Here is a 121,907-nt window from a genome sequence, read left to right on the forward strand (position 1 = left end):
CCAGTGTTTCTTCTCTTCAAAAAGACTTCAGCTGCATGGGTACCACAAATAATTGCAGAAGCCAGTATTAACTGAAAGAATTGCATGCTGAATTATTGACATTCCTGGTATATTTAAGACGGTTGTTTTACAGCCTTTCCAGTTCTTGTTACAATTTCAGTCTCGGCAAAAAATGTAAGAAGTGCAGAGCTGTTAAATCCAAAACATACTTAGGAAGCATCTAATAGTATGACCAACTACTTTAAGATTACATGCAGGCTTTCAAATGAAGCATGATCTTTATACTTATCTCTGATGAAAATACTGTATCTAAAGTAGGTCCTTCAAAAGTTTCACTAGACTGGTCTGACTGCAGAAGTATGTCCAGGCATTTTTGTATTAGTAGGTAGTAATTAAAACATTAAAGAGGAGAGATAAAGCTGGAGACCTTTGGCAGGTAGTGTTTCTGGCACTTGAGGCAGTGTAAGGGCAGAAGCACTAAAGTAGGTTCATGAAGTCAAGTATTTACAGCAGATTTCAGGCTCTACCTGTTGAAGTAAATGGGGCAGTTAATACCTTTGAAAGCTGTTTTTTATATTCGTTCGTGGGGGGAAAACCTTGCCAAATTCCAAAGAGGTAACTGCATTACTCAGCTCTGATCCTCAGATTTTTTTTCCTGAGAATTGCAAGGCTTATATATTAGCATAACATTTTAAAAGAAATTGGACCACAAAAAGTATAATTATGTGACTCAGACAGATTGCTTCATAAGCAAAACAACAGAACAGAATATTCAAAATTCTGCTAATAATCTGAACTTTATTTTTTTAATCTAAAGGCAAAGTTCCTGAACAAACTAATTTTAACTTGGAACAATTCCATTCATTTCCAAGAACTTATAATGAAAATAAGGTTAATCTTGGTAATATGAGAATCTCAACCATGGGAAGTCAAACCCCAAACCATGTTCAAATTATTCAGCCTCATGTAAAATATCTGGAAATTGCTTCCATCTAGTAGCAGTGATTAATCAGATTTTTTTTTTAGGAAAAACCTCTCCTCAATGAATGTGAGAAAAATGAGAACAAATGGTAAAATTTTTATGAGTAGCTGAACATATGCATCCTAAAGCTTAGCTTAGAATCAGAGCATGGCTTGGGTTGGAATGGATCTTAAAGATCACCTAGTTTGAACCTAGCTCCTTTCCATGCCACTCACCAGTCCAGGTTACTCAAAGCCGAATCCAGCCTGGCCTTGAACACTTCCCAGAATGGGGCACTCACAGCTTCTCTGTTCCAGTGGCTCATCACCCTCTGAATATCAGTTTACTCCTAATATCTAATCCAAATTTATAATCTTTGTTTAAACACACAAAGGCCTCAATAAGGTGTCTCTGGAACCTTGCCTGCCTCAGGCTGAATATCCCAAATATCTCTCTCAGTCTGTCCTCATAGCAGAGGTGCTCCAGCCCCCTGATCAGCTTTGTGGCCTCCTCTGGACCCTCTTCAACAGGTTCATGTCTTCTTCATGCTAGAGACCCAAGAGCTGGATGCAGCTCCCCTCCAGGTGGGGTCTCACAAGGATGGAGTAGAAGGGCAGAATCACCTCCCTTGAGCTGCTTGTCTCATCTGCAAAAATTCCATAATAACGTTCCTGCTCAGATTTTCTCCTAGCTGTTTCTCTATTTCTAATAAGAGTAGAGAAAACAACAATCTATGCCAGCTATTGTTGTGCATTTTTCACTTCCTCCCTCTCCCCTCACCCCCCATTCTTTATAAGCCCTTGGACTTGTTGCTTTTTTTCAATTTTTTTTTTTCAGGGGTCAACCTTTGTACTTTTCTCCTATTGAATCTTGATACAATCTGAAAATTGTATCTTTTCTTTTCTTGAATGTCCCCAGTTTCTTCTACTGTTTTCTTTTTAGGGTTTTTTGGGGGTTTTGTTTTTGTTTTTACGATGGCTTTCCCACCTGTCTCCCCAAGGAGCATCTCTGGCATTTGAAACCAGTGCAAATGGATCCTCGCTGTGAGGTAAAAGCGGGCAGGAAAGGGACAAGGGCAGGGAGCGGGAGCACTGAAATGAGACGGGTGAAGGACGGAGAGAGGTCCTGCGGGGTCCAGGGTCCCTCTGGCGGCCACCAGCCCCTGTCCCTGTGTCGCCCGCGCCCCTGCTGCCCGCCTCGCCCCGGTTCTGGTCACTCCGCTCTTTAAACCTGCTTGCCTGTCTCTTTTAACTTCTTGGAGCAGCAATTTTCAGCTGTCAAACTCATTCTCCTTTCCTTTGCTAAGTCCGGTACTTAACCTGCATTATATGAGTGGCTTGAAAAAATGTTGGCTGTGTCAACTGCCAAAAGCTTGATATCAGAATTTAAAGTGCAAAAACGTTTACATGATGCTACCCTACTATTTCAGCCGATGCTATTTTAAGCTTACAAATCCCCATTTATTGACTGAATATTCTTGTCCCAAGCACACTTGTGTAGACTTTTACTGAGAGGGGAAGCACCAAGAGAATCCCTGGACAGAGTTACACACTGTGCAAATCAAATTCTGAATACTGCCATAAAGTTTTTCAAATGGCAGCCCGTATCTTTAGAACTTACTGCAAGTTTGTGTAAAACTTTGGACCCTGAAAACTAAAACCATTGATTTTGTCCTGCATTTTTTTTCCTGGTATGCTTTGCCTGGTGATGTTAACATGAGGGTTTCAGCTTTTTCTGACAAGTAGAACCTCTCAATTTCAACCTAAACCCACTAGCAGGAAGCCTGTTTTCCATAGCGGTCTTCCAATTAACTGAAAGTTTCAACTCCTGAACTTGTGGTGATTGAAATGATCATATTATGTTGTTTCTTCCACAAATAATGTATTTTGTGAGTCTACAAGTATTGATGCTGCAGTACTGCATAAAATGGTTTCAGTTTCTTCCAAAGCATTATAAGAGAGCTCTTACTTTCCTTTCTTGATTAAGCTTTATTAGTGAGAAGAGTCCTCTACACAGGACCTTAGACAAAGACCTCACCATATTTATTTTAATTCATTTCAGGGCTGAACGCAAAATACTAGGAGAGATTCCTTTAGCAATGTTGAAATAGCATAAGCGAGCGTATCTGATGCTGACCATGCATATGATATTCCCAGCAACTGACTGACATGCCTCCAAAAGATCAAATTCAGCCTTCCTTGCATGATGTAAGATAAAAATCTGGCCTAGGATTTAACTGTACCTGGTAATTAAGTTTAAAGAACAATAAGGACTCACAAACCTCTCCAGGCCTACAGTAAGCATGCTGGAATCTTGGTTGCCATTTCTGCAAACTGTTTACAATTCACATACCTCTGCAAATCCAATCCTGATCTCAAATTGCTGCTCATAAACAACATAGCAGAGATTTGATGTATGAGGACATGCTCTGAATATCCCTTTGCTAGCAGTAGCACGGCTAACTTCTAGCATTAAAAATGCCTCTTATTACAAGCAATGCTCAATTAACTACTTGAATATATCTCTCAGCCAATTTTTCTTTTTGTGACTCATGGCAAAAAGGCAGATACAACACCTTTATTCTCTTCTTCTTTTGCTAGCTGCCTGTAAATGAGTATTTTTTCATAACTGGAGTCATGGCAGCCTCTTTAAACCATCCCAGAATTTCTGCAGCAGTCAATCAAAGCCAGATGTTGTCACCTTCAAAGCACGATGCAAAGCTGATCTTTTAGGCAGTGTTCTTCCTTAATCTTAACACATCAGTGTATATTAGTGAACCTTGCTGGTGCAGTGATTGTGAAAAATGAGGTTCATGACGCTCCTCATAAAATACAGTTCATGACGCTCTCCTGTGTCATGAACTGTATTTTATGAGGAAAGAAAGGTCTTTGCAGGATCTATTGTTCAAATAAGAAAGAAAGAAGTTACACACCTACATTTATTTGACTTTACAATATAAAAAAATTCAGGGCTCTATCTCCAATATTAGCAGTTTCATGAAGACAGGCAAGCATCCCAACTCTGAGGAACTTGAGAAATTGTGTAGAAGTGAAGCTTGATCTGGTTCTAAAAGAATTGTGTTTGAAGAGAGGTTTGAGGGCAGGAGAACAGAGAGAGGAGAACTGAGATATATAAGACTGAAAGGAGAATTGGCGAAGGTCAGGAACAGGAAGAGCTCTCACTCATTTTACATTGCTTTTCCTTACCTGTGTTGAACAGGTAAAGCTTATGTTTTATCAGCTTACTTAAATTAGGGAAAAATGTCATGTCTTGAGCTGGGCTTATTCCCAGTGGGCATTGGTGTAATGGTAAGTTATTTCTAAGAGAAAAAGGATGGGGATCTAAAAAGAACCAGAGACACCAAATATGCATTCAGACATGAATACCCCCCATCCTAGTCTCAGGATGTATAAATTGGTTGCAACTGAGATTCTATCCCTGCACTGTTACGGGTTTGCTCTTGCCTGGGGCAGTCACTGGCAGTGAGGGATGATACAAAAGAGTGTGACAAAAAAGACAGCCTAGGGAAACTCAATTCAGGCTCCATGGCACCACTGCAAATTAGATTTAGTAGAGACATGAATTGACATGCCATAGTGGAGAAGGACTGGGTGTGACTTTACAGGAAGAAAGTAGCACCTCAGGGTTGTGTTGGGTTTCTTTGATGAAGCTCTTGGTTATGCGAGCACATGCTTATCTCCAAGAGACTTTCAACAATGAGTCAAAAAAAAGTGTCAAAAAAACCTGCTAATCTATAAAAGAATGAGATTAAATGTTCCTCCTAGATTGATGAATAGTTACAGGTAGAAATGTGGAGTAGGAATAAAATTGTTTTCTCAGTCCTCTGGGGAAACTAGGACCTGTGCTATCTGACATATTCATAAATGATGTAGGAAAAAGGAGAAGAAGATAGCAAATTTTGCATATGATAAACTACTCATGACAAAAAAGCCAAGAAAGAGCTATACAGGAGAATGTGCCCAGCAGAAAGATTTCATGCTATTTGGTAGGTTAGAGGATACAATTCCTAGTAAAATCCAATGCTACCAAACATGCAGAAATGCATTTGAAAGGAAAAAAAACACAGGTACTATGACAGATCCAGCACTAATTACTATCTCTGAGGAAGGAGACATATTTCTGTGAAAATGTCTGCTCACTTTGCAGTGACAGTTAAGCACACAATAGTAAGAGTTATTAGGAAAGGGAAAGGAAAAGTAAGTAACAGGGACATACTACTATGCTACTACAGAAATTCATGGTGTGAGTGTATCCTGACGACTGTTTTCAGCTCAGAACTGCTGTCATTGAGAGGGCATACCAGAAATAATAAAAAAAGAAAAAGTTTCAAAGGGTGGCAAAGATGAACCTAGATTTGCAGCAGGATCAGTTCAAAGGTCAACTGAGCAAAGATTCTGCTACCTACAAAGAAAGGCATGTTAGAGAGAGAAAAAGGAGAGATGTCTAAACAGAAAAACACAGAGAAGGTATCTGGAAAAAGAGCCCAATCTTTGAGAATAAATTGTCTTTTGCATTGTCTAATGCAAAGGACAATTTCTACAAAGACAATTTCTACAAGTAGTGGGGTTTCACTGCAGATGGTCTATTTAGATTAGACATAAGGAAGAAAGTGTTTTCTACAAGGAAGGTGGTGAGGCACTGAAATAGGATAGGTTGGATGTCTCACCTTTGGAAACATTCAAAATCAGGTTAGATGGGACTCTGAGCAACCTGACCTAATGGAGGATGTCCCAGCTGATGGCAGGAGAGTTGGACAAGGTGACCTTTAAAGGCACCCTCCAACTCAAAGTACTCAATGATTCTGTGATTCTTTTTCATAACGATTTAGAACAGAGAGATGCCAAATGAAACAAGGTAGTAGCAGACTTAACATCAAAATTATGTATTTCATAGTGGGCTATGAACTGTGGAAAACACTGGCAGAAGTTTGTGAGTGGCAGTGTGAATTAAAAGATAGGATTTGTTCCTTGAATGTAAAATTCTGTTTGACACAAAGAGAAAGCTCAGAATTGTTTCTGTGCCAGGAATGTCTGAAGACAGGGAAGGTACACTGAGACCTGTGGCCCTTCAGGGGCTGTTTTGGGAGAGGAGTCCTGAACTGGGTAAACCTATAGGGTGACCCAGCACAGCTTACTGACTTATGGCTGGGGGAAATAGCAATGGGAGGGTACAGGCTGTTCAGGATTCTGGTAACACGCTGAAGCTGCCAGCCCATGATGATATCTGTGCTGCTCTACCTCTGCCACTGTTTTCACCACGTTCCCGTGTGCAAGATCACAGCCAGCAAGAGGGAGTGCCTCTCTCAGTGTGCCTGTGCTACCAGGCTGCAGTGGAAGAGCACAAAGCGCTCATGCTCCGGGAAACGGGCTCAGATGTAGCAGATGTAGAGCAGCAGATGACTTTCCTTCCAGGCGCTCAGGTGCAGGTACCTTTGTGTTCCTCACAATTGTGCTTAATGGTGTTGTGCTTGCAGGGTTATCTTCTTGAACAGCATGTCTGAGAAACTGCATAACCATGACAGTAACCTTCTTTTCCCACTAGATGTCCCACAAACCCAGCAATTGCAGTCACTCTGCTCAACTGGTACTTCTTTTAGCCACGAAAGTTTATAATCTCTAAAATAAAAAGGTCTTACTAAAGACAGATTCTTTATTCATCTCTATGCTGATGCTTGAGAAATACTGGAGAAGAAGCTTAATATTCAAAAAACACATTGATTAAACGAGATTTCAGTGGGAATTTATTGTTAGAAGCTGGGCTTCATTCAAGGGTTCAAGTTGAGCAAGTTGTGAAAGTCTAATTGGACCTCAGGGGATAAGAATGAACAAAACAGTTTAGGACCTGGCTGTAATGCTATTCACAGCTCGCACACAAGGGTTCTTTACAAAGCTGGTTCCTAACTTGTTATTAATAATATTTGGGGCTTTTTGTTTCTTTTGTGGTACTGCCTTTCTAAATAAGGCTTTTTCTTTCAAAATGTCAAATCTTCTGTCTCTAAACATATATAAGACCCCCACAGATATACAAGTTGCTCTGCTTAGCATACAGAAATCCACTTAATAACTCTTCCACTGAGGATATGGAAATTTAGCTGCCTGAGTATCTGTATCTTTTTATTATTTGAAAAAAAGTCAAGAGCTGCTCCTCCTGCTTTTAGGGTGAGAACACAGGATTTGTGAGCTAAAAGGTAAAATTTGTTGCAATTATTGAATCTACAGCTATCACAGTGCCCTGGAATTTCTTTCCTGTGTTATCTAGGCAGCTGAACTTGGGATACCCTTTCTAAATGTTGCTAAACTATATGTACAGTGAAAAGCTAATTTTTTTTTCATTTTGCAGTAGAAAATGTCTTAATAGTCTGGGTTTACTTTTTAAAAATTTTATTTTATAAATGCAAAGAATTATAAGAACTTTTTTTTTTCAGACATGCTTTTAGTACAGACCAGAGATACTGGCCATACAGTTGCTAATGCAAGTATTTAGAAAGGTTTCAGCAGTTGAAGTATTTGCTGAGAGTAACACAGCTACCTATAGACACCTAAACTGCAAGGAAGAATGTAAAATCCACTGTGATCCCAGGTATGTTGCTCTCCTAACTCATTGCTCTCATTACTTAAAATGTGTAGATTTCTCCACATGGAATTTTCTCACCTTTACTCCAGCCCTGGACTTGATTTTGCCTTTCTGAATTAGGCTAAAAACCACCAGAGCCAATACTGAGGCTTCTATTTGTTCTAATCAACATTTGTTTTGATGAAACACTTTAAGATCAGTCAGGGTATGGTATGGTACCTGTTTGAAAGAGAGGAAGAGTCCACAGAAATTAGAGTTAGATTACTAGGAGAAACCTTAGGTCTTGACTATTACATCACTTGCAATGGTTCTCCCTTCAAGTACCTGCTCAGTTAGAGACTGGGAAAATAGAAAAAAAATATTTAGTGTGGTGTGTTTTACTGGGAAGGAAAACCTTTGTGTTTCTACAGCCCTGCTTGGTAGAGCCTTTGGTAAAGTTCAAATGAAGATGAAGGATTTTCGTCTCTAGTTAATGTTTCTTAAAAATCACAGTGTCGTTTTGGGAAGTGGTGTCTTTGTAAACCCAGATAACCAGATAAACTAAGATAGTCTGAAATAACATGGCTTAGGAATTTTATGGCTATTTCAGTGTTAAAACAGATTAACAAAGCTTGTCTTCTTTGTTGGCAAAGAGATTTTTAGTACTTCCTTTTTCTTTTTTTTTTCCCTTTCTTCTCAAGCCTATCACAAAATGGTATTCCCTTTGGAGAATGAAAATATTTTCATATTTTCAGCATGTTCTCAGCAGTTGCTGCCAAAATCTGGGGTTCTTTGACTTCATATTTCTACTTATGACATATCTCAGGGGAGACTTTCTAGCAGGCCTGGGGTGAAAAAGGCACCGGAGACTCTGGCTGTACAACGCGTACGGAGGGGAAATTTGCAGTGCAGTGATAAGAGAGCAGTTGAGGAAATGGTTCAGATACTGACCTTCAACTTAGAAAGGAGCAAAATCTAGGACAGCATAAGGAAATCTAGTAATTTGAAAGAAACAAAGAGCTTGTGAAAGATGTTTGAGACAAGAATGAAAAGAAGACTCTTGAAGTTGGGAAGGTTTTGAACAGACCTAAGCTTTTCAAAAGCTAGGTTCAGCAGTATTTTGGGAAGGTGAAACAATAGTGGGAATAGAGGTTCATGAGCTGTAAGTCTGGGTTTCTGTGGGACACTACCTCATCCACTCCAGCTATCTGTGAAACATCTTTATTCTTGTCCCAGGATTGGTCCTGTCAGAGGACTTACTCAGACATTTACTTATTTGATGATTACTAGTGTTCTGATTCCCAGATTAAATGTGCTCCAGCACCATTTGCAACCATTTTTATGTCATAGAATCATAGGATATCCAGAGTTGGAAGGAACCCACAAGAGTCATCAAAGTTGAACTCCTGCCTCTTCACAGAACAGTCCCAAGAGTCATACCATGCCCCTGAGAGCATTGTCTAAACAATTTTTGAATTCTTTCAGGCTTGATGCTATGACCAATTTACTGGGGAGCCTGTTCCAGTGCCCAACCACCCTCTGGATGAGGAACCTTTTCTAATATCCAACCTGAACCTCTCCTGACACAGCTTCAGGCCATTCCCTCAGGTCCTGTCACAGAGCAGAGATCAGTGTCTGTCCCTCCTCTTCCCCTCATGGGGAAGTTGTAACTGCAATGAGGTCTCCAGACTGAACAGATAAAATTACCTCAGTGACACCTCAATGGCTTCCTCTCCAGATCCTTTACCTTCCTTGTGGATCTTCTTTGGACAGTTTAATGTCTTTTTTATCTTGTGGCACCCTAAACTGCCCCCAGCACTTGAGGTGAGGCTGCCCCAGTGCAGAGCAGAGCAGGACAATCCCCTCCCTTGCCCAGCTGGTGATGCTGGGCCTGATGCCCCCAGGACAGGGTTGGCCCTCCTGGCTGCCAGGGCACTGCTGGCTCGTGTTCAATTTGGCCATGGACCCAGAGCCCCAGGTCCCTCTACCCAGCACTGCTCTCCAGCATCTCCTTCCCAGTCTGTCAGTACATCCAGGGTTGTCCTGGCCCAGGGGCAGAATCCAGCACTTGTCTAAATTAAATGGTTGGTGATTGCCCATCTCTGATTTGTCAAAGTCACCCTGCAGGCTCTGTCTGCTCTTGGGACATCAACAATTCCTCCCAATTTAGTGTCTTCAGCAAACTTGCTCTGTGTCCCTTCCAGTCTTGTGTCCAAGTCATTTATGAAGATGTTGAAGAGCACAGGGCAGAGAATGGAGCCCTGTGGAACCCCACTGGTGACAGATCACCAGCCTGATGTCACCTCAGTCACTGTAACCCTTTGTGCCCCACCCATGAGCCAGCTGCTCACACATCACAGTTGATCCAGCTGTGAGCTGGATGTTTTGTCCAGAAGGACACTGGGAGACACTGTGTCAAAAGATCTACCAGAATGCAAAAAAATTCCATCAATTGGCTTCCTTTTATCAGCTGGGTGGGTTACCTTGCCATGAAAGGAAATCAGGTTTGGTAAGTAGGACTTTCCCCTCATGAAGCTATGCTGGTTGTGACTGATGACTGTGTCACTCTTCAGCTGTTTCTCAGTATCTCCCAGAATAATTTTCTCCATAACTTTACCAGGAACTGAAGTGAGGCTGACAGGTTTGTAGTTTCTAGGATCATCCTTCTTGCCTTTCTTGAAAACAAGAACAACTTCCAGTCAAATGGGATCTCTCCAAATTCCCAAGACTGCTCAAAAGTCATCAAGAGAGGCCTTGTGATGACATCAGCTCCTTGAGTATTCTCCCATGAATCCCATCAGGCCCCATAATTTTTAAGGATTCATCTGGAGTAGCTGATCCTGCACTACTTCATGGTCAGCTGAGAACTGGTCACTCTCACAGCCATGTTCCTCCCACTTAGGGCACTGGATGTCCTCAGTCCATCATCTCTATTGAAGAGAGAGGCAAAGAAAGCTTTAAGCACATCTTCCCTGTGAAGGTGGGTGAAAGTAAACTGCTCTATGAAGTGATCATCCTTCAGCCTGTGACAGGCTGATGCTTTTTCTGCACTGACTTCTGCCAACACTGAATTTGAAACTCTTTTTTCATTTGCCCCCACATTTCTGTCCAGCTTCTACTCCAATTGATCTGTGGCCACATGAATTTTCTCCCTGCTGTAATATATTTCTCCCACACCACCTAACTTGCTTTCACTGGGAATACACTTTTCTTTTTGCCTTAGCTCCTTATGCCCATTCCTTATCTCAGTGCTGCCCTTTATTTTAAATAACTTTTTACTTTTCCTCATTTTTACCTTTAGAATATAATCATAGAAATCATTGTCTCATGATTTTTTATAGTACTTAATCCACTCCACTAGCATAGAATCTCTCTCTTTTTATATTAAAAAATGTGTCTTATTTGCACATCTTATATTTAAATCTGGTAAGTTCATAAATGTTTGAAAATCACTATTGATTATCTGTGAAATCAGCATAACATGTTTAAAAAAGAAATGAGACTATATTACCATAATTTCTTTAAGTACCTGTAATCATACTTGTTTTACCAGATTGAAAACTGAGTCTGTCCTGAGCCTTTGTAAAGTAGATTTTGAAGCTGGAACATGTTAGTTTAAGGACAGTATTTTTAACACTTGTTTTTATTTTGCTCAGGCCTCTATCTTTGCAAATATTTTGTTTGTTGTTTTTCACTATAATGGATTGAGGACTTAAATTTTCATATTAGAAAATATTTGCCTGGTTGAAGTAACATTTCAATTACCCAACTACCTCAGGTAGCACATTTTGCATTTCAGAAAAATGTAACACTTTCCTTTTTTCACCCCACTAAGTTTATTTTGCAGTTTGAAAACATATTTTCTTCCAAGTGTCCTGTGAAATGACACTCGAATAAAAAGTGCCAGAAAGACATCAAATCTGCAGAGTTAAAAGAGTTTTTATCTTCCTCTGGTGATTTGTTGCCATTCTTGAAAAAGTCCTTTTGGAGTTTTGTTCTTTTGATGTAGAGATCTAGATTAAAAAAAAAAAAAAGTGTATTATTGGTTTAATATGTACACTCAAGCCTGATCCAATACACAAAGAAAGCAAAAGCCTTCCATTAGCTTTTATGGGCCCTTTAAACATCAGCATATCCTCCAGTGCAGCAGCTGATAAATTGTTGCTGATTGTGGCCTTTGAAAATGAGCCATGCTGGGGTTTTTGCCATTTCCAACAGGATCCCATCAAGGTAATCATTATGTACAAAGCTAAGTAGAGAAACATTTTTTCTGTAGCATATTATTTATGTTTCTCCCCTTGTCTCACAGTATCTCTTTCATTACACTCCCCTTTCCTATTTATTATCTCTGTGATCGGATTCTTTCAGTATGCATAATTTGTTGGAATATAGTTGGTATGAAAGGCACCATAGGAAATAAGGTTTTATTTCATAAAGAATTGTTTTTAAATGTTGGGCATATTCGCCATTGGTTTCATTTTTATTCTATTACGAAATCATAAGCTACTTGAACACTTGAACTCTTATATCCTTCACAGCAAATAAGCAATGAAGTAATGAATAATACATTTTTTATTTATGTTGCTTCCTGCAAGTTCCATCTAAAGCTATTGGGTGAAGATTTAATTTTCAGTGCACTGTGTAGCTAGCAGTTGTACATCCATAATCTATCACAAAATAAATATTTGTATTGCTGCATTTAAAAACAAGAGGAAAAAACTTGGTGGTGGGGGGACTGTGCTTCTGTGGAATAAGGCCTTTCCTTTTGTTTTTGATATCAATTTTTACCCGGAGATCCTGCTATGGACAGGTATGGTGAGTTTCCTGTTTATATTTTATGTGAAGGTGGGTGAAAGTAAATTGTATTTAGGTATCTAAGGAAAAGGTTGTGGATAAACAAACTGTTAGCTTAGGTATCCAAGTTAACATTGCTTTGGCAATGAGGGTTGATGTGCGTGCTCTGCAGATGACACACAAGTGTTAGAGCAGCCTCTTGATTATTCCTACTTCAGACATTAGACATATCCAACACATGGGAGGCTCAGGAATTCAAGTGTCTTGCCAACACTCAGATGGTATCTTGATGTTTGCAAAATGAAATATCATTCCCCAGCACCCTCCCTTTCCCATCCATCCTTCTCTTCCATGGCTCATTTCCTCCATTTTTGCTAGCAAAATGACCTGGGGTTAATCTGAGCTATTTTTGTGTTGTTTTATTTTGTTTCAACAAACAGAGTCTTATCCAGCCTTTTTTGAAAATCAGATTTGAGGAGTAATTATCAAAATAATTACAAAGTCAGTTCTAAAGGAATAAGAAGACAGGAAAGGCACATGCATAAGATCAGTAAAACTAACTGAAGCACAGACGTAGCAGTTTTTCAGGTACTGGAATCTTTCCACTAAGCTAAAGGCAAATGCTTGTTTTAACCCAAATGCTTATATTCAAACTTTCCAGTGCCTGTTTTGCCTTTAGATCTCCTCTCTTAAGGATGAGAAACTCTTTGTTACTCAAGAAACATTCAGAGGCGGTCTTTGTGATGACTTAAACCACTCCAGTGGCACAGATGGAACAGAAGCACGCTCCAGTCCTAGAAAGACCTCAGAAATTAGGACTGCACTGAGTAGTTCTGAGCCTGCAAAGGCTGAGAGGCCTCCAGAAGGTCCCTTCTCCATAGCTCAGTTCCCTCACCAGCTAGGAGGGTGTAACCCTTTCCTAGTAAAAAACTTTCAGGCTCACTGATGGTGGTCTAAGACTGGGGACTGTCAAACTGTAATGCAGCATGACAGTGTGTCCACAATACTCCAGTGACATTGCAGGTAGGCACTGAACATAAAACAGCCCTGTGAAGATAGTCAGAGACCCTCACTAAATCACTCATGAAACTGATCTGAGGGAGTTTTCTGCTACTGTAAAATCAGAGCAAGTCTAAAGGTTCTCTGAAACACAATATAATGTGTATAGCAATTCAATTTCTTTCAATGAACTGACCTTATATCTATAATCTCTGGTGCTGTTAGGCAGAGTGAGGCTCTTGGTAGCCTATTCTTCCTGGTACCCAAAGAGCATTGGTGTCGTCACATTGAAGTTTTCTTCCATGACTGCCTTTAATGCCCAGAAGAGTGATACACAAGGCCCCTCTTAGTCCTGTGAGCCTGCGCTAGGGGCCCTTTTGAACTCCTGTTTGTCCTACAACACCATGGGTGGTTTCCCTGAGACACACAGTGGGCTGAAGTAAGATTGTTGCTGAAATACAAGAGGTAGCTCTTAAGCTTCATTACCTCATATTCCAGCTACTTGTATCCGTTACCTTCATGTTTATAAGATTTCCTTGCTGCAAAGGCTAGGATCTTACTTATTTTTAATGGAAGCTTGATCTTATGCTTCTGGAGCATGGGGCTCTCAGTGTGGTATGGTAATATATACAATATGGGTTGAATCTCCTAAAGAAAAGAATATCAGATAAATTGTTAGTTTACCTGGGCGTAAGAACTCACAGTGACTTTCAGTTTCACTGGTATAGATCCTCCACTTGTGATCATTTGTTGCTAAGCTTAACCCCTCTTCCAAAGGTTTCTTCTTGTTCATCACTATTTTCAAATTTAAATACCTAACCTTCACTTTGAAATAAGCTCAAAGCTCGGATCATACTTCACAGCTTCTCTTTGTGCTTCTCTTGGCCTCTCAATGTCTTTCTCAGCCCATTGCTGTCATCAGCTGCTGCCTTTTTCTCATCTCCCACAGAAGACTGACTTCGACAGGCTCAATTAGCATTGAAGTGCATTAGGTGAATGCTTCCTCGGCACCTGGCATGATGTTCACAGAAAAGGAAATTAATGCTCCCAGTTTTTCTAAATTTTCCTGCGTGTCTTCTCCTTTGAAGGGGGTGAATTTTGCATCTTGTACATCTTGATTCTGTTGCTTACCAGCTCTTGGGCCATTGAGGGTTTATTGCCCAGGATCCCTCACTGACATATATATTTTCCTTGAATATTGTAGCAGAAGTTAGGATGCAGCTTTGCTGATTAAGCAGTGGTATTGAGCAACAATAGCTCTATACATGGTCAGAAGTATTTTTCCAACCAGCAGCTCTTGGCAGCACAAAGCCCCCTCTCATCAGGCAGTGCCTATGGATATGTGGAATACAAAGTCAGGCTGTGTGCAGGAGCTATTTATCAGAACAGCACCGTGCACTTTACCAACCATAGGCAACAGTGGAAAGGGGACCAGGGCATGGAAACTCAGACCAAGAACAAAACTTAGCTCTTGGACACAGGGACCAAATCTGGTAACAGCTAAGATTGTCATGCAAAGGCCTGTTCAGTACGAGCAGTCCCCCTGAAAATATATCACTGCAAATGTTCTGCCACAGAAAGAATACATGTCTGTCCTATTTACTACATGGTAAATTGGATAAAGCACAGCTTTTCAGCCTTCCACAGTAGGGAGGCCCCGTGCCATAGGAGAAAGCATAATCCAGGAATGTTCGTGCAGAAATTTCTGAGAAATCAGTGATGGAGGTTATAGGGCTGCTCAGAAGTACCTTTCACAAAGAAAAACGATCCATGGGATGTGCAGGGGTACACTATAATGCCTATATCTAGCAACAGCAAGTTTCCTCACATATCCCACAGAAGTCTCTTTTGCCTCTACACCACTGCTATCAAATATAAGAAAGGAGATGGGAGTCTCCTTGTTCTTTTTTGTTCTTTTAATCTGAATCTGGACATAAGTCTGAGACAGAGGACTTCAGAGTTACCTTCAGAGCAAATGCTACTAAATACCTCTTATTATTTGATGGTCACTTTCCACATGAGAATCAGTCTTGCTTCATTTTCTTCTGCCAAAGCTGGATTAGGGGGCTGGGTGGTAGGTTGTGAGATGTCTCCTAATTATAGTCTCAGCACATCCAGCTGAGTGCCACAAAGTTTCTTTGAGGTTACATTGCAGCAATGAGGGGATAACCTGCCAATGTGTTCTGTTTCCTCCACAGGGAGTAAATGAGACAAGTGCTCACAGGGGAATTAACATGAGATAACCAAAATACTGCAATTCCCTTGCCAGTCAGTGACCCTCCTGGCAGATAAGCATTCTTCACACCGTGATCTTAAACCAGTGCAGTGAAATGTGTGCTTAGCATTGCTTTGCTGCAAACTGTCTGCTGTCCCAGTAAATGTTTTAACTGCTGGTGTCAAACATGCCTATCCTTGGCTGAAATATGAGCATTCACAGAGAAATTTGCACAAGCTTGGCTGGAGAGGATCTGTGTGTGGAGAAGTCTGGGCAGCAGGACCTCTTTGGAGTCCTAGCACAGAGTGGCCATGCAGTATCTTTGCTCATCTCTAACAGCTGGGCTCCTCAAGGCAAAACAGAAAAAACTCACATCTTCTGTGTGCCCAAAACCCCATCAGCACTCCTGACCTGCGACAAAAACATCCATTTCTGTAAACAGGGCTTTACACTCAGATTTTTCTTTGTTGCTGATCATTGCAGCACAGAAACAGCAGCGCACAGCAACATATTGATGATCCCAGCATCCGTGTAGAGAAGGGCAGGAACCTTCTGCTGCAGCACAAGGGTGCTGCCTCAGACTCATGTCTGGTATCTTTAGGAGAGCAGCAGGTAGAGAAGAGAGTGGAAATTTTTCCCCAGAGTACTGAAGCTTTTTTTCACATACATTTTCCATCAGTAACATTACCTGCTAGCTTAGCATATTTAAATTACTAGAAATGTAGAGAATATTACATTGATTCACTGACAAAGACACTGACCAATGATAGGGTCAGTCAGGTGGAGCCAGTACAGCTAATGCGAGAAAGGACTTTTGTCTTTTGCTATTATGTGCTGTTGTTTATGCTTGACTCTGTGTGTGTGTGTGTGTATTTTTAGCAGCTTGGGTGTAGAATAAAACTAACTTCATTTCCTTGACAAAAAATATTAAACATCTGACAAAAAGTGTATGTTCAGCAATTGCATTCCACATCTATTTTTTTTGTCTTTTAAATTATTTATACAGTTACACTCCCCACAGCTTCACAGTGCTTTGAACTCAATGAAAAAGTTTCTCTGTGGCAAGGATTCACTCTTTTGTCTTGTCTTACCTGCTATAAGACATATAAAATACAATGCAATAACAAACAAATGACAATGGATTATATGAAAAAAATTAGATTTTTATTACATGAATACCACAAAAACAAAAAGACAAGAGTTTATTTCTTCAAAGGGAAAACAGAAACAGAGAACAATAATATAAATACTGTAGCAAAACAAATAAATAGATCATATTCCTAGGCTTGCTCTTCTGATTAATTCCCAATAAAATACACAGATTTTTCTGGATTTAATTCCAGACACAACATGAGTGGTTTTTCACTGTTGAAGTCACAGTCTGATGGTCTGAATTTAAGAGAATGGTGGATTCTGAATATCCAGCATCAGCTTGTGAATCAGGTTATATGCAGTCAGACGAAACACACTGGTAACATAAAATTACAGAGACAATGAACCTGAGGCTGCACCTTGTCCTTATCAATGCTGATGGCAAACTTCCCACTGGCTTTAGTCTAAATCTTTGCTTGTTTGGGAGGTTGGATAAATTATTATTAACTTGAAGCTATGTCACAGTAATGTTAACAAGGCAAAAAGAAATAACAAGGACACAAATTTTAGCAGGAAAATGGATCATTATATATTCCACAGAAAATAATTTATGTTCTTGAACTGTAAATTATCCTTGGAATTCACTCTTTTGCAGATTTCTCTAAAATCAAACATCAAGAAAAGATTTACATTTTCTCTCTAGGAACTTCCTTGTTCCATTAGAGAAAATAAAGTCTGACTTAAACCAGAAATTTGAAACTAAGCACTGACATTTTGAAATAAGCACTTCGGTTAGTTTCAAAATGTTGCTTTGAAAAATGGAAATATTTTCTCAAAATTGCTATTTTCCCAGGGGTGGATGGGACTCTTTGAATTAGGAAATGAAGGAAACTTTTCTCCTCCACTAATTCATCTACTTGACTTTGGAATTTGAAAATGAAGCTGAGGCAGTTCTTTGAGGGAAAACTGAGTGTCTATAAAAAAAGAATAAACTCCAGTGTATCTCTCCATCTGCACAATATTATATCATGTTATACATTTTCTGTATTTTGCAAAGCAGGAACAGAAACAGACTATACATCTGTGCTGTGCTTAACCTAAAAATATCCTGATTTTCGCCACAGTGCTAACAAGAACTAAAACTGGTTTGTCCAGTTCACTGTAATATTTAATAAGCCAATGAAAAGAACTTCTGCACATCCCAGGGAGGTAGGTAAAACACTCTATCATTGGGTTTTTTTCTAAATATTTCTCAGGAAAGTGCCAGGATCTTCTGCTGCTCTTCAGCATATTCCAGGCTGTGTCACTCACATGTTTCAGAGCTCTGATGCCTAGCACATATCTGTGTTAGAAGCTTTTTCCTCCTTCAAGGCCATCACTTCCCTGCACTGTCTGATTTTCTGCAGATTTTCCTGAGGTGAAAAGAATTCATGCTCCAGACAAACTCAGCCCCCTTGTGCTGGGTACAGAGATGATACTAATCTTGCTAAGCCTAGAAGCTCAGCTCTAATGTCCAATACGGTAAGTCGGTCTCATCCTGTTCCAGTTTCATAGCTGAAGATTTGCAATTTAACCTTACATGATGGTTTTCATCCGGAGGAGCCACTTGTTTCAGCTGGGTGCACTAAGGACATGCCTCAGATGACCAAAAGCAGCCAGACAAGATTGGTGATAACTGCCAGAGACGTGCTGTGCTTAAACTCACTGTCCCAGCCTCAGTGCTGGCAGAAAGACACTGGGATTACCAGGGGGAAAATTTTATATATATATCTAAAGAAATGGCTGCCTAATTCAGTCACAGCCTCAGTGCTGGTAGAAAGACACTGGGATTGCCAGTGGAATAATTTATATGCATATATAAATATATATGTATATGTATATGTACATACAGATAAAGAAATGGCTGGTTAACTCAGTCCTTCACAAACTACACTGTTCTGTGTTTCACCTCGTCCTAGTTTTGCCCTAGCAAAGAGATGAAGTAGCCATCAATCCTGGCTTTCCAGCCTGCTCCAGTGTCCTCCTCGCCATGCTGTGCCAGGGTCTGCACTAGGCTTAGGTCACAGCACAAAGGATATATTCTCTTGCTCATTTCTCTGCTCTTTAACACCCTGCCTCCTGAACTTGAACTTGCTGATAGACAATTACAAAATGTTCCACCCAGCTGTGCTTTACACTCCACTACAGCCAAGAAGTCAGTACTGATTCTCTGGTGCACAGGAGAATCCAGATTTTCCCCTGGGATAACATGTCACTTCCTTTCAGGTGCTAGCTTTCAAGCTTTGCACTGTCACAGCATGAAATCACAAGTCTGGACCTTATTTTGATTTTTTATTAGTAGCTGATTGACACTGGTAGCCAAGGAGAAAATAGACTGATATCTTGGAATACAGTGAAAAGCAAATGGAGTTGACAGTTGCTGCAGATACCCCAGGTTATCTTCTCATTTCCTCACAGAATGGGAGAAGGTTCATTTTTCAGGGCTTTGCTGTCATTTGGCCATGTGAGCAAAAGCAGAGCCAGTGCAGCCACGTCTGGCTGTACGGGTGCCAGACAGAGCATTCCAGCCCCAGGGCCACCTTGGATGAGCAGCCCTAGGGCATCCTGTTTCTTCATCACTCATTCTCTTTATTTGGACTATTTTATTTATTACTGGAGGTAGAACACAAACAACTCCTTGTGAAAACATAAGGCCTCTTATTGTTAAGCACTAAATTGTACTGGATAAGGGAAATCCAACACTTGCACAACACTTCATGTCACATTCCCCTACTTCAAAGGCATATGAGGGAGTGTGATTGTGTGTGTTCTGTTATAGCATCCCCTTTTCTCAAACACAAAAGGATATTCCTGGGATAACCCCAGTAATATAAGTTTGTACATGGATATCTTCTTTGAAGAGGTTTTTTTTTCAAGTAGGACTGCCTGTAGAGATAGGAGAAGGGACAATATTTCTAAAGTGAAAGAGGGTTAATTTGGACTAGATATAAGGAGGAAATTTTTTATGCTGAGGGTGGTGAAACACTGAAACAGGTGACCAAGAGTATCTGTGGATGCCCTATCCATGGAAACAGTTAAGGTCTGGTTGGATGGGGCTCTGAGAAAATGGTCCAGTTGAAAATCTCCCTGCTTATGGAGGCTGGACTAGGCAACCTTTAAAGGTCCCTTCCAACCCAAACCATTCAGTGATCCTGTGATTTTTTTCAGGATAATGCTTTTAAAATATGTATTTTCTGGTTCCAATGTAAAACATCATAACACCTATGTCAGGCAAGTAGTCATCACTGGGCTGTGAGGGCATCTGAAAAGGACTGGAGAGGGTACTCCTGGCTCCCCTGAACTTCTGTCCTCAAAGTGGGACTGGGGAATAGGTAAGACTGTGGATGTTCATAAATAATATTATTTGCTTTAAAATAATGTAAAATTACCCAGATGAATAAATTTCCTTCCCACAGATTGTCTTTTGCTGTTGGATTTTTTTAGAATTTATGCAGAACACTTCTTTTTTCCTCCAATTTAAACTACAACGACTGAGTTTTAAAATTAAATCCTTAATTCTCTATATGATCATGTAACTCCCAGAGCTCAAGTTTTATAATGTACAAATTGTCACCCCAACTGTTTCCTCAAAAAATTGAGGGATTCAAAGCTCCTATAGAGCTTTTCAATAGAGCTGCAGTTCTGAGCTGGTTCCTTTATCTTCATCTTGGACTTGCTATCTTTAGCACTCTCCCTAGACTTATTTAATGTCTCTGATCTTACATACCCTGCACGCTTACATACTTGGCTCTAGTTTTTTCCCCCTGGACTTTGCTCTTCACTGGTTCTTCTCTCTGGCACTCGCTTCCTCTCTCTATCAAGATACATCCTCTTTTGGAGTGTACATCTCAAATCTCCCTGTTTTTCATTATGCTAAACCCATTTCAGGCCTGTATCCATGTACTTTTATCTTTGCCTTGCAAACAAAGTGGATTTAATCTTCTCTTTTAGCTGCTTTTTTATTTTCTTTTATCTTCTGTATTTGTACAGTTTATCTGTTTATAGTCAAGGCTGTGCTAAACATTCTTGCGCTCACCTCTGATGAAGCTTTTTTTGACTCTGGTCAAAAAACTAGTACCCCTTTTTTGCATGCAACCACCACTAGGAATTTCTTTGTTGTTGTTCCTTCCTTGTAGTGATTTATGTTAGGTATTCCATCACCTTGATTATGCATGGATGTCATTTACACACACAATTTTGGCAACTGGACCATATTAATTTTGTTTTGAAATGATGGCCCTCACTCTTTCACAGATTAACTCATTACAAAGAAAATCCTGTCACTCACTTACTAGAAGTTAGGCATTTCACTTCTCCAGCAATTAGAAATACATCCAGTTTACCAAAGAGTAATTATTGAGGTACACAGACTTCCAAGGGAAGAATTGGAGAGCTGGACCATTTTGATGAGGCCAAGGGCATCTTTTAGATCTAATATCCAATTAGCAAGGAAAGGTTTGCAAGAGTATGTATCTTGTCTAAGTCATCATTCTCCTTTGTTCACGGAGAAAGGGAGGAACAACACAGCCACTGCTGGTAGAGAGCCCTCTCTCCTTATCACTTTGTTCTTTTCAAAAGGGAAAAGTTTAGCTGTCCTACCTCATCTTTGATCATCCTTTCTCTGTCCAGTTGCATGGGAGGAACAGCAACCATCACAAAAGCAGTTTTGTACCTCAGACTGGGCTGCTGCACTGCAGTGTGGAGGCCATGAAGGACAGCATCAGCTGTACCTACCAGATCATGTCAGGCATGGAGAACTATTTACACAGATAGGAGTCAGTTCAAGGTTTTATTTCCTTTGTTTCCAAGAAGTGCTCTGGAAAAGAAATGTCCCAGTTACTTGCAGCTGTCTTTCAATTTTCTAATGATCCACTCATTTTCCCTTTCCGTGCAAGTTTTTTTTCTGGAACTTATTTCACCAATGTTTTCCTTTATAAAAGGTATTGTATTCCTCTATCACCATCTTCCAAGGTAGATCCTCACTCACAGAATCATAAAATTGTTGAAGTTGGAAAAGATGTCTAAGATCAAGTCCAATCTAGCACCACAATTATGTTCACCATTAACCCTGTCCTCAAGTGCATATTCACATGTTTCTTGAAGACTTTCGGGGATGGTGACTCCACCACCACCCTGAGGAGCCCATTCCAATGCTTAATACTGTTTCAGTGATTAAATTCTTCCTGATGTCTGACCTGAACATCCTCTGGCACAGCTTGAGGCCATGTCCTCTTCTCCTGTCACTGGCTGCCTGGAAGAAGAGGCTGATGCCCACCTGGCTACAACCCCCTGTCAGGCAGCTGCAGAGAGTGATAAGGTCTCCCCTGAGCCTCCTTTTCTCCAGACTAAACACCCCCAGCCCCCTCAGCTGCTTCCCAAAAGACTTGTGCTCCAGACCAGACCCTTCCCCAGCCCCACTGCCCTTCTCTGGACCCTCTCCATCACCTCAACACCTTTCTTGTACTGAGGGGCCCAGAACTGGGTAGAGAACGTGAGTTGTGGCCTTCACCAGTGCCCAGTAGAGGAGAACAATCCCCCCCTGGTCCTGCTGGCCATACTGTTGCTGATGCAGGCCAGGGTGTCCTTGGCCTTCTTCCCACCTGGCACACACACTGGTTCATGTTCAGCTGCTGTTGACAGCACTCCTGGTCCTTTCCCACCCAGCAGCTTTCCAGCCACTCTTACCCCAGCCTATAGCACTGCCTGGGGCTGTTGTTACCCAAGAGCAGGACCTGGTTTACTGAGCCTCCTACAGCTGTCCTTGGGCCATGGACCTAGGCTGCCCAGATCCCAACTGACCCACCAGGTCTTAGACAGGAGAGCAGGATTAGGGATGGATTGTGAATCTCCAGTCTAAGCTGAGAGGGATGGGAGGAGTAGCATCACTTTGTGTGGGGATCAAAGTATAGGCTTTATCCTTACCTCTTGCTCCCCCATTTGTTTTGGAAAAGTGATACCACTAGCCTACAGAATTGCACCACACTGCTCCCTGCCCTTTTACTGTCAGTGCCCAACAGTGGCTGGCTTCCACGGGAATGAGAGGCACTAATTTTTCTCTGTTCTACTGCTATCCTTTTCCTAAGTCACCAGTTTGCTTCTTGTAGTGTGGGGAGAATGAAGGTCTTTTTATTTTCTTCACCCACTAAGTTGGAGCAATGTCAATTTAGTTCTCAAACAGCAGGTCACACCAGCCAATAAACAAACCCCAATGATCCCCTAAAGCTTTCACAGGCCTGCACTTTGACAGTTGATTTCTGAGACTCCCACTGCAGCTGAAAAGGTCTGTTCACATTTGTTTCTGAGAACTCTGGATGACATTCAAACTATCTTGTGTACATACAACATGGGTGAGGAATTTAATTGTTTATAACATTGCTAGGTATTCATAAGTGTTTAAAGTGTCCCTAGACCAAGCCCCCAATGCATGGTTGCATTTCTAAGTCCTATTTGTTTTTAAAGTCCTTCTTGTTCGTATGAAGAAAACTAAGCACTGTTTTTTACCACCTAAACCAATTTTTATTTTTGTTTTTCCAGAGTTCAGGAACAATGGGTTTGCAAATAGCAAGAGAAGTGGTTACAGCATGTGATTATAACCAGCAGCTGAGCATGTCTGGACAGTTTGCCACAATCATTGTGACACCAACTCTATTGCACTCAAAGGTGACAGATAGGCCAGCAGGGTTCAGATGTCTGTGCTGTCACAAGTACTTCAAAGTCAGGGGCCAACAGAACAGTTTGCTATATTTTGGTGTTGGTTCTGGACTCTGGTAGTGAGTGGAGCTGCAGTGCAGCTGAGAGCCACAGCAGAAAAGCCAGAGCATTCTGGTGAGACCAGAGACAGAACACTGCAGACACTGTCTTCCTGACGTGGCTGTGCTGGACAGAAAAAACAGTAGCTATTTAAGAATTAAATTCTGCATAAAGTCAGCATTAGATTAGTAGTGAGAGCAAAGGTTACAGTACTTGTTTTCAGCAGTACTTAATATAATATCTATAAAAATGGAGATATAAAACATTTTATGCTCTTAATTACATGCCACATGCACATAACACAATCACAATAGATTTGGTTAACTGAGATCTTGACAAATTTACAGGCTACAGAAGATGAAAACATATAGAGTCCATTGGTCAGAGAAATTTAAAGAATGACCCTCTTTAATAACTGCCATCCTGCTGCATGTGAAGAACAAAACAGATGGATCCAAGAGGTGTTTTCTTAACAGAAAACAGAATGGCTTAACTCTGTGATTGGTGCAGTAATAGAAATAAATCAAAGAAAAATTACTCTAGGAAGATACAGAATGGTATCCTTGAGGAAAGATATCTAAATGTGACACCAACAAAGCAGCATTCAATACATTTTAAATTGGCTTAATTCAAGGGACAGTGTGATGCCTCATAGATATGATACATGTGATTCAAGATTGTATTATTTCTGTTAACAGAGTGCATCTGGAAGGTCCTAAAGATCTGAGAAATTTTTATGGGCAAACTTGTTTTCTTCTTTCTTTTGAAAATATTTTTTCCTGATGGTAGACAAAGGGAGAACAAACACACCTGTTCTTTCACCATGTAAAATAAAAAGTAAAAATAGTTTGTAGTGTTAAATATAATGTTAGAATGCTTTTAATTCATAGGAAGACTCAGTCATTGTCTTCCTCCTGGATGAGAAAGAAAAAGAAAGCCTTGATGACTCCGCAGAAGGGTTTGGAAAACACAGGCTACATAAACACTGGAATCTTATTCCATGAGCAGGCTGTCCCTTCTGCCCTTACTGCTATAAGGTAATGTGCTAGGGCCAGACCCTTGGTGACTGTGAGAGGCAGTGTTTTTCTGAAGCTGATGGAGCATCCTAGGAGCTGTCCTGACTCAAACCAACAAAGGACCTGACCTAATATATTACGAAATATAATATAGCTGATGTAAAGGGGACATACATTTATATCCTTATTGGTCATCTGTGTGTTTGGCAGCAGCACAGTGACCTCAGGAAACATGGTTGCAAAGCAAAGATACAGGTGCTATGGCAGTTTGAGACAAAACAAGTTGCAAAGCAAAGATACAAAGCAAAGATACATTTGTTGCTATGCCAGTTTGAGACAAAACAATGAGCTTAGAGTTACAGAGCAAAAAATTACTTGGTATCTCCTCTTAATAAAATCCCTGGACTTCCTGCGCCCAGCGTCTATGAGATTTTTTCTCTATTATATGGAGGGTACTTTAATAACTAGAATAGAGAAATACAGCCTGGTTCACTCTACTTAATCTAAAGTTATGTATGTGCCCTTTATCACTGTTCTGTCTTGAGCCTGACCTGAAAAATGATCCTGAACTGAAAAAGGGTACTATAAATCCAGAATAGCTCCACAGATATGGGTAGAGATGGACAGATTACTCTGAGTATAAGCTGTTGTATTTTCGCTTTCAAATTGTGTAAGAGTAAGTATTTACTTCCTTCTACAAAGAAGGTGGTTTATCTAATATTGATAGAGCTCATTGCTTACTAGAATATAAACATGAAAGAGGCACTATCCAATGTACTAGAGCAGCCATTTTTCTGTCTGTTCTTTTTCTGTCTGGAAATTTTATCTGGACAGAATTTAAGGACTTTTGCACATTTTCACTATCCCTCGGAATCAGGCCTAATGAAGCAGCAGACCTGATGACACTCATTAAGAATCCATATCCCAACCCAGAACACATGCTGTTTATACTAGCAGAGTAAGCACTAGACCACGCACACAGAGATGTGTTTCTGAAAGGAAAACCTGGTCAAAGCCACAGTAGTACCACTGAAATTATAATATTTAAGAGTACTGCAATTCAAAACAATTTTTAAAAGATGTGGCACATAGTAAGGAAGTCTCTCAAAAATGTGAAGTTCTCAATTCCTATAAAAGAATATTAAAAAAAAAGCAATAAATATTTTATTTTTCCCTTTAGCTCCTTTTTTTTTCAATATTGCAGCTGTTTTAGTTCAGCCTTAGATTTACTGTCCTTGTTACAGCATATCTGTGCAGATATTAAGACTGTTTAGGAAACCCTAATAATCTGTAGCATGTGCACCTGAAGAAATAGGGCAGTCTTTAGGGGGTTGGGTCAATGGCTTCCTCTCTCCTGTCTTGTAAGCCAAAGCATGATTTGTTGCTTCTTAAATTTTTGTTAAAAAGTAAATTTGATGGGTTCTTACAGGGTCCACATCAGGTCTCTCTTCTCACTAAGACTACACAAGAGTTCTGCTCTTACACAAGAGCAGTGTAGCTCAGAGACCTTCACACTGTTTGGAAGTTGTATACAAAGTCCTACATATGTGCATAAATCAGAATAAAAAGTGGTGTTTCACAACTACTGCCCTTTTTTGCTTAGAATAGGAGCAGCATGGTTGCAGCTTCATGTATCCCCAAGCACAGAGCTATTAAAAATCATGCATGAACCCCTCAACATTCATCTGACAAATGCAAAATCCACTGAAGTCACTAAAAGGTTTTTAGTTGACTTTACCAGCTTTGGTTCCAGTCCAGTAAGGCAATTCCATTAATAAGTTTTCCAGAACCATGTGGTCTAAGTTACAAAGTGTCTTATTTGTATTAGACCCATAGCAAAAAATGCTAAATTAGATGGAGGACTCATATTCAAATTACAAGCTGAATATACCATTCTGTTCCCTCTCTCTGAGAGAAAATAAATTGGTATGTCCATTGGCAAGGAGACAGCTGGCCAAATTAATGCATAACTTCAAGTGCAAAACCACTGCCTCACAGTGACTTTGCTCTGCACTTGGGTCTCAGCAGTGGGTACCAGAGAAGCAAATGGCAAGGCAGTCAGCATTGAAACTGGAGTGGTAATTTTTTGAAAACAAGCTCAAGATGGACATTGGGACAGGAACACAGTATCACACTCTGCAATATAACAGGACTGTTGGGTGGAGATGCATGTCAAAACTGCCTTGGCATTAGAAAACTGTGCTGGAACAATCTGGCCTTGAATTTCAAAGTCAAAGGAAAGGGAGATGCATGAGCAGGCCAGAACTCTGTGCAACTGACCCAGACTTGAGAGAGTTTTACATAGCATGGATATCACATGTGATGTGAGTGTACAGCTGCCCTGCACAGAGACCATCAGACACCTTCAGAGTTATGTTGTGTCAATGGAATAGTACCCTCATCTCCTGCATTACAGATCAGCCCCATTTCCCTTGTATTTGCAGCCCACCAAGACATGTGGAATCTGAAATATGGATCCACCACATAGTCATTATAAACATAAATAAGATGAATGATGACATTTCCTACTCCATAAAATCTGCTGCTCAAGAGTTCATTTGGTCATGTGCTCTTGGGGAAACAAAGAATCTCCCAGATCCCTTATGTTAACAGTCTGGGCAGTGCTGTGCTAGTGACTGCCACCAAGCAGTGGCCCTTGGTAGCCACAGTTGAACTTGCCCCTCTAGAATTTTATGGAACCTAGATATTACCCTATGCAGGTCAGCAAAAGGAAATTGCTGTCTTGTTTCAAACATCTTTCAGCCTAAAAATAAGAATCACGATTTTAGGATGAGTACCTCAGTAACCCACTGTTTTCATATTTGCACAAGCAGGAGGCTTTTATAATGACAAGAAAGATGCAAGATCACATTGAGTTAAGCTCGTGAAATAAATAACATATCTTGTGAAATAAATAACACATCTTATTTTTTAAAATTTTCTTAGTAAAAAAAATGGAAAAGTTAAAAGGTTTCACAACTTATTCACCTTCTAATCCTACCCTAGTGCTGTCGGTGCCTTTATGGTTTATTGTCTGGACCTTGCTACCAGCTGTTTTTTTATAAACATTACTACTCTGCTAGGGCAAATACCAAAAACTGCTTTTAAAGATATCTTCAAAAAATTATGATTTTAAAAACTCTTTAGAGGCTTGTAAATCTGCAAGACAGCTGGAGTTAATCTCTATGGTATTTTCTCTGGGTTTCAAGACAGTGAATAATGTGTGACAAGTGAAGTTTTCAGTGATCTTTGGAAAGAGACAGGGGAGGAAGATCTTAGATGAATCAATGATCAAAATTAGCTGGACACCTCTTATTTTTTATATTCATGTAAACTGGGAGACCAGGCAGTACCTACAAGAGGGTTTTTAATGTCAGGTTCAAGAGGTAAACTAGTACATGATGTTTTATCGATGGCAATGTGTTAGAACACTCAAGACCATGGCTCTTACAAGGTCCATGACACTCATTCAGCAGTTTTCTCCTTGACTTGGAAAGAAAAATTCATCTTATTAAAACTTTTGCTTTCTCCTCCAGTGCTTATGTTTCTCTATGGAAGGAGGAGAAGAGAATGACTGAGCTAGCAGAACTTTTAGTCTTCCCCTTCTTCAATGACCTTCCCAGAAATGTCATTCCTTCTGCAAATTCATCTTTTAGTGCTCTCTCTGGCAAGTAAGAAGGGAGGAGTGGATGAGAGCCCAGAGTGCTGCACAGCCCTTCAGAAGAGCCTTGACATGTAGGAAAGATAGACAGATAAGAACAGTTTGAAATTCTTAGAGGGCAAATGCAGGGTCCTGCACCTAGGGAGGAACAGCCCTGGGTACCAGCACAGGCCGGGGCCCCACCTAGTGGGAAGCAGCTCTGTGGAGCAGGAGCTGGGGCTCCTGGTGGACACCAAACTGTGCATGAGCAGCTGTGCCCGTGTGGCCAGGAAGGCCAACAGAATCCTGGATGCCTTTGGAAGAGCACTGCCAGAAATTCAAAGGAGGTGATCCTGCCCTGCCACTCAGCTCTAGTGAGGTCTCTCACCTGGAGTCTGTGCTCAGTGCTGGTCTCTGGAGCATGGAGGGACATGCATGGAACAGAGACATGGAGCTCCTGGAGTGGGTCCAGCAGAGAGCTACAAAGGTGATCAGGGGATTGGAGCATCTCCATGATGAGGAAAGGCTGAGAGAATTGATCCTGTTCATCCTTGAAAGGCATAACTGAGAGGGGACCCCATCAGTGTCTGTCAGTGACTGCAGGGAGGGGTTAGAGCATGGACCAGGCTCTGTTCAGTGGTGCTGAGCAGTCAGACAAGAGGCAAGGGGGGCAGTGAGAGGTGCACAGGAAATTTCACCTGAACATGAGGAGGAACTTTTTTACTGTGCAGTGCCCCAGCACTGGAACAGTTTGCCCACAGAGTCTGTGGAGTCTCCCTCTCTGGCGATATCCCACTTTTTTGGATGCAGTCCTGTGCTGTGTGCTGTGGGATGGCCCTGCTTGGGCAGGGGATTGGACCAGATGACCCAAAGTGGCCCTTTCTACCTGCCCCATCCTGTGATTCTGAAATTCTGATCACAAAAGTGGGAAAAATATCCTGGCAAATTATATCCTAAACTGGAGTTATACACCAGTCTGTGAAGTTAACAGATGAGAGGATGGGAGATGATACATATTATATTAAACAGAAAAACAATGAAAGACAATCTTTGACGTCACTTTTTTTTGAGAGCAGCAGAAGGACTGAAATGGGAAAACAAATAAGAAGATGGTGCCCTGAGCTCCTCAAAGCATTGTGGATCATTCATTTTTCAGTATATCATTATCATGAACAGAAAAGACAAAAAACCCATCATTTTTCCGACACCTCCCACACTTACAAATAATAAATATTTAATATTTGTTGCATGTAAACTTTATGAGTGTCTAAAGCAACATCAAGTTTGTAAAAGACCACGTTTCTTCCTTCTGCTGCTTTTCATTGCATTTACCATAGGTCCAAAGAACTGACTTGACAAGAGGAGAACTTGCTCTGCTAAATCACAAAGAATAAACTGGAATTATTGATTTATTTGAGATGAAAGGATGAGAGAGATGTATAAAAATATGCTCATATTCTTAAGTGAATTTTTTTTTTGTATTTAGGTCTTTGTGCTTCTGCTGCTTCTTTATGAGTTGAATAAAAGACACTGTAAAGAGTGTCTGAGTTCAAAACAATGCTTTCCCCACCTTACCAAAACACAGTTAAGGAAGAAGAAGGGAGAAGTAAAACAAGGTTATTAAACCAGGAACCTACAAATCCACAAACGATTCTGACAGAAAGAAGAACTAAATAGCTTTCTCATAAATAACAAGTGTCAGGTTTGGCTCTCACAAGCTACCACACATGTTGCTGGGCCCCATTTCCATGGGGCTCCTTTGCTTAAGAATCTTCCAATCTTGGAGTTAAATTTACTCAGATTGAATGGTCTTTGAAGCTTACTTTGGACATCTGTAGCACACAGAAACCCTAATCTATGACCAAAGACCTGTCAAATTCTTTGCTACAGGAGTCAGAAAAAGTAATATTTACCAAAAGAAACTAGAGGATTACATTTTAGCATTTGAACACATGGACTACAACATCCATTTTGGAGTGCTGGCACAAATGAGTGATTGTGCTCACTCCTAATCACATTTATTTTAAATTTTAAACAAAGTAACAAAGTTGGCCCACAAATAGAACACCTACTGTTTATTCCCTGTAGTCCTATTGTTTTAGGAGTGTAATGTATCCCAGTTCTTCACTATAAATTATTATAAATTATAAATATAGATGATCTAATTATAAATATACTGCAAAGGGTGAATAATAAAAAATGAATAGTGTGTTAGGGAAGAACACTTGATAACATGGTAAGTACTAATGTGACGTAAAATAAAAAGTGAAAATTAGTGAGGGCAAAAGAGTGAGACAGCAATGAGGAATGCAATGTTTTGTACTGGCCAGATAACTGCAGGGCTGTGACCACCATTTTTCTTGTTGCTCATCATCCTCCCATTCCCCACTTTTGTTCTCAGCAAAACTTGTGGCATTCTTGGAAGTCTGGGCCACAACAAGACCTTTCTATGTAATGTCCTGGTCTCTGTGTGCAGAGCTACAGGTCTTGGCTGTGGTTTGTAAGTCCTAATGGAGTACAAAGGACAAAGTAACATGTGAAACATATTTAGTTAAACCATCCTGAAATATCATAAGAAGCAAAGAGATGGAGGGACCAAAAAATAGCCCAGAATAGAGCAGGGGGCAGGCAGGTTAGGAGAAAGAGCTGACAGCACGTGAATGAAGGTTGTAAAGACTCTCTTCTCTGTAGCACAGTCATTGCTTGCAGATGCTCATGTGTGCTTCTGGCAATGCTACAGCCAGTCCCTAAGAGAGACAAGGGAGGGAAGAAAGAATCTGAGCCCTTGGTGAAGCTGATGGACTTCAAACCATCAGTTTGGGTAAAAAATATATGTCAAATATTTATTGATGTGACAAGAGAAGGCTGATGATGTTTGTTTGGTCTTGTTTTTTCAGCATTTAGTACCTGTCCATGTGTAGTATGTCTCTGATGTACAGTTGTTTCTATAGCGAGATATGAGTAAATGGCAGGCAGGGATTGTTTTGGGTTCCTTCCCCTAAATGAGTTAAATCAGGACTTCCTAGACTGTCTTCTGGAAAACATAAAGAAAGAAAGAGCCTTGAAGGTTCAGTTGAGATCCAGATCTAAAATAAGTTGATGGTGTCAGAAGATAAGAACCTATTGGCTAAACTCATCCCTTCACTGTTTCAATGTAGTTTAAATTTACATAGACCTTTATGTGTTTCCTAATAATATGCTAAGGAAGAAGCCTCACCAACTCTGCAGGAAAACTAGTTTCCATGACCCTTGCCCCTTGAGTTTGTTGGGCAGCCTGAACTTCCTAACGTGTTCAGATGTATATTGGCTGAAACAGCTCTACCTACCCAAGACACTTTTTAGTTAAGCCAGGAAAAACCAGTTTATGCAGAAGAGTTATGGCTTTAAGTGAGATATTGACATATGCACTGTATGCACTGAAAGTTAGGCAATTATTTATTATAAAGATTAGTAGAAGCAACAAATATATTAATTTATTAAACATCACTGGTTTCTAATTTAATAATAAGATACAAATTACCATTGGTTTGCTTGTTAGTGCTATAAAACAAAACGTGACGTGCTAAATTAAAGTTTGCTGGTTTTAAGTGATATGACATTTTTGAGGTTTAATTTTGAAAACTAGTAAGTAATAGTCCTTCCATTTTCCATAAATGTATGAAGTTACCAAAGTCAATAAAAAGATCTTTTCTTCTATATAATCCTATTTAACACATATACAGATTGGTAAACCTCTTAATCAGTATCTCATTGGAATAAATACCAGGATGCTAAAATAGATAGAGTGACCTTGGTATACTAAAAGGACAAATAGGTCCTTTTTGACCTTTTTTTAATAGGTCAAAAATTTATGCTCTTCCTTTGATAAGAACCCATGAAAAACTCCTGACAAAAGTCTATAGTGGATCATGAACAAATTGACACAATGCTACATATTTGGAATTTGTCTTTTAAAAAATGCTGATTATTAAAGAAAAAAAAGGAGGGAGAACAACAGAATTTTTAAAGCTTTAATTAATGAGAAAATAATCCATTCTTCATAATTATGAAAATGTTCAGATTCCAAATGTCTTAATCTGCCCCCTATACTCTCATCATAAGAAGAATTATAAAGGTATAAAATATCCCATTTCAACATGAGATGCCCCCATTTGTACACTTCTATCTCAAAAGACTTTTTCACTGTTTTTCTTTTAATCCTATTCTGAACTAAATGTATCCACATGTTCAACAACTCTGGAAAATGTTATAAATTTACACTCCTGTTTCAAGTGAAGACAAGCTCCAAGGCAAAGACGAGGCTCTTCTACCCCCATGAATCACAGTGGAAAAGCCTGCTAACCTCACTGGCCAGATTCTTCTGCTCCCCAGCCTCTCATCTGCTCACTTCACTGCCCACAAACAAAGGTTTCCTTGCTTCTACCAAATAGTTTTGGGGTAAACATCCAGTTTTAGGTCCTTCCACAGTGATTTATTGTAAAATCAGGTGTTGAAAATAAGAGTAGGGATCTATTTTTAACTATGAATGAGTAATGGTCTAGATGCCTACTAAGCACGCTTTGTTCCTTAGAGAGTCCTGATGTGCCAACTTTGAAATTTACCCAAAAAATGAAGTCCTGCTACACTGGACCACCAAAACCTGAAAGGCAGTTATCGCCATGCTTGAAAATTTGGTGCTTTGCATTTATATCTATTTTTACCTTTTCAAGGAAAAGGGGTGGCTCTGGATTCCAGCACTTGGAAATCACATGTTGATATAACAGGCTAATGGAACTGAATCAGGTTGATCCGTTGATCCTTCTGGATGTAGAGCTTTTAGAAGGGCCTGAGTACATAGAAGTAGGAGACACACTCTTTCCTGCCTTCCCAGGACATCATTCCTTGCATCCCTATTGCTGTATGCACATGCACTGCCTCTTAAGGAAAAGAGGTGAGGGGAAAATTCTCTGTGTTGTATCCCTTTGCTTCACTGAGTAAGAAACTATGTGGACTGGAGTATGATTCCTTCCCAGAGCTACAGAGCAAGAGAAGGAATGGAGTACTCTATTCAACCTGAACACAGGGCTAGTATATTCCAGTTCACGTGCTGGCTTAGTTAGCATCTTCCCTGGTGGCGGAGATAATGATGGAAAATTGCCTCCACCAACTAGACTCCTGGGTTTATGGACTTTTGAAAGACTGTGTCTCAGTCCTTATCAACAAGTATTTACAACCACTAGAAAACAATGCTAAACAAGGATATTTTACATATTCTTTGGAACAAAACAAAAATCTCGTCACTGGTATGGAGGTGGCTCTGAGGCTGAATCAAATTGCAGACCACTGATTAAAGCCAAATCCAAACAGAACAAGTTTCAGGTGAGGACAAGGAGAGGCAGCTGGAAGAATATGCTGACAAGAGGTACAATTAGCAACTGTGCTTTTCTGGTACAACAGACTCCTCCATGATAAAGGTAATTTTTTGTCTGTAAGACAATGCTGTATCTCACAAGCTAGTCTGAGACAGGCACAAAACTCAGCAACAATCTAACCTCCCAAAACTCAACACTGTCAAAAGTTCATGTAACTCTTCACTCATCTTGCCATCTCCCAGATCAGTGAACAGCAATGCATATGTTTATACTTTAAGCAAAATTCTAAGCTTTAATTCTACATACTCCATCAAAATGCTTTTCCCTCTGATAGAGGTTGCATTAACAAATGTGTGCCAAGTTTTATTAATTTTAATCGGTATGCTACTGGAAGACAACAGGGACTATGCCAATGAGGAGAGTGTAAAAATCTTACCAGTGAGAAAGCCACTGGGAATCGTGTTGTTATTTAGAGGGAATTCACCAGGCTTGTGGTGGATTACCTTTGTTGGTAGGATTTTCAGGAAGAGCACCTCTCCATACATCCAGAACTGAATATCCTGCTCCATCGCAGCAGAAGGCAAGTTGCCAACTTGCATGGCTGCAGAGATAATCTCCTAAAACTGTAATTAAAATTACAAAATCTGTCTGAATCTTATAACTGCCTGAAACTCAGCAGTATCAACTTTGGTGTTCCAATCATTTTGGCCTCAATATGTCCAACTACAACTTAATCACAGAATACTTTGGGTAGATGGGTATATGTGAGAAGACAAACAGTGGTTATTATGAGTACTGCCAGAAAAGAAAGTCAGAGGAAGGCAATGGGGGAGTGAAGGAAGGGAGGAAGGTGATCAAGCAAGAAGGAAAGTAGAAATTGTAATGAATTTGATGACAGCACACTGTACAAACCACAATTACTTGGAGTGTACATAAAGGACAGGCTTTGCTTTTCTCCACCCTTGGCTGTGATCTGCTTGCCATTTTTGCCAAGGAGTGAGCAGTCCATGTGCCTTTTGGGCAAATATGGAGTCCAGAGTTCATTCTTTGCCCTGTGAACTGCAGTTTCTTAGCACACCACAGTTACTGACCCTGCCAGGAATTCCTGAGTCCTGCAGCTCTCCCACATGTACTGCAATTCCTCTGTCTCTGCAAAGGCAGGCTGATAAGAGTTGTGAGACAGACATACCACTGGCATCCCAATCACGCTAACAAAACTACTCCTCATCTTTAATTCCTGTAGCCTCAAGCATATTCTCCTGGCAGTGATCACTCTGAACCTTGGATGATGCCCTTTTGAAGGGGACCAGGTTTCTGTCTCCTCTCCTTTCCTGAAGCAGGCAAGGGCTGTCCTCTTCACTGTCTCCTGTAAAGGTTTTGATTACTGCCCCCAACAACTTCACGAGGTACTTGCAGTACTTTTACAGGATCCCTTCCTCTGAATCTTCTGTCCAAAAGGACTTCATCACCATTTCCTTGTCTCCTCTCATACCCTAAAGAGGTACAGATTTCCTTATTTTCCTGTATCAGCACTGCTCCCACACAGAGAGACAGTTTTTCTTCTGATCTCTTCCTGGTTTTTCTCCACATGTCATAAAATTACAGCATGGAACTCATTGAACAGAGTATCAGTTTTACAGATTCACAAAGACACTGTATAAACATACATAATTTATATGGACATCAAACCCACTGAAAGTTATCAAAGCAAACAGCAAAATAAACAAATGAAGCAAATTTCCAAACCAAAGGCCACACAAACCCTCAAGACATAACAACTCTGGTGTTTCAGGGTTTATACTGATCTCTAACTAACCAAGCTTAGGATGAGACCTGGAGCAGAGGACAGATAATCTCATGTCTGCTAATACAAAGTTTCTGCACTTCCTTCTGTCTTTTAAATTTCAAAGACGGGATACTGAATCAAATGGATTTGGTCCTTCATCCCACCAATGTTTTATTGCTCTGAAGAGATGCCTTGGATTTCTTGTTTATCTCAGTTTTTTTTCCTGTATGGTCAAACTCCAGCACTTCCCTTTGCCTTCCTCCCCCTGCCCTCCCCATCCCCTCTAATCTCCACGGGGGTTTCTATATTAGTCTGAGTGGCTGGATAGGTCTCAGCCTCCATCTGGGGGGGGCGGGGGGGGGGATTAAACTTAATTTATCCTCTTAATTCAGCAACAATTTCCTCACCAAATCCTCTTCCTAGCTTCGCCTTCGCCCCAGCAGCTGGCTAGCATTTCAGCCCCGTACCTTCGGGGGAAAGAAAAAGGAAGAAACTCGTGTCAAATGCCGATGCTCCCTGGGGCGAGCAGCACCGGGGCTGGGGTCCCGCCGGGCGGAACGGGCCGGGGTGCCCGCTGAGGCAGGGGTGACACGCTGCCCCACGGTGCCCAGGGGTGGCTCCTGAGGGCAGGGCCGTGCTGCCGAGCGGCCCCGCCGGCACGGGGGTCTCCCGGCAGGGGACGCCGCGACCCCTCCGGCGGGGCTGGGGCGGGCGCGCCCCGGGGGGAGGTGCCGAGCCGTGCCCCGCGCCGAGCGGCCGTAATCCCATCAAAAGGCCGGACCCAGCCTCCTCCCCGCTTCCCTCCGTCCCTCCCCGCCCTGCCCGCCGCTCGTCCCAGCCCCGCTGTCCGCTGCTCGCCGCCCCGGCTCCGCTCCGCTCCCGGCAGGGCGCCGGCGCCCCTCGCCCGCGGCCAGCGGCCCCAGCTCCGCGCTCGCTCGGGCGGGGGGACTCGGCGCACATGGAGGTGCCGGGCGGCTGTCACGGCCGCTGCCTCGCCCTGGTGCTGCTCCTGGCTTCGTGCATCGGCTGTACGGCCACGCCGCGCAGGAACATCCCCCGCCGGCAAGGTAGGACGGGCGGCGGCGGCAGACGAGGGGTGCCCGCCCCGCGACTCCCTCGCACCGGCGAAGTTCCCTTGGGCACTGGGGCTGCCCCGGCTCGGCACAGGCGGCAGCGGGGCCCGGGTGGGCAGCGGGCAGCGCCGCAGGTCGGGCCGGTCAGGGAGCTCGTCTGGGAGCTTCGGGAGCCCGGCGGGGCGTCCGCCGCTCGTCGCCCTTCGCTGCGAGCCCCTGCGGCCCTCGCACGGGGAAAAGAGGATGCCCAGGCAATGGCATGGACCCGCGAAGTTGCCGGGTCGGTGTATGACCCGTCGAGTCGGTGTATGACCCGTCGAGTCGGTGTATGACCGGTTTCCTCCGGCACCCAGTGCTGGTGGGTGCGCTCTATTTACAAACCAGGACCAGGCTGCTGCTACTGCGGAAGAAATTGGCGGAAATTTTATCCGGTTTTCCCTGGATGCCGTTACCTGCGGTGCGGCGTGAGCAGAGTTAGAAGCCAGGTGAACCTCTAAGCAGTCAGGGGTGACCTGTCGGGAAGGCTGTTCCGTGGCTGTGACATTGGTATGTGTGGCAGCGAATAACCTAAGACACAGAGTAGTACATGAGAAATAAAAATTACTAGAGAAGCAATGATTTTGTCCCAAAAACGTGGCTGTCGTGTACCAAGCATGGTGTGGTTGGTGTGCCTCCTGGTCCTGCTCCTGGCTGAGCGCTGCCCGTGTCCTGGGGGAGTTCCCACGGCTGTCCAGGGGAGGTTTGCGCGCTGATCAAGGAGGTCCTGCACGGTCCTTAGAGGTTGAAAGTTAAAACCCCGAGTCTGTTAAAACCCTTTTACAGTCTGCAGCATATGAAACAGTAAGGTAAAATGTAAACAATAAGATGAGACATAGTGCATGGTGAAGTTTGACATTCTGTATACTTTACAAATTGCGGTGCTAAGAGAAGATAACAATGCCTGGGACTGTCTCAAACACTGTGACTGTCCTGGAGTCTGTGACCAACACTGGCTTTTATCACTAAATTCACTGAGATCAGTTCAGCTGGAAATACAAAAAGTTTAGTAAGTTCTGCCTCATCTCACAAAATGTTTGTAGCTTTAGATCTTTTTTGTGTCTATCCCACAGTATTGAAAGATTTTTGTTGCTGGTTTTTAGAATCACTATTGTGCCTTTTCTTGCTCATGTGAGAAGAAAACAAGTCCCTGTACAGTTGGAAACTTAATACTTAAATACAGCCTGAGCTTAAAACCCTTACTGGACAGATGGCTAATTTTACTGGTCTGACCTTGTCTCTTAGGGATCTAGTCCCATGATCCTTGGTTGTCATAATAGCCACCATTAAGTACTTGAGGAAATTAGGCAGACAGGCGTTGTGAATGAGATGATTGGTGGTTTGCATTAAAAATACTGGATATATGAAGCTGGGGAGGCAAATGTGTAAATATTTTAAGATACTCTTTGACTGTAATATACTGTTGTACTTGTTTCTGCTGTCACTGGAGAATGGCAGACCTGGGGAAAATGCATTAAATTAAAACAGCTTAAAGCTTGGAAATTTAACTGTAGTATTGTGAAGGAAATGAATTAATATCTTTGTATTGTGTTTACCTTACTTTTGTTAGCACACATTTTTATGTTAATTTTTTATAATATGCTTCAGATTCACCAACTGATTCAATCATTCCTCTCTTGCTCCTTTTGCTGTATAAGAAGTAATGAGTTTTATTGGGCAAAATTTTTTCAAAATCTGTGCAAACATTTGAAAATCCACTTGTAGCAAGATTTGAAGAGGGACATCCCCCACAGAGATTGTGTGCAGTATTTATATATGATTTAAATCCCATCTGTATTTTGTGGGGACTGTTGGAATTGAGGGCTCCCAAGCATGCCATGACCAGGTCCTTACTATGAGATGTTGCCCTCAAAACACTCAGAACAGGTGTAGTTTCAAGTAGCTGGAACATCTCTGCCTTGTTTTGCAGCATATCATATGCTGGGTGGTTAAGAGTGGAAAAGAACTATCATTTATGCACACATCCAAAATTACTCGCATTCAGTGAGTAAAGAAGAGATAAGATAGTAAAAAGTTCTTTAGGATTTTTTTTTTCATTTTGCCCTTTTAATATGGATAGCAGTGAGACTTGTACAGGAATTTTAACTGAGGTGAAAGCAAGACGTTATATCAAGAGAGAAATCATAAAACCAGTTATCTTCAGTAACAGAGGCTGAATTGGAGGTCCTGTGGATCAAAGAAAAAAGAGAGTAAAATGGATCTCCATTTTTTCCCAGGTTTCAGTTCAGGGCTTAGTTTACAAAGATGAGTTCTGTAATCCCAAGAAAGCAGCAAAGTGAGAAATCTGTTTGTGAAGTAAAAAATATGTAGTAAAATGGCCACAAATGCAACTTCTTAAATTAATCTTTAGGGAAAAGAGCTGTCATACTCAAATACAAGAGATTCTGATGACTGCTAAAATCATCTGAACATTTATTTACAGTTACATAATACATTTTCTGGAGACAAGAAAATGGGATGACACACTCTTTGGGAAGGGCTTAAAACAAATCCTTAGACACCGTGTGGTGAATAGTATAGCTGGGAACAGATTAGCCTGGGATTCTCTATATCTTGTACTCCCAGAAGCTGGCACTCATACTGCTGCTTTCACATTGTTTTCTTGCTCTTGCCTTCTGCAAAGGCACAGGTTTTTCCCATCTCTGTTTCAAGTTTCAACTGGTTGAAGGATAGAGAGTCTAAAGCTAGCTCCCAATGTGTTACTCTACTACTAATATAAACACAGTATTTAATTTTAATGGTTGTGTGATTTTAGAGAATTTTAGGGGAAAGAGCTGACCAGTCCTGTGGATGTTCATGCCATAAAGTTGTTGCACTGTATTGCACTGATGCTTCTTTAGTAACAGAGTGTAAAATTCCAACGCCCTGTAGAATAATAAAATGGGTAACACGGTCTGCATGGAGAGTAAAAATAATCATATCTGATGCTTAGGAATGCTTCTCTTTTTATAAATATATTATGCTTGCCAGCTAATATAAATAAAGAATTTGGCTTGTATCTCTTTCCCAGATGTCCACAGCAGTAGATATCACCAGCTTTCTGTGTAAATGCTGGAGGAATCAGACCAGTTAAAGCCTGAAGACTTTACAAGAGAGTAGCACTCAATACCAGGGCCAGAGTTTCAAGAGTACAGATCCTTGGTCAGGACTACAGTAAATGACTTTTTTTTCCAATGGATTTGATACTGGGATACTTGAATTCTTTAGAAAATCTGACTATAATAAGAGCTGAAAGCTCTACACAAATAACACTTCTGAAATTCTAGTTGTGTTTATGTATCAAAATAGGTCAAGCTGCCTTGAAATCAGGTCTACAGATATGAAAAATGCAACAGTCTTTGGGAAAGAAGGTGCTTATTTGAGTTTTTAAATATTGCAGTTATTTGGAACAACAATAGGATGAATTCTTATTCACTGTCATCATAAATCCCACACGTAAAGCATGCAAGGGTAAGGTTGATTTGCTGCTGGATGTGAAGTGTCTGAGAAGAGGAATGACTTGGAAGCTGAATGATTCCTAATGTGAGGGACGTAGAGCTGTCAGAGACTGTGCATATCTGTGAGCTAGAACTAATAAAGAAGATGTGAATAATTTATTTGAGGGAAGATTAGTATCATCCTCTTACAGTTTCAAAAATGCCTGATTTGTTCAACACTAATAAAATCAAGCCGTCATTATATATGTATTTGTTGTTTGTCACCTTCAGGTGTAAGTTGCATTACAACAGTATGTGACATTTTGATTTTGATTGGAGTTCCTCTTGTACCTCTGGGTCCATGGGCTGGTAAATTCTGAAAACTGATCAATCACATCACCACCTCATGCAGATAGGAGCATTCTGAGAATACTTTCCAGGGCAGCAATATGAATATGGTGAATTAGTCCACTTGAGCATGTTACTCTGTGTGTCACTGTTACTCATTTTGAAGTATGTTTTCTGACTTTAGTTAGTCTCACTTGCAGCAGAATGTCTGTGCCCTTTCCATCATGAAATTGCAATGTTCCTCTGTACAAGGAAAATATTTTTTCAGTAAATGTTTTTTGTTGGCACGTTTTGCCAATGCCAATGTCTGAAATTACTATTCAGACTTCCACCAGTGTTTAGAAAGGTAAAATTAGCCAAGGCATTCCATACCAGATACTGGGATTCACAGTGATGCTTTGGAGAGGAGGGGTTGTTTTGGAGTTAGGGCACTAGAGTGATCCTGGGGAAATCTTTCTGCCTTGAGGCTGTCGGAGCCTGTCTTTGATAGCTTGCCAGTCCTTCACAGGCCAGATTTTTATTTTTAAAAATGGGAATGAAGTGTTTTTATGCTTTTATCGTTTTCCAACCATGCCACTTTAGACAGTGAAAATACTCCTATAGGGTGCTCATCCCAGCTGTACCCCAATTTTAGTCAATGCTTCCACGGTGTCTTCTGGTGTGCCTTGGAGAAAAAACCCTCTTTTTCTCTCAGTGACACTGGACTAGACAGGACATATCACTGTGTACTGTTTGCAGCTTATTGGAAGTGAACACATCCAATAGGATATTCACCTTGAACTTAATGACAGGGATTCTGAGTGTCAGTCACCCAAAAGACATCCTGAGGAACAGAATAGTAACTTGTTTTCTTAAACTGGAAAATTTCAGTGCATGAGTTCTCTTCAGTGCCCCTTAAAACTCATTGATTAGCTGAGAGAATACTTGGAAGTTTGTAACTTCATGCTTAAATTTGGAGTCACGCTTTTGCATGTTTCTATTCTCTTTTAGTATGTGTTTATGCTCTTTTTATGCTCTTTTTATGCTCTTTTTAAAATTGAAAATAAAATTAATTCAGAAAAGGTGACTATTATTGCTTCATGTCCTCAAAACAGGACTGATAGGACCTTTTCACAACTTTTCCATCACAAGGATATGAAACTCTCAAATGCTTATAGAAAGTTTTTCATATTAAAAAGTCATTAAAGGATATTAAAGATATCTGTAATCTAAGCAAACAGCCATGAATAGGTCTTTGCAGAATTTATTATTTCATTGTTGAGTGTACAGTTGGGTGCCATATTTATCAGTGAATGTGTGGTGGTGGCCTATGATCGCATAACAAAAGACTTCCTAAATCACAGAGACACAGGAGATTATGTTAGATGTATGATCTTGAATAAAATTTCTTAATTGTTTTCTGTGCAAACAAATGATCTATCAAAAAAAAAATCCACAAATCAAACAAATTCCTTGTTCTTCAAGACTAATTCCAGCTGAAGGGAAATACTTTTGGGTAGGGCTAGGCAAGATGTTTTCTTTTATTTTTTACTTTTAGTGAACATGCTTACACATGACAACCAGATTAGTTATTTCAGATAATACCACAGCAAAATATCAACATTATTTTTCAGACTTCTTAGAGCCACTGAGCTGAGAACAAGCACACCAGAATTCATCTTTGAAAGTAACTGCTTCAGGAGGCCATAAGCCACTGAAAATTGAAGGCTTAGGGGTAAAGCTTTCGCTCAACCAGGTGCCTAACTCAAACCTAGATAATGATACGCTGTGTGATGATCCATAAAACTCTGCAGGTGAGGGTTGTATAGTGTGAAATACACTAAGTTCATGCCAGTTCCTCCACTGAACATAGAGTATAGAGTAGCTACACTCAGCTACTGTTGAGGAAAGTCCATCAGGATATTGGGCTCTGATGAAAAAGGAATCCACACAATATTGATAAAAGGAGCCATTTGTTCAAAAGGGATAGGACAGCTATGTGGTCGTGGGAGAAACCCTTTCTTCTCTTGGTCTGGATCACTGTAGGTGGGTAGTCAAAATGCATTGGCTTTCCTTTCTTAAAAAGATGTCTCACTCAAGCATCGCCAAAATTTTCCTGGATAATTTTTAAAGCTAGGAAATAGAAACTATATGCAGGTGCCAAGAGCTGAACCTGGCTTTCTGAGTGTATCCCCAAGTAGTGATAGGGTGTCTTTCCCCTTATATATGTTAACCTTACAGCTAATAAACACATTTTATATAGCAGTGCAGATAGCAGTTGTGTCAAGAGCAGTTTCTTCTGAGATGTGGACACTGAGTGGGTCTGAGTTTCCCCACATCCTCAAAGGATAGTCAATCCAGTGTTATTTTCACAGAAAGATCTCTGAAGCTGGAAGAATCCCAAAACACATTACTCTTCACAGCTCTCTCAGTTTTAAAAGTAGGTTAAAATTGCTGGCATCTATGAAAAGGATTGTATATATCAATACCTATGTACATTTGGAACTTGCAAAATTGTCTTTCTAAAATGATGGGAAATGAACATCCTGTGAATGTTGATCATACTACAGAAATCATTCTGATCTTTCTGCTGTGCCAAAGGTATTGTTGCACATACAAAGTTTTAAATCAAGACTGGCTTTGTTTTTCTACGCTCAAAAAATCTTTTGATAAAAAATCCTAAGGGCAAAAATTATACAGTATTTCACTCAAGTTTAATTGCTTTTATGCATTAAAAATTTCAACTAGAGTGTCATTTTAGGAAAAAAGAAGCCAAGCTGTGAACAAAACCCGTCAAACTGTAGATGATGGAAAGTATGTGTCTAGGACCAAAATTTTTGTGGTTTAATTAGAGATTGCAAAAGCCAAATCTGTTCCTTGGAACTGAAATGTGAGGTCTCTTTCATATTCTGCTTTCTAGACAATTACAGGAGAAGGTAACATGTTTCCAAAAATAAGCAGGCATTTTATGAAGATGATTGTTTATGGAGATGTTGGCATTGCAGCTGATACTCCAGCCATGCATGGAGATTGGTGTCCTGCTGACATTTTTAGTTCCCATTCCTTTCATGGTGTTCTTGTTCCCATGTGAACCTGTGGGGTGCAGGTTGCTAATGTTCCCATCTTAACTGATCAGTCACAATGGCACAATCAGTCACAAGAGTTGAACTTGGCAGTGAAGAACTGTTTCTCTGTCCATGTATGTGCCAAAAGACTCCCTCAGGAGGGTGAGATGAGGCCATTTACCCCTGCAGAGCCATAGGGGCATAGGATGGAAGAAGAAACCTGCAGAATATAAGCAATTCTTTCAGGGACTTCTGGACAAAGAACAAGACAGCACCTAAAAGGCCTTTAAAGGGGAGAAAAAAGTGAACTGTTTGGACCAGCTGATGCCAAGTAAAGGGCATGGTTTGCATGAGGTAGCCCTGGTAGAGGTTTGAGACAAAGGGTGGGACTCTACAGGCTGCAGGAGACACTGAGCAGGGAATGCTTTGAGAGGATTAGGGAGCATTAGATACTAGCTGTGAGGACATCATAGCTGTGCTTGGGTCATGTGCTATTTTCTGCCCTATGTATTTGTTCTTTATGCTGGGATATATTTCCATGTCTTACTGTCTCTTGCACCAAAGAGGGTTTTGTCCTTCCCTGTCGGTCTCTCAGCTCTCACATCCTGCTGCTTCTAACTGGTTCTTTGAAAGCACAGGCTGTGTCCCACACTAAATCAGTGCAGGGATTCAGGTTTAAAAACCACAGTTATTTCAGTCACTTAGTACAGACAAAGAATTTCCTCTGGTTTTACTGATAGTGTTAGTGAATAGAGAGACTTGCTGACTGCAGAAGGTAATGAAATGATCCCATTTCTTGTGGAGGAACTGAGCCGGGGAAGAATTTCCTGCTCCTTGAGAAGATGCCCGATTTTCTTCAGAAGTAAAATACTTATGGGAATCATACAAGTGCATATAAATGATGAGGAAGTAATGAAGATGGAGCTAGGCTTTTCTCAGTGATGCCCTGTGACAGGGCTGGAGGCAGTGGACACAAAGGGAAAGCAGGAAATTCCCTTTAACATGAGCAAATACTTTTTTACTGTGAGGGCGACTGAGAATTGAGCTTGAGAGGTCTTGGAGTCTCTGTCCTTGGAGATATTCAAACCTCTTTATGCAAAGTCTTGGGCAACCTGGTGCAGCTGAGCCTGCTCTGAGCAGGGGTTTGGACTAGGTGATCTCCAAATGTGCCTTCCAGCCTCACTCCCTCTGTGATTTTGCAGAGTGTCACGAGGATCTCCTGAAAATGTCTGTTTCACCTTACAGGTTTAGCTTCCTTTGAGATCTCCTGCACCCAGTCATGGACTGAAAACACCAACTGGACCAACTACTCTGCTTTCTACAGAGAAATTAGTGTTTTCTGGCATTGTGATCAGTATAAAATATCTGGTGGGAGGTGTCTACACTTTGTGTTGTGTACCTCTGTGAGGCCTGTGCCAGACCCTCAGGGATAATAAACCCACATGCTGATTTTTGTGATACTTTCTGGGGCAGTACCAGATCATTTGTGTCTATGAATAATGAGCTTCAAAACAGTCACTCAGGACTTGGAAGGATTGTGGAAACCCAAATGCTACATGTGTCACATCCTCCCCCTGCACATTTGTGGCCTGTCACATGGTCAGCTTTGTCCTCTTTACACTTTAATCTTTTTGCATGTGTGTATGTAATGCATGTGTGATTGTCTGCTTGTAATATTTTTCTATCTGACCACTATTAAGGAAGCTCCCCTTTAATTATTTACTTGTACCAAGTAAGATGTTTCTTCAAGAAATGTTTTGTTCTGGGTTTCAGTAAGAAAGAAATGTGTAGTAGATAAAGTGAACAATTAAGGTACATCAAGGAGAACACTTTTCAACTCTCATGAACAATTTTGCCATGTGTTCCATTGAGTTAATAAGATTTGGACAGCAAACACCTGAAAAATAAGTGATATTAATGGGATAATAAATTTTCAAGTTATTTATTTGGCATTTTTAAAATTTCACAGGCCTTTTTACTTTTTGAAGTGCTGTGGTCTGTGAAGCTCCTCCACAGTGCTTCCTAGCACCTCAGATGCATAACCCATGAGACAGAAGAGGTGGGAGGAGATGCCAGGCTATGCTGCTGGCATGCTGGTTCCTAAGCAGCCCACCCCACTGATTACAAAAGTCTATTACACAGGGTGATGTACTGTTGCTTGATTTCAGCTACCTTCTGGCACTTAAGTTAAATCTCTCAGACATGTTTTTTTTCAAAGTTACTTGAAAACTACTGAAGCAGCTGATGGGAAGGCAGGCAGGGGCAGGGCAGGCAGTGTGCGGGCAGCAGGCAGGGCTGGCTGCAGGCTGCCAGTCACTGGACACATCCACAGGGACAAGGCAGGTTGGAGCCCAGGCAGGAAATCCCAAGCCAGGAAAAGTGTTGAGCTTTGCATTTGAGCAGCTTCTAGGCTGGAGAAGGGAGAGGTGAGCCTCAGTGCCATCCCACCCCTTCTCCAACAACAGGAACCTGGTTACCAATTTCCTCTGCCAGGCCAGGGTGCTGCAGAGGTATCAGGAACTGGGACAGCCATGCCCCAGCACTGGGGCTTCAATGGGCAAAGCACAAGCCTGGTTTTAGAGGAGTAAGCGTTAGATTTTGACTCAGACTTCCAGAAATACACTGGAAATTATGCAAGTGGAGTGTCTTGGTAGGGGTTTTTACAGGCACCTATACTCCATTTCCTCTGGAAGGGGAAAATGCTTCCATTAGGAAAGCATAACTTCCACCAGGTTATCCGGGTGCAGGTATAAGGTATGAATGTATGCACTTTTGTGAATCAAACTGGCCTCTCAGCAGTAATCATTAAAAACACAAGACTGTAAGAGTTGCATAGAGATTGCCTGATGTGCTCATTCTGACTAAGGCAAGACAGCTATAAACTTTGCTCAGAGATATGATGTCCCCTGCTTTTTATAACCTTCAGCACCAGGAATTCTTCAAAAGTGTGTCCAGGGCATAACCATCCATAGCCAGAATTTTTTTACATATAGCTCTCCAAAAGTGTTTTTTTTTTTTTTTTAAAGTAGTTACTGCTTTTCCTTTTCATCGTGGAAGTCCCTGTTGCACTGTGCAGACTCACCTCCTCTCTCCTTCCCTTTGCTGCAGCTGGAGCCTTCCTGGGAGCAGAGCCTTGCTCCAGGAAGGAGTGTAAGGAGAGAACTTCCCCTTGCTGCCTTTCTGTTCAGTGATCTGCAGGGCCAAGGTACAGCAGGAAAAGCCACGACAAAGCCACCAGTGACATTGTGCCTGTTTGCTGTTAATGGGATTCATGGTGCTGCACTGTAGCTTAAGTTCTGAGCTTTTTATCCTTCATTCCCCTTTGCAGGGCTATAAAAATCCCAGTGATTGTCACCTCAGTTGTCCCTGGGGCAGATAAAAGATGCTATATAAGCTTCAGCAAAACATCACATGAGTCCAAGCCTGTTATTAATTAAAATGTTGAGAGATTTTTTTTCATTGTGGTTTCTTTTGCAGTATTTTTAAAGGACTAATGAAGGTCAGGTTAGTCTCTCCAAAGATTTGTGCACAGTGGTTTGAATCCAAAACCATGATGCCTTCTCTAGGGCCGTGCAACCTGCCATCTCTGCTGCAGGATCTGTTGCAGTGGTAGGTGATTCATTCAGAGAAATGACTACCAAGATTTTCAGTGTGTGGATGTTGCTGCTCTGGGTGCAGAACCGGGACAGGCTGGCTGAGATTTTCCAGCTTTGAGTGCTTGTCCTTTGTAGTTGTTGTGGCTGCGACATTCTTGCTCTCTTACGTACTGCTGCTGGGCAGTGGGAGCTGGAAAAGGCTTCAAAGAAATTTAAAGATGGCATATTTTTTTCATTTAGAATTTCCTGACCTTTTCAATTTGTCATGTTGTCTTCCTTCCACTGTGGTGTTTGCATAACTTTCTGTCTGTAAAATAAGGGAAGCAAAAGACCTTATCACTGTTTATTGTTTAATAAATAAGAATTTCACCAATATTTCAGTGAGAGAGTGGACTGTTCTACGCTTTGTTTCACCTCTTGGAGTGGACAAGCTTTTTGTCCTTTGAAAACAGCTATTACAATGATAAAATGCTATTTTAATAAAATTCATAGGGAATTTTTCTTGTGAATTCGTGAACACAAATAATGTTTCAAACAGAAGAAATTCAGAGGTATTTCTGGAAAGTGTTTTTTTTCAGAAAACTTCAATTTATAATTATTTTGAATTGTTTGTCTTGAGCTTTTTTTTACTCCTCTTTTCTTATATAGTGACATTTTAGTAGTGACAGCTGGCATTTCATCAACAAGTTTCATTTGTTTCATGAAATGGGAGAGACCTGGAAAATAAGGAGCCCTTCAGTCAGTACCTCCTAGGCTGTTACCCACGGACATTTAGGAGTAAAATAGTGAAATGCTTATCTCCTTTCATTGGCTTATGCTCTCTAGTAAGAGTAGGACAGAAAATGTAGTATAAATAGTTTGATTCTCCAAACTACAAACTCATAAAGATGAAATTAACGATCTGTTTTCCCTTAAATGTACTACTGTATTATTGCATGTGGATTGTATCAGTGAATTTGCATGTTGTTTCAGGATCTGCAAGTAACTGTGACTACCTGCATGCCTTGATACAGCAACAACATCTAAAAAGAAAAGATTAAATTCAAAATATGATAAAAATTCTAAAAGAAATATTTCTAACACAAATCCTTGCAGATATTCCATTCATCAGTATTTAAGATTAAAACTGTTTTCAATCACTAGTATTTTAATCTAATTTTAAATTTGAATGAGTTTTAAAATTTGCTCTAAAATAGTAGTACTAGTAGTATATACTAGTAGGGATGAGCTTTATCCAATTCATCCAAAGTGCTTCAAATGTGAAGCTTATGAACAGTAGAAATGTATTTGGCTTGAAGTTGAGGTTTTCTCTCACAACCGTTCATCACTGTAGTAAGAGATTGGTTTCAGTCCATGACTAGAAGGAAGGAAGGAAGGAAGAGCTTCCTGCATAAGCAGTTTTTTTGGAGTAGCTGGAGGAAAGGATCCGGATGAGGTAGCTGCTCCTGAGCCCTGCACAAGGCCAGCATGGTTGGCCTGGGAGCAGAGGGTGGATTCACTGGAAGTGTTTCTGCTGTGTACTCGAGGTAACTGTGCAAAATCACAAGGACAGACATGGAAGTGACATTTCTGCTGGTGGATTCAGTGATGGCAGTGGTAGAATGGTAGAATGCTAAGGGGTTGAAGGGACCTTAAAGACCATCTAATCCCAATCTCCTTGCCAACCTTGGGTTGCTCAAGGCCTTTTCTAACCTGGCTGTGAACATTGCTAAGGTTGGGGCATCCACAACCTCTTTGGGCAGCCTGTGACAGTTCCTCACAACCCTCACAGCAAAGAATTTCTTCTCTTCATTGCAGTAAAGGATAACACCATTGATGGGCCCAGGCTGGGGACCATTCCCAGGAGGCACACCTTTAGCCTGTGGCCACCCTCATGGTAGCCCATGGGTATTTGGGCAGAGGCTGTTGTATGTAGCAGTGAGAGCCACAATGGAAGTGACACTTGTATTGATGGCATGAGCTTTTTCACCATTTTTACTTTGAGTTGCTTTTGTGAAGCAGAAACTTAAATAATGGTCATTATTTTGAAATAGTAAAATTTACTCCACCTCAGGAAGACTTATGTATTCTTCAGCTTACTTGGAGAGCTTCTTTGGTGACTTTTTTACTGGTTTAGTGTTTTTTGCATATTTTTAGAAGTATGGAACCAAAGATGTATAAACGGGAAGGAAAGTAGCTGTAAGCAGAAGAGTAAACACAACATTGTCAGTTCAACATTGTTTATCTAATGAGGCTAAATCCTCATTAACTTCTTGTGTTTGATATACTTTCACAATGTATAGTCATAATATGTGTGAGAGTGCTCCTCCTTGATTAATGGCTCCTTTGCATGGCACTGGAGTCATTGCTTCCATTACCATAAGAGCATTTTGGACAGTATTGAACTGGCTGTGCCTGATGGGCCAGAAAGGAGAATGATTGTGTTTGTACAAAACATGTTTAATTTTATTGTTTACATAAATTGGCTCCTTGTTCTTTATGATCAGAGCAAACCTCCATGCCTTAGGTATTCACTGACCCAGCTGCAGAGGGCGCTGGCAGGGGGATCGTCACTCAGGCAGATCTTCAGAGCATGTACAAGTAGTGGATATGTCTCACCCCCCTTGTCTGCAGATTCCCAATCCACAGGGTGCACGGGGGAGGAGGTTCTGTTGTGGTTTTGCACTGTGCCTGGTCCTACCAGATTAACAGAGGTTTCATTCTGAGTTTTGAGAAGAGGTATTTCTGACCCCAATTGTAGGAGAAGCCACAAATACCCCAAAAGTTTTACCCTTGAAAACTCTTTATTATTTTTAATAGTCTAAACATGACATTTGACATAAAGATGTAAGTGTTTAGACCAGCTTCAATATCTGTGTTTAGTGTGTTTAATACACAATGATCATAAAATCATGCAAAATACATTAAGCTCAGGTTTATCTCAAAATGACTTGTCAGTAGAGCAGTGACATGTGCTGCAGCAGTTGTGGTCAGCTGACAAACCTCTTTGATATGGTTGTTCAAAAGCCATGACATCTCCTGCAGCTCAGTGCCATAAACAATGCTTGTGTCAGATCCTGCCGTCACTTTGCCGTGGCTGAGGGGGAAAGTTCAGTCCAGAAATGGACATTTTTTACTTTCTGCCAGGTTGTGCGAAATTCTGACAACCAGAAGTGACTTTGAATCCCCAGATGCACATCACTGGGCTGTCAGGCCAGGAGCGGTGACAGCAGGGGACTCTGGGGCTGCCATGCTGCATGAGATACTCCTCTCTGCCTTGCCCTCTAGCCTCCCCAGGAAATAACTCTGTGCCTGGGTCACAGCTGCCACTGGCTTTCTTCCTCCTCTTGGCTGCTGGTGTGGGCATGAGGCAGCAGGTTCCCCGCAGTGTCAGTGCCATGTGCCTGCCTGTCACACGGCTCTGTCACTGAGAGGGCAGGATGCAGTGTGTGGTGAGCCTGGCCATCACCTGAGGCTGCTTGCAAAGACAGTGCTAGGGCTGATGGTGCTTATGCCTGGCTCCCAAGCAAGCATCCAGCCATGTCCCTGTTGTGTTAGGGGAATTCCCTAACTTCTAGGGAGAACTAAACAGGGAGGATAAAAATATAGGCCTCTCTGGCTCCTTGCTCTTGTTTTCCCTGGCATAGTCCAGGGCTTTGTATTTACTCCACAGTGACAATTTATAGGCCAGTGTAATTGAGGTCACTGTTTGGCTCTCTGTGTCTCTTTCATCATCTGCAACCTGGAGATAGTAGTGTTTTCTAGGGCTGAGTGAATAATTCATTATGTGGCTCCTTATTAAACAGATGTTGTCTCTCTGTTTGCAGATAGTCTACAAATGGATTGCATTTTGTTCAAATTTATTTGTTGTTCCAAATTATTCACCAAATACTTTCAGTAAATAATGTTATTGGCCTATAGTGCATTCAGAATATGAATTTGAAACTTCCCTTACATGACTATTTGTCATTGCTGGTTAAAATTCATTATTTCAGCAACTATGCCTTCCAGCAAATTTGTCTCATAGAGCTTCCCCAGAAAGTAAGACAAGGATGCTATGAATATGTTAAGAGTGAATGTTTAGGGGGTATTCTTTCTTCCTTATTACTAATGCAGCTGAAATGCTAATCTGCCTCATTGGGTGTTGTGAAGATTGGAAAGCTGTTTTCTGAATGTGAAACGCTTCTTGAGTGGACACTGATACACCAGAGCTGGTGTATCACTCCTTTAGGTAGCAGGTGGTGTGTGATTCCAGCTACTGCTGAGTGCAGGGCAGAAGGTAAGCAGAGGAGGTAGCACATGCTGCGTTCAGAGCCACTGGGCCAAGCAGTAATCCATGGGACTAAGTCCATGCTAATGAAGAAAATGGGCGAGGGCCCAGGGAACGTGGCATGGCTTGGCTCTCTTCCACATGGTTGGATTTTCCTTCCCCAAAGATGTCCATACTGACTTACACATGTGGTGTGTGAGAGGTGCTGTCCTCCAGACCATTACTGGGAGACCTTCCCAGTAGTCTGAATCTGTGCCACAGCTGTACTATACAAGCAGTATGAATGTGTGAATGTCCCTGTCTTTGGGTCCTGGGTAGTATCCAGCATGTCATGACCAAATTTAAAAGCCTATGAGTTGTTCAATGGCATTGCTTGAAGCACTCGGTGCTCCTAAGCTAAGCAACAGCTTGCCCACTAAGAAGAGATGTCCCCCTTTGCACCCCCTCTCCTGGAAGGGGACCGTGGAAGTTAGAAGTGGAGAGGGAAAAGGAGCACCCAAGTCAAATCTGAGTAGTGGTATATGTTTGATAGTTTGGAGTGAGGGCAGCTGTTCTTCAGGCCTATTCTTGAAAGACATACCTGCCAAGCAGCAAGAGGAGAGGGGTTTTGTCCTATGGCTCCTCACACAATACCATTTTGTTTTTAGCAGATAGGCTGGGGCCTCCTCTGGATATTCTGCTGGATTCACTGAACTGCACAGCGTTCAGTGTGCAATGGAAAATGCCAAAGCAGCACGCCAGCACCATCACAGGGTACACGGTAAGTGATGCTCCGTGCTGCTGCCTGGCTCAGGCTGCACACTCTGAACCCAGCAGCACAGCCCCTTCTCCTCACAAACAGTGCCACTGCCCAGAAAGCAGCCAGGGGACAGTGGGCTTGAGAGGACTGAGCTGTAACCTTAAAAAACAAGCAGCTCGTGTTCTAGAAACAAGCTGTGATGGGCATTTGGGTTGGATGCCAAGGGCCTGCAGTGGATATAGATTGCTGTTCTGTTGTGGTTTTCCTGCAAGGCTCTCAGTGCTCTCTGATAACACAGTAAAGTAGAGCAGACCAGGTCGATATTGCACTGTGCAAGTGAGGGTCATGCAGATCCTTTGACTTGTACTTCCAGCCTGAGGATTACTTTAGCAGGAATATGTTTTCAAACTAAGCCTCTAAACTTCCCAGACTTGCAGCAGGTACAAGGGAAGGACTGTTTCATGGAATCTCTTCCTAGATAGGTACTGTACTGCATAGAATCCCTGGGAACCCACCTGCAGACATAAATATCAAAAGGGCTTTTGTTTTATTCCCCCCTACCTCAGAAGTCAGTTTCTGTTAAAGAAGCTGAATGATTTTCCTGTTGCACTCAGCAATTTTTTTGGGAAGTCTCTGACCCCCATCAAGCCTCTGCCATGTTACCTTCTGCCTATAGGACAAAAGAGAAGGGCTAGGCTAAACTGGTGACTGTATTTTAGTGTGCAAGAAGAAAAACAATGAGTACTAACATGCCATTCATTCATTTTTGTTAGGTATTGTTTTAACAGGTATTCCATGGCAATGAAACTCAGTCCCAAAATAGAAGTGTGTCAGTGGGAAATTAGCGCCAAAGGTGTGAGAAGTTGACTAAAATGCGTTGCTTTCCCCTTTGACAACAACAAAAAAATGAAATGAATAGCAGTTTTTCTTATTAGCATTTTCTGTGGACAGATTTGAAATTTCCAGAAATAAAATGCCCAAAACTCAGCTTTATGTAAAAAGATGGGAAGCAGAATACTACTGAGTACCTTACTATAAATGTACACTAAGATAAAGAGAAAAATCCCTGCAATAGGCATTTCTGGTACACATGCTCCTTTATTCCACAGTCTTGTAAATTACACCAGTGCAGCCCAGCTGCAGAGTTCCTTTTTTTTTGTTATGAAAGTGCTATGAACTAGAATATAGTAGTCTAAAACTCCAAAAAGACTTGCTGTGGCCAGAAGCTGCCTCAGGCGGGCTCTGTGTGTAGGTGGGTGCACTCTTCTCTGTGAAAACAGAGGTGCAGGGAGTAAGTGGCCTAAGTCATACACAGTGGTCACTCTTCATGCATGCAGATCGAGCATCTGAGCTCCACTTCTTTTATTAAACCTTGAGCTGGTGTGTGGCATGATCATAAAACCAATGACAAGCAGCAACAATAGTGCTCTACCCAAAATGTCTTCACTGTAGTGAATGTAGTACCTTCACAATGTAATACCTTGACCCTCTGGCATCTCTGGGTCTGTGCGCACAGGAAAGCTGACTGTCTGTCTCATTAGTCCCCAGTACGTGGCAACAGACATGGAGAGACATTTTATGATAGAGCAATTTTTATAATGTCACAATCATGAAATGTCAACATATTTCTTGCATGAAGTAAGGTGTCTGTATAGTGCAGACTAGTCCCACAACTCTTCAGCTGTCCATGTTAACCACAGACAAATGATGCACAATGAAGCAGCTCAGGCCTGTGCTACAAGCACTACAACTCTGTTCCACATTAGGTAAGTGTATTCACTGTGTGGTGGTGTCCTTTGGTCACACTGACAACTTCCAGCAAATATGTAAGGAATATTAAAGGACTTCAGCTATTCCTGCATTTGAAAAGGCAGGGGATCATGGGCTCAAATTCTGTCTTCAGTGTGAGAATGATGCACTGGTGCACTCATTCTTAAGCTATTCTGAAATACTGAGCTATTGCGGTAACTGGTTTGACTATATCTTCTTCCAAGGTCTTTTACTCAGAAGTTGAAGGTGACAAAGCAGTTAAACAGCTCTCACACGATGTTCCCCTGAGTCTGGATATGATTAGCATGGTGAGTATTTCTTTTCATCAACAATCAGGACACTGGAGCAGAACATGCAAGTGGAAACTTGCAACTGTCTCCTTGTAGTTTTGTGAAATATGGTGAGGATCCAAGCCCGAAATCTGCACTGGATATAGAGCACAAGAAAATCAAAATGTTTTTGTGTTTGAGTGATGCACTTTTCCTCCTTCTTGTCTTGCTGTTTTATCGTGTAAAACTATTGGGACTTGCTCTCAGCTTCCTAGTACTGACCTTTGTCAAGAAATCTACTAAAATAGAACTTTTAATCTTAGATGCATGCATTTTCACACATGGAAGGGGTGGAATTGCATGAGTCTATGAGAGAGAGCTGCATTATCACTGTATGTGTATTGCAGTGTCTGACACAGCTGTGTGATTAACACACAGGGTGTTTCTGTTTCTGTGTGAGACTGTGGCCTCCTGAGATATGGCCACTTTTGTTGCAGTTCTGGAAGTTCATATTCTAGAAGATTCCCCCAGCTGCTGGTGTTTATTTTGTTCTTGAAAGGACTACTTTTTCTCATTGCTCTCCATTGTTTTTAATGTTATGTTTTTCTTTTATATCTCCCTTGCATTCTTGCTTTGGTTTTTTTTTTCCCATTTTCCTCTTCTCTTTGCTCCTTCCCTTTTTCTGCCCCACTCCCTCACTAGAAGCAATAGTGAGGAGAGTGCTTGGATTTCCTGCAGATTTCCATCACTCTGGTTGTCAGTTCTGACTTCTGCAGGATTCTGGGATCACAGTGAATAAAACAATATTGTTGTCATGATATATCATTTCTTTATTCATGCATTATTTTCTCCCTTCTTATCTTTATCTCTGTATTCCTTTCTTGTATTTTTTGTTTCTTAAAAACTAGTTTTGCTAGTAGTGCTGAGAAAGATCAAACAGTACTATTTTTTTTATCTTAATCCTAACAGCAGTACTTCTTAATCAGTGGGAGAGGAAAGTCTGTATCCCCGTACTCATGCAGATGATTAACAGCCACACAGACTGCTATATGCTGCAGCATTGGTCTTGTTTTAATTCGCTGACCCATTATTTATGTGCTTTTGCCATCACTTTTTATTATTTTAGTTCTTAATAAGTCCTATTTGCCTTTTTCCAGGGTCAACACGAAGGACAAGCAATTTTTGTAAGTATTGCTTCACATGAAACTTGGTCACAGATGTGATTAAAAATAAAATTGAATGTTTTTGACTCGGTCTCTCTACAGACACATGCAAAAGTTGATCTCAAATGTTGGTTCTATGTAGCACGTACACATGATCTTTTGTGGTGAAACTATTAGTCTCAAAAAGCTCAAAATCCACAGGTAGACAAGGTGGATACATGTAGGCAAAGTAGCTCCCTTTTTAGCAATGAATTTTTCTCAGTCACCAGAGGTATCTATGGATGTCTTGTTTTGATGGAGTAAGTTTGTGTAAAAAAATTAGATCTATCCAGGCAATGAGGATTTAGAGATTATGGGGACAGTCAAGTAGTCAGGGAGACAGTGGAAGGGAAGAACAGAGTCTGGTAGTTGGAGAGGAGATGAAAAGGGAAAAACCTGAGCCAGTCCAGAGAGAGCCAAGGAGGAGGAGGAGCACAGGAAGAGGCCAGCCTTGCAACGCCCAGGAGGAAGGAGTGGGAGACTAGCTACTAGTATAAAACAAGTTTGAAAGAAATACCAACTCTCCTAATGGCTTTGCAGCTGGTGAATTAATCAGATTGATTATTTCCAGTCCTGCACTCAGTCCAGTCTGCTTCCTGTGAGCAGTAAACAGGTTGGGTTTATTGTGAGCAGGAAGCAAGCTGGAGGTGCTCATGTTTGGATGGGAGAAGGATAACAATTTCAGTGTTTAACTGAAATCCCTAGCATCAACAGCCTCTTGCAAACTTCTGTTTTCTGAGAGCTATTTTAGGAATAGAGAGATCTTACATGGTTGGTGGAGCTCACAGAGCTTCTGTGGTCTGAAATAAGGGGAGTTTATTTGGACTACAGGAGACTGAGTCCTCAGGATGCACTTGAACCAGGACTATCTGGTTCAATCCTAGATGAGCTGAGTCTGGATTATGGCATTTCAGAATTGAGGTTCCATGCTGGACACTTTTTTCCTGCTTGATAAAAATAACACTTCTGAGGGGTACTTGTGGAGAAATATGAATGGCTGGGATTAATCAGCTCCCAGCTGTCATTAATCCTCCAGGAAGTGGTGTTCTTGACGAAATGCTTTCTGTTGTACTCATACCAAACTCAACAGAAATCTGCAATAGTTTTGTGGTTAGGTCTGCATAGTTCATGTTTCCATCACTCCTCTCCTGGTGCTGGTATGACCCTGCTGCTTTCTTGGAGGCTTCTCTGGGCCACGTGGGACTGCTGTAGCAGCAAGAGCTGATTTGCACTGCCTGTTTCTGTTTATGTGTTTGTGTGTTAGCAAAGTGGATAATGTATTATTGTGTATTATATCATCATAAAGCAGAGAATATGTAAGTGACAGCAGCCAGGGGAAGTGCAGATGCAGTACCTTTTAGTACAGGCAGTTGTTCTAATGGGGCATAATATTCAGGAGCTCCAGTACGCATAAAAAACAAGAAAAATCAATAAAAAATTAGTAGGCTCTAAAGGTGGGAGGTTTTAGGCTGGGCACAGAGCCCTGGAGAGCAACACTGCTCCCTGTCAAATCACAAACATACCAGAACAAAATGGGAAGTGACCAGCTGAGACCAGTAGTTCAGGGAAGGAATTGTCGCCAGGGGAGAGAGTGTCATTAAAACCAGCTCAGTTCCTGCAGCTGTGCTGTAATCCAGAGTTTGATGGTCTTTTGGATTAAAACAAAACAGAAAACAGACATTCCTCTGGAAAACAATTTGTAATCCTGGTTTCTGTGAGGCAGCTTACTGAGCCTCACAGTTTCAACACAGTTGTAGGAAAGGGAAGCAGTGTGGCAGGGCAGGGAGGGATATGTGGGATAATCTGTATGAAATCGGCTCCCCTACCACAGAAAAGGCATCACATTGTCTCACCCCATTCAAGAATGTGAGATTGTAATGAGAACACCAAATGTCATTTATCAGGATTTTAGCAAGAGAGTTGTGCAAGGCAAGAAAGTGAATTTGGTGACTGTTGAAGCATCATCAGCAATTGTTGAGTTTGGGGCATCAGGCTTCAAAATATAGAGCTACTCTGAGTGGAGGGGACACTGCAAAAATTATGGGGATAATTCTTCCACATACTACCTAAATTTGTTATCTGTGAGGTCACTCTGTCTCTTCTGAGAGGGACAGAACTTGGGTTTCACACCTGTCTTCTAAATACAAGCAAAAAAAGAAATTAACTATGTACTCTGAGGCTACTGGACAGTGGGGCACAAGGAGCTGTATTGCTTTTCCAGGATCTGATTTGAAAGTGTTCCTGGTGTGACAAGGTTATTCCCTGACATTGCCACAGGTCAGGGTAGCTTGATGGTGTCCTGAATTTTTACTTATTCACTGATATCCCTGTCCTTGAAGATGAGATGTTTGGTTTTAGAGATACTCACTGTGTGTTCCAGGGCTGTGTTCATGGAGAGAGGCAGGTAGCCACGAGTGTGAGACATGAGTACACCTTGCTGAGGTTTTGAGGGCACACACGTTGAACTTGCTGAATACCTTAGCAGATATCAGGGCTTTGATCTTGACTGGCCAGGAACTCAAAGAAATTCTCTCAGTTCAGTTTATTGTAGACTTGAGTCTACAATAATAAAAAATATGAGTCTACAATAATAAAAAATAATATGAGGCACGTACATGAGTATCTAACTTTCTCCAAGGGCCAAGTTCTATTTCATACTATTCCTGAATAGTGTGAAAACAGTAAGACAGATAATGAAGGATTTTTCCTCATAAGCATAAGTGTAATAAAGAGGAATACTGGCAGGAAAAAAATGCACAGAGTTTAAGGGCAGACAGACAGTATGTATGGCATGGAGGATAGAAAGGCAGGAGCAGGGGCATCACTTCTGTCACCAGGAAGAGGTACAGGGTTTTCAGCAACTGGCTTCTCAGATCACATTGTGAAAGACCTCAGTCCCTTCAGCTGTGAGACTGAAAGACCCAGATTAATCTTTCAGAGTGAGTGTTCTTGCTGCCTCTCTCTGGACAATTACTATCCCAGCATTGTTATCATCTCAGATTCATCACAGACCTGTCCAGATCATTCGAGCAGATCAAGGGTGAATGATGGAAAAACAAGATAGTGGTCAGGTGATCCATGTTAATAGGAAATCAGTGTTGGAGCTCCAAAACCATGTCCACAGAAATGACAGATGGCAGGGTGTTGCTGAACAATGTTGTAGTAATAATGTAAGTTCCCCAAAGAATAGAGAGGAAGTGGTTTTTTCCAAAAGACCATCAGAAGGAAATTTAGCAGTTAATAAAATTTTGGGATTGTTTACTATTTGAATGCAACTGGAAGTGCAGATTTGTTCCAATATGAAGAAAAAGGAGAACTCTACATTTTTCAAATACGCTGTGACTAATGTGTTTAACATCAGAGAAGGAAACCCAGAAGAATAGTAGCTGTAAAACAAGTTTTTTGTAAGTGCTTATTTTTCACACCAGAACAGTCTTTGGTATAGAACCTGATATTTCTCTTTCCTTGTATATGCTGTCAAAATTCATAAGTTTGGGATTAACATAGACATTCCAGGTAGGCTGCAGGTAAAGAATACTCAATTTGATCTTTAAGGGAGAGTACACATGTATGTACTCTCCTTTAAAGATCATATCTAAATGTCTGAGGCTGATCCATGCTATGTGAAGCAGCCAGTGATGAAATGTAATGTTTTGGTGATGTTTTCTATTTTCTGGGAGATTTGAACTGGCTCCTCTGAACAGCATTCATCAGCCCAAGCTCTTCACATGGAGCTGAGCATTGCCTCCTTTATGGTAGTTGTCTGTGGGTTAATCTTTCTGTGTTTATGGCAGAAGGACAAATAAGGGAAATGCTCACTTCAGGTCAAGGCTGTTAGCGGAGCTCATAAAATTGTGAGAGATGAGGGGATAGGGCTCTGCTCCGTGAGAAATTAAGGATCATCAGTTCACACTGCATCAAATTGCTTCACTCTCAGGAGGTTTTATGGCCTCTGAATTTAAAAGAGAAATAAAAACAAACAAGAAATAAAAAAGAGGAAAACACACCAGACTGATACCAAATGCTAGCAGTTGGCTCAACAGAGGGAATAATATGTGCCTTTGACTTCACCAGTGAAAAAGCTGGATATAAAATGCAAATATCTGCAACCTTATGAGTTATGCTGAGGAATGGGTCCAGGTCAACCTTGTGGATTCCCCTGGGGCAAAGCTGCAGCTTGAGAGGAAACATGATTCTATTTGTGTTTGTTGTTTCTGAGCTGTACTGGGCAGAGGACGATCTCCCAGAGAGAGTACAGGGAAAACACCATGAAAGATCCCCAAGTCCCAGCTCACAGCAACCTCCCCAGTCACACAGAAGTGCTGTCACAACGTGCTTTTCTGCTCTTGACTTGGCAGGATGTTGTTATTGGCGACCTGAAGCCGGGCACTGTGCACCGCGTTAGCATTGGAGCGTACAGCTGGGCAGGGAAAGGACGGCCCAGCATGCCCAGGGAGGTGACAACCTTACCCCAAGGTAACTCTGCCTGCAGGGCTCTGCTGCACGACTGGCAGGGCAGATGCCTGTAGCACGCACACCTGAGCTCTGTTGCATGCAGCATCATGGTACTTCACTGGTACTTTTCCGCACATGTAGGGTTTTAGAGGGGCAATAGCATGAGGGGAGAAGCCTATGAATTTGATTGCTAAGTCTGTGGGTGTGGGGTGTTGTGTGTAGCAACCCAGCTGCTTCTCTAATGTTGCTCCTTTGCACTTCTTCTTAGATAAGTGCATGCCTCCTGCGCCACCCTATCAGCCCCAGATCGTGGTGGTTTCTGATTCAGAAGTTGCGTTGTCCTGGAAGCCTGGAGTGAGTGAAGGAAGTTCTCCCATCCAGTACTACACGGTGGAGTTTATCAGGCAAGTTTGCTAGTGGAGTCTGAATTTCAGTGTATAGCGTTTTGGGGTTTTTTTAACCTCAACTGCACTATTCAACTGCATATAGATATGATTTATTTACTTACTCTGTATTGTATGCTTAGTTTTTCTCTCAGTGTGTGTTGAATTACCATGGAAATTTAAAGACAAAACCAGAAAGGATCCAATTTGTTATAAAATCACCAATAAGTTGTACTTTCTCATGGAAAAAAAAAAAAAAAGGTCTGATTTGATCTGTTTCCTCTAACAGCGGCCTGGATTAATGAAGTTTTAAGTTTCTCCTGTCATCAATGCTGTCAAACCATGCTGAGAAAAGGATGTTTGGCAGAGTGGTTTCCCTAGGCTGCTTTAGGAAATAATCCAAGGACTGGAAATTCAGTGTGTTTAACACTTTTACCTGACAAAAGTTATAGTATCATAGAAATATCAGGTTTTGGAAGAGACCTTCAAGATCATCCAGCCTGATCATCAACCCAACACTGTAGCCCCTAAAGGAATAAATCACATAACCTGCCAGACCCAGACACCTCTTGAACATAAAGTTGTTTTGGTCTTGAGTTTGCAGAATTTAGACTTGCTTTATCATGCTAATGCTAACCAAGTTGACGTGAAATGTTGATTTCTCTGTTTAGATTTGGGGGGAAAAGTGGGGTGTTGGTGGGGTGCTTTTTTTGTTCTTTTATGATGAACTCGTAAAATTCTCAGCAGTAGAACTGAACTGGCAGAAGTTTCCAGTCAACAAATTGGTTTTATAAGCTGCATAAAAAGGGCCAGGAGGAGGTGATTGTATCTGCAAGCATAAACAAGTATCTGAAAAACGTGACTCTTCATATGCTTGTGTGAGCTAATATCTGCATACAAATCTATTTAGTTTTATTTGTCTCAATGTTTACCCTTACAGTGAATGTAAAATTCACCCTTTTAATTCTTTGAGCAAATACTTGATTACAGGTTTTAGCTGAGGTTCCTGGAAAAGAAGAGAGAATTGATTCTTAAACTACTCCTATGTGTAAAAGATCAAAAAAAATTGTTCTTAAGGAAAACATAGTAATTTTTAAAAAGAAATTGTTGTTGTTAGAACACACAGGAAGAACTTGATTTTCAAAGTACGGGTACAATCTAGAAGATATTGATGTAGCAAAAAGAATACCCAGACTGAAAACCTACTTGTTAACTGATGCACTTTGTATTTGGGCTGAAAGCCCCCATATTTAGTTGGAGGCCATCCAATATTCAGTGCACTGCAAGGCAGGACATGAGAGCCAAAGATCCTTATCTCCTTTGTGTAATGTCTGCTGTAGACCTACCGTGACATTTCTTCAATATCTCTTTTTGAACACAATTTTTATCTGAACTTTTTGCTCTCTCTCCATCTCTTCTCTCTCATTTGCTCAGTTGATGGGGAAGGGATTTTGTTACGTTCTGATTGACTGCACAGTGGAACCTGGAGGCTTATGTAAACTTCTTCATAGCACCAGGAGCCTGCTAATGGAAGAAGTGGGCACCATCATCTCCATCTGATGCACCAAAAGTGCACCCTTGAATGTTTTTGTTCAGCCAGGGAGTGGAAAGCTGCTGTTTAGGTCAAAAGATGCAAGTGATTGAAATTTCAGTGTTTCATTGGCTTTAGACTTTGGGAAAGAATTTGCTAACAGCAAAATGTTTTGATTACACTGTTTAGTTTGAGGTTTAAAGCTAAGTTGAAAGTGCCTTTGTTAATCTTGGGATTATGCTCTCTTAGCCTTGGAAGCTTGGTTGTATATTTGGAATAAGTTCAATGAGCCATAAGCCCTAATGGCAGCTAAAGGTAAACATTTAACTTTAAGCTTCGTTGTCTTTTGCTGCATATAGTTTTAATTACTATAAAATGTATTATCATGAGTTAAAGCTAGTAAATTAAACCAATGTAAGACTAAAACAAATCAGCTCAAGTAAATTAGAATTAGGTCCTCTTATGTCAAAGAAATACACCATTATCCTGTGATATTACAAAATTAATAACTTTCTAATGCAAATCTGTAATTTTGCTTGGGCACAGCACAAATGCCTAAAAACTCTGACATTGTTTAAGTAATTTCCATCTCCTTAGAATTAATTTTATGATTTTAACCATAGGAAAAACATGCTGGGACAAAGCACACCTCTCAATTGCTCAGCTATGATACTGGAGAAATACATTGCATTCATGAAAACTCAGTATATTAATTGTTTTGAGATACCAGAATCTAATCAGAACCAGAGCTTGCCTGCATCCTGTCTCTACTCAGGGTCTAAATTTGGTCCCTTATTTAAGCACTTGCCTGAGGGATTTCCCTTGGGACCAAAGGAAGTAGTTTGTTCAGTACAGGCAGGGGAGGGTAGCAGGCAGCTTCAGGTAAAAGATGAGCTGAGCTAATTCAGACTCTGCTATGCTGCTGACTAACAGAGGATACTAAGGAGATCACAATCCCACTTGTCTAAATGCTGAAAGTCTGGAGGGAGACTGTAGGATTCACTCTTCACTGGATAGTTCTAAGGGAATAAAACATATATATATATATATATATATATATATATATATGTCTATGCAACTTTTTAGGCTCACTGTAAATATTCTGTTGGTTAATGGTGAAAATGAAAAATGAAAAATTACATTTTTATGTAATGAAAAATTACATATTTTCATAAAAATTACATTTTTATGAAAGTCTCTAAAGTGAGACCTCAGACTTAAGTATATGAGCTTAGGTGTTTTTCCTAAAGATGCTATGCAAAATTAATTCTTAAAAATGTCTTGGATATTTTCACTCAAATACTCCAAATACTCAAATTTTTAATCCGTGAAATGCCTACATGATCTTTTAAACTTGGTGATTAACTTATCTGAATTTTTATAGCCACATAGCAGCTACAGAACCACAAGTGTTGAGCAGCACATGCCCTAAAACAATCAGGTCACTTTCTTTTAATCTCATTGGTATGTAGATGAAATCAAAAGCTTTTAATATTAATCTTGGCATGCAAAGGAAATTTTTCAGTATCTTGGTAGTGACATGAAACTTCTGCTGCAATGAACTAGGCAGGTTCTGCTGATAAAACTGGGAGATTTATTAGTATTCAGATGTTAGGGTGGTGCAGATTCAGCATAGTGTTGTGCACAGATTTCTTGATTAGTTTGAAGCCTTCCCTCTCCCTCCCAGAAAAATCTACCCCTGAATCCATTCCCTGCTGAACTGTCTCTGGCACTGCACTGAACCAGACAGTCATTGTTTGCTTTTGTTTGAAAAGAACCTGAAACAACAAATCTGACCAGGGAGACACCTCCCAGTGTCTAGGAAAAAATACTTTTAATACTGTTTCCCTGATTATTTCATGAAACAGGCATATTTGACTAGTATTTAGCTCACTGCTTGTGAGATTAACTCCTTGAATGAGAAGGTAACTGATGAAGAAGGAGTGAAAGATAGTAGAGAGGAAGTGCTTAACAACATTATACTGTATTGAAGAATATCTAACAAGAAAATGAGTTACCAAAATTGTTCACTTTTCCTTTCCTCACAGATGGCCTGCCATATCAGTTGATCTATTTTGCACAAAGTGTCACAGTAATGTGAAATAATAATAGTTGCTAAAAATAATATGTTATAGTGCAGTATATTATACAAGAGATTTTTCCATTGCAAATGATGATATATTGTACTTGTCATCATATTTATTATTTGCTGGAATACTTTTAAAAACCATTATAAGATGAATTTTTCCCTTGAGATGAGTACAAATACAGCATGGAAGAAAAATCAGAAACGTTAGAAAAATTGGATTGCTAGGGGGTGCCTCACACTTAAATAATTTCCAGGTGATTTTAAAAGGAAGTTCAAGTGACTATAAAATTGCTGTTCTCTGCATCAGAAAGAATTACCTTCCTGAATTGAATCAGTTCCCAAGTTACAACATAAAGCAATAATCCAAAATTTTGGGTACATTTGGCATGGAATTCTTCCCTTGGTTTATACCCATCCAGTCCTATTTCCTTTAGCCATGTATTTATTATCTTAAAACCACTATGACTTGTGTTAGATTTTTTTCTGCATAGCGTTTATGTGTCGGAGATGCAGAGCTGCATCAAGAGCAGGCAATGTCCATGGAAGGTGTCTGATTTCCCCAGTCACAGATACAGTGGTTGGAGCTGACCTGCAAGGTGCTGTCCCTTCTGTTGGGGAATGTACTGCTGGAGAAAAATGGGAAAAGTTGTACCAGAATGAGCTCTTCCAGTGTAAAAGTTGACAACACATTGAAATACAACATAAAAAAAAAGGACTGTGAAGACAGTTTTCAACAAAATGTTCCCATCTTAGGGAACATGGGAGCTGGCTTGCCCTGGATGCACTCACCAGCTGAATTTGTGTTCCTTTCCCCATCTGTTTGCCATGTTTTCGTCTCATACTGTTTTGTTCACACAGGGAGCATTCTGGAGAAGTAGCAAAGGTCAAGTGATAAATCTCCCTCTTTCCCTCCTTCAGCTGAAGATCCTTACATGTTTGCAGGCATTTCCTTTATTATAAACTTCTGCAGAAGGAAATGTTGGGAGGGACAGTCAGTGTGTTTGAAGCCTAGCCTGCTGTTTGTGTTATCTCCTAGATCTTTTCAGGGTGCAGTGCCTCCTTTGGGTCCCTTCATCAAAGGTGTGTTGTTTCCACTTGGGTGGACACATGGGCAAGGTCTGTTGCAAAGAGGCATCTCTTGAGCTAGCAGGAATTCCTTGGATGGGAATTAGAACCAAAAAAGGATGTGTACAGGAAAATTGAAAACACTACTAAGCAAGCCTTTGGAAGGAGGCAGTGTTAACAGCTTTCATTTGGGAAACGCTATATATTTTCATTTTGGCCCAGGCATCAAAAGCTCAGAGGAGGGAAACAATGGAAGAGTAGCCAAAATAAATGCTCTTCTGTCTACCAGGAAATGGTGGTGAAGGGTGACTTAAGATGGTCTGTTTAGCTATCATTACATCTTGTGCGTTTGTCTTACTTTGTTTTTAATTTTAGCGAGACAATGAAATACTCGTGTCCTGTGTGCCACTGTGCACTTGAGACAGGCAGCTGGGAGCCGCTGCTTTGCCACTGCATTTGCCATGCTGGCACAAAGCAATGGACCTCAGTGATCAATAAATCTTATATTGACCACTAAAAGAAAACATACATTAACTTTGGCATTTCCTTCCAGCTGAAAATAAACAAATACAAAATGCCTGCCTTGTGTTATAATTTTTAATTTGAAGACTGTTGGAGACATTTGCAGCTAGTCCTGTGTAAACACTGGTAGATTCAGGGTGCACTTGGAGGTTATTTCCTGTAATAAATATTGCAAGGACACTGGAATAATTTTCTCTGAAAGCTATTTCTGTCCTTATTTTACTTTCATAAACTTTAATTTTAATATTTTGGGTGGCCTAGAGTGAATGTTTACATTATTATGTTGTTTGTATTTGTTTAGCTTCTTATTTTGTTCTCTCTTTGATAAGAAGAGGCCACTTTTGGAGAGAGTGGAAATGGTGTGAAAGCATCTGAATACTCTCTCAGAGTACTTGAAGTTGCCCAACCCTTTACAATGTGCCTGTATGCATGAATTTAAACTTGAAAACAAACTGCCATGTGAATGGTTATACTGGTTTCACTGGAAATATAATGGCACCTAGAGAAGTACTTATTGGCAGCTGGCTTCCAGTATGAATTGGGAGTTAACTAGGCATTGTCCAAAAGCAGCTATATGAATGTTATGAAATCCGGGCACACAGGCCATGTTCTGTGCATTATTGTTCTGTGGGTTTTGTGAGTTGTCTGTGTGGGTTTTTTTGGTGGTTTTGTTTGGGCTTTTTTTGGTTTGGGTTGCTTTTTTTTGTCTGTTTGTTTTTCTGACGAGAAGACTGGATCCATATGTTCCTATGTAAGTGGATTAACCTGATTACCCGTGAGATCAAATGTTGGATTCTCATCTTGCTAATGCTTGTGTATGTTTGAAGGGACTTACTGGCATTGGAACACAAACTCTTAAGAAATAAATCAAGACCTTTCCCTCTATTGCAAACTATTGCTTTATACAGCCACACAGAGAGGTGGTAACTGCGGGTAATAGACCCTTACTTGAAAATTATGAATCCAAAATCCACAAAACAGGTAAAATTGACTGGATTTGTCAGTCGTTCCTTGATTTTATAAGGAAAATCTGAGTAATTGGGTTTGTATGATTATACAGTTTTGAAATCACAGGCTTCACAGCTTGGTAATGGTGGGTTGCACAGTCTGATCCTTTAAGAGTGAAGGGTTTCAGTGATGATTTAGTAGACTTCTGTCTCATTTATTAGTGTATTTCCTAGAAAAGTATAAATGCAGCTAATTTATACAGCCGGCTTTAATTATTCAAGATCTGGTCTTCATTTCATCCTCAAGGCCAGACCTTGACAGCAACTGGACGGTAATAAGAGAGCAGATCCAGATGGAGTCCATGGTTCTGAAAGGACTTCTCCCGAACACCAAGTATCAGTTTGCCATCCGAGCAGCAAACTCCTTTGGATCCAGCCCTGCCAGTGCGCCGAGCGACGTCATCCGCACATTCAGTGAGTACAGACACCTTTTTGTCATTAAAGCTAAACAAAAATGAAGTTTTTTGTTTATCTGTAAATAAAGTGTATCTGGGGCAGCTGTGGAGGCCTGCTGGTGGAAAGAGTTGCTCTCCAGGCACAGTCACCTCCATTCTGACACCTCTCAGTCCTGCCTGAGGAGCTTGCAAGCAGGCACCCTGTGAAAGTCCAGCCATGAGCAAAGATCTGAAAAGACCCAGGCAGAATCACTCTCATGCCATTTCTTTGCTCTGGGGGTCATTGACAGTTATTTCTGGATTACTACTTTCTGAATTTTGTGCCGGTTTCATGCAATACTAATAAGTGAATATCATGGGGGAAAATGAGAGAGACGAATCTATTGTTAATTTTTTCTGTTCTTTGAAGCTGAACCTTATATATTACATTTATAATTCCAGCAACTCAGAAAGACCAAATCAAACTTGTACAGTTTTCTGAGGAGTAAGACTCTTAAGCAGAGTCATGAAAATAATTATATAAGGGAATAAGCACCCCTTTTTGATCAGAAGCTGCATAGCAAAAATATTAGGTGAATCTGCCAACTTAACAACTTGTTAACTATTATATTTACATTTGTGTAGCAATATAAACCATGCACACTGCAGTAAGTGTTGGTCCAGTTGCTGCTGGGCTTCCTCAGGATGCAATCCTCTGCCATACTGGTTTCTCTGTAGGCTGACTTTAAGGGGCTGTTGCCCCTCATCACACCCAAATTCGTAGCTTGCATGTGAGAATCCCAACCAAGACAACACAGAGCATATAGGGAATCACGCAAATCACATCTTCTAACAGCAAAAACCCCAATGTCACAAAGAGAAACAATGGAGGAAACAGAGCCAAAGCCAGCAGGGTATGGGAACTAACTGAGCTCTATCATTAATGTTCCAAAATTTTTCTATACAAATGTGTACTATACAGTACTTTTAAGTGCCTTTTTTTTTTTCTTTTCTCACTCTCTCAATTGCAAACCATCTCTAATTAACTAGTGAAAATGAGCATTCAGGTAGGACTGTGAGCTCTGCAAGAAGAGTTTGCATGCTTCAAAAACACAAACAACATGCTTAGTGATCCACCAGTTTAACCTGATAAAGATTTATTTCTGAACTGCCTCTCTGTTGCGGAATCCCTTTTCTCATTGACTCTAATATGGCAGTTTCCATTCCTTTTGTCCCTCTGTCATAAATTCAGTCACTTGAACAGTTTGCATGTAGTTTGCTATGTCTGCTGAGCTCATAAGTTTAACTTCTGAAGTAAATGTTTGTGAAAACCTTGTGCAGTGTACTCTGGAGTTCCTTGGCCCATGGATCCTCCAGGGTCAGCTCCTGCTGCCTCAGGCACACGTGTGCTCCCTGGTATCTTGTTTATCTTTGGATGTTAGCAGCTGCATCCTTTGGTCAGAAAAGATAAAGTGTTTAGCTCTGTTAATAAGGGTGGAATCATCCTCATGCTGCGCTTATTACTGCAGTACTCCAGGGAAAACACTTTGCCTTGGAAACTACTTGTTCTGCAGAGGCCTGCCAAGATGTCTGTAGAACATGGGTTTCTGTCATTAGAGCTTGGAATCAGATTCACATCTGGTGTGCATAAGCATTGATTTCTAGAGAGGTTCATAAGGGACATTAGCTTGGTTCTCTATGCCTGGATCAGATCTGAAAATTCAGTATATTATGCATTTTGCACTGCTCTTTGATTTGGCTTAAAAAGTCTGTGCTGGCCCAGGGTAGGCACATTGGTGCTGCAGTGGCTGAGAGGTTGGTTTCCCAGCTCCAAGGGCCTGGCAGTGCTTGGCAGAGACCCTCATGAGCAGGCAGGGCTCCTGCAGGCCAGGGCCATGCCATGTCCATGATGTGCTCCAGCCCTGCTCCAGGCCACTTGCACTTGGGGCTACTGTGGTGCTCTGGACCCTCTGGCAAATGCAAATGTTGTTCTTTTGTCAGTGTACTATTTGAAAATAGGCTTAAAAACTACATATAGCCACTACCCATGAAAACCTGCATTATCTTCTGGATACCTGTTGTCACAACAACCAGATTTGTGCAGAGCAAGGAGTGTTGCTCAAAAGTGTCAGGGATGCATGCCTTTAGAAATAAATTATTTGGTTTTCTGAAGGGAGGAGTGTAGCTGAGATGATAGTCTAGCTGATAGCAGCTCTCACTTATCTTTCCTTGTGGTGTCTCTGTAGGAGACTGACTTGATGTTAACCAGATACACAAGTACTCTGCATATTACTAGAAAAGCTAAACTTTTGTTGGGAGAAAATTTTTCTTCATTAAAGCTGTGCAGAGCCTGAACATTTTTTTTTCCCGAAAACATTAAGAACCTCTGAAGAATGATTTAGTGGACAAGTTTCAGAAAAAAAAACAGGAATAGAAAAAAAAAAAAACCCAAACTACACACTGTACTCAAAGGCATCCAATTAAAACTCACTCCTAATTCACATTATGTATCTGAAGGTACCCTCCTGCTTCTAGCAGCCAGAAAGCCCAGAATTTTGGTCCAGTTAATCACTCACTTCAGTTGCTCAGGTGTTAGTGTTCAGCAGATTTGAGGTCCTCAAAGTTTTGTGGTTTTCATCAGTCACTGCAGGAGGTTATGTGCCATTCACAGACACCTGATAAGCCCCTGGGGTTGGCTTAGGTGGCATCTGCTGCTTGGCTGTCTCAAAGTGCCAGCCAGTGCCCTCTTAGTCACCTGTGAGTTCGAAAAGGTGCCAGACAGCTGGTATCTCTGAAACCGAAGCACCTTTTTTCTTCAGAGTGCACATCATAAGAATTACCACCTTCATTATTACTGCGGTTCCTCCTTCTACCTAAGCAGTGAAACATGCCACATGCCACAGATTTTTGATACTGTTTTCTGCCTGCCCATGTATTCTTCAGAAATTCTTGAAATATCTTAGAAAGCTGGCAGAAGTTATGTCTGATTCCTTTGCATTACATTTAGCTCACATGGTGCTGGCACTAAGGTCCTTAGTGTGTTTGGATTTTAAAGATTCGCAGATTTACGCTTGTATATGCTGGATTTTTTATGCATGACTTGACATAAGTAGTGCTTTTCTGATATTTATTTTAATTGATTAACAAATTCCCAACATTACCTCAGGCACAAAGGACCTTCAGGGTCCATGATGTCTTGCACAGGTTCTCCTGCAGATCTTGCAGGCAAGCTGAGGCAGAGATGAGTCCATGCTACTTGGGGATGTTTTCTGTTGAGGTTTATCTCACTCTCACAGGTAGTTCACTCATTGTGTTTTTAAAATGGGGGTGGATTTGCACTACTCTTGACTGCATTGTTTCAGGTCAGCATAGGAAAACATCGTCTTGGTTTGCTCCACTAAAGGGATGCTGACAGTTTCACCTAATGTGACAGACCTCCCAAGGTCCTTGAAAGTAGAACATGTGGCCTTGATTATAAGCAGTTACCCCCTTACCTACTAAAAAATGCATGCTTCGTTAATTGCTCCATTTTCAGAGAGTAAAGAGAGGGCAAGTTTCCCCAAGGGTTCTCATTTATTTGTGATTTGGTTTCATTAATTTTTTTTCTAGAGGGAAATGATGCAATAAATCAATTTTTTGTTGCCTTTCTTAACTACAGTTGCACATTGTGGGTGTTTCACCTACATAGTTGTTGGGATTTTGTTGTATAAAAACTTTCAAAATGTCATGGACAATTCACTGGACAATAAAAGGTTGCACATACTCAGTTTAGAAACAACAAAATAAACTGTCCCAAAGAATGAAACAAAAAAAAACTGTCATCACCTGCATTGCTTAAATACCCTTCATCTCCTCGGGAAACAGATGGAGTTTGCACTATGCCTGCAAGGTCACCAGCCTTGGGCTTTACCAGACCAGCAGAGGAAGTGTCTCCTGTTAAAAATACCCTCCTGCTTTTCTCCACAACAAACGTGACAGAAGTGCCTGCTTAAGCAGGGCACATCCCTTCCTCTGCTCCTGGCTGTCACTGCCAGGATCACACAGAGCAGGGCATTGCCACAGATGCTTATATATTCTGCATGGAGCTTGAATGTGTCACCTGAGGCCCAGGCACAAAAAAGGGGCAGTCTCTGAGGCCCAAACCTTGATTTAAATGGTGGTGATGTGTCCTGGGAGAAGGTTTTCCACAGAACTGTTTCCCACACATGTCCAGAGAATTTACAAAAGCAGTGTTACTTGTAGGTAACACTTGTAGGTACTTGTAGGGACAGTGACAAACAGCAAGAGACAGGCCAGCCAGCATGCAGGGTCACACTGTGAGTCACTGAAAGCCATAAAATGTGTTTTAAAATGTTCCTGATGTATTTTGGATTAACACCTGTGGGGGATTCTGGATGAAGCCAGTCAGTCTGTTAACACTTCCATTCAATCTGTCTGTGTTACAGTGCCCCCTGTTCTACTTCCTACACTCTCTCAGGTCTCTTCATCAGTATGATGATGGCAACCTAATTAGCAAAACAAAAGTTTTTGTGGCTTTGTATTTGTTTTGAGAAGGATTTCTTTAGTATAACTTAATCTCTAATTATTTGGAAAGAAGATGTCCAAAGTTCATGACCCCCACAAGTTCTTCAATTATTTGTAAAACAGGATTATAGGACCTGGTAAAAGGTCTTACTCAGACTTCATCTCCTTGTACACTGGAATACTGATTTAATTAAATATAGCCTGCTTGTAATCTCTGCAGTCATTGTTTTGGTATTTGCAGAATACCACTTTGCTTAATTTTCCCTGATTTACCACCCATTATGAGATGAGCTCTCCAGGAAAGCAACACAGTGCACTTAAGAGATGGGCTGATGTCATGGTTTATCTACAAAAAGTCCTGTTAATTTCTCTACATCCTGTTTTGTAGTTATATTGCATCACATCACATGTGGCTATCATGTTATGTCCAGTGAGCGAAGACCAAATGTAGGGAAGGACAAGGCAGCTGACAAGCCAGTGGTCTGATACCTCATCAGTCCTGTGTGTAAGTCCAGACATGGTCAGGAGTGAGTCCATCCAGCAGCTGCATTGTGCATCCAAGTCCATCCAAGTGCATTGCATGTTTCCAAAACTGCTCACAGATCAGCTGGTAGAGCAATGTGGCATGTGCTGGCTGAAATGCAGATAGCTAGAGTCAGGAAGGGGAAAAATTGGAGAGCTGGAGACCTGTGGATATTAGGACATCTTCTGAGGTCACACTAATTCTGGTGACACCAAACTTACATAGTGAATGTCTTTGAAGAAGGGCCTCAAAGCAGTCTTTCTACCAGACACAATAAGCCATACCTTCTTTGTTCTCTCTAAGGCTCTAAGTGTTGTACCAGTTAATAATGTGAAAAGAACCATTGTCCAGTTTCAAACAGTGGGTACATTTGGTCTCCTGAGGTTTTCTGTTGGAAAAGCATGGAACATTTTGTTCTGCTGGATGAAAGTGGCACACCTGCTGTTTGGAGAGCTGCCAGTCTCTCCTAAGCTAGCACATCTCATTGCATGCTGGTGGTTATTAATGTATTTTAGTGATAACCACTCAAATCAGGAGAGTTACATTTCTGTGAAACTGGCATGACATTAAAATCATACCCATACATGCAACTGTGTTTAGCTGAATATTTATTCCAGAGCTAACGTTTTCCTATGTATGAATATATGGATACTTCATTTTCTGCATTGCTTCACTCCTGCCATCCTCATTGAACTTACATTCCATTAAGCCAATAGAACATTTGATAGGAAGGAAAATAAAATATGACAGTATTTTGACTGTAACAGATGTTTATTTTGTAGCTTATGACTTCTAAGTTAGAAAATGGAGTTTGTGTATTACAGCTTGTTTGGATACAGATTAGATTGTTTCCCTTGACACATCATTGTGAGTTTTCCCTCCTTTATTCCCAAATTATCTTTATGGCTTCCATTGCTCTTAGGCAAATTATACTTTTATACATTGAAAGAACAAAATTAGCTCTGAAATGCTTTCAGACATAACATAAAGGCAATAAGTAATAGTGCTAGAAATGATACAACTCCTAAAATGTTTAACTAACTTCAGTCAGGGGTTTTGTTTGTCTTCACCCTGAGGAGAAGGGAATGGAAGTTTCTTTTTAAGGGACTGTTCCCTGGGCAAGGCCTGATGAGCTTGACATCTCAATGGACTGGGAGCTGCTGGAGGATGCACAAGGAATTAACATTAACCATTAACAAACATCAATGCCTGATCATCCTACCTGGTGTGTCAGAGACACCTGGTCTGGGAAAAGATCAATAAGAGAACCAAGAATGAGGACTTAATTAGCATCGAAGGCGAAGGGATCAGTAACCAATAGGAAACCAAATACTAAGAACTGTGTAACTTAAGACCAATGAACCAATGGATTTCTCTTGATTTTGACTGTATAAGTATGTGAAAAATCTAGCAAAGGGCCGTGTGTGATGGAATGATTTTCTCTGCACAACCCAGGCAATGTGTGGATGAAATTATTTCTGTTGCAGATCCTGGCCAGAATAAAGCAATGCTTTAATTCTCTCATATGTAAAAAATGTTGTTGGATAGCTTTTGTTTTTCCAGCGGTTTTGGTGACAGTAGCATGGACCTGATTTAAAAGCAACAGTGTTCAGGGAGCTGAAAATTGCTGCAAATGCTGGGAGCTGAGTTAGTGCTGTCCCTGCCCATGGCATTGAGGTGTGAGCATGATGAAGCTGAACATCTCTTTCCCAGCCACTGGCTGCCAGAAGACATTGAAGTGGATGATGGGTGCAAGCTAAGAACATTTTATGAGAAACAAATGGCCACAGAGGTCACGGGTGATTCCCTTGGTGAGGAGTGGAAGGGATATTGACTTTAGGCAAAGACCTGTTTTGTGTGGTTAGCTACATGGTTAACTGCTAGCTGCAGCATAAGGAGAGAAAGTTTTTGGTTAAAACTGATGTTCTCCAGCAGTAAGGTCAAGGGCATATCTGGATTGCTCTCCAAGTGGAGTTGTTGTACACTTGTAAAGCATGTCTCTAAGAGATAACTGGCAAAAACTGCAGCTAGGACCTGAGAGGGGGAAAAGAAATCTCCTGGCCAGGTAGCACGTGGTCAGTCTAAGATGGCTGTCCCAAAAGAGATAAAAAACATAAAGAGAAGTACATTTTTGCTGAGGAGCCATTTGCCTTGAAAGCTGAAACAATGGCTTGTCCTCAGGGCTGAGGAAGAACTGATGGTCCAAAAGCAACTAGAACCCAGAAACCTATTTGTGCAGAGCTGAAGGGCTTTAGAATGCAAATCAACATCTTTGGGGGAAGCATGGATGCCAATCTGGATGCAGTGCTGGACCATCCTGCACGTGACCTCAGCCCCAGGGAGGAGTTTGCACCAAAGCCAGACTCCTCCCCACCACACTGAACTCTGCCCACCTGTAAAAGATGAGGAGGCAGAGAGGGAGGCAGGACTCCCTGACCATGATGTCAGTGATGCCACCTCCCTTCACACCTTGGAGGAGGGGGATAACTGATCGGAGCCACCCTCTCTGATAATCACCCTCAGGCCTGCTCTTTTTTGAGGCATTAGTATATGATGGAGCAGAGCTGATGGTGATGATACCACACCCTGCAACAGAATTAACTAAGTTACAAAGGACAGAGACTCATGAAAATTTTACTAATGTTGGAAAATTAAATAAACCTTTCTCAAGAAAAAGCACATGGCTTTTAATCTATGCTATGTCTTTTAATCTCAGCTATGTCTTTTAATCAGAGTGAATACTATTGCTGGAGAAGTTTTGACTTGTTGGGAAGGGGGGAACTTATCCCTCTACCCACTCCAACATGTGATTAAAATATTGGGAGTGAGGGGGAAATGTTGAGCTTCCAAACAATGCCTGAGAGGGAGCTGATACCCTGTTGGTTTTTCCCCAGATTATTGTTACTCATTCCAAAACTTAAAGATCAGTACTGAGACAAAAAACTCTCAGAATCCACCCCCAGAAGGCGAGCTGTGAGTAGGGGACAAATTAGAATATCCCAGAAAAGCTTACTAAAAATGCATGGAAATTTAATTTCCCTGTGTTTTCAATGAAACTTTGTGAACAGTGTTCAGTGTGCCCAGGTGGCCAAGAAGGCTAATGGCATCCTGGCCAGTCTCAGGAACAGTGTGGCCAGCAGGAGCAGGGCAGGGATTGTCCCCCAGCATGTGGTGCTGGTGAGGCCACACCTTGAGTGCTGTGTCCAGTCTGGGCCCTTTGGAAGGATGCTGAGATGCTTGAATGCATCCAGAGGAGGGCAACAAGGCCTGGAACACAAGCCCTATGAAGAATGGCTGCGTGAGCTGGGGTGTTTAGCCTGGAAAAAAAGGAGGCTCAGTTAACCTTGTCACTCAGACCTTATCACTCTCTACAGCTACCTGAGAAGAGTTTTGGTCAGAGGCTGGTCAGTCTCTTCTCTGACCACTGACAGAACAAGCGGTAAACATCTTTTGCCGCACCAGGGGAAGTTTAGGCCAGACATTAGGAAGAAATTCTTCACTTTAATAGTGATTGGGCACTAGAATCACCTGTCCAGGAAGGTGCTGTAGTCACCATCCCTGGACATGTCTAAAAAAGACTGGATGTGGCACACTGCCATGGTTTTGTTGATTAGGTGGTGTTAGGTCATAGGTGGGACTTGATTATCTCAAAGGTCTTTTCCAACCTAGTTAATTTTGTGATTCTTTGATTCAGTGAGCTGAAAATTGCTGTGAATGCAGGGAGTTGAGTTAGTGCTGCCCCTTCCAGCAGTGTCAAGGTGTGAGCATGATGAAGCTGAACATCTCTTTCCCAGCCACCGTCTGCCAAATGCTCATTGAAGTGGACGTGGGTGCAAACTAAGAACATTTTATGAGAAATGAATGGCCACAGTGCCATTCTGATTCCCTTGGTGAGGAGTGGGAGGGATATGTCATCTGGATCAGTGGTGGCAATGACAAAGGTTTCTCCATGAAGCAAGGTGTCCTGCCTCACAGATGTGTCTGCCTTCTGCTCAGCAAGGAGCATTCCTGCTATCACCCCAGAGGAACTAGAGAGAGGAAGCACAAATCCATTTGTAGTTGCATTGTTGATGCAAAGTTGAGTGTCCTGAACTCTGTCATAGTGAAAAGGAGTGAAAAGGGCATTCTGTGGCTGACTGACACTACCCGGTCCAAAAGGAGCAGCAGAGTCCCCAGGCTGTTCAACCTGTCTAAGAAGGATTTGCCAGTATGTTGTGAGGAAGCCTCTGAACAAGGGGGGCAAGAAGCCCAGAACCAAGGCTCCTAAAATCCAGAGACTCAAGAGCTGCAGCATAAGTGCAGGCATGTTGCTCTGAAGAAGCAGGGCACTCAAAAGAACAAGGAGGAAGCAGCAGAATACAAAGCTCTTGGCCAAGAGAATGAGCAAAGCCAATGAGAAATGCCGGGAACAAATTGTGAACCAGAGCTGGCTTTCTTTGTTGAGAGCTTCTACATCTAAATCAAGGCAGAAGTAAGGACATTGTATGTGATACTAAAAAGATATTGTACATGGTATTACCAATAAATCCCTTTTGTGGTGAACTTAAAAAAAACCCCGACATTAAATCCAAAATAAAATCATCACAACACAGAACAAAAATGAACAACTTGCACAAAATTCACTCCTTGATCCTTCACCACAATTACAAGAAAAATTCCCCATGATCATTCCACTCTGTAATACTTAACACTTTTCAGTACTTGTTTTGCCCATTACTTCTCCCAGTTACTGTCCTTGTCTGAAAATCTTCATGACTGTCCCCCATTCTCCAGTAAGAGGACTGGTTAATCTGGGCCAGATCCCAGGCCCTCACCAAGGCCACTCTCTCTCTCCTCTCTGCAGCTGGAGAGAGGAGAAAAAAATTAGTGAAGGGTTCATGTGTTGAGGTGAGGACCTGTAGAGATCACCATTAAATACCATCACAGACAAAACAGGCTCAACTTGGAGATATGAAGTGAATTTATTACTAACAAAATCAGAGCAGGATAATGAGAAGTAAAACCCTTAGAAACACCTTTCCCACCTCATTCCCTCCTTCCATCTACATCCTACCCCAGCAGTGCAAGGAGACAGGTAATGGGGGTTGTGGTCAGTTCATCACCCAGGGCTTCTCTCACTGCTGAGGGAGAGGAATCACTCCCCTGCTGCGCCATGGGGTCCCTCCCATGGGTGTCAGTTCTCCATGAACTTCTCCAGCATGGCACCACCTCAGGGACAGCAGCTCCCTGCAAATTACTGCAGTGTGAGTCCATCCCATGGGCAACAGCACCCCTCAAACATTGGGTCACTCTTCAGTGGGGTGCAGTCCTTCAGGGACAGGCTGCTCCAGCCTGGGGCAGGGCCCTCTTCCCACAGGTCTCCCTCAGGCTCCTCTCAGGCACCCACCTGCTCTGCTGTGCTCCTCCAGGGGCTGCAGGTGGATCTCTGCTTTCCTGTGCACCTCCCTGTGCTGCAGGGGCACAGCTGCCTCACCCAGGGCTGCGCCAGGGGCTGCAGGGGAATCTCTGCTCTGGGGCCTGGAGCAGCTCCTGCCCCTCCTCCTTCACTGACCCTGTTTCTACATGTTGTTCTCATATATTCTCATCTCTTACTCTTCTCTGTCAGGGATTAAAACTGCTCCACAAACTTTGTTTTGATTTCTTCTTAAATATGTTATCACAGAGGCATTACCATAATTTCTAATTGGCCCAGCATGTCCATCTTTGAAGCCACCAGGGATTGGCTTTGCTGGATATGGAAGAAGCTTCTGGCAGCTACCCCTGTAACCCTGCTGCAAGAACCAGGCAGTGCAAAACCAATCCAACTGCAAATCATATTTGTAATGCATATATTTGTGGTTTTACACTCTGGAACTCTTTTGTAGAAATGCATGTCTTACAGAATCATTGTTTACCAAAGAAGGGAATATGATGCAGTGATGGGTAGAACTTGCAGCTTGACTACATGATCATTATAGGTTCCTTCCAACTGAGTAATTTTCTACTCTACTCTGCTTTGCTGTACTCTCTTCTCTTCTCTTCTCTTCTCTTCTCTTCTCTTCTCTTCTCTTCTCTTCTCTTCTCTTCTCTTCTCTTCTCTTCTCTTCTCTTCTCTTCTCTTCTCTTCTCTTCTCTTCTCTTCTCTTCTCTTCTCTTCTCTCCCTAGCTTCCTGCCTGGTGTAAAATTGTTCTGGATGATGATTAACCTGAATGATTATAAAAGTGAATACTAGGAGTAAGAGGGTATTTTTACATTTTTATTTCAGCATGGTGAAATTCATTCCAGTTTTTGTAGGACTGGGACCAGTTCATAAAAGTGCAGTCTGATTCCCTAACACTTAATCCTTTGCCTGTGCATTCACAGTCAGTAGCAGAAATAATCTGGATGTAGTTTGTCCTGTTTGCCTCATATTGTTACCAGTCATAGAGGGGAGCTCTCTTAGCTCATTTGGTTGAACTCAGTGCTGAATACTTTTATTTAATGTACAGATAAAATGTATTATTTACAGATGACTAGGTATACATATCAGAGTGGAAAGACTTACACATGTTCTGTCCCAGTCCAGCATGATTTCTAGGTTGCAAGTGTATATGCCTCATTATCTCTACTCATTTGTTTCTCATTTTTCTGTATGCTGATGTAATGTGCAAAGCCCATTGATAAGTAACCCCTGCAGGGCACAGGGAGTGTGGCCAGTCAGTCAGCCAGGGCACACATCCATCTCTGGTGCACATGTGTTGGATTTCATTACTGCCTGCCAGGACTTCTGGGTTGCAATCACAGCAAAGGAGGAGAGAGTACAAAAAGATTTAGGTAGGTACACTCAGCTCAGTAGAGAGACTTTGTAAACCAAAATTGCTTATGCTGATTTTAAGTGATGGAAAAATATTGTATGGAAAAGGTCGTTATATGAGTCTGTTGTTTTAATGGTTTAAAGACACCTGTTCTCAGCCTTACTGCAATGACAAGTAACTGTAATGGTTTGGTTACTTTTACTGTGTTTCTTCATGACCTGGTGAATTTTAATAGCTAAAAAGCACAAACCACTGTTTAGGCAGAATTTGCTATGTGAAGTGCAGAAAAGTACAGACACTTTCTGTGAAATAGAAATGAGGATCCCCTTACTGTTCAAACTGTCCATTCCCAGCCCAGAGTCCTCCAAAGCACAGTTCAGCACTCTGGGAAGTGGCAGAAGTAGATTATGTACTTGAAAAACACGTGGCCATAGAATCACTGAATATCTGGAGTTGGAAGGAACCAAGAAGGATCATGGAGTCCAACTCCTGGCCCTGCACAGGACAGCCCCAATAATCCCACCATGTGCCTGAGAGAATTGTCCAAGTGCTTTTTGGGCTCTGTGAGGCTTGGTGCCGTGACCACTTCCCTGGGGAGCCTGTTCCAGTGCCCAGCAACCCTCTGGGTGAAGGTGAATGTTTCTTGTTTCAAGGTGCTGAATTGTATTTATAAATTAGTCTAAGAATACACACAGGACACTAATTTCAGGAGTTTTGGAGTCAGTGGAGGTAGATTAAATCCTAAATAGAGTGTATCTTGCCTGCACGCATCTCTTTTGCTGTTCCAGTAAGGCAGATACAAGACTGTATTTCCAAAAGGGAAAAGCTTGACTTAAAAACAATTCAGTCAAAAAAGTCTGAAACCTTTGTCCTGGAAAAATGATGAATACAAGTCAGTTTGCAGAGGGAGAACTGATCTTTGCCTGCTTTATTTGTTTAATCACCTAGTAAGCGACTAAATGAAGGTCTTCACTTTGTTTTAAGGCTGTGTGTATATCACTTGGACAGGATCTGCCTTCTCCAGACTGACACTTGCATTGTCTGCACAGCATGAACATTAGCATCAGTTTAGGTTTAAGTGTTGTGAATCGAAGGAGTGGTAAGATCTGAATTGCTGTGTGCAAAGAGAAAAAACTATAGGAAGTGACATATGCCAGTTATGTCTTTTCAGGCTCTGAGGAGTTGGGAAGTGGAAGCTTTGGACATCGGTACATCACAGACACAGTGACTGGTGATGGTGATGGATTTGATATTGATGATTCAGACTATGACATTTATATAGAAGAGGTAAATGTCAAGATTTGTTGTTGGCACTTCTGTTTTCTTTATAGTCTGGATATTTTAGTGTCTGGTCCTGTCAAAAAGTTTAATATCTGATATTAAGTGATTAAATATAGTGATGTGGTCCCTTCTTTTTCTTCATTGAGGATGAGTTTGTTGCCTCAGATCTGTATCTTAAAATGTGTTAATTTTGTTTCCCCACAGAATTTTAATTTTACTGAATTGGTGTTTCTTCCTTTCAGCTCAGACCACTTCCTGCTATTAAAGGAGGCAACAGAAAATTTCTGGTCGAAACTAAGGTCACTCCAGGGTCTAGTTCCAGGCTCCTGTCACGGGTCCTGACAACCACTTCCGAGCCCACTGCTGTCCCTGCGGCCAGCCCGGGGCCCTCAGTGTCCCCCCCCGTGCCGCGGCTCTCCGAGCTGTCCTGCGACGAGGCCGTGTGCTCCGCCGACAGCTTCTGCATCAACGACTACGACCGCGGCGGCTCCCGCTGCCACTGCAACCTGGGCAAAGCAGGGGAGACCTGCCAGGAAGGTGGGCTTCTGTGTGCCCACGGCTGCTGGCTGCTCTTTGTCTGGGTCGAGGAGCGGCTTTGCAAAGAGCCCACCAATGTGCACTTTGGGAATAGCCAGCTGGGCTTTGTGGGTCCCTACCAGTGGCAAATTGCAGTTCTGGCATCGCCCCATTTGCTTTTTTTTCCCCAGTGAGGTGGGGAAAAGTCATTCCTTAATGAAGCTGAATGCAGAACCTGTGTAAAGATGCACAGGGGCAGTTAATTGTCCTTCCACCACCTAGGAGTCAGGGGATGGTGGAGCAGGTATGCTGTTAAACACCCAGCTGTGACAGGGTCCAATCATGGCACCCTCAGATGGAACCTGAAGACATTCAACCCCTCTTTGATACTTGCATTTTGGCAGCAGCTGAAGCCCTGAACCACCCCCATTTTCTGTGTAGTCCAGGTGGTGCTGGTCCCACAGCAGGGATGTGAGAAAACTCCCATTCTAAAAATACCTCCAGAGGAGGCTTTCCCCATGGTCTGCAAGTCCGCAGTGCAGCACTCATGTCAGGCAAACTGGGCAAGGGAGGAACAAAATCTCATCCCCAGTTCAAAAAGCACGTGAGGAAGTGTTTGCGTTCATCAGGACTTGCCACCTATCCTGTTGCCTCTTTTCAGGGCAGCTGAGCCATGGCAAAAAGTTGCTGAGCTGAAGGAGGCTGTCTTACTTCTTCTTCTCTTGCTGCCTTCTTGTTCTTTCCCTCTAGAGACCTAAACCCACCCCTTCCCAAGGTTAACACTGAGCAGATCACTGGCTGAGCCAGTCTAGCTCCCTCACCAGGCCATAAGCAGGTCACTTTTTCCCCCTGAAGTAATTTTTTTTCTGGTTTGGTGACCAAAGGGTCAGATGAATGCCAGGGCCCATGAAAAGAAAATGTCCCATTGGCAGTGGAGGTGCTGTTCCTCCTGCTAAGAAGGAGCTGATCTGCCCATCCCTCTGCATGCTGATCTGATCTGCCAAGGTTGTGCCATACAGCAGAGCATCAGGGACACAGGTTTCTTCTACAGGGTCATGTTAGAGTTTCATGTTGCACAGCATCATGCATCAGGGATACAGACACTGAGGGTGCTTCATCTTCTTTAATTGGAGTGCTGGAACAAAGAGAGCTCCTTCTGAAAACAATTTGATGTGACTCAGCCACATGGAACAGCTGCAGATATGATTTTAGGCCTTGATCAGTATGAAGAGTTGAGGATTTATTTGAACTGACAAGGCCATATACAACTTGTAAAGCAGTCTATTAACACCAGCCCAAACCCTCTGTTTTTCACAGGGGAGGGTGTTATTCCAGAGTAAACATCATGTGCCAATACTCCTCTGTACATAGTTTGTCTTCAGCAGCCAGTATTGTTAAATAATATATTAATCTGATGAAAACAGACTTTTCTTCACATTCAACAGCTGCCTGGCACTCTGGTCCAGACAGTTCTACTTGTGATCAGGACATGAGATAATTGTTCTCTGCTAAGGTTGCATTCAGGTTTATAGCACCAATCCCCTTCATCTCAGCCTAAAATGTATGCCTTGCAAGCAAAAATGCTGAGAGAACTCAGATTCAAAAACTGAGTGAGAAAACTCAATATTTAAATAGCAAAGATGAATAGGAATCCTCATCCTTCCTTCCTCATTAGACTTAAATCCACTGTCCATATAAAAACTCAGGCCTGAAACTGTGTCTCTCCTCAGTGCTTCTAAGGAAAATTGGCTGCAAAGGTAATTTTACAGCTGACAGTGGCTAGCAGTAAGACATCTCTAATTTTCATTTTCTCTCAGGGTCAGGGTCTAACACAAGACAGCAAAGGGTGAGGATTGATAATGCCCTTTGACAAGAGCAATTAAAAAAGCCACTGTTGCAGCCAGGGATGGAAAGATGCCTGCAAGGATGCTCTTTTCCCCATCACTCCTTTTAGCTTCTGCCCTGAGCTGATTTGAGAGAAGTGCTGGAAGCTGCTGGGCTGTTATGAGACATCCAGTGATTCTCCAGATGCTGGATGCAGCAGCTACAGAGTAGCAGTGACTAATGCTGCCCAGAGTCTGGCCGTATTTCCCATGTGTGTTTTTGTAATCCTGCAGAACAGAAAATTACTTTGTCCTCTCTTTCTTAAATCAGTCCTTAAAAGAAGATAATGTTTGGTCTTTCTTCTATAACAAGGATGAAAACCTGCCAAAATTTCCTCTGAATTCTCTGATTCAACTATTGAGCATTATTTGGCCCTCAGTATCCTGTTTCTTTTCAAGTTCACCAGGTCCTTGGGAATAAAGGAATTAGCTGTAAAAAATGGTGGGAGGACAAGGCAGTAGGTTAACTGATTGTTGACTGCTACTGCCTAATGGTTGTCTCTGGAGGAACTCTGCCTTTCATTGCCACCTGATGTTATCTAGCACTAAATGTGTATATTGATTTTTATTCAGAAGAGAACTGCTAAATAACATGCTTTCCTCTTTGCTTTTCAGATATTAGTATCCAGTATCCCCAGTTCTTTGGCTACTCATATATCACCTTTGAACCACTGAAAAAGTCCTATCAGACATTTCAAATTACTCTTGAATTCAGGGTAAGTTTAAGGAATTCTCAGACTGGTGTTTTAAATTTTATTTTCTCACTCTGATGTGGTGGACAATAGAGCTGTAACTTAGCTTCAGTAGAGCTTCAGTGTAATTGTGATGAACCTGTGTGTAACCATCATCTGCAGAGATCTGGCTCGACCCTCAGTGGATGTGAATTAAGTTTGTAAGCAGCTGAAGGGTTTTCATCCATTGTTGGTAGGTGCTGCATGAGAGAACCCCTGGGACTCGTAGTTGTGGGCTAGCAACAATGTACATTAGTGAGGTTACAGTCAGGTGGATGAGCTACAGGCTGAAGAACACACAGAATTTTTGTGAATTAGAGTTTGAAAGTGGTATACTGTATCTTTGTGGACAAGAGATGATGATCCTGTCATACTAAGCAAAACACTGCCCTGTGAATAGCATTCCTTTCCCACCCTGCAGGGTTTAAGTGGACGTTATTTTCTCCCTCTGAAGTCTGGGACACGGGCTACTGATACATTCAGGATACTGTATTACTTAAAATGCAGGACTAAAGTGGGGATAAATCCCATGCTGGCTTGTGTTAGTGCTGTCTGTTCACTATGGACAGAACATGCAGGGCTGCCTCTAGGGAGGGTGGCCAAGCTCTTGGATGCATCCCCACCCCCACATAAAGCAGACAATCTGGGAAGGAGACTGCTACTAAACAGCAGCAATCAGTCACCTCAGTGCTGATCTTACACTCCCCTGGCAATTTGCCATTTTAAAACGCAGGATGGCTGCAAAAAGCCACTGTGTCAGCTGCTATGAGCATATGGAGAATTGCTGCCAGCACAGTCTGTTTGGCTTGAGGAGTGTCAGTCTCATGGAACATGTGAAGTAGGGTGTATGTATTCATACACAGTGAGTCTGATGTGTCAACACTTACCAGGCTTGCTAGGACATTCTTGTTAGACTTTTTACTCACGAGTCTCGCATGGGATATGTCTGACAGTCTGTAATACTTCCAGGCTTTTTTTCAGGTCTGATAGTATCGTACTTTAAGAGATGGTCTTAAATTGTTTAACCATTAAGGCAGCAATTTTCTAGGTTTTTCAAATGCAGGATTCAAAACTGATCAAACAGGTTCTGATTCGGCAAGTTAAAAACTCATTCTGAAAAATGATGACCCTTTTCTGGAGAAAAGTCCCCCACTGCTGCTTGCTTTTATCTGTAATTGTGAGGCTTTGATTTTTCATGTTGGCGCAATGATTGCAGGCTGAATCCGAGGATGGTTTGCTGCTGTACTGTGGAGAAAATGAGCATGGTCGTGGTGATTTTATGTCACTGGCAATCATCCGACGTAGCCTCCAGTTCAGGTAAAACCTCCATCCTAAATCTGATGTAAAGAGACAGGGCTATTGCTGCCTCCTGGGACTGCTACATGTGATGAATATCTCCAGTGTCTTTGACTTCTGCCCCATACAGAGCACTAAATGGACAGTATAATTTCATTTAAGAGTACTTCAATACCTCTTTCTCTCATCTTTCTTTAGTGTGTGAACATGGGCCCTGTTGAGTTCTTTTATTCAGACCTCAGAGTAAAGACAAAATGATCAGTTTTCTTTAAGACATTTGTCTGGGGCTCATAGCTATGTTACCAGAAATGCCAATGAGCCACTGTATTTGCTAAGCTGATGGTACATTGGTGGTATACTGAGTCAGTGTTTTTGCTTCACAGAAAATGGCCTGGAAATAATGTAGCAAAACAAAGGATGTAGTGACAGCAAGGGGCCAGGAACTTCATCTTATATGTTTTGTTTAGATGATACCTTGTTTAGGTTTCTTAAATGAAGATGGAGACTGTTTCTTGCAGTCTGATAGATATGAAGCAAGTGAGAGAGTATTTAGTATTTCCGGGATCTCCTAAATTGCGAGGGTGAGTCCTTTAAAAATGGGGAATAACAAAGTGGGTGGTGTGCCTTAGTTGTGTTTCTGTTCACCTGCACTGCATGACAGTCAGGGAAAATGGGACATTTTGTGCACATTCAGCTCTCCTGGAGGTCTTCCTGTCAATCGGCACTGAGTTTCAAGTAGACTAGCAGAGTTATTAACGTATCACTGCCTTTCACCAGGGAGCTAGAAAAATTCCCAGGAGAAATTACTGTGATAGCAGGAGCTCAGATTGTAATACCCTCCATCTTGAAAGAGTTTCAGCTGTTGACAAGCTTGGCAATGCGCTTGGTACAGACAGAGAATGCAAAATCTTCTCCACATGAAAGACAGATTAATGAAGTTTGAAATTTGGAACAGATCTTATGTAGACTTGCTGTCTGAATTTCCTGTGCTAATATGCAGTGTGGAACAGAGAGGTTCCCGAGTGCAAAAAGAATGTTTGGAATCTAAAACCAACTTTTGCTTATTTGGTCAATGTAAGATTGTCACCTTGCCCTCTCTATCTCATGATCCCAGGTTCAACTGTGGCACAGGAGTTGGAGTCATAACGAGTGAAAACAAAATCAAGCTGGGGAACTGGCACAGTGTCACATTGTTCAGAGATGGGGTGAATGGCTGGCTCAGGATGGACAACAATGCTCCAGTGACAGGAAAATCTCAGGTTGGTAATCCTGCCCTTGTGGCTCAATCTTGGGGTCTCTCAAGGTTGTGATGATGTTTCTTTTCTTGCCACCAGAAGTCTGATCAGATTTAAAAGGTGCAGTTTTATTTATTGATGTTAGAACATTTAGTGAACTGAGATCAGAGCACAGATTATTCTTCCAAATACATAATTTAGAAATCACAGAGATAAATATCTCAGGGCTGAATCCCATCACTGTTTCCCTGTTGTACCCCATGTTTGCTCTGCCACCCTTCATCTACCCTATGCCAGTCTCAAATACAGGCCATTAGAAGTTTACTAGATTGCACAGCTGCTGTCCCTGATTATTTTCTTTTTTAAGCCTCAGAGAACTGCTCTGCTTCCTCAGGCATAAAAATTAGATGCATATGTGTGTATGAGTATATATTTATGTATAAGATGCATATACCTACACGAGATTTGTATACAGAGGTATAATTACATGCTTATTCTGGACAAAGATTTAAGCATAGTAATAGAGATAGACATTCTGCCCTGACTTATGTTAACACCAGCAAGTTCATACAAGGCTGACAAGATAAAATATAATACAGGAAGATGCTTTGACTTGCTCATCTGTTGCTGGGCCAGAAAACAAAATTAAGGCACTGGAAGAAAAGGCAATTTCAAATTGTTTCAGATGTCTTTCCTTTGATAGCCACTATTAACATGCCATCCCTAGCCCTGAAAGAAAGCTGCTTCAGTTGTCTTATTACTTTCCACTTTTATGTGCAGGCATTGAAGAGAAAAAATTGCAGTGTATTGAGTTCTCATCAGCTGGAAATGACAGAGGAAAGAATTTCAGTGTGTCATGTGTTGCTGTTACCAGTGCTCTGAGGCCATGCAAAGGGCAGATGTGAATCAGGAGAGATGTGTACAGCTTCTGCAGTGTACTGTGCAAGTGAACACCTGCAGACTCAATAACCTCAGCTTATTTAGCCTGGCCAAATACAGGCTATGGTGATAGAATATATTGTTATAAACACTATGGGGGCAGGGCAGATTTTAGGCTAGAGGTCAGTGCTGTCAAAAGCACAGGTTGGTAAAACCTGGCCCCAAATAACCGAGAATTTTTAATATTTTCTTCTAAAGGTCTGTGGGGTTTTGAAAGAGCTGTTGAGTAGGAGGAGAAGTCATATTTTGATCAGTTTATGGAGAGAATTGTGACTCATTTGGCTGCAGTAGCATGGAGTTTGGGTCAGTGGTCCAAAAAGATTCTGTTGGTTTTGATGTTTTTTGATCTTTCACTGTAGCAATTTTAGTAAACTTATATATGTAGATTTCTATAGATTTTTTAAAGAGATGGGCAGTACATTTAGCAATGGCAAAGTGAGCAGAACCCTGCTGAAGTTGTGACTTTACTGGCTTTTGCCTTTTCTTTGTTTTTTTACCTTATTTTGTCATTTCATAATTATTAAATACCAAACACTTGCTGGGTTCTGTCCAAAAGACAATATCTCATTGGTCTATCCCTCAGGGCTTACAGTTTAGAAGACGAACAATTTTTTGGCAGAAAGAAAGGAAGAAATTGCAGCAAAAGACAGACAATGCTTTCTCCTCAAAACAGTGGTTTCTAGTCTTTTTTATTGTGCTTTTAGTAGTTCTTGTTATCCTGATGGGATGCAGGTGAAAAAGGTTGATTTCAAATGGTGTACTGATTTAGGGAATGACGAATGGTAAGGAATTACCAACAAACAACATTCCCTGACACAATTCTTCAAGGAGGAAAAAAATGGATTGTAAAGCACTGTGGCTTAATGATTTCTCCTGTGTTACATGTGTTACACAGCATGCTGTGCTCTGCTCTCCCTTAGGGCCAGTACAGCAAGATCACGTTCCAGACTCCCTTCTACGTTGGCGGTGCTCCCAGCGTGTACTGGCTGGTCAGGGCCGCCGGCACCAACCGCGGCTTCCAGGGCTGCGTCCAGGCCCTGAGCATCAATGGGAAGACAATTGACATGAGACCCTGGCCATTAGGGAAAGCTCTCAGTGGTGCTGATGTCGGTGAGTGCAATGGTGTGGAGCCTTTAATCAGTGACTAACCAGGGGTTACTTTTTTTCCTGTTGGGACAAATTGAGCAATGGTCCAGGTTTGAGGGGGTGCAGGCACCGTCTCTACTTTTCAATGGTTTTCCTCTGTTCCTTTGCACATTGCTCTTGCTGGGTCAGTAGTAGGACAGTTCATCACACTGCACCAGTAAGCCCTCTGTGGACATCCTGTGCACAGCAAATAGTAAACCCATTTTCATCAGTGAACAGTAGGATCTGTGTTGCAGATATCATTACAACTGCACCGGTATTTCTGCCAGCAGCTCTCAGGGCACCACTTCATGCCCCTGACTGACACAGTCATGTCCTCAGAAATCAATAGTTTGTATGCTGAGCTTGCCTTTGAAACAATACGGACCCAACAAAATGCATTTTGCCTAAAGACATCATTGCACTTGTCCAAAGTAACAAATGGATCTCTCAGGCCCACAGCAGCCCTGTGGATGTTACAGAGGGCTTTCTGTGTTACACCCAACCGCTGCTGAAACATATGGGCTTTCCTGTATACCATCCTTTGTTTTGCTATCCAGAGCCATGGATGTGATTTAAAAATAGCTTGGAATAAATACTTCCAGCAGCTTTATGAAGTATTATTATAAAATTATTTTTCCCTCACAGAGTAAAAGATGGAGAAGTAGGGAAGCTAATTAACTAGTCCTGTCTTATTTATTCATTTATTTCTTCCTTTTAATGGGCACTTGAAAAAAGGCAGGGCAACAAAATCCTTACTTTGATGATCTCCCAGTCTTAAAATTGCAAGAATAAGGGTAAACCCAAGACAGAAGGCAAGTTCTAGCAGCGAGAAATAGATTCCATACCACTGAACTCTCCCTGCCATGCTTCAGCCACAATGTCATCTTTCTTCTCTTCTGTAGCTGTGCACTTGACATCCCAAGAAGGAAATGATTTATGAGAAACTTCTTAACAATTGCTCTGTATTCTCTAGATAACATGGCCAAACTTCTGTGCAATACAGGGGTAGAACAGACTGGCCAAAGAAACAGTTGCTGAAAAGAGTAAGATTTTGGAATCAGAGTGTAATTTCATGATAGACTGAGAATCTATGGAATTTAGACAGATGAAAGCCCTGCTGAACTTCTCTAGCCCTAATCTCTATTGCCTCTTGGGATGCAGCTACTTTCATTCCCATCCATGAATGCTCCACATACTACTGCATTAACAATCAACAACAATGAAAATAAATGCTTCGCTCTGCCATGTGTGACTCGAAACTGACTGATAAAGCCTTGCTGTCCTTGTGTCACTGCACACATTTATTTATATGAAACTGTAACAGAAGAGACTTGCAAACAATAGGTCATGTAAGTATAACTCAAAATAAAAATTGCAAGTAAGCTCTGCTAGGGTTTAGGAATGACTTTTGCGAGTCAGTCACTTGGAGATTTTTTTCTGTTGGCACAATATATAAATCAGGAGTGCTGTGCTACATGGATCATAGAACTGAGGGTGGTGAGCAGAGGGGTCCATCCATCTCTCTGCTCTCCCTTCTGGCTACAGCAGAGGTCCCACTGTGAGCTGAGGGACCAACAGAGGATGGTCCAGCCACTGGGCATGGTTTGGAGCAGACATGGCAGGACTGGGACTGCTGCTGCAGTCTCTCTCCTTCTTCATCTGCCATTGGAACCAAGCAAATGCAGCCACCACACTTGTGGTTTACCTCTTCAGCATAGTCACCTATGCTGGCCCAAAGGCTGTGAAAAGCCACTGGGACAGTGGGAGAGCAATGTCCTTAAATATCAACACTACTCCAGTTCAAGCTGTTTCTCAAATCAGGTGTCCCATGACTGGTCCTGTTGTTGTTGTCTTCCTTGTTCTTTTCTGTTTCTCAAAGACTTTGTTTAACTCTGATCTGTTGGAACATACTGTCAACATTATCTCTGGAGCAGAGGCAGCAAAGTTGAGCATTGATGCACAGAGATCACACACTTGACGCATAGAGATTCTTGTTTACACGTCTTGGCTCTGTTTCCTTGCCTGTAAAACAGAGCTAGTGCTATTCTGTCAGTGTCACAATAATTGGTGAGTGTATGAGGGATCTGAGGGACAAGATACCTGTCCTGCCTTGATTCACTTGTGGCCATTACAGTGCAGGCCAGAAGGAGCAAAGACAGCTCAATGAGCACAGCCAGCACCCCTGATCCCATGACTGGGCATGGAGCAGATGGAACTGTCCCCTTCCATGGAAAAGGAGCATGTTTTCCTTGCTGGGGGACTTTTATGTTTTGTCTGTGCTCCTCCTGGAGTCCTGTGTCATGGCTGCTGTAGTCAGACCTGCCCTCCCTACAATGAAAAATGGTCCTGGTAGGAGATTTGTAGATGAGCAATAGGAGACAAGTCTGGTCTATCAGGGAGTGGTACCAGATGATCTGTGAGTTGTTTCTGCTTCTGCCCTGAGTTAGTTAGAAAAGGTTGTTTTCCACTGTGGAGAGCAGAGTGATTGGACCAGCACATCTGCCATTTATATCTGCATTTTTGTTTGTGGTTTTCTTTCTGGCTTTGGGATGGGAATTCAAACTGTAAAGCTGGTGCTGTACAAACACCAATGCCTTGCTGATGATCGGTTGAGACCTGCTTTCAAAACTGTCCTTGCAATCAGAGTGCTGTGTTTAAACAAAAAAAAAAAAAAAAGGCATATCCCCTTTTTACAATAGTTTTTCAAGACTTCTCTATATCACTTTAAGATGCAAAACACTTCCCCGGTGTTTATTGCCAGAACTGCCTCATGAAACCTTTGTCATCTGAGAGGTGATACTTCAATGTCCCTCAAAATAAATGTGTACTTCTTAGTTTGCTATAAGACACTAAGCCCCTCCAAATGGTGTACTTACCATTGTACACCACAACTTGGTCTCTCTTAATGTATACAGATAATGTAATCAATTGTTAGTATTGACGAGGAGAGAGTTATTTGATCAGAAACTAAAGGAGAAAATAAATTCAACAAGAACGTCAATCAGGTATACATTTGATGGTTGTGTAGTTTCAGATTGACAATTTTATAGATATCAGTTTTAAAAAGCAAATGAGAATTTATTTGTTCTACAACAATTTCAGCTAAAATCCAGCAAGAAGAAATGACATCCTTATTATTTAAATTGATGTGCCAGCATAGTAGACATGCTGCTTAAAAAGTCCATGTGTTGATGATATGGATCCCTTTTAGTGTGGACAAGAGGGTCGACAACCTCATTTGGTTAGTAAGATTAGTTGATAATGATTAACACCTTCCATGCTCAGGATAGCATGAATTTATAGTGAGCAAAGAAGCACTTAAGATAAGTAAAATTAAACCAGGCTTGGTGCATGTAAACAATTTAGAGAAATTTGTATCTTATGAGAAAATAGGAAGAAGAGCAGACAATAAGTAATTCAAGGAATGATTGAATGTTATTTCTATCATGGTTTGCTTGTAAGGGCTACTTTTTGCTATTTATAAGGTGTCTTGCTGGTCTGAAATTTAAAAAAAAATACTCATAGTCAAGTTCCCTTGTCTAAATTGCATGCCATTTGACAAATTGGGAAAGAATCTAGGCATAAGAGCAAATTGTGTTGGTTAGTAGCAGCGATCAGCAGCCAAATAAATCTTCTTTGACAAACTTCTCCGATAAATTGATGTTCTGACTCCTGTGTTTAGGTGAGTGTAGCAGTGGCATCTGTGATGAGGCAGCCTGCATCAACAGTGGCACCTGTACTGCAAGCAAAGCAGACTCTTACATTTGCCTTTGTCCTCTTGGATTTAAAGGTCATCATTGCGAGGAGGGTGAGTGGATACTGCGATGCCTCTATTTCTTTGTGTGTATTACTAGTGTTTGATGTATTTTCCACTTAGAGATACCTGAGGAGGTCCATACTGTTACACTGACAGAAGAGAATACTTGTTACTTCATCTTTTTTAAGTCACCTACTGAAACGTTTCTCTTACTGCTTTGGAGCTACATACAGCTCCTACATAATCTGTTATTCTCAAACATCTCTGCTTATTTAAGCTAACTGTATTTAAGAATCTTGAAATTACTATTCAGAAGTTAAAATGATGTACCACTCCACAGCTGCTCATTAATCCTAAAAAAATACCCACCTTTCTCCTAAAACCAGTGTCAGTTGTATATTTTGAAATGTAAAGGACATAATGTCAATTGCCTGCTAATATCAGAGATGCAAGTAGTAAAATACATCTGGCATTATTATTTATGCTGTAGAAATTTTCATGCTACCACCCACTGTGTGCGTGCTTGCTACTTTGAAAGGAACTATTATGAATCACTAAAGAAAAGGTACAAAATGCTTTACAGTACAAATACATCCCTGGAAAAGGAAGGGATTAACTAGTATTGGGTAGGATTATAAAATATTTTTAATTTAGATGAAAAAAAATCAGGTTGTTTTGCTAATCATTAGCTTAAGTACTTAACACAAGGAACAGACACTGGTTGGTAAGAGTCAATCCTTTATGTTTGAACCTCAAGTGACCTACTTGTGATTTCTGGATTTCCAGCACTCACCTTGGCCATACCTCAGTTCAACGAATCCTTAAGATCATTTGCTAGCACACCCTGGCCCTTGGAACCACAGAATTACCTTTCCTTCATGGAGTTTGAGCTGACATTTCGTCCAGATTTAGAGACTGGTGTCCTTTTGTACAGCTATGACACAGACAGCAAGGACTTCCTCTCCATCACCCTGGTGGCTGGCTACGTGGAGTTCAGGTTTGACTGTGGCTCAGGAACAGCTGTTATCAGGTAAATGCATGATTAACACCTCCCAAAGATGGTGTTTGCTTCCCAGCAGTGCCACGGTGCTCATCCAGCAGAGGAGGGGGCTGGAAAGGGTCACAGCCTACGATGAGGCGTGTGAGCCCCTTGGTCTCTTGTGCCTGCTTCTGAGGAAGCACAGAAGCACAATTAAGCACAATCATTTTGGTCAAGGGGACAGGATTTTTTTTCTACGTCAGTGTATTTCAAAGCTTTGGGCTTTATCTTACAGCAGATGTTACAGATGGGTCTATATGGTATTGCAGTAATTCCCTTCTTGCCCCCATGACACTGTTAGGGGATCTAGAAATATTTTATGCATATACTTTCTAGCCATAGGATTTCACAATATTGGCACTTAGGTGAGCATCCTCCTTTCTGGTTTCCAGTTCCAAGCAGGGGTGCCAGGCTGGAGGTGGCACAAGAAGAGACAGCTCCATGTCCCTCCGCTTCCTCATAGTGCTCTTTTTGAGGGACCTGAGGCTAGCATCCAATTTATACAACGTAAGCTGTCTAAAACATAAATATGTGGTTTAACCTGGTCACCAAGGTTCCCAGACAGACCTTCTGTAAGTGACTCATTGCATCCTAAAATTAATGTCTAGGAGAAAAGAAGCAATGAAATACCTCAAAAACACTGCTCTCTCCCCCTGTGTAACTGAGTGTCCAATCACTGGGCAGCTGTTCCTGGGCTTTCTGAAAAGGCACTGGGCTGAACAGAGGCACTGAATATCTTGGATATGGCCCAGGAGGCTGCCAGTTTGACCAGGCTGACCTGATATTTAGAAATGATCTATATAAAGTTTATGCAAAATATGTACACTGTCTGCAAGTCTTGCATACCAATGATTCCTGTGGATGGGCATGAGGAATTTTGACTATACTGTGATTAGGGGAAATGTACTGATTTTGCAATGAATGAGGACTCAAGAAAACAAACCCATTCAGTTTTGCAGACAAAATTAGATATGAAATATAAAGGGAGCAAATGCAAGATAATGCACAAGCTTAACAATGCAGAGCTGTGGAAAAACAGTTAGTGTTGTCAGACAGAGAAAGATCCTGGAGTCGTCATGGATAGCTCTGTGGAAGCAACAGCAAACTGTTTAGAGACAAATACGGAAACCTAAGTACAATGCAGAGAATTATTAGGAATGGAATAAGGAGAATGCCTCTGCTGAAGGCCACAATGCACCCTGTCTTGAAAACTTGCTGCAATTCTGGTTGCATCATTTCGAAAGAAATTAGCAAAATTAAAAAGGAAGAGTAGTTTTGACATCCAGGAGAGGGAATGAAACATCTTCCACAAAACTCTTCTGCAGCAGAACCTTTCAGCCTGGAAAAGAAAGAGTTTGGTGGAAGTATGATAGAAGTTTTAAAATAATAAATGGCATGGAGATTAATGAGGATTCGGTATTTTTCCAATGTGCAAAGAAAATAAGGAATGAAAGAAAATAAGACTTTTTTTCTTTGGGTTTGGGGTTTGTTTTTTTTTTTTTCAGAGGAGTACATAAATAAGTTGTGGAAACTAATCGTCACAGCAAGTTACAGATGCCAAAACTATAAATAGGTTAAAAAAAATTGGAGAAATTTGAAGAAAGCTCCATTGAGGGAGATCAAACGCAATTGTACGGATGCAGCCTCTGACTCAGGAAATTGCTAAATGACAAGTTGCCAGAAGCTGAGAGGATATATCAAGGGAAGAATCACTTCATACTTGCCCTATTCCATTCTTTTGCTCCAAATAGCTAATTTTGGAGACCTTTTCTCCAACTCAGAATAGCCCTTTTTACAACAGCCTTCAATCTTTAGTGATTGCAGCCTTCTAATTCCTGTTACTGGCAACCATAAAATATTACAGTTGAATTTTTTTCTTTTCTTCCAAGAATATTGTAGCACTTCAAAACACCTTGTACTAAAGTTTAACTGATATGTAGGGTTATGAAATGTAAAGAGAGCCACAAGCATATGCCTGGGAGTAGAAACTGCCCCTTTCTGCTGGAAAGCAGAAGAGCAAGCTGGATGGCAGCTACTGCCTGAGCTACATGGAGTGGAGGAAAAGAGTGTGGTGAGGTAGCTGAGGAATGGATGAGACTCAGGAGACCACCAGGATTCACTGAAAGCTGTCAGGTTGTCCTGTTAGCTCTTTTTCTAGATAAAATGTGCAACTTGCACCCTGTCATCAGCTCTGTCAGTGATTAAATAAGACAAATAGATTCCCTGCTTTTCACGGCTGCCTGGTCAATGTCCACTTAAAAGTCCATCTTAATCATACTATATCATGCCTACACTGTGTCTGTAACAAGGGTATAGCTCTGGTCATCCTGATACCTCTGCCACAGGACCACCAGGCTGTTAGATATTATATTATAATCAGAACACAGCCATAGTAACTTTATAATTAGGATGAGACAAGCTTATTTGTGTACGTCAGCAGCAGCAGTAGGAGAGCTGATGCAGGTGAAGGTTGTGATTTCCTGATGTGTCCCAGGATGGAAGCAGCACAGTGTGCTCTTCCACAGGCAGAAGCGATGCAGAACCTGAGCACTGAAATGTCTCTGAGGAGAAGTTGTTGGGAGTTCCCTTGGCCAAGCAGCATCAAGATCTTCATGATCTGGTATATTTTTTAAGCTTTGGTTTACATGGGGAAAAAGTAACCCCACAGCACATGAAGAGCCAGGAGTGTTCAACCATCAGAAGAAAGTGTTATCAAACTCATGTTGGTTTCAAAAAGCCCATGATTCCACAAAAGAGCTTGCAGCTCTGAAGTGATGACTCTGCAAGGCTTAATCATCCCTGATTGTAATTAAATCTAGCAAAGCAGGAGGGTTAGCATGATGAGACCTAAGCAGCAGAGGAGATAATGTCTGTATGGCCACTTACTATGTAGCCAAACCTACCTGGTTCCTTTATATGTATATGTTGACTTCTTCAAGGTGATTAGAGTTCCTTAGCTGTTGATTTACCCAAGACAGTTAAACCCTAAATGATGCTACATAAGAAGAAGGACAAGTGACTGGCATTGCTTGATAATATTTTTAGTGGAGGTTTTGTGAACCAAGTATCATTCAGAAGTGTCAAGTAATACTGCAGCATCATTAAAACACACAAAAATGAGCTTTAAGAAAACTTCAAGGATCAAAAAAAAACCACAACAGAAAGGTTTCAAAACTGTTGATTGTTAAGAAAAAAAAAGAAAATATTATTTTCACATTTTCAAAATTATATAAATTTTTTAATCAGCATTTGAATCACTATTGACTCACAATTTCAGATTACAATTTCTTTCCTTTTTTTTTTCATTTCAAAATATGGGGGTTTTTTTGTTTGTTTGTTTTTAAATGCAAGTATTCTGAAAATACAAAACATTTTTTCATCCCCAGAAATTGTGTATTTTTTCACTGAAGCTAGGAAGTCTTAGGGGTCCAAGATAACACAGTTCTGATTTTTCCAGCTTGGTCAGTAAATCAAACACAAGTTTCCAGTCCTCCTGGAGGAAAGTCTGCTACATCTCATTTAGACATAAAATGCTTTAACCAGTGTAGTAAAATGGCATTTGAAAACAAGATACAAAGATCTATAGAACTTGTGAAGGGGAATGTGGTTTTGCCCTTCATACAGGCTGCTATTCATATTAGTGCTGTGCCAATAAAGATTGTAAGAACTGTTTAAAAATGCTTCCTTTGAGACTGGTGAATACTTTGCTCAACTGGGGATTATTGTTCCTAGCCAAGATCTCATCACATCATTAGGATAATTTTTTAATTACTTCCCTTCTATGTACAGCATCCGGGCTGCACGTGTGTGTGTGTAGATGTCAATGTAACAGGATGCATAAATAGAGCTGATAAGCCAACATAAAGTAGTTCTGTTTTAAAAGAGGATGAAGAATGTGGGGCTAGACCAACCATTAAGTGGGAGGCTTTTAGTGAATTGAGGATGAGACAAAAACTCGTTTTTACATGTTATAAATTACTGAGCAGAAAAACTCACCTTTAGCAGAGGTGGCTAAAGTATGTGCTGGTGATAGTGTTTCATTTATAAATAAAACTAGAGTGCTTTTTATTTGCTCTAGAATTATAGTCTTTGCAGAAGATTGTTACTTTCTAAAAAGGGAAGAATCACAGTGGCTAATACTTCTTTTTTATTTAGAAAATCATCCCAGAGGACTTGACTTTTTAACATTGCAGAGTATCAGAAAGGCACAGTGTTACATGCTTGAAAATTTTCTTTCCCTTGAAACAGGAGTGAAGAGCCTGTCAGCCTGGGCCAGTGGCATGAACTGCGAGTGTCTCGCACGGCCAAGAATGGGATCCTGCAGGTGGACACGCAGAGGCCAGTGGAAGGGATGGCAGAGGTGAGCTCATGGCAGACTTGTCCTGAAGGCAGCTGTTGGACTGTAAATTGATCGCATGGTAGGCTGCACAGCCTGCTCTCAAAGCTCTTACTCGCTTAAAACAGTGTACACTTTAGGGTAACATTGTCTTAGGCCCAGAGTTGGGAATTTGTGCGTAAGGTCTTCCCTCTGAGGACAAGGACACCCATAAAGGCAGGGATCCCACTGGAACCCAACTGTACCTGCTCCTGACATGGAACTGGACTCACATTTTAGTTCTGGCTCATATATCCTCCTGAGGTTCTTCTGTTGGCTCTTGTTGTGCCTAAATCTGTTGAGCAACGTGTGCACTGTGAGAGGTGTAATTTGGGGAAGTATTGTGCTGAAAAGTATGTGCCCAGTCTTTTTTTACCTCCTGCTGAATGTTGTCCTGGAAAGGTAGACCTGAAGAGAATTGTTTCTTTGTCTTCTTCTTGCTAAAGTAATTTGCAGGCCAGCGTAAGTGCTGGAACGATTAGATAGTTGATGACTTGCTTTTTGTTCTTCACTCACCAAGTGATCATTGTGAGTCAAATTTATAATAAGTGAAACTGTACTTGTACCGAGCAGGATATTCACTCTAAGCACTTAAATGCCTTCACAGCGATACATTTTCTATCTTGATAAAAGCCAAGGTTAGACCTGCTTGGGAAATGTCTTTTATCTAGTGGAGAGTGCAGACAGAAAACCAGACTCCAGATCCCATAGCAAAAAAATCCCATAGCAGAGAAATCCCATAGCAGAAAAATCCCATAGCAGGCTTTTCAGAAAACTGGGAAACTTTTTTATCAGAACTTTGATTTTTCTTCAAAAATTTAAATAAATTGAAATTCCAGTTGTCTGTCAGGAAACAAATCGAGTGAGAAACATTTGACTGGAGCACTCAAGACTTCTTTAGATAGATGGGTTAAGGTGAGCACTCCCATTTTTTTCCTCTTAAGTGATGCATTGCAGTGCTCCAGGAGGAGGGTGGCTGGGAACCATGAAAACACAGAAGCTTCTGGAGGACTGGAGTTACACGTTATTCTGTCTTTAGCTGTTAAATTACTTTCACTTGACTCCAGGACCCTGAATATTCCCCTCAGGTATCCTGAGCAGCTGCTTCTGGTAATTGATGCAAACTCAATGTTTCTTTCATTTAGCCCCTTATCTTCCAGTAGGTTATCCTCTTAGATGTTGGAAATACTGAACGAGTCTCTGTTGCTCTGAACTTTGCTCTGATTTTAGCTTTATGAACCTAATTCTGGTTACAAATTTACATCAGTGTACCTCAAATCTTTGCAAATAAAGCTAGATATGTAGCTGACTCAGAAAACACAATGAGTCAATTTCCTTTCTTTCTTCCTTCAGTATTTCCATTTTGAAATACTTGAGATTTTTCAGCTACTTCTGACAGGGGTAGTGTAAAGTCAGTCAAGAGTGTCCCACAATGGCTTTCTTGATTGTACAAAGAAGAGGCATTGAAATAAGCTATATGACAACTCATGTGGGCTAATCTGAAGATAGAAGCATGGTTCCAGCTACTCTAATAAAATATTATTCTGTGTTTCATGCAGGGGGCTTTTACACAGATTAAATGCAGCTCTGAAATATTCATTGGTGGAGTCCCTAATTATGATGATGTGAAGAAGAACTCTGGCATCTTCAGACCCTTCAGTGGGAGCATCCAGAAGGTGTGTGCCCAGAGAAACACACTGTGGGCATTTATTTCTGTTGTATCCATGCATGCTTTTTGTGCAAACTTGCCATTATTCGACTGTCAATATTCAAAATAATCAAGGATTTCACCTCAGGAGCCCACCATGAAGTGGTTAAATGATTATTTCAAAGTGAAAAGTCTGCCTAGTGCATTCTTACACCACCATGGAGATGAGCACCATACTGCTTTCCCCTCTCACAATTTTATATGGGGCACATGAATGGAGGAGATGTTTTCCATTGTTAGCAGACATTAGGGATGATGTTCCCATGAGGTCAGCTGAGCATAAGTGCAGTTTGTAAAGGCCTAGTAAATAATCAAATGAAAGTGCAAACTGAACTTAAATTTTCCTTTCTAAACATACCTAAAATAATTGGATAAAGTTGAAAGGTTGGCCCTGAATCCTCACAGTTTTAGAGGAGTGAGTTGCATCAGATTAATGCAAAGAAATAACAAATAAACCCACAAGTTTAATTATAGTTTTTGTTTTGTTTTTTTTTTTTTTTTTAAAGAATTTAAAGCTGTACAGTTAACAATTGCTCCAGGATAGAAAAATAATTGTAGTTCAGTGTAAATGGTTCAGTGACTCAGTCTGACAGTTTTTACTGCCTTTGTCAGCTGTCCAGCAGAAAGCATGAAGTTCAGGAAAACTGAGGGAGTGAGTAATAGTGATAGGAATAGGTCAGACACGTGAACATCATTGGGAAGGTAGACTTGACTAAACACAATGTATTTTGGGATGCAAGATAGAGAGCCTGGGAGCAATTAACACAGGTTACAATTACAAGGTGAGGGGGCGTACAATAGAGTAAAGGCTCTGATAAGTATTGGGAAATGCAGAGTGTGAGCCTTTACCTCTATGATGTACTTAGTAAGGTGGATTTGTATTCTCAGAGGCATGAATGGGAAGTCAAGGAAAAGTACTGCCTGCCTTTTGGGCACTGGGAACATTTGGTTGCCTTCTTTACACATGGTAGGATTTTGGAGAACTATACAGAAATAGAGCTGCAAACATCACCAAGTGCTGGAAAATATGCAGTGCATAGAAAGACCTAAGATCACAATATGTTTAGTTTAATTAGATAAGTCTGAGAAGTGACTTTGTTGTGGTCTTCTAGTTCCTAGATAAGGATGAGACTTTTTTGGATACGTGGTCCTGGAATTATGCAGAAAAAGACATTATGAGAAACAAGGGCTGGAAACTGAATAGAAGTTTAAAACAAAAGACATGTTTTTATGAGTGGAGGCTTGTTAACCTCTGGAACAAAATTTGGAAGGAAGCTGAAAACATGACAGTCTTCCCTGGTCCATTGCATGACAGGACTGGATATTTTTTCTGCTGTTAGAGTTGTGCGGTGCTTTATGTAACCTCTTCTCCAGGCTGGATCCCCTAAGGTGCATTGTCCAAGTTATGCAGGAGCCAGAGCAGCTATTACCTTTCTCAGTTCTGGCTTTAAAATCTATTGTTTGTTAAGATGTACTTATTTTGATGTAGCTGAGATCAGATGCTGTGCCTGCATGCAGTCTCTCTTGCTGAGATGTCAGCTGAGATTATACAAATGTTGGTTTATTTTGGAGAACATATGCTGCTGAGATATTGGAAAAATCCCAGCATTTAGCAGTTCTCTTCCATTTATATACAAACAGTTTTGTGAAGTCATTATTTATGTTTTCCATTCATCTTAACTCTAGCTTCTTTCGGGCAAGATGAGATACTAGAAAGCAATAGAAAATGTGAAAAAAAAGCTGTTCTGCTTAGTATTTCTGTTGTCAACACTCATCTCCTGGGGGGTTTTCTGATTTCAGAAATGCTTTTCTTCAGCAGCACTCATCTAATTTTACCATCCCAGCTCACAGTTCAGCTACAACCAGTGTTGCACCAGTGTTCAGGCAAGAGCCTGGTAAATTCCACACAGCTTCACCCCTTACAGGAGTTGCCTGAGGCTGTTTCACAGGACACAAAAGAGATTAATCTCCAGGGCATCAGGAGGAGCAAAGTATGAATTGGACCTCTGGAACTGGAAAACACAAAAGAATAGGGTTTGGGCCAAGTTTCAGGAGTTACATTTCAAGGAAGTCTTTCAGAGGAATAATCTAACTAGCAGTAGGATACTCTGGATTTGGAAGTTTTAACATTATCTTTTCCCACGTTGTTTTGTTTTGTTTTGTTTTGTTTTTAACATATAGATTATCTTGAATGACCGGACAATTGGTGTGAAACAGGATTTCAGTTTTGGAATCAACCTGGTAAATGCTGCCCACCCCTGTGTGACCTCACCGTGTGCCAATGGAGGCACCTGCGTTCCCAAGAAGGACAGCTACGAGTGTGACTGTCCCCTGGGCTTCGATGGCCAGCATTGCCAAAAAGGTAACGACGGCTGGATATCAACCCAGGGGTCAGGAGCTGATCACAAAAATAAGGAAGATTTAGCACCTACAACTGCTGCTGTACATGCCTTCAAATAGAAACCCTGGAGGCCAGAGCACCCCTTTCATCTGTGCACTTTCCATGTATCTAGGGAAGAATTTGTTTTGTTATTTAGGAATGTGGTAACTGTTATCCCAGCACGGGGCTAGGATCCATAGATAGCAACCTGGTATCTGGTTGCTTGTGGTGAACGACACTGAACACTCACACTTGGTGCACGTCCCACATTGTGCAGTGCTGTGCAAAGGGGGAATTCCTGCCAGGGTCCTCCAGCCAGCAGTTATGTTACATCCTGAAGCATGAGCATGGATAACCCTTGTAATTTTATCCACCATACAGCTGACAGCAAACGCTGTTCTCACATACAGAAGGGTCTGCTCCTGTTCTAGGCACTGACTGCTCTGATGGAGATTGCACCATCTGCACAGATCCTGCCTTGGTGGGGCGAAGGAGACCACCAAGGAGAAAACTCATCCACGTGCACATTATTCTCTTTTCTTCAGAGCCACCGTAATAATTTAAACCCTAGATTCAGGAAAGGGATAAGATTGCAAGAAAAGCATTTAAAAAGTGTGCTTTGGGTTATTCCACTAGATGGAGTCGTTTCCCTTCTGAGAAGCTTGATCTTAAAAAATTCCTGAGGGGAGGTTTTGTAATGTAACAGTAAACTCGGTTCAGAAGAGGTGACTGACATTATTGTCTTCACCCACTGCTTCATTTCTCACAGTCATAAACTTCAAAGTTAAGTGTAATGGTTTTGGTTAAATTGCAATGAATATATTGGCTTTTTTTTTCAAAATAGACAATATCTTAGAACAAAAGCATTATAATAAAATGCAATGCAAGAAACCACTTTGCTTACATTGTTGTGGTCTAACTAAGAGCTAAAACAACGTCATTTACCCTGGCTTTTCTGTAGGGAGGCAGGAGAATTGGGATTTTGACTTTCTAGGTATGTGCAGGGTGCTAAATTCCTGGCTTCAAGATGGTATCTGCAGCAGTACCAGCACATGTCCCAGGGCAGTCATTCAAGGGCATCCTTTGCAGCTGGTGTGTGACTGCCTGCCCATTTGGTGGGCAGTGCTGGGGCTGCAGCTCCTCACCTCTGCTCAGCTCCTGGCCTGTGCTGAGCCCAGGAAGCAGTGTCTGAGCCCGTGGTACCAGCAGTGGTGCTGCTTGGCTGGCATGTCCTCCCTGTTGTCACCTCAGTGGATGTCCAGGCTTTCAGAGACAGTCTGAAGCACTTTTGCCTATGATTTTTTTAGCCAGATCCTGGGTGCTGCTTTCTATGTGAATCCAATCTTTATTCATTTTTAAGGGTGTCCAAAAGCATGAGCCACCTGGTTCCTGATACCTGTGGCTCCTATTCAGGTGCAGCTCAACCTCTCTGCACTTGTGCAGCCTCAGCTGCCCCAAAAAATTGAAAGTTTTTCTGATAGATGTGCATAGAGCATAGAGTTGCTCCTGAACCTCAGTCCCTGACAGCCTTGATGAGAACCATCTGAAACAGATTCCTCAAAATAATCCTTACCTGTGTCTCTGTTGGGGTGTAGACATTGTTAAGGTGAGATGCACATCTGTGTCACTTCTGTTTCACAAGAGGGTTTTGGTTAGTGCACTCAGAAGGTATGTGAGGTGAAGGTGCTGTCTCCATCCTTCTTGGTGGTAGGCTGCTGTAAAAAACCCTAAAAAGCAAAGTGCTTTTGAGGGAGCTCACCTCATTCTTCAAAATTACACACACCACTTAAAAACTCAAGTAATGCTGGTATGAGGTATATGAGATATTGATTCATATTGTAATGGATCATTACCAGAAGATTCAATAGAGTTTTTGCTGGCATTGCTAAGTTTTATATCTTCTGTCCAAGCTGGGGGAGTGCTAAAGATATTTTTATACTTTAACTGTAAGATAGAATAGAACAGCAAACTCTTGTTTTCCCTTGGCTAGAGCTGATCCCTGGGTAAAATCTGGTGAGTCACTGAGATTTGAGAAGCAGGACTAGCAGAAGGATTTGCTGCTGGTCCCACTTGTCTGTCCCTTTGTGTGTTTTGAGCAGACAAATATAGGTACTTGGAGCAAACCAATTATGAAAACAGTACTACCTTCATAGGTGATTGTAGTCACTTGTGCAAATGGTAGGTGGGAGATTACACATTTGTAGAAAAGTGGATATGAAGTTGGACTAAAAGAGATGTTTATGCTTTAGAATAATAAACCCAGAATGTTCTTGTTTTGTTTTGTGCTGACTCACTGCAGAGTGTGGAAGTTACTGCCTGAACAGTAAGTACTGCAAATTATGTGAAAACTGCACTGTCATTGTGTGTTTGTCTGGATGCTGGGTTCCCATTAAGCCTGGCAAGTTTCTGTCATTAAGCCAAAATATTTTCTAAGGTTATATAGTACTTCCTTAAACATCATACTGTTGATATTTCAAACTGCATCCAAAGCATTTGCCAAGCTCAGAACAGTGGCTACAGAGCTGTCCCTGTATTTGCAGAGCAGAGGGCCAGGTAGCTGGCTGAGGGTTTAGTGGTGTGACTTCAGGCTGCCCTACAGTCCAGAGCTCACTCCTGCTTGGCATGAGAGCTTTGGTGCTTGTCTGCTGAATCATGATGAGCAAAGAATGAAGGTGTGTAGTCCTAGATTTCCTTACTGGCTCTGCTCCCTTCCAGCTGCAAAGATCCTGACTGCATCAAGGGCACTGCTAAAATTTGCTTGTTTTTCTGCACTCAGATTCAGAGAAACAAATGAAGAGCAAGCAGAGGTAAATGCCTATTAAGCTCTCTAGAGGAAATCAGAGTACTCTGGCACAGGCAAAGGTTGCTGCATGACATGGGCACCTTTCCCTGCTGAAGGCAAGAGCAGTGGGGCTCCAGTGCAGGATGTGGAGGGGGAACAAGGGCTCCTTTCATGCTCTGCTGCCATCAGAGGCTGCTGTCCAGTGCAGGAAGTGTCAGACCGGGCGATGAATGTTTGGCCAGTGTAACACAACTTTCTGCAATCTTCCAGCGCCATTGGCAGACTGCAGGCTGGACATGGCCTGTGGTGGTTTCTTTAGACACATTAGGCAGCTTTCCTGATTTCACTATGGTGAAAACAGTCATTCATCACTATCTAAAATTCTCAGTCTTGGCACCTAGAGCTAAATTTCATATTACTGTTGCTGGCTGCCAGACTACACCAATTGTTGCATATCTGTGTCACAGTGAGCTCTAAAAGCCCAGCCAGACCCTGTGTTGCATAAAGAAAGCAAGCATCCTTGCCCTGGAAAGCTTGAAATTTATATAGATGGGATTAGCTGTGGGTTGAAGGGATTATTTCTCAGTAAGAAAATAGGATGAAGGCACCTATTTTAAGTAATTTATACAACTGGCTTATATTAATGCAGCAGTCAGTTATGGGAGATCAGCAACAAACTGTAGGATGTTCACTCAACAAAAAAATCTGTTTGGGCCAGTGTTCATAGTCTGGTGAAGGGCTCTGTATCAGGGATGTTCCGTGGTTTATGTCACACAGCTGAGTTATTTTGCCAAAGTCTTCTCCATGGGCAGCAGTGCACCCACTCCAGTTCTGGCTGCAATGTTTGCCACTGTCCCAGCCATACACCCTAGGGGCATCTGGGGCTGTTCCTAGAGAAATGCTGTATGGGGGACACAGAAAAAAAACCCCAAGGCTGCACTGCAGTGTTGAGTGCACCAAAGGGCTCCACAGCCTCTGCCATGCAGCCTTTAGCATAGTCCCAGCTGTTTTCAGTAGACTAAAGTGATCTGGGACTCTGGACTCTGTGACTCCTCCCTGAGACAGCCTGACCCCACACTGCACCCCAGGGCTGAGCTCTGAGCAGGCAGCAGCCACTCAGGGCAGTCACAGACACTGAAACAGAAAACAGGGAGCTGCTCACAGGTTGTGTGTGCTGCCTTCAGCCTCCCTTGGCAGGGTGAGAGGTCCCTAATGTGCTCTGCATGTGGTGCTCTGTTAGCAGCTGGGGAGGAGTTTCTTAACCTATAAACAAAGGTGGTTAATGCACAGTCTTTGGCAAGAGGGAGGGTTGGGCCACACAGAGAATCAAGGAACGTGGAAATGGGGGTAAAGAGAAAATTTGCAATGTTTTCCCAATGCTTCGTAATTTTCTGCACTAACATTTGTAGTGGAGCAATACATTAGGCTCCTGACATGGAGGCTGTAAGCAGAGGGACTGTCAGCCATTTAACCTCCCTTAACTGCTGCCCCTACATTCAGGCAAAATCTGGCAGTGCCTGTTTGCAAAGCAATGTGGGTTCAGCTCAGTTCTGTGTCACTGGTAGGTACCTGCCACTGTAGGAGTAAATCAATAAAAGAGTTTCTTATTTTCCTTCCATTTCCAAGTCAGCTATCTGACACTCATCTTCATTTTTTTGTATTGACTTCTCAGCCATTACAGAAGCAATTGAAATCCCACAATTTATTGGTCGCAGTTACCTCACATATGATAATCCAGATATCCTGAAAAGGTAATGTATCTCCTGTGGACCTAGGTATTCTGTTTCTTAAATGTTATAACGTTAGGAGCCTTATGTGAGAGAGAGTAGTATATGTACATGTTTTAAGCTGTACTTATAATATTTCTAACTGTACTTCTGCCATATTTTTAAATTTCAGGGAAGAATGCATTTTAAGTGCATATCCTTGTGGTTTAGTTTGAGCATCTTGCAGCCTGTCAAAAATAGGGAGAGGGGCTGGTTTTTCCCTGCGGGGAAAGAACAGCCATAGAGGGCTTGTGTCTCAAAAGAGACTAAGGACCTTAACTCCTTTTTAACTCCTGCTTTAGCCTAACATTTAGATCCTCAAAGTTACTTCCTTGGCTGCTTTGTATCCTAGAACATCCCCACATTACAGCAAATGTTGGCTTGTTTCAACAAATTCCTCCATCTACCTTTATTTCAGGCACTGAGTAGAGAAGGGTTCACCAGTGTCCTCACCTCCCACCTACTGGGACTTACTGCTTTGCCCTTCTTATGCTCCTTCCTCTGGCTTCTGAGGCATTCTCAAAATCTGCTTTTTGGGCTGGATTTCACACTAGGCTAGAGGAATAAAAGGATTTTCTCTTAATTGTATGGAATTACCTAGCAGCTATTGTGTAGAGAGATGAGTTAAATTCCCCTGCTCTGAAATGATGGAAATGGGGATGTGAGCCAGAGTCCTTCACAGATCAGCATGTAAATGAGTTGCAGGAGAGTAACCCACCAGACCAGCAGAGACTAAATACTGCATCATCTTTTATGTTTTTTTGAAAGAAGACTGGCACAATTTAGTTTTTTACTATTATTTCCTCCTTCTACATTAAACAGGGTGTCAGGAACAAGAACAAACGTGTTCATGAGGTTTAAAACCACAATGAAGGAAGGCCTTTTGATGTGGAGGGGAAACAGTCCCATGCGGCCCAACAGCGATTTCATCTCTCTAGGCCTTCAGGAGGGAGCATTAATATTCAGGTGAGCTTTTCTCTCCCTTGTTTGTGTAACACACAGGGCTCAGAGGAGTTGCTACAACACATACAGTGCACTTGTCCCTTGGCACAGTGTGAGACACTCTCATCCTCAAAGTTTTGTTCAATGATGGATCCCATTTGCTGTCTGGGAGAGGATGTAAGTTGAAGAGGTGGTGTGCTGCAAGATTTGCATCACTCCTCCTTCCCAGGTTTTCAAATATCAGGGCATTATTGTGATTTTCTGAAAGCCTTCTTATGAGGGGATGAATACTCTTGGTAAGCCCCCTACATACCCATTAAATCTGTCTCAGGCAGAGCAGGGTAGGGCTGGCAGGGGTCGAGGACAAACTTTGGCGGTGCCACTGCTCACTGTGGGCTCACTCTTTGCCAGACAGTGCACATAGGAGCAGGGCTTCCACCACCTCAAACCCCCAGATATACAGCCCTGTGACACACACACAGCTGTCACCACACCTTGTTTCTGCCACCGTCCACAGAATCATTAATTAAGCAGTAATACTGCTGCCAAAATGGTGAAACTGGGGAGTGTTGGGAAATGCTGGGGTCTTGCTTCAGAATCTCTTTCTCCCTTGCACTCACTCAGGCACACCCTGTGCAAGTTTTTTTCATGGTGCTTTTTTGGGTCTCCTGTGTTTTGAAAGCCTTGTGTTCCCTCATGGTGCTCCTTTAGGTTATGTTAGGCAAACACTGAAACAACAAATCACAGATGCCATCACTGTTGTGGATTGTTGTGAGATAACATTGGTCATGTGGCAGAGAGTTTATTATTTAAGCTATTTTTTTTACTTTACTTAACTGGCTATTCTTTGCTACAATGAATGTATAGATAAGTTGCACATTTTTATTTAAATTAATTTCTTTTAAAGCTTTTTATAAAATGTGATTTAACAGTGGCTAACTTGGCAAAAACTCTTTGTTTCCTCATTGAATTATAAACAAGGAACTGACTCTGCAGAAGTACTGTGTTGTTTAAATGTCTTTGGAAGGGACTGTCTTTCTAACATGCATGATACTAAGTGGCCACTCTGTTCTGTTTCCAAAGCACAGTAAAATTTTTATTAGGTTGCTGCTCTTTCTCAGAGATAAAGATAGTCAAAAGGTTTAGACCAAACCGGCTGAATTTTACTGAAATATTTGTACATTCCACATTTATTTAGGAAGGTGAAAAATTAATCTACCAAAATAAAACCCTCATAAGCAATAACTGCTTACTGAAGGGGAGCATCAGAGAAGATAGTGAAAGGACAAATGCAGAAAAAATATTCTGAAAGCTTGATCCTCATGCTAGATTTTCATCTTTTGAGAGGTGAAGTCAAGAGACTATCAGGGCTGTGAATTTGTCTGAAGAATTGTCCTGCAGTTCAAGTTTAGATGTCTGTGTTCTGATCCAATTTGAAATCCAAACCACACTTCTACTTTCCCATTTTCTATGGCCTTATTCCCTGTACAGTGTACTTGCTGCTAGAAATTCTTTCTGTTGCTCCCTGCTTCTGTCAAAGGTTACTTCACTGTTGTAGTGGGATAGCTGTTGTAGTGGGATTCATAAGGGATATGAATCTCATTTCTGTTATCAAAGGTCTAACATTTTGATGCAATCCTGAACACTCAAATCCTCTTGTTTTTGACCTACACTGGTGTCTGCATCCTGGGTATAAAAGGGGGTTCTTGCCTGAGACTCACTTGAACCCCTGGAGAGGAAACAAGTTTAGGGTAACCAGTTTGTACTGGGCAGCTCACAGTTTAATGTGCTTCAGAATCTCACCCTGGCCATGAGTTCATTCCATGTTCAGTCTCTTTTGGAGAGATGGTGATGTTGGCTTTAATCCCTCCTGCTTTGTAGAGGCTGAAGTCCAGCAGCAGCTAGCTCATCCGGAGCACTCAATAGCTCACTGTGCTGTAGCAGCTACTTCTCTTTTGTTAAGGTTGGCCCAAGCTTCAGGGACCCAGAAATTAAGATGCCTGAAGTGTAAACATGATGGGGACATTATATCTGCTGAGTTATTTTAGTAGAAGCAAGCACAAAGAAATAATTAGAGTGGCAGCTGAAGCAGCTGCATTTATTAGACTTCATCTTTTCTAACATCACAGGTCTCAACCTTCCCTATATTTCAAACGGTTTGTAGATCAGTTATGGGTTGCATGCTTATTTGCTCTTGCAGAAATTTATTTATTTGCCATATTTGAAACTGTAGATCACTGACCTTCATAATCCCCTGCTTTGGGGAAGACTGGCCATGCAGAGGCTCTCTTCCTGCTCCCATGGAAAGGTGGTGATGGACCCACTCTGACTCGGAGTTTTCCTGCTTGTCCATGAGACTGACTTTAAAAAAATAAGAACACAGCTGCTGGGACTCCACTGATTGCCCCAAAATCCGAGACAAAAGGGAGTAAGGATGCCTGAGCAGTTTGGCACGCAGGTCCTTTCAAGGAAGGCAGTAACATTTCAATTTTTTTTTTTTAACTGTAGCTACAATTTGGGCAGTGGCATTGCCTCCATCACGGTGAATGGCTCTTTCAGCGACGGCCGGTGGCACAGAGTCAAAGCTGTTCGGTGAGTGGGCAGGCTGCATCTGGGAGCACCTGGGGGCCACCCTGCCATTAAAGATGCTGGTTGGTGTCTCTGGGGGCTGGTGGGGTGTGAATCACTGCAGCTCCACACTCACACCTCACTTAGGAGTGGAGCTGTTAGCAGCTTGGCTGTTTCAGGATGATGTGCACAAGGATTGCTGTGTTTGAGGTTACAGTGCCAGCTTGGCACAGCTCAGGGCAGGTTGCCAAAGTCATGCAGGGCTATTCTGGGGCTGTGACAGACATTCTGTTAAACCCATACCATTTCAGTCAAGAGTATTTTTCTTTAATGTCTGCATTTTAAAATTCCCTGGTGAGCGTTTTGTGGGCTGGCACAAGCATTGGAGCACAGACAGTGTAAACCTAGTTTTTCTATTTGGAGGAGGTGCAGACATCTTGCAGTGTATATATAACTCATATTTATAACTCATTACCTCATGGGAGGCAGCTGTGTCCAGCAGGGAAAGCATACATCCCTCTCTTCATGAGAGGTTGATTCCCTGGAAATCACAGTCTGAAATTTAGCTCAACTTGTTACCAAATTCAGCGAGAATAGTACCCATCAAGTAGCTTTCCTGTTAATACTGTTATTGACCATATGTAAAATGGCTCTAGTGGGTAACAAAACTGCCTAAAAGTAAGTTTTACCATAGCTTGCCCATTTTTCCCCTGCTGTCGAATCTTCTGCTGTTAACTTTTAACATTACATTTGATTTTTAACAATAGGTTAGAATGTACCCATCCCCTCTGTCCCCTACCTGTTCAATTTGATTATTTTCCAGCACTTTCTGCTCTGAAAATGTGTCCTGCACACTTTGCAGCTCTTTTACATCTATAAAAAAAATCCTAAGACCTGAAAAGTCTGGATGGCCTTAATACACTGTGTCTGTGGGGCTTCCCAGTTCCAAGCCTTCACCATGAACCCAGCTCAGCTCTGAGTTGCTGTGGTCTCCTGGCAAGTGGAAAATGCCTTTGCTCCTCCTCCCTCCTGACTGTAGGCTGGATGAAAAGGAGTGATTTGCTTTTTGTTTCAGGGATGGACAGTCTGGCAAAGTAACTGTGGACGATTATGGTGCCAGGACCGGTAAATCCCCTGGGAAGATGAGGCAGTTAAATATCAATGGAGATCTCTACGTAGGTGGGTGCTAATTATTCACATTCAGGACACAGATGCGAGGTCAGCTGCGAGGCAGGGCTGTCCAGCTCTGTCCAGCTTCTGGTGGAGGTGTCACACAGCAGTCTCCAGTCTACCACAGCCTGTTTCGTGTGAGGAGGCCTCTCTGAGTGGGATGGGGGAGTGGGTATAGGGAGGGATGAGCACTATAGGACACCCTCTGGTACTCCTGGCAGGTACATAAAGAAACAGCAAGAGGCAGCTAGAAACCCCACACCTGGGCACAAACTGATTCAGCTCTTACTGATGATACAATTTCTGGAATAAATAATTAGTGTCCTAATTCATTACCTCCTGCTTATCCCCTCTGTAGTTTAAAGTGCTTAAAATCATTACTTAAAACAACACAGAGCAACCTATAAATTAAAATTCCCTTCCGAGGGGCACTAGGGATGGCATTGCTGGGCGTGCAGCCTGCCAAGCAGGAGCAGAGGCCCGTGCTCGTGAGGAGTTTCTGAGAGCTGCCTTTCCCGCAGGGGGCATGAAGGAAATCGCCCTGCACACGAACCGGCAGTACCTGCGGGGGCTGGTGGGCTGCATCTCCCACCTCACGCTCTCCACTGACTACCACATCTCGCTGGTGGAGGATGCTGCCAACGGGAAGAACATCAACACGTGTGGGACCAAGTGACAAGAGAGGGATCCCGGTGCTGAGGACCCGTCGTGTGCGTGCGTGTGTGGCTGAGCGGGAGCTGGCTGACACCGTCCTCGACAGCCGGACCATGCTGCCTGTCTGGGAAAGTGACAAGGCCAAAGGGAAACCCAAAAACAAGGAAAAAAAAAGAACATTTCCCCCCCTCTCATTCCCTCTTCTTTCTTCTACTTTCCCGTCCAAATGAAACCAATACTTTTGTGTATGAACCATGCCCTCTACCCCTTAAGTGTTTAGTGAGTGCTAAAGGTTGTGCATCAGTGCAAACAGCAAAGTGTGATGTTTCGAGTAGCTCAGTGACTGTGTTTTGTGGTCCTTAGGTTATCTTTTGTAGTATCAGAGGAAGCAGTCTTCAAACACCGGCACTCATCCCACCGTGGAGTGATACAGTGACTGTGCTGTTCAACAAATACACCATCGGGCAGCATATTCCTGCATTCACATGTAGGTCCTGGAACAAGCAGTTCTCCCTGCCACTCTCTGATTTAGCTAAATTATGTTTCATCCTGTGTAGCGGGATAACAGTTACAATGGCTGGTTTCAAAATATTGTTGTTTGTTGAGGAGGAAAGTTCTTACAAGTCTACTTTTTTATTACAAGCAACAAAAAAATGAACCAATTTTGTAGAAGTAATTTTATACTTGTCTATTTTTTATAGCAGCAGCAGACCTGCTTACATGGCATCACCTTTAACATCTACATGTACTATACAATTAGCTCTTTGCACACTTTCCTAAAAATAGAAAAGTGACCTGTGGCTTAATGTCTGTATTATACAGTTTAAATGGGGATATTTGTGAGTTATGACCAGTTTTACATTTGACTCTTTTTGTTCTGTAAATTTTGACAGTTTAAAATTGTACATTATGAAGCTTTCCTGTCTTAAACAGATTAAAAGATTAGGAAAAAAAAGAGCAAATACTTGCTACTGTGGTATTATAATGTTTTTTTTTTTAGAAAAGTGAGAAAAGCTATTGCAAGAGACCTTGCTAGGTCACAGTCCTCTTAAAATGTTATGTTTTCTAGGCACTGGACCAGCACTTACACAACCTTGATTGCCAAAGTATAATTTAAACAGGCAAACAGAGTGCTGTTGAGACACTGAAAGAGTGGTTCAGAATTTCATAATTTGGAGATTTTTCTTCCTTAATTCTCTATTCAAAGTGGATGAGTGAGCCTGTGAAGGGGCTGGGGACAGGAAGAGAGACCAACCATGCAGCAGGGCACCCCACAGCCTGCCATGTGCCTGTGGCAGGGGAGCCACAAACTTCCTCAGGGGCACAGGCTCATCTGAATGCCTGTGAGCTGAAAGAACCTGATGTGGTGAAAGCAATGGATGTGAGGAGGTCTCTGCTGCATTTTTAGTGTGCTCAGAGTGCTCCTGGCTCCCTGACAGCTCACACACATCCCCTAGATTCATCCCACCTACACCTACACCTAGATAATGGTACAGACAAGTTCCTGCCAAAGATACCCCAGCTCCTGTCCTGCATGCTAAAGGGACACCCTGATCTCTTAGATGAAAGATCTTGTGCTCCTTGTAGATAAGGTAGCAGTGGTCAAAAACAAATGCAGGCACTTATTACAAACAGAAAATAAAAGGAAAATGGCAGTGGTGGTGCCATCATGTGATGTGCACCTGTGTTCTGATCCCTGTTCAAATGATATTTTGGGGAAAAAAGTCTGTAGAAGACACAGGCAGCTTGCAGAGGAACTGGAGACACTCATGGCTCTCCTCCCAGGAAAAGCAAAGTTTTGTTTGGCTTGGGAGCCCCATGGGGAAGGAGAAACCCTCTGTGGCTGGGAAAAAGCATTATAAAATATACCAGATCAAGATGTGCCTTTGAAACTAAAGTAAATAGAATTGGATGCCTTGGGATATAAAAGGAAAATGTGTAGAGTTGAAAAAAGAGTGAAAACTAAAATTTCTGGAGGCTGAAGATTTTTCTGTCTACTCAGTGTAGCCCTGTGGGAGTGGCCTGACACAGTCTTGTGTCATGTCTGAGCTGCTGGCTGCATGAGAGGGAAAATTCACATCTTATGAGCTTGAGGGGTTTTCCAGATGCTAGTGACCTGTCCTGACCTGGCACAGAGTAGGGAGATTTGACTGGCTGTACCCTAATCCTCTGGACATGCTGGGCTGATGTGGATGGGGCTCTACCATGGTCCGCAAACAGCATCATCCTCTGCTCTGTCTTACATGTCTCGCCTTTCCCATCCTTTCGTTTCTGTCACAGAGTTTGGAGACCAGTTCCAAGACAAACATCTGGTGGGAGAGGTCTCTATTTTAAGATAATTGACTGCAGAATACCGGGTGCTTTGCTACGAGGTGGTGCTTCTCCAAAACAAAAGCAGCTCTCCTGAAATGTCGGGCAGAGAGGGGCGTGGGTAGGAAATACCTCTGTTGTTGTTGTGGGAAAAGAAGAGCAGCTCCCCAAATGCCTGATTCCAACTCTGCCTATCAGCACGTGGGAATTCGGGGCTGGCAACTTCACCCTGCAGCAGTGCAGGCTGAGCAGGAGCAGCGCAGCTGCAGCGGTGCAGGCTGAGCAGGAGCAGCTGCAGCGGTGCAGGCTGAGCAGGAGCAGCGCAGCTGCAGCGGTGCAGGCCGGCAGGGGTGGGGGCGCGAATAGCAAAGATGCTGATGGTTTAAATCGTTAAAAGAAGGATCCTTTCTGCATCCTTTTAAAGACAGTTTGAGAAACATCCCTCTTGTATGTGTCCACTCTTCCTGGTAAAGCTTGGGCATGCGTTTCCACTGTGGTTTCTACTTCAAGGGCTGAACAGGAAACAGGTACCAGAAAATAAGGAACATCTGACCACATGTGGAGGCTCTGCCCCTCTCACCCTCTGCCACCCTCCCCACTGACGCTGGGTCAGGGAAGGAGAAGGGAAAGGTGGACAGTGAATGGCAGAGTGATTAGTCATTTTCCCAGGAACTGGCCTGCATGTGCTGCTCGCTGTCTCCAGGAATGTTTATTAGTCACGTTACTCATTGCTTGGGCTGACTCAGATGCAAGGCATGATCCCAGTGCTGAACAGGGTAAGCTCCTGCCAGTTGGAGCCGTGTCCCCTTTGCTGCAGTTACCTGAGCAAACCAGCAGAGAAGGCAGCAGCCACAAGAGCTTGTACCTCTCTTTGCAATTTTATCTCCTTCATTAAACTGTGGCTCTTATTTTTCTTACTAGTTTTCCACATTATTCCCAAAACATGTAACATTCCACTTAGTAGGGCTGAACACCTGCCTTGATGCCAGCTTTGGTGGGCTGAGTCAGGTTTTGTGCTGAGCACTGGGTGCTGGCCAGAGCTGCTTCCTGGTTGCCCCTCACTCTGCCAGGGCAAAGTGTGTCTTGCTGCTCTCCACTACTCATCCATCTCCATGGGAACCAGCTGCTAGGAATCATCAGTTAGGTTTAATCTGCTTCATCCTAAAGGAAAATAAGGATAAAAGAAAAAGAAAGCCAGTCAAGGGGTTCTAAAGCTAGATGAGACTTAGCAATGCTCCCTATGGGTGGAAAATCCTTGCTGCACTGGTTTGTCCTGGGTCAGCTGGAGCTCATTTCCTTCCCAGTCCTGTCAGCTTGGCCCCAGGGAGCAAAAGAGTGAAGAGGAGGAGGAGGAGGGGGCTGCCAGGGTTGGGAAGTTGCCCATTCCCTGGATGGAGTATTACCCTGCAATAGCTGCCTATTGTAAATGTTGCTATTTTGTCAGCCAGGCTTTCCTTTTGAGAAAAAGTTTTCATTCTGTTTGCATGGCAAAGTAAGCTGGGTGGAAAATTTATTGTTCCAGCTCTGCATGTTCAGCTCCCTCCATGACAGCATCACCCCTCAAGGGGAAAATCTCCTCACTTTAAAGGAGTAGATAAGGTACAGTTGTGGTTTACTCAGGGAGAACAACAGCCACATCCCATCAGACAGATATATCTTTTATCCCCATTTAATTTCTTGGGTGGTGGAGGGTGGGGTGGGGGTGTTCCCCTTCCCCAACTCTCTCCCACTCCATTTTTCCTTGGATTGAGTCATTGTGGGCACTGTGATGTTGTGCCCTTGATTCTGCACTTAGGCATTTCACTCATGAATAACAGCCTGGTGCCAGCACCTGTGGTCGCTGCAGTTCTGCAAGGTCCTGGCTTTCTGTCCCTGTGGACAGGACTCCTCTGTGAGTGCTCTCTTGTGAAACCCCTTGTGATGGAGACTGCCTGGCAGTGCTGTGACCGACTGCCCTGATTTCTTTTGAATATCCATTCACTGTCACAGCATTTTCCTTTGTTCATTGTGCACTAAGACAAAGATGACATTGTTCCTCTTCCCCTGCTCTTTCTTTTTAAATCTTCCCTCAGTCTTTCTTTCTAGGAAAACAACCGTGCCAGTTCTTTCAACACCATCCCCACAGGCCATGTTTTCCAGCACTTTTTGTTACTGAGATATATGGAGAAGCATGGAAGAAATAGAGCTGCAGAGCGCGGACACCCCATGTTCTGTCTCACAAAACAGCAGCTTTCCAACCTAATTTTTTGTTTTGCAGACTCTTAAATAGTTTCTATTGGCAGTAGTGGCAGCCTACATCATCACTTTTTGTGGACATGGCAGAATTTTCCTAAATTTTTTCTGTCTTTTGAAAACATGTGAGGAGCAATATCTAATATTTTCTTTACCATTTCACTTGCTTCTATTTTTTTTTTCCTCTCTACAATTTTTAGTTTTGGTGTCAGCAAAGCAGAATTCAAAAATGGAATCACTCATTTATCATCAGGCATTCATTATCATCAAACAATCATTTGAACTGATTGTTCTTACCAAAACACAGATTTCTTTTAATAGGTAACAAATGTTTCATACAGAGGGACTTTATGCTTTATTTATGTGTTAAGAGAAGCTTTCAGTGGTTGCACATCCAGGGGAGTGTGTACTTTAATGCTACAACCAGTGCCACATTGGGAGCAAGCAGCATTGGCAGCACAGGGAGAGTCAAACAGAAGATAAGGTTGTGTGCTGGAACCAGCTGGAAAACATGGATGGTCTGGCTCCCTCTCTCCAGTCTCATTGTGATGGTGACATAAGGGACAGTTCATGGTCCCTGCAAAAACCTCCTGTGTTCATGGTCCTCTGCTGCTGCTGCTGTGTGTCTCCATGATGATTGTATCTTCTCATCCCAGCTGCCCAGGAGCTGTGTTAAATATACAGCCCAGATGGATTAACCTGGTTTTGCCAAGCATGGAATTGGCTATATCTGATCACATGCAGTATCTTCAGAAGATATTGCAAAGCCATCATCCTGTTAATTCTTTTAGACCTGAGACACAGATGGAGTGAGACATCCCTGGAGCTCTTCCCTGGTGCCCCTGCTCTGACCAGAGCAGTAGCAGGGCTGGAGAGGACAGCTGTGGGTTTCAGTTTTGAAACAATCAAGCCTTCCCTCATTCCTACAGCCCTAAGTGTCTTTTCAGAGCAGCACTCTTCAGTCCCACTAAAAGATCTAAATCCCACATCTCCCCAGTGCTCAGAGGAGCTCCCACACCCTGCCCAGTTGCTGTCACATCAAGCTGCACCAATCTCCTGTTGTGAGGCAAGGAATTGACTGACTTTCAAGGATGCCTCGAAAGAGATGGAGAGAGAACAATGCCACCATGCCATGATGGTTTTGTGTGACGTGCTGTGGTGCAGCACCTGTCATTACACACGTGTCATTCCCAAGTAAAGGTGCTGTGGGTTAGATGAGCCACAAAATTCTTTGGCTGTCACAAAGACACATCACAAATGACAAGACATAAATGGCCTCAAACATAAGGCCCATGACCAGTAGCTGGTCATCTCAGTTCCACTAAAGCATGCTGAGAAAGTGTCCTACACCACCCAAACCAACCCCACAGTGCACAGCCTGGGCCACTCCATCCCATGGATGGGGGACAGGGATGTCCCCCATGCGGAGTCTGCAGGGGCTGATGTCTGCGCACCCTCAGCCCAGGCATGCAGGGGATCACACATCAAACCCCAGCTGTGTTAGAGCCACAAGCCAAGGAGGACACAGGTAAGTGACCTGGACTTTCTCCTGTCCCTACATTGTACACCAAGAACAGGAGGGCTTCAGTGGCCCTTGGAAATGGTAGGGTCTGTTGTGCTGAGGAGAAGCCGCTTGGGGAGTATTTGTTACTATCCACTCTGCCTATCAGGAAGCCAAGGCTGTGCTCGCTAGATCCTGTGGTTATTTACTCTGGCACAAAATTCAAATAACTTTGTTTGTACTGGGCATGAGCAGAATTTAACTCTTATTAAAAAATAAATGGGAAAGCAAAGAATATGAAGACATATAAGAGTGTAAGAAAATATATTTATTAAATTTCATGGCAATACTATGGCAAAATTGTTAAACACATGCTTACTTTTAGACACCCGAGCAATACAACAGGAGTTACATCAAGCAAGCAAACTAGGTTTAAATTGTATGCAAAGTTGTATCTTAGTGTTAGGTTAGTCTTAAATGTCAACTGCCACACTGAAATAGTATATCCCCAACATGATCCCAAGCTTCCTTTTTTAAGCATGCATTTGTTTAACTGCTTAGCTGATAAATTTTCATATTGATACACTTTGTTGAATCAGTATTTTACTTGGCATGCTACAGCTTTATTAAAGTGCCTTGTGATGATTTTGCTAAATTTGTGAAAGAAGTAATTTTTCAAAAGCAGATTTGGAAGCTGGAAAATTTCAGTATCATTCAGCAACAAAAATATGCTAAATGACTTATTAGATTTAGTGTGTTATGAAAACTATTTTTTCAGCTCAATCTACTGATTTATTCTCAGCATTAACTTCTGTAGATGACTATGTCAAATTGGCAAACAATATTTTCACTAGTATTAAAAAAAAGTCCATTAAAATCTTCATAAAAACAGAACATAAAAAACATCTCTAAGCAAATTATTTATGCTGTAAAAAATATGGTATAAAAAGAGCTAAAAAAAAATTGAACCTATTCACAGTATATGTTTAAAGTTACAGCATTATAGTATAATGTTGTGTGTTTTTTTCAGGTGACCTGTATGATTCCACCAGTTCTGATTATTTGTGTGCCACAAGAGGCTCAAAGTTCAAATTGCTGTTACCTTCAAGTAGGATTTCAGATATGATATGATTCAGTTGTCTTCTCTTTTTGTTATCCCCAGCTTTACAAACTTTTGACATGCTATCAAAACATAAAATGTTTCCAAAGTCATTCTTGAACCACATTTAGAAAACACGGACAGAGTGATGTTCAAGGATTCTTTTTTTATTGTGTTACTACTAAAGGGTGTGACTTTTCTATTTTACTTTGCCCTGCTCAAGCTATTAATTTTTAAAGTTTTCTTAATCCATGTAATGAAAAAGTGAAATTTTCACTTTTTGCTTTGTTCCTGGGTTAGCTTTACTCACTACCTTTTGCACAACATGAGACCAAGTGAGCTGCAAAGGTATTGACCGTTCTAGTGGAAGTTGTCCATAAATCTCCACTGAAGCTGGCTTTCAGTCAAAACGCAGATTTAGGACTGTCCTAGAGATTTTGTTAGGTATCAAATTGAAAACCAAGGATTTCATCTGCTCTGGTACACCACAAAGTCACCTGGACAGTACTGTCACAAGAAGAGAGTGAGACTGGAGAGGGATTAACCCCATCCTCTCATGAAACACCCTGCCATTAGACCACCTCACCTGCATGGGGATGCTGAGCCCCTGCCCTCCAAAACCCAGAATTCCTCTTGAGGTTTTTTTTTTTTTTTGTTTCAGTTGTAAAAGCAGAAGGAATTAATAGATATTTTTGTGGGGGAGAAGTATTGTCATGCACACTGGGACAACTTATAAAGTTACAGAAAGCCTGCAGCCTGCCAATATCATCTGAGGTTTGTTTGTATAACATGCTAAAAGGAAACAAACATTGGTTATCTGAGAAGCACTGGGAAAAATCCAGAGTTATATAAATGGGGGAGGGGAAAGAAAATTGTGGTGGAAGAAACTATTTTACAACTCCTAACAAGATATCTAAGACAGTCTTAAACATGAGGGAATAAAACACTTAAACACTTCTAAATCCTTGTCTAGCATTTGGGGTCTGGGACTGTGTTTCCAGGCTAGCTAAGGAAGAGACAAGGGAAAAAAACCAACAAATACTGCCAACAGCATCTTTGAGCATCATCCACAGAGGGCAACATTTAATGCAAGCACCACAAGTGTTGCAAAGTGTGTTGGGAGGAGCACAAGACAGCAGGTGCTTCCTCTAGACAAAACTGTCTCAGAAGGTATATATTCCTGTACAGGACCTCCAAGAAAATCACTTTGGCAATTGTAAGCCGACTTCCTCTGCCATACGCACCTAGGCACATGATGATGCAAGCACATGTGTGCATAAAGGGTTAGGACTTAGTGTTATAAATATTAAATGTCATTTGCACTGAAGTCTTCATCAAAGTCTGTGGCAGAACATAAGATGCTATTTACACGGGAAGCTCTTCATAAATTTATGATACATAGAGCCTTGTTAGCAATCTCATTCTCTAAATGTTACATTTTTCTAATATCTGTCAAATTATTTTACTATATTTCTATCTACTTGTAGGGATACAAGTATTCTATTTACAAAGCAGTATTTATTTAAAAACAGAGCACACAATTTATCATTGCCTTTTCAGAGTGATGTCTAATCATCTTCTCTCTCCAGTGCACTCAATCACTTTCCTTTTTGCTCCTATTCATGTTCAGCTGAGTGAACTCATGATCACAGGAAACACCACAGCACTCAGCTTTACCCAGCTGAACCTATCAACAACATAAAAAGGTGATTTGAAAATGCCTCTTCAGAGCAGCCTAAAGCTTGAGGTCAGCAGGAGTGTGCTGCTGCCACATTCCTAGCAAAGTCAAGTTCTGGTCCCCCACACAAACCAAGGATGAAGAAATGTGGTGCATCTGCCAATTGTGCCATGACAAGCAGCACAGCGACTGGCTCCCTTTGGAAATGGTTTACCCATGAAAGCAGCAACTAGAGATAATAAAGACAGCAAATGTCAGTTATTGGGTTCTAGGTCTGCCTATACAGCCACTGCATAGCAGGGGAGGTAATTCACTGCCTGCCTGTAATATTAGCTTACTATTTTGTTGATATATTAACTAGTAGTTCTGTGAGGTATATTACATGCAGATCTACCATCCCAAAATCTAACACAAGCATGAGATCCCACATCTCGGGCATGTCAAAAAACCAAAAATAATGAATGTGTCAAATAGGAGAGTGCACAATGATACAACAAATGTGACTGATGTTCCACACGTACAGTGAACAGTACAAAAATCCATTACAAAACTTAAATTGTCACATATGACAGGCATGGCTCAAAAATAAAAAGCAGCAGAACTGACGACTTTCTTCAGAAAGCAACTGCTTGGCATTAATACCCTACATCTCCGAACACTGATCCTGGAGGACTGAAGTTAGGCATGACACAATCCCTTCTGGTCGTATCCCTTCTGGAAGTTGTTGGATTTTGCTTTTTGTTTGGTTCTTTTTAATTTTTTTTTAAAGCTGCACTTTCTACTCTTCTAAAAATGAAGTAAAAAGGCAAAAGAACTAAAAATAAGTTCAATAAAGGATACGATTTTTCACAAAAGGATGGTAAGGAAATGCTGTTTAAACTTTAGGATTCCTAAGATATTTTCAGAAAAAAAATTGTCCAAAGAGGCTCATCAGGAAGTTAGAAGGCACTAGTACAAAGAATCTGATCCCCTCTGAAATTTACAACTGTTATCAAACATTTAGAGGCTATAAGAGAGCACCATGCTTTGAAAGAGTATTTGGTTCAAAGACATTCCTAAAGATGCTCCACTGGTTTAACATGGCACTTGGGCTCAGAAAGCAAGTCTGTTCCCTGACTGTCCTGGTCATTCATCCCTACTGCTCCATGTACCTAGAGGTGGCTGATCACATTAGCAGACCACCTCTCCCTATGCACCTGAATTCACTGCTGAAGATCTGAGATGGGGATTTGAAAGGCAGCACTGAATAGGCTCAAAGGAAACCACAGAGGTGAAGCAGCTGAGCTTTCAGGTGCTGGAATGACACCTGTTTACTGGCTCATCAGCATTAAGTGACAATAATGCTACAGATACTGCACAAGCTTGTGTCTCTCCCACATCTGCCCCCCTCTTCTTACTGAGGCCATTTCAGTTAAAGGACCTTTTTGACCTGCATCCTGAAAGTCAGAACACCAGGTATATAGTCAAGAATTAGGAAAAAAAAAAAAGAGATTAATAACTAGGTCAGAGGGAGTTTAAAAGATCAACATTGAAGCAGAACATATATTTTGTGGAGTTTTTCCTTACCTAATCACTAAGAAATAAAGCAATTTAAAATGTTGTTGTCTTTACTGAATAGGAGGAGCAGCACACTGGGAAACCTGAGTATGTGATGCTTACGTGTAAGTGATTCACCATATGAACACTGACAATGGTCCTAAACTGCTTCCTGTGAGAGCTCTGTGTGTTCTCTGAAGCTGCCTTGATTTCCAGTCTCCAAATTAAAAATTCCTAGTACTCTCAAATGGCAGTTTCATTTTGTTTCTTGCAATACACAGCCATATGAAAAGCACAGTTATTCTTCATGGTCAGCTGTTCTGCTACAGAGAGGGTTTTTTTTTTTCCAGTTGGATCACCATGCAATACTGATTGCTCCTCTGTACTGAGAATCTGCTCTATAAAAAAAAAAACCCTAACCACTACCCATACAGGCTGTCCATGACATAATCTGCTTTCAATTAAAAGCATATAGCAGCAAAAGCTAAAATTCATCTTAGGAGATGGACACATTAAGCCAAGTCTACACTAGTGAAAAGAAATACTCTAAAAAACAATTATGAAAAACAGTTGTCACTATTAGGATTTAGCCTCCTCCCAGCTATCAGTCACAAAGGGCTTAACTGCTTCCTTTCATGTGTTAGTTTAATGTTTTAAGTAATATGCTATGACACTACTCTTGTGCTAACGCTTGGCCACAAATGGACGTCAGCTCTTTGCACTGCCTGTGTTTCCACGTGCAGCCCTACTAACTCAAAGACTCAACAGATGAATCCTATGTGCACTTTCTGTCCTTTCAGAGACACCTTGCACTCTGCCAGACCTGCAGACTAATCTGTTTTTTACTACTTCACAGCTCACTAGTCTGGGAGGCACACACAGGGGGGTGTTACCTACTATGGTAACTATTTAGTGCTTTGCCTTTTTGTCAGTTCTGAAACACCACTACACTTTCGTTCTATGGAGATGGCAGAGACACGCCAGCCTCTGAAACTAAAACCCCCAGTGCTGTGATTAGGTTTAAGCTTATGCTTGGTTTTATTTTGAGAGCCAGATCACGTGGTTTGGAGACCAAATGTCTGTCAAGTCATCCTCCTGGTCTGCTCTCACACCTTTACAACTAGCAGCCTAGCCAATTCAGTCTCCTTATCTGTTTTCTTTAGAAAACCATTCTC

At 41.8% G+C, this 121,907-nt stretch overlaps 2 protein-coding genes and 1 pseudogene across 2 annotated transcripts; all 3 read left to right on the plus strand.

The window, feature by feature from the left end:
• The first annotated feature begins 51,674 nt into the window (after positions 1-51,674).
• LOC136568996 (pikachurin-like) lies at positions 51,675-59,851 on the plus strand. Its single transcript, XM_066569256.1, has 5 exons — positions 51,675-51,759; positions 53,733-53,816; positions 54,935-54,961; positions 59,338-59,455; positions 59,703-59,851. Exons 1-5 carry the CDS (start codon positions 51,721-51,723, stop codon positions 59,849-59,851), a joined length of 417 nt encoding a protein of 138 aa, XP_066425353.1. The 5' UTR covers positions 51,675-51,720.
• A 6,444-nt stretch (positions 59,852-66,295) lies between these two features.
• On the plus strand, positions 66,296-111,338 carry LOC136568738 (pikachurin-like). Its single transcript, XM_066568899.1, has 17 exons — positions 66,296-66,445; positions 79,398-79,513; positions 79,750-80,044; positions 82,522-82,622; positions 83,854-83,954; positions 85,048-85,192; positions 87,028-87,217; positions 90,918-91,043; positions 91,779-92,022; positions 96,280-96,391; positions 97,966-98,082; positions 100,296-100,476; positions 104,949-105,027; positions 105,865-106,008; positions 108,493-108,576; positions 109,628-109,731; positions 110,244-111,338. Exons 1-17 carry the CDS (start codon positions 66,325-66,327, stop codon positions 110,396-110,398), a joined length of 2,415 nt encoding a protein of 804 aa, XP_066424996.1. The 5' UTR covers positions 66,296-66,324; the 3' UTR covers positions 110,399-111,338.
• LOC136568920 (small ribosomal subunit protein eS6 pseudogene) lies at positions 73,141-75,927 on the plus strand (annotated as a pseudogene).
• Positions 111,339-121,907: the final 10,569 nt, after the last annotated feature.

This window comes from Molothrus aeneus, chromosome Z, assembly GCF_037042795.1.
Source record: "Molothrus aeneus isolate 106 chromosome Z, BPBGC_Maene_1.0, whole genome shotgun sequence".
Taxonomy (NCBI): Eukaryota; Metazoa; Chordata; class Aves; order Passeriformes; family Icteridae; genus Molothrus; species Molothrus aeneus.

Coding starts and splice junctions, on each gene's coding strand:
- LOC136568738 (XM_066568899.1), top strand. CDS start 66,325: ATGGAGTCCATGGTTCTGAAAGGACTTCTCCCGAACACCAAGTATCAG. Junction 91,044..91,778: donor AGGTCATCATTGCGAGGAGG/GTGAGTGGATAC, acceptor CTGGATTTCCAG/CACTCACCTTGGCCATACCT. Junction 108,577..109,627: donor CACAGAGTCAAAGCTGTTCG/GTGAGTGGGCAG, acceptor TTTTTGTTTCAG/GGATGGACAGTCTGGCAAAG.
- LOC136568996 (XM_066569256.1), top strand. CDS start 51,721: ATGCCAAAGCAGCACGCCAGCACCATCACAGGGTACACG. Junction 53,817..54,934: donor GTCTGGATATGATTAGCATG/GTGAGTATTTCT, acceptor GCCTTTTTCCAG/GGTCAACACGAAGGACAAGC. Junction 54,962..59,337: donor ACGAAGGACAAGCAATTTTT/GTAAGTATTGCT, acceptor TTGACTTGGCAG/GATGTTGTTATTGGCGACCT.